The 144,179-nt window shown below is 26.4% G+C and overlaps 2 protein-coding genes across 5 annotated transcripts; both read right to left on the reverse strand.

The window, feature by feature from the left end:
- Window positions 1–14,685: 14,685 nt before the first annotated feature.
- LOC145836156 (zinc transporter 7-like) lies at window positions 14,686–28,041 on the reverse strand. Of its 2 annotated transcripts, none has more exons than XM_082943969.1 (5): window positions 27,783–28,041; window positions 24,828–24,975; window positions 20,407–20,539; window positions 17,359–17,575; window positions 14,686–16,683 (listed from the first exon to the last, which is right to left on the reverse strand). In XM_082943969.1, the coding sequence occupies exons 1-5, from the start codon at window positions 28,031–28,033 to the stop codon at window positions 16,338–16,340; spliced, it is 1,095 nt and encodes a 364-aa protein (XP_082800095.1). In that variant the 5' UTR covers window positions 28,034–28,041; the 3' UTR covers window positions 14,686–16,337. The 2 variants fall into 2 exon arrangements, with proteins under 2 accessions (XP_082800095.1, XP_082800094.1); XM_082943968.1 differs by lacking the exon at window positions 27,783–28,041 and adding an exon at window positions 26,267–27,596.
- A 12,553-nt stretch (window positions 28,042–40,594) lies between these two features.
- LOC145835471 (coiled-coil domain-containing protein 78-like) lies at window positions 40,595–117,976 on the reverse strand. Of its 3 annotated transcripts, XM_082943079.1 has the most exons (21): window positions 117,836–117,976; window positions 116,304–116,425; window positions 108,579–108,707; window positions 104,716–104,838; window positions 103,853–103,960; window positions 103,384–103,481; window positions 85,680–85,873; window positions 79,973–80,150; window positions 77,688–77,807; window positions 76,511–76,642; window positions 73,160–73,246; window positions 68,490–68,669; window positions 67,936–68,072; window positions 65,356–65,497; window positions 58,132–58,329; window positions 57,257–57,382; window positions 57,007–57,111; window positions 54,864–54,979; window positions 44,751–44,969; window positions 41,080–41,265; window positions 40,595–40,936 (listed from the first exon to the last, which is right to left on the reverse strand). In XM_082943079.1, the coding sequence occupies exons 1-21, from the start codon at window positions 117,943–117,945 to the stop codon at window positions 40,825–40,827; spliced, it is 2,922 nt and encodes a 973-aa protein (XP_082799205.1). In that variant the 5' UTR covers window positions 117,946–117,976; the 3' UTR covers window positions 40,595–40,824. The 3 variants fall into 3 exon arrangements, with proteins under 3 accessions (XP_082799205.1, XP_082799206.1, XP_082799207.1); XM_082943080.1 differs by lacking the exon at window positions 73,160–73,246; XM_082943081.1 differs by lacking the exons at window positions 116,304–116,425; window positions 117,836–117,976 and adding an exon at window positions 110,271–110,319.
- Window positions 117,977–144,179: the final 26,203 nt, after the last annotated feature.

Consider the following 144,179-nt stretch of genomic DNA (forward strand, 5'->3'; position numbering starts at 1 on the left):
ATATATTTATTTCACACATGTCACTTTCAATTCTCCGACATTTAATATATTCACTTTACCCTTCGATTATAATTCTTCACATCTTTATGTGTTAAGTTCCAAGTTGAATTGGAAGCCTGTATTCAAATCACAGATAAACCGTGCTTTTTTACCTACTACGCCCAATAGAGTTAGAGGTTTTTTACTGCAGGTTTATACTTAGCATACGACCACCTTGTTGTTTTATGTTTTACATTTTAACTTTCATATTTAACACAATTTAATTACTAAATATTTAAAATATCTGTACAGGATCTTTAATTTAAACACCTGACTGACTACTTTACAAAACAACAATCAATTATTTTAATAACTATTATATACAATAAATATATAATTTAAGTCCTTGTGATTTTATGTATGTCGCTGTAACTTAATTATCGGTCAGTGCTTTGTAAGCTTAATAACAAGTTTTTTATTTTTATATTTTGTGCTTTGTTTCCTTTAATTTTAATTTCTACATTTTTAATTTTTACATTTAAACTAAATCTGCTTCCTAATTGTATCTAATTTTGATTTTGTTATAATTTTAGATTTAATCATTACAAACATTTAATATATAAAACATACGTTATATCAAGTTCCTGTGACTTTTATTGTCTTTACCGTTGTTAAATTTTATTGAATCGCTAATTAATGGTTGTTGTTTCATTTTCATTCAAAATAGATTACATACTACTTTTCATATTAAAGCGCTTACTGCTTTCCCAAACATATGACTAAATTAACTAACTTTACAATACAAATTAAATAGCTGTCTTAATCTTCATATATATTGTGACGTAAATATTGGATGTGTTTTGTTCAGTCATTGACAACGGTAAAATAAATTTGAATCAGTTATTCTTTCCATTAAAGTAAGTGGTTTGTTTATATTATGATTTGCGGTTTTGTTGTGTACTTAAGTGTACTTTACTTAATTTAGACTTAATATTTAAAAATATTATATAGTTTTATAACAGTCGGATTTAGCATTTAGTATTTTACCTATTATTAGCTTTTAATCTGTAAAAATCTGTAGAAATTATTCATTTTAATTTTAATGAAAACATGTATACACCTACTTTATTCTATGCTTCTACTCTTACATTTTGGTAATTATTTTTTTACAGAACCCAGTTGAAGAAACATATATTAGTACAATAAAGTAAGATTACTGTATAATTTGTTTTTAATTATATTCCAGTGAACTTGTTTCACTAGGATTTTTTGTTAGCAAACAATTAAATCTATATTTTAAACAGTTAAAACTGAAAAGTTCTCCTCTTTATAACTTTTATATACTCATGATTGTCCAACCGCAGAGAAGTATTTTTTTGTAGGGTTTTCCAAACGACCATCAAACCAGCTTATAAAGATTTTCGGAACATGCTGATCGATTCTTACGTGAAACTTTTGAGATGTTTTTTCCACGTAGTCACTAGCACTACCACTGTAACAATTAAATTTATAGAAAGTGTTATTTTTCTTTCATTTTCAAAAGTTTTATTCCGCGCAAAACTTCGTTCATCAAACATCTTTTTAAATTCCACTTAGAGGTCGATCAGTATACAAAATTGCTTTTAAACGAACAGAGCCGAAAACCTGGTTTATTTCTCTATAAATTTTCTTAGAAAACCTCTCAGAAATATTTCCAAGGTACGGAAGTTTTAAGGACACTGGACACTTCTAACTCAGAAGTTCTGATAGCCAACAATTTTTAAAGCTGTTAAACTTCTTGCTCTTGTTATAACTTTCGAAATTAAGTGACCTAGATAACCAAGGGAATGGAAAGTATTTTGAAGTGTTTTTAACTCGCCTTCATGATAGCAAGGAGAACAAAGTCTGGTGAAACGCTTCACCATACCTGCTAAAACTCCTAAGTTCTGCTTGACTGGACCAAAAGATGCCCACGGAATATATAATGACTCTGAATTTAATTTACGATGGATTTTAGTTAAAAGTTCCCCATCAACTGATCGTTGGACACAAACATCAATTAAGTTTAAAGAGTTGTTGTGTTCTCCTTCTTTTGTAAACTTAAGGTTTTTGTTAAGATTATTTAGGTAATTTAGAAAACTAGAACTTTCTTGTTTATTTTCAAACATAACAAAAGAATTATCTACGTATCGAAGAAACACAAGAGGAATTTTCTAGTTCAAAAACAACTCAGTTTCTAAGTAGCCAAAATAAATATTGGCCAAGTTATGACCCAAAGGTGAACCCATTACAACCCCGTCTATATGTTTGTACATTTTACCATCAAAACTAAACTCAACCCTCAAAACAGCCATGTAAAACATTTCTTTGTACACGAATTCTGGCATCTGAGGGTGTTTTGAATCTGATTGATACAATACCTTTAAGCAAATTTCAATAACCTCCACTACTGGAATATTAGTGAACAAGCTTTTGATATTGTAATGCATTTGCAATGCATCCCTGATAATAAGTAGTTTCTTGAATATCAAAATTAAACTGAACGTCCAATCATTAATCGACAAACTTGCTTATTGCAATTCACTTGAAATTAATTTAAAGATGCATTATTGCTGATGTAATTTTAGTTAGATAAAATAGTTTTTATAACTGGTGTGCAGTAAATTCACTGCTTATTGGACCACAGGTTGTATGTTTGGCCCTGAGTAGTTGAAGCAGTTCATTTTATAGTTAAATTGTATTTGAAGTTACTGCTTATTGGAACACAAGTTGTATATTTGGCGTAAAGTAGCTGAATCAGTTCATTTTATAACTAATTTGTATTTGAATTTACTGTTTATTGGAACAAAGGTTGTACACTTAACTTTGAGTAGTTAGAGCAGTTCATTTATAGCTGATTTTTTATTTAAACTTACTGCTTATTAGAACATAAATTGTTTATTTCGCTCTGAGTAGTTGAATTGGAACCCAGCAGTTTGTTTCCAGTTTGAACTAAAATAACATTTTTGACTGCTGTTATATACAAATTAATTTGAGCTTATGTTAATTTGAATTATTACACTACTAAGTTTTATATTTGATTAATTTGCCAACTGTTTGATTTCTATTTATTTGTATTGATTTTATAGCTAAATAAATTCCTCATTTAACATTGCTGCTTGTCTTGACTATATTTATTAGTTGAACTTATTTTAGACTCAAAGCTATATCTAAGATGGACCCTAGTTATAAACCCCCCTCCAGTCTATATGTAGCGAAGCTACCTTCTAAAAAACCTTCACCGCAGTTTAGCATGTCCACTAATGGGGCCACCACTCTGGGGCATTCCCCTTGCGAGTTTCAATACCATATGAAATCATATAGCTATTTTTGACTTTAGATTGAGGAATTATCTTTTGGATTGAGGAATTGAAATTAAACTATACTGTAGTTTAAAGTTTTAAAATATAAAATGACGTAGTACAGCAAAGTTCTACCGTATAAGCATTCAGTTAGTTTTTAAGTCGGTCTTTTTATAGGTACTATTTAATGGGCACTATTTTATGGGTAGAATTGCTACAATTGATTCTGCCAATAATTTAATGTGATGTCATTTAAATTATAGGTAGTATTGAGATGTTGCTGCAATTAAGTTGCTGCAATTAAATGTAAAATAAAGCAGTGTCTAGGCCTCATATAAATATTATAGATAGTTTTTGTAATTAAGATTTTAAAAACAAAAAAATAAAAAACAACTTAAATACAAATAAAATAATAGTTTAATTTATATGTACATTTATTTAAGTTATATTTTGTAAACCAACAAAAGTAGTGGCTAGACTTATTAAAAGATTATAGATATTTTTTTATTTGAGGTTTAATAATAAAAAATTTAAAAGAAATTTGTATTGACTTAAATCAATTGTTTGTTTATAAGTTTTTTAAATATATTTTTAGTAAACTTATAGAAGTAGTGGCTTGGCCTTATGTGTACTATTTTATGGGCACTATTTTATGTGTAGAATTGCTTCAATCAATTCTGCCCATAATTTGATGTGATTTCACTAAATTATGGGTAGTATTGAGATGTTGCTGCAATTAAATTAAAAATAAAACAGTGTATAGGCCTAATATAAATATTACAGATAGTTTTTGTAGTTAAGATTTTATAAACAAAAAATAAAAAACAACTTAAATACAAATAAACTTATTGTTTGATTTATTTACATTTATTTAAATTATACTTTGTTAAAATTTAATAATTATAAATTTTGTTAAATTATAAAATAGTGCCCATAAAATAGTACATATAAGGCCAAGCCACTACTTCTATAGGTTTACTAAATACAAGTTAATAAAAAACTTATTAATAAAATAATTGGTATACAAGTTTGTTTTTTTTTCTTTATTAAATCTTAAATAAAATAATTATCTTTAATTTTTTAATAAGTCTAGCCACTACTTTTGTTAGTTTACAAGAATGTAATTTAAATAAATGTACATATAAATCAAACAATTAGTTTATTTGTAGTTAAGTTGTTTGTTTTAATAAAGTCTTAACTATAAAAACTATCCATAATGTTTACATAAGGCCTAGACAGTATTTTATTTTTCATTTAATTGCAGCAACATATCAATACTACACATAATTTTAATGACATCACATCAAATTATGGGTAGATTTCATTGCAGCAATTCTACCCATATATTAGTACCCATAAAAATCCATTCGATTATTACGTCTTTTAAAACTTTAAACTACGGTATAATTTTATTTCAATTTGAATTCAGTTTAATTTAGTAAGATAAAATTTTTGATAAGACTTACTACGTAAGATCTCAAATAAACTTAAGGAAGAAAGTTAAATGTGTTTTGTTATATTTTTGATATTTTATATTACAAAAATTTGCATTACTGGATGTTGTTTCTATTGTTAATTGTACGTTAATTGTTAAACGTTAATTGTTAAACTTTTGAATATTTTTTACAAAAATTTCGAAAATTGTACAGTTAACAATCAATGTTTTTGAGTTGAATTGTGATTTTCTTATATTTATTTTTAATGAAAGTTTTTTGGATTTACACACGTGGTAACACATAAAGAATCATAGTAGGGTGTGAAGCAAAATAAATTGCTTTTTAGAGTTCATTAAAATAAATAGTTTTATAGTTTTTATAGTTAAATAAACAACTATAAACTTTTATACAGTTACCAATCATACTTCAACATTCCATTCATTTTTAAAGTATTATACTTGCATACTTTCATATTAAATTCAATACATTACAGATATTAAAAATTGTTGTGTTCCCGCAAGGACGTTATAACGCGTCATTTCAGGTGTTTTAATTTTTGCAGATTCGTAATTTTTTGAGCTAGCTACGTCCCTTATGTCTACTAATATGTTTAAGCATATTCTAGATGTATTGTAGTGTAAGTTTTTTAGTAATTTATATACATTTTAAATCTTTTTTTGTCAAAAAAATTGTTTATTAATCAGCTATTGTAACAAAATATGCATTTAGCACAAAAAAGGGGACTTCCCCCAATTAAAGGTAGTTCCTACCATAGGCCCTCGAGGACTGCACTATTACTTAATAGACTCATTAGTTCTAAAACAAGAAGTCACTAACAAATTTTAAGTCGTTTAGATGGTAGTGTTAGTATATTACAGTTATATAAGCCAAATTTTTATCATAGCAAAATACAAACTAGAAGTTTTAAAGGAGTAACAAAAGTATTTTAACTAGTTAAAATTTGTAAATAGGCATGTATTATTACTCACTATTAACTGTTAGTTGAAACTTTAAGACAAATAAGTTATAAATTAGAGACAGTAATTAAAAATTGAAAAGTGCTATCAAATTTAACTATTAGTATAAGTTTTAAAATAAAAGCAAATAATTAGTTTGAAACTCAAACTAAAAAGTCTTGGTAACTAAGATTAGTTATAATAGTTTTTAGATAATACTTAAAAATTTCTTTTTTTAGTTTTGTATACTTAAGTGTTAGTATTAAATTTTGAGATGTAACTATGAAAACTATTCGGTTTAGCATTAGTTTTTTAAAGTATCTTTCAAAGTTATACTAGGTAAATTATTATTAAGTAAATACTAGTTTAAAATATTAACTATTATATATCGTGGTCCAGTAGTTGAAATGACGTGGTCATTTTTTGTGAATTACAAATATCAAAACTCGAAAAATTAAAAACCTTCCTCTATTAAAGCAACCCTTATTTTTCAACGAATACACAACGGCCGTTGATTATTTTAAGCACAGCCTACAAACAAGGTTATTACCGTCTGCTATAGGTTGTGCTCTTTTTAACACCTTCTAAGTTATTCTAAAATCAATGTTTTTGCGCTTTAGATCGCAAACTTACTTTAAAAGCTCAGTCTCATTTTCATATACACCAGCTTTAAAATACTTTTTGTGGATAACATATCAGAATCTGAACTGAGTTGAGCATAAGCCGATGTAAAACTTATTTCAAGGTCAGAGTTAACCTTGTAAATAATTTTCTCCAAACGGCAATTGCCCCATTCAAATTATATTTGCAGCCACCAGCGCAATTACATTGGTTTCAAATTTGATTACTTTTATTTAAATTTTTTTGAACATGTTACTTAATTAATCTCTTCAAATTTGCCGTACATGACTAACTAACAAGCATATTAAGTCTGTTGAAGATTTTTGATAATTGATTATTTTTATTGAAATGTTTTTTTATTAGATTTATAAATGCTCTGCCGACATTTGTTTTAACTGAAGTACTGAATGGGGAATTATACCAAGTTATATTTCGTTTTCTTTTATTTGTATTGTTCGTTTTATTTTTTTGCTCCGTTGTTTCAAAATTAAGTATATCATTGTAACCGCATTTTTTCATAATTAATTCGTAATCGTGTTTTATGTTTTGAAAGATTTCTTTTTTACTTGATTTTTTATTTAAGCGTTGATTAATTTTTTTTAGTATTTGTTTTTTAGTATTTTTTGAATGGCTAGAACATTTATTAATATACATAATTTTTGCGTTTTTCTTTTTATAAGGTATGTAGGAGAGATCATACAAGTTGAGCTTCACGTCCAGGTAGTCATTTGTCATCATTGGTGACCCAACAGTGACCCGTAAACCATAACATAGACGTAAAGAAGGCATGCGTTTGTTTTTTAACCTTTAAACTTCAAAGCCAGAAGAATTAGGCAGTACAGCTAGATCATCGTCTGTGTTCAACCAAACTCTTTCAAAACCAAAAATTTTTTTGACCCGTCTTACAAAAAAAAGTCCTACTAATTCGCATAATTCTGCACCCATAAACGATCCCTGCTCTACACCAAAAAGCGAGCTGGTGTTGTTTTCTCTCTTCTTTCGTCACATGTTTGCTTGTTCATAAAGTACTGGCTTATATGCGTTTTTTATTAGACTTTTAATATTTATGATAATATTTTAGGTTGATTTTTAAAAGGTATAACAAAAAACTTTGATAAGCCTGAAGGTTAAAATAATTATTTAATAAGATCAGTAAAACAGGAAGAAGCTGAAAAAAACTAATAAGTTGTTATTAAATTAATGAAGATAAAACTTGATCAAGAAAGAAAACTGATCTTGATAAAATTTGAGTAACTTTGTACAGTTTTTAATTAAATAGAATTGATGCAGGTGCCAAATGAGTTGAATTTAATTGGTTAGCATAATGAGACTGATTTAGAAGTTTTGGGGTAGGTGTCGATCGGATTGGAATAAAACAGTTAGGTCTTGATCTGATGGCAAAGCATCACAATTTTGTCTTAGAAATTTATAGAGTTAGATTGACAAGATTGATATTAAAAGGGTCGGAAATAATTTAGATAATGAAATGATCGCGATTTAAAGCTAAGCGTTTACCAAGTTTATCACTAGTAAAAAATTGTCACTGGTTTTTGGTGAAATTTCTCCAGATTTTTAAAAGTACACGTCTTTGGGTCTATTTTTAGTTTAAGATTAAGTTTAAGGTAAAAAACTGTGTCAAATAATTAAATAAAATTGAAAAGGGGAGCCGATCATTTCTAACCCCCGTTCATTTCCAACTCTATTATTTCTACCCGTTCATATTTAACCTGATCATTTCTAACCCGATTACTTCCAACCCGGTTATTTTCAACCAAAACGTTTCTAACCCGATCAATTCTACCCCGATCGTTTCTAACCCGATCACTTCTGACCCGATCACTTCTAACCCAATCATTTCTAACCCGATCATTTCTAACCCGATCACTTCTAACCCGATCAATTTTAACCCGATTGTATCTAACCCGATTATATCTAACCCGATTATTATACCTCAGTCAGTAAAAAATTGATAATTTTTGTATTTTTTATTTAGGATTTAGTTTAAAAACAAACTAAACTTTACAAAGTTGTTATCTTAATAAAATTTATGTCACTCTCTTAAACAAAACTTAGTGTTTACATTGTTCTATTTAAAATATACTTTTAATGATAGTTATATTTCAACTTATTTCATTTGTCTTATTTTGACTTTTTTTTTATATCAACCTGATTAAGTCGACTTTTTTTTGAGTATATAACATATGCTACCCAACATTTATTCTAAAAAAGATAAAATTAGAGTAATCTTGCTTTAAATTTTTATCCTAATCTAAATTCACTGACAAATAAAGTATCTTTGTTATACATTAACAAATAAACGCTAATTAAGTGTTTTTTGAATATTCTAAGCAAACTATAAACCACAAAGGGATCTTTTAAATATTTTTTTAGTTTTTGTAACATAAAAAAAAAATATTTTAATAGCTTTTTTTTGTCGATATTCGTCAATAAACTTAGCTTTTCTTTATTTCTGTTTGACTTAGTAAAAAGAAACTAAATAAAGATCAAAACTAGAAAAAACCAAAAGTGGCCGTTATTTCACAAAATATAAAGTTTGTATAAAAGTAAAAACACTGACTATTGAAGTTAAGTCACTGAAGTATATTGAAAAAAAAAATTAAAAAGTAATATGTATTTTTTGAATTATGCTACGCAGACTAAAAAGAAGCCAAAATGTCCAACTTTTTCTATGTGCTCTCAACCAAATAAACCTAAACTCAAAAAAAGAAAATAATTCGTTTAAGCTGTATCATTTAGCTGTAAAATTTTGTAAAAAATATACTTTAAAACAAAAAGAATTGTTGTGTGTTGAAACTTTTAAGTCAAGAAAAATATCTTAAATTTTCTCTGGTTTTAGAATGTTTTGTCGTGTTTACTTAACTGTTTGAAAGCTTTTTAAAACTCTGCCTTGTAGAATTCTTAAAGTTAGCTGTTATAATTCTGTTAAAGTTAGATCTTTTTATAAATTATGTAGCTAGAATGTTTTCAAAGTTAAACGTAAAACATTTTTCTCTAGTTATATCTTTTTTTTATATCAAAAGTAATATTTAGATACAAAGATTTTCATATTACAGTCTTGAGGCTAATATTTAAGTCTAGTGCAAACGTTGTACAGCTGTTGACTAATATATTACTACTTTATAATCGTTAGCTTCTACTTTCAGCGTAAAATCTAGAAATTTTTTTTCTACCACTTGCACAGACCTATTTAGATAATGGAATTGAAATAAACATTAGGCAAACTTAAAATTTTTTTTTATTTATTAAAAAATCATAATTTTTAGGCACAACTTCTCTAAATAAAACCTTTAAAAAAGTTATATCGTTTAAAAAACCGTAAATTTTTTTTATGTCGACTGACCGTCTAGCTTTCATAACTAAAATTCTAGCTAGACCTAGAACAAGTTAACCAATGACACTTAAACAGATTGTTTTTTAATATAACAAGTCCAAGAATGATCGAATCTCGTCTAACTAATCTTCTTAAAAATGTTCAGTTAAGTTTATATAGTATATGAAAACTGTTATAATTTGATTATCTTTTTTTGTTTCAAGTACAACTAAACTAAAACTTATGCCGATATATTTCTTTTTTGTATTCACTTTATTAAAAAGAGTTAAATAAATGTATGCACAAATGAAACAACAACTAAAACAAATAACTTTAAAAAAATCAATAGAGAAAAATACTTCTAGTTAAAATAAGTACAACTACAAACAAAAGATCGTAAAAAAAATATTAAGTAAAGGTAATTGTAGAAAAATAAATGTATTAGCTCAAGAACTAACTTAAATCGTAATTCAAACATTTTAGATTTATATAAGCATAAATTAATATTGATTAAATAGGTAAGATTTGATAACCCTTGGATTTCTAAATTTAATAAACTAATCTGTTAAATTAGTTATACCTAAAAGTTATGATTTTCCACTAAATGAACCAAAAGTGTTAAAGTTCGTTTAATGTTTCTTTAATTTGCATTATCTAAATAGGTTTGTGCAACTTGTGCAAGTTTTAAGCTTAAAGTTGAAACCTACCGACTATAAAATAGTAATTAATTAGTAAACAACTGTACTACGCTTGCGTTAGACTTAGAGCATAGCTTTTAGAGTTTTGGACTATAATATTATAGAAGACCTTTGTATCGGAATATTACATTTGTAAAAGTAAAATTTTTCTAATTTACTTATTTATTTATTCTCTCAAGACTATTTATTATGCAAGATAATTTACTTATGTTAAAACAACATTCGAGTTACCTATAAGACAAAAATGTAATACTAAAATATAATTAAAAGATAATACTTTAAGAAATCATCAAAGCAAATTTAGAAAAATATAAAACAGTTTAGTAAATCTTTTTTAATCAGAAAATAAAGTTTGATTTAAGAAGGTTGACATGAAGAAAAAAAGAAAAAAAAAAGAAAACAGTTTGAAGTTATAACAGGTCAAAATAATGTGATTATCAAAAATTTGTTGAATTTAAAACTATATAAACATAAAGTTTTGCTTAAGACAAAGTAAACTATATCTAATATAAGACACATTTTGTTATGATTAGTTTTATTTTCAAAATAAATACCGATTAAAATAAATCTAAAAAACAACAAACTTGTACTGATCGGATGAAAAACAACCAGGTTAGAAATGATCGGGTTAGATATAAACAGGTTAGAAGTGATCGGGTTAAATTGGATTAGAAATGATCGGGTTAGATATGATCATGTTAGAAATGATAGCAGGTTAGAAATGATAGTAAACAATTGAAAAGATACTTTAAAGCTGCTTTAAAGTTGTTTTTAAATAAATTTTTTTTTGACGATGACAAAAGAAAATTATCTATGTGATAGGTTATTTGTGTCAGATCAAAATTTTACCACTGAACATATAAAAATTGTTCAAAATATCAGTTTTTCTTTTAAATTTATCGAATTTTTTAACCTAAAATGTCAAATTCCTATTTTTCCAGGATTCGAGGTTTCATGGCAACCGTGCTAATAGTTATAAACATAAGTAAAAAAGCTCTAACTTTTTAAAGAACCTAACAAATCATTATGAACGTAATTGATAAAAAAAAAAATATTCCTATTAACAAAACATAAAATGTAAAAATATTTTGACTTTAAGATCGTAAAGTGTGCTTTTTTATATACAAAATTTATTTAAAAAAAACTAAGTCTTAGTCGCAAGAAAAATTGTTTAAGATGTTTTTGTTTAAAATAACGAAAATTTGTGATCCTTTTAAGTTTTTACTTAAAATTATAAGTGTTTTTTACGATTTCACTTATTTCAATACATATAAATTTATTGTATATATTTCCTGAAAAGTTAAAATATTTTAGATCACATAGACAAAAAAGTGTATGATTTAAAATATAGGACAGAAGAACTATGAAAGTATAACTTGCATTTGACTAGCAATTTGAAAAATATGTGCCCAGTAAACAAATACAAATAAAACAATTTATAGTATTTTTTGTAGGGGGTGCTAAAGTATGTTGCATAAAAATCATTTATCTTTACTTTTATATTTAGCTATTTTACAAGATTTTTAATTAAAGTAATTATATCAAATCGATTGCAAAACCTTTATTTATTAGAATAATGAAACCTAAATTGTTATACCGAAAATATTATTAACTTTTCTGATCAGCTATAATTTTATTATGATATAAAACTATTAAAACCTTTTAAACCTGCACAACTTTAAACTTTTCAATTAGATTTCAGATCAATCAAAAATTATGATAACAAACTAATAGAAAAAATACAATTTTTCTACTTTTTTAAAAATTTTCACTGTAAAAACATAGAAATAATTTATTTATTAAAACTAGATATTGTATAAAAAACTGCAAACAGTAATACATTGAAATAATTTTTTTTAACATATGTTTTAGTTTTACATAGTAATGAAAAACAAAGTAAATATTAGCGTTTAAGATTTTTTTATTATTCAAATATATTTCAAAATTTTAACTGTTTTAGTATGTTAAAAATTCACCATTTAATAAATATGATATATTTTTTATTAAACAATAAATTTCAATTAATTATGGAGATATAAATAGTTTCATAAAAAGTTTCTGATACTAAAGTATAAAAACTATTTTTTGTCGAAATTTTCTTAAAATCTATCTCCTCCTTCATAATTTTTTTTTTTTCAAATTTCTAGTAAATTCTTGTTTTAATATCACAAGTGAATTGTAGTAAGTAGGTTTTGAAAAATAAGTTTATGACCAAGTTTAAAATAAATTGTCAAGGAAGTTGTTTTAAATTTATAACAAATATTTTTTTGTTATACTTTAGTTAAAAATCTTTTTTGATATAAAACTAAAATTACTTTCCTTCAATTCTTTTAAAAATCTTTAAAGATAAGACTAACAAAAAGGTTGATCATGCTAATTCGATCATCAGACCACAAGTTTTGATAGACTGAGACCGGTTTGTCCTTATTAGTCAGGGTTCGTGCGCGAATTTTTTTTTCATTTAGCCTGACTGGGACCAATTTAGCCTGACATTTTCGCAAAGTAAGGAAAATCCCCTAAAGAAGTCATTTTAGATATTGGGGGGTCTTGATTAGTACTATTGTAGTCTCCGACTTCAACTAGCTTTCTCTCAAAAATGTTTAGAACTTTAAAAATCTGCAAAAAACAACTCATAGCTTAGTTACAACTCAATAAAATAAGACTAAATTGTGAAAAAAGTGATTGACTCCCCCCTTAACATAGCAAATTCAGTGATAAGTTTTAAATTAACTGTTATATCGAATCTATTACTAGTGTAAAAAATTTAATATATATTACTAAACACAATTGATCAATTTAATTAAACACTTAAGTAAAAACATTATAACCAGAAGATTTATAATAAAATGACGTGCATTGTCATGTTTTACTAAAACTTAAAATGAAACGCTTACACGAGTATTAAAATTTAAACAAACAGCTAAGTTGTTGAACAAAACTGTAATATTTAAACTGTATTTTTTTATGAATTTTCATAATTATGACGTATATAATCTACTCAAAACAATATAATGAAGACTCTTGAATATTTTTTAAAGATTCAACAAAAGGTTTTAAGCATTTATTTTTACAAATACTGACTGATTTTGTCTTTAATAACTAAATTATTATTTAGAAATAAATTCACATCTCAATTTGATCTTAAAAAGACTTCTTAAGTTTTTTTTAATCAAAAATTTTGAAGCATTTGAACTGAGAAAAACTGAGATTCTCAAATTTTTAAATAAAAAAACTGATTTAGCCTGACGCGCACGAACCCTGTTAGTACTCATCAGTCAGTCATAAGCGAAAAAATTGCAGTCGTCAATCTACAAACGGTTTATGATGTACTTGAGCTTGTCTCACGGCAAACGAAAGTCCAGGCTTCTGCTCTGCAGACTTTCGCCGATGTTTTTTGTTGTTGAAAGATAAGACTTTTTTTTCAATACTGAGGCAGAAGTTAAATTTTAGTAAAATGCTCTGTTGTCACCAAGCAAAAAACGTAGCTTCTAGGAATTTATAGGGAAACTCATATCTTTTCAATTTTTTCTAGGGATTTTCTAGAATATTGCAAATTTATAGGGAAGTGGGAACCCTGGAAATAAGTACAAAAGAAGTGTTTTGATTTATTACAATTAAAAAAAAATACTTATTTGTTTTAAATGGGATTTTTTTTTCAACGATACTAGTTGGTACAAAAACACGCTTTGACTCGTTCACTTTTTAAATAAATTAGAAATTAGTCTTTCTGTATAGTGAACCCAACATTATATTCAAATTACACATTATTTCATGTTTATTAAAGTTTTTTTTATATTACTTATACTGGAGCCTTTTTTGTAAGAAAAGTATTTTTTATGGTTTCTTTACAAACAGCTAGTTTTGTTTTCCTTGTAGAAATCAATAAGAATAGTTTTGGTATCAAGAAGCAGTAAACCTCTTTCAGCTTCTTCTGTTCTAAATTTTTATGAAATGTTTGCTTTGAAAAGTTTTTTTTTTGGAAAATACACTTTTTATGTCCCTCAAAACGGAATGTTTTGAAAAATAAATATACATAGCTTAAGAGACAAATTTAGTATGGAGACTAAAAGCATGAAGTATAAAACTGATATTTAGTAATTTTTTTTCTTTTCTAGGAAGAACAACTGCTCCTGTGTTCCTTTCTCGGCGTCGTCCCTAATCACCACGATGAATAAAGAAAATATTGGTATACTTAAACTAACAGCAGACTGATTTGAAGAGCTAGTATTTGTTTATTTTTTTAATTTTAGTAAATTTAAGTTCAGATATAAGAACTTTTGGTAAATGTTGTAACAAATTTTAATCAAAATTCTTCTAAATATATATAAAACAATGTTATAGATATAAGCAAAGCTTTATTGTAAAACTAACATACCAACTTAATATTTAACCAGAACAAAAATTGTACATATTGTTATTTTATAAACAATTAGAAAAAGCAGTTGTTCTTACAATTAAAATTGTCAGCAAGTATAAATATAACTATGTTTAATCAAACCTCAAATACAATGTATGTGTAATTAAAAGAATAGGTTAAACAACTCTTTTGTGAAATTTACAATGATGAAGTATATATATAAGATTGATGCGATACTTAGAAAAAAAACTTAACTTTTTAGAATTAAATTCTTTATTACACTGTTTTCAAAATGTTTTGTTTGAAATTTAAAAAACTTAAAAATATTTAATGATTTTAGTAAGATACTGCAAATTGGTTAAGAAAATAGTTATAAAAATGCTTCTAGAAAATTCACTACTAACGTCTTTGTCAAAAACAAAAAAATATTTTGATTTCCAAAACAACTTAAAATTTTTTTTTAGTACAAACAAAAAAACTAATAATTATGCAAGTGTGTACTATAAAATTAAAAATCTAAATTGGCTTAAAATTCAGACTAGTTTAGTACTATAACAACACAAAAACCAAAGAAAGTTTAAACTACTTTAAAAATTGTTAACTTTTTTACTACTTTAATACTTTCACTTAATAAATTCAAAAACAGTAACGGTTTTTAAATATAGTTATTAAAATTTGACAACTAAACAAGTAGCTGTTAAAGTCAGGGTTGCCAAATGTTTTTGGCAAATTTTTTCCAGATTTAAAAAAATTCTCCAGGTTTTTAAAAGTACTCTTTTTTGGGTCTACTTTTAGTTTGAAGGTAAAAAACTGTGTTAAATAGTATAAAAAACATTGAAAAGATACTGTAAAGCTACTTTAAGTGTGTGATAAAACAAAAAAAAAATTTGATGATGACAAAAAAATTTTAGCTATAGGATAGATTTTCGTGTCAAATCAAAATTTTACTACATAACATGTAAAAATTGTTAAAAACTCCAGGTTTTTTTAGTGATTTTTGTTCAAAATCCCAGGTTTTTTAGCCTAGATTGTCAAATTCCAGGAATTTCTAGTTTCCGGGCAACCCTGTAAAATGCTTATTAAAAATAAAAATTGCAAGTTAAGTATTTATAAAACACTAAATGTTACAGTTTACAATTCTTTCTATTTATATAAGTACATATAATTGTACTTCAAGGAATAAATAACACACATTAACTCGAAAAAAACGTTTATGTACATTTTAAAAAAATATTAAAAATGTTTAAGAATTTTAAGATAAAATACTTTTAAATAAGATGTAACAATAAAAAAGGTTATGTGATAATCAAAAATTAAAAAACTTGATGGAACCACTTTATTTTATATTTTTTATGTTCTAAAAAAATTTTACTTTCCTAATAACTTTATAATTTTATGTAAAAAACTCTTAGCTAGCAATTAATCCAATATTTAAAATTGCGAACCGTATTCCATAACATCTAAAAAATCTAAATCTTTCAAAGAAGAAAAATCTGTAATAACTATTAAAAACATAAAAATCAGTTAATATAGTGAAAAGAAAAAAATATCAGAATAAAGTGCACTTGTTAAATTCAAGAGCATACTCTTAAATGGAATGTTAAAACAAGTATTTTGTTCTGGCAGTTTGTCACATAACTCACATGTCAGAAAAATCTAATTGTACATACAACTGCTTGATACCTACGGATGAGTACATCAGTTGCGCTTGCTGTTGTACATATCTAGCATCAGCTGTTGGTGATATCTGAACCTTGATGGTTCCCACATATACATCGCTACATAGTGTCCAGAAGTGAATCTCGTGCACCCTGTATACTCCTTCTAGTCTCTCAACACTCTGGTGACATTTAAAAAGGCTGTTATCCAACTGGGTTGGAACTCTCTGCATTAAAATTGCAATAGATGAGGTAAGCAGAGGCCAACAAGAAATAGCAATCAGTATTCCAATCATCAGTGAACAAATTGGATCTGCCATCATCCAACTGTATTATAAATATTTACACATTTGTTTGAAAACTACCAATTAAAAAAATCCAACCTTTTAAGTAACTTTCACAAAGAAAAAAAAAACAACAATTTTCTTTAGACTTTACCAAATGTATTACAGTTTTTTAAGTTTTTTATCTAATTATTTATTCTTACAAGAATTATACAGCAGTAAAATTTAGTATTAATTATTTTAACACCTTATTTGAAATATAATTAAAGTTAAGATAGTTTTAGGAGTCAAAAAAGTTATTTATATCTACTAAAGCTACTTATACTTTATAAAATAGTTTTTTTTGTTTTAGTTGAACAAACAAAATTCAATTTACTGGATAACATTTAATTTCAACAAAAATAGACTAAACTGTGTGTTATTTTAAAACATCATTTTATGGGTAAGTGTCACTTTTGCATGAGTAGTGGTTATCTTTGCACTAGTCGTCACTTTAGAACGATTAGTCACTTTGCACGTATTCATCCTGAACCTAACAATAAATCTAACCCGGTGTATAACTCGTGCAAAAAATACGCCATGAAAAAGTGATGCTTGGTAAAAAAGTGACATTCCGTGCACAAGTGACAACTTCTGCAAAAGTGTCTCTGTGCGAAAATGAACACTCGTGCGAAACATACCTATCCCCTTATGTTATATACAATAATATAGTACTTACCCATACCATTCCATAAGAAGAGCAGATATAATAACTCCAACGCTTCCAAGGGTATCAGCTAGTATATGCAAAAATACTCCGTGCATAATCTGTGATTGCGAATGTTCTGCTGAATGCTCATCATGCGTGTGGCCATGATGATGATGATCATGATGGTGATGATCATGATGGTGGTGATCATTATGATGATGATGATCATGATGATGGTGTCCGTGATCTGCAATCAAAAACAAATCATCTAAATTTAAAAAGTAAAACATTTTTTCAAATAATACAAAATTACACTCAATTTTAAATTTAATATTGATTAGTAATTTCGGTTGTGTATTGTACAAATTGACTTGAGTGACGTCTTATAAATAGTTTATTATATAGTATGAAAGGAAAATTAACTAACTTGATATTAAAACAAAAATCTAAATTATTACTAAACTGAAAATTTTTAACAAATAGATAAAAGTATTGAGGCTAATCTATAAAGAAGTTTAAAATATATTTATTGCCAAAGCTATTCTTTTAATTTTTCTAAATAATTTATTTTATTTGTTTTTATAATCTTTTATAATAATTAGATTTATATTTCTTACTTTTAAAACTATTACAGGGTTGCTACAGACAAAGCTGAGAAAAATTTCCTGACATTTTACTAAAAATTTTCTGACTTTTCTAAATCAGACTCTTAATTTAAACTTATTCTAAAATACATAATCCAACACTTGAAACTATCTAAAGCGCTCAATTTATTTTTATACAGGTTATAACAACAGTTTTTTTTTTGCTGAATTCAATCATCTAACTTCCATTACATTTATTGAACCATCTGTGTATGATTGATGTATTTTCAATAAACAGCACTATCAGCAAAATATGGATAGCTGTCAAATTTGCAAGAGCGTACAAAATTGCATTTAGTTACTTTTGCACAAGCAGACAATTTCGCACGGGTTATTTTTTTTATTTATTTTTTTACTATCACTGTTACCCCTAACCCTCGGTAGCTTTTATTTCTTTTTAATTAATTTGTTATATTTATTCACTTTTCTCGTTCTTTTTAATAATACTTTTTATTAGTTAGTTTTACTATTTTTACTATCACTTTTACCCCTAACCCTTGGTCAGTAACATTTTTTTTCTTTTTGTTTTTTTATTAGTTTATCTTATAGTTTTTTTACTCCCGTGCAAAAATGACCCTCCGTGCAAAATTGACCCTTGGTGCAATTTTGTGAACTCATGAAATTTAGTCCCCTTGTGAAATTTTGACCCGTTCTCGCAAAATATAGTCAGACTTAGCATATAAGTTGTAAAACAACCTAGAAGGTAATAATAGCTATTTAAAACATGTAATACTTATATAAATTATTTACTTAGTTTAATAAAATACTACCTAAACCATTTAATAAAAAAATTTTAAACTAAAAATCAGTTAGAAAAGAATATAACAAATTAACTGTTAAAAAATACATAAAAAAGTATACTAATATATGTTATATAAAATATTTCCTATTACCATTTAATATAAAATTTGTAACAAATAAATCTACTCTTATTTATTTTGAAAACTTAGTTATTCTACAAAAAACTACGTATAAGTAAATTAAACCATGGCATATACCTCTATTTTAACTTATTTTTCAAAAAATTAAACAACTTTGAAAAATTACAAAGAGGTAAAGTATACACATAAACTTGCTACATAAAATACTAAACTTAGTGCTTTATTATAAAGAACTAAATTATAAAATTAACAAAAAAAACACTTTTATTCTAAAATTCTGCTAAATAAACTTTTGTGTTTATATCACAATTTCACTATGGAAGTGTCTTTGCCATAGATCATCAATACTAAAAAGCTTACAAAAACTGCTTGTTCAAGTAGGGTAGTTGTTCAATTTGTTAGTATAAAAATGTTGCAGTTCTATAAAGGATATTTTATTAATTTATACCAGATGAAGGCATTGAAAGTTAAGTTATTTTGTAAATTTCTAGGAAAATTTTGCAATTTTAGTAAGACAAAGGATTTTTAATTATTTTTTTTACCATTTGAAGGCTTTGGAAAATAAGGAACTTTGTAAATTTAAACTTACGATATCTGACATTTTATAAATTTTATCAAATTTCCTGACTTTTCCTGACCTTGCGGCAGCCCTACTATTATCACTACCTACATTATCATTTTTAAATTTTAATAAGAATAAAACAATAATTTCAAAATTAAAAAAAACATATATTATTTTCTTCTAATTTTATTTGACTTACTTTTCCGAAACATAAGTAAATTAGCAATAATTATGATAAATATTATGTAGAATATTTGTTATAATTAAGGCCCTATTGGAGTTCCACCTTATTATTTACAACTTGATCATAATAAATATGATTTTTATGTTTACTAAGAAACATTTTAAACTAATTATTAAAAATAAAGTAAACTTCAAGGTATAAGAGATTAAAGTAAGTGAATTTAATGGATGGAAAGCAAAATTAAAAAGGTTAAAATAACTACTTCATTAAAAACTATGTTTCTCCTTTAATTTTTACTAACCTTCCTATAATTTTTACATTTTCATTACTGTTATTTAAACAATTTAAGCAATTATAATTTTGAAATAAAATTTTACAAATATAGAACTCTATACTTAAAATAACACTTTAAAGAAATTTATTTTATCTAGAAGAGTGTTTATTTATTTATACTTAAAAAACAATTAAAAACAAATGTATTTTATAATATGTAGTATGTTTCTTAAAATTAAGGTTTTTAGCAAAAAATATATTAAAAAGTAGATTTACACTTTAATACTAGTAAAAAAATGACAACTGAAATTTTTTGTCCATACGTTTGTATTGGATTTGTTAACAAAAACCACTATATCTTAAAAGCTATATATTCTAAAAAAAGTGACGTAAAATCCATACTTTAAGCTTTTGTATAGTAATTGTTTTTGCAAAAAATGCTAACTTTTTGTAACTTTTGTAAAAAAACGTCATAAAATATAGCCTTAATGACTTAATTTCTAATAACAACACTAAAATTATATAGTATCTAACCATGACTATGAGAGCAATTATGATGACCACCACCATGGTGCTCATGAAAAAAGTAGATACCAACTAGATTTACAAAAAATCCTAAAATTGAAACTACTAGTAGTCGTTCATGTTTTACTTCTGGAGGTTCAACCTGCAATATTATATAACTTTAACACAAAAAAAGAATGAATAGTTCTTGAAATAAGAATACATGTACGTTATGTAGTATTTTATAACTTATTATATTGGTCAACCAATGATACCCAATATTTATCGAAAATTGAAACATTTTAATAACAGTATTGAAATGGCAATAAATGCTTATTTAGATAAAAAAACATTTTGTTTAATTTATAAAACAACGCTAAAGTTTTCAATATACAACTATGTAAAAAGAGTAATGAATAAGGTTATATTTAAAAAACAATAGTCACTTTTTCTAGTAACAATAAAATTATATTCAGGTTTTTCAAATTGTCTTTAGATATGTCAATTATTCTTTGTTTTTTTTTGTGGTTATCTCAAAAAACTATATATAAAAACTACTATACTCCAAAAAATTCTAAACTAGAGACAACAATATTCTTTATCATTTCTAATAGTTTTCAAAGTTTCGAAGTCCAATGTTGTAAACCAACTATCTAAGCAAAAGCTTGAATTTTAAATTTTATTATTTCGTCATACTGTATTTTATTACGACTTTTCTACATTCATTAGAATTTGTGTTTTACATATTTTTATTTAACTAGCTTGCTGAAGATCGTTTTAAAAGTACTTCAAGCAATATAATGAGTATTTGAAAAAAACTAGTCGATTTTTTTGAAGTATAGTAGTCACTTTTTCTAGTATATAGTTTAAGTTATGTTTAACATTCAAAAACTTTAGTTAAAATTGTGCGCATGTTAATTAGGGTTCGTGCGCGAAATTTTTTTCATTTAGCCTGACTGGGACCAATTTAGCCTGACATTTTCGCAAAGTAAGGAAAATCCCCTAAAGAAGTCATTTTAGATATTGGGGGGTCTTGATTAGTACTATTGTAGTCTCCGACTTCAACTAGCTTTCTCTCAAAAATGTTTAGAACTTTAAAAATCTGCAAAAAACAACTCATAGCTTAGTTACAACTCAATAAAATAAGACTAAATTGTGAAAAAAGTGATTGACTCCCCCCTTAACATAGCAAATTCAGTGATAAGTTTTAAATTAACTGTTATATCGAATCTATTACTAGTGTAAAAAATGTATTATATATTACTAAACACAATTAATCAATTTAATTAAACACTAAGTAAAAACATTATAACCAGAAGATTTATAATAAAATGACGTGCATTGTCATGTTTTACTAAAACTCAAAATGAAACGCTTACACGAGTATTAAAATTCAAACAAACAGCTAAGTTGTTGAACAAAACTGTAATGTTTAAACTGTATTTTTTTATGAATTTTCATAATTATGACGTATATAATCTACTCAAAACAAAATAATGAAGACTCTTGAATATTTTTTAAAGATTCAACAAAAGGTTTTAAGCATTTATTTTTACAAATACTGACTGATTTTGTCTTTAATAACTAAATTATTATTTAGAAATAAATTCACATCTCAATTTGATCTTAAAAAGACTTCTTAAGTTTTTTTTAATCAAAAATTTTGAAGCATTTGAACTGAGAAAAACTGAGATTCTCAAATTTTTAAATAAAAAAACTGATTTAGCCTGACGTTTTTCAACTTTTATCAAAAAAACTGATTTAGCCTGACTTAGCCTGATTTAGCCTGACGCGCACGAACCCTGTGATAAGCTCTTTGAAAGCTGCAAAACAAACTTTGAAATTATAAAAACCATTATCTAGTAAAACTAAGTTAAACTTTATTAATTTAAACTGTTTATGTTACATCTTAAATTAAAATTTAAGCAATAAAATAAAATGAATAGCTTTTTAATAAGATAGAGCTAGCTGTAAAACAGGAAATGTTGAAAAAAGAACAAAACCAACAGTACAAAAAAAAAAGTAGAAAACAAGTTAATATAAATAACAAAAAATTTAAACTGTACCAATCCAAACTCGTTTAAATGTTAACAATAAAACTAGGCCTAAGTTTTTCAATAAATATATGATTTTTTAATTCAAACTAGCCTGATTTAGCCTGACTATGTGACAATCCTAAAAAATTAAAAAAATAACCAACTAGTTATGATTTTACTTCTAAGATTCTTTTTTAAGCAAAGTAAAGAAAAAAAGCAAAGTAAATTTGCATGTTATTTTTACTTCTAGTAAAATTTACTTCAAAAATTAAATTTTAATCTAATAAACTAAAAGATACAAATATCAGGGTTACCACAGATCAAGCTGAGAAAAATTTCCTGACTTTTTATTATAATTTTCCTGAACAAATCCTTAATTTATACTTATTCCTAAATACATAATCAAACACTTTAAACTATATAAAGCTTTAACTTTATATATCCCCTCATCATTTAGTATTAAATTTTTAACATTTAGTCATAAATAGATTTATGCAAATTGTATATTTTATTCGCGACCGGTTTCGGTGACAAGAGATTGCGACCTTTTCAAGCAAAAAATAAAATATTAAATTGCATATAACAATGTTAGTTATTTATACTGCTATTTAAAAACTTATTCATACGTGAAGAATATAAACAAAAACAAAATCTAAAATGTTGCATATTCGAAAGTTCAAGCATGTCAGAGTACATTTAAGTAAAATCGGTACTAGTTTTTTTTTAAACGAATTGGTTTATTTTAATATAATGAGTCAAAGAAAAAAACTGAATTAAGAAATTGTCTAAAATTGTGATTTTAAGCCAAGAGTCAACAAAAAATTAATAAAGAATATATAACATTTAGTCATAAAATAAATCTACTCTTACTTTCTTTTAAATTTCAATTATTCTACGAATAATTACAAATAAGTAAACTTAACCTTGGCATATACTTCTCTTATAAATAAACTTATTTATTCAAATTTAAACAACTTTGAAAAAATTAGAAAGAGGTAAACTATACACATAAACTTGTTACATAAAATAATAAACTTATTGCTTAATTATAAAGAACTTAGTTATTTACTTAAGCTAAAAACACTTAGTTCTAAAATTCTGCAAGATAAACTTTTGTGTATATATCACAATTTCACTATGGTCCTTGCCACAGATCATCAATACTAAGAAGCATAAAAAACTGCTTGTTCAGTTAGGGTTCTGTTCAATATATTAGCAGAAAAAATTTTCAATTTTATAAAGAATATTTTATTAATTTCTACCAGGTGAAGGCATTGAAAATAAGTAATTTTGTAAATTTATAGGAAAATTTTGCTATTTCAGTCTGACTTTAGAGGATTTTTGATTATTTTTTTACCATTTGAAGGCTTTAGAAAATAAGGAATTTTGTAAATTTAAAAAGACAAAATCTGAAGTTTTTTCAAACTTTGTCAAATTTTCTGATGTTTGTCTTTTTTTTTAGTTTTTCCTGACCTTATGGCAATCCCGAAATATATTACTGAAGTCAATTATTCAAAAAAATAACTCATGCAAAACTATGATATATTGAAAATATCATCTACGTTTAAATTACTCACATCAGATAGTTAATTTTAAACATTCTTTATGGTAGTTAATATAGAACGGATAGAATTATTAAAAATGTAATTTTATATCTCTGAAATTTTTTGAAGCAAATACTTAAAGCTTATAAAGAAGAGTGTTTTGACTTATAAAAATCTAAAATAATTTTAGAAAAAAAAACTTCTTCATTTTTAAGTAATAAACTTGTTTTGTTTATCAAAAACAAAAACAAAAAATGGTTAGAACCATCAAAAAAATCAGTCTCCGTCTTATACAAACGCTTTGAAGAGATCTTTCGTTTATTAAAAACAAACATTTTCAATTCTGTAGAAAAAAAAAAAATAGCAACAAGAGAAAATTAAATACCGAAAATTAAGTCTATTTAGTAAAATTTAAAATAAAACTAAAAACTACCATTTTATAAAAATACTGAATTTCATACTTTTACTTCAAATTTAATGGAACACTTATATTTGAGATTAGTCAGTAAAGTTTGATATAATTTATAAATTTGAGATACTGAGAAAACGACACATTAGAAAATTATTTTTGTTACTGTAACTAAGAAAAACTATTTCTATAAACAACAAACAATTAAAAAATCCCCTAATATTTTACTTGATAAAGAAAAAAATTTTGATGACATTTTGAATTTTTTTATAAAAACTAATTCTTAAAAACGCTGTATAATTTAATTTTTGCCTTAGTTTTTTTAATCCACCATTGTTCTTTAAAATCAAAAGAGGAAAACTACCTTCATCCCATTTTAATTTATCAAATACAGTGTAGATTTAGTATCTTTAATTAAGAAATGTGTAAATCTTAAACTAAAATTGGAACAACAAAACTAACTAGTCTTTCAACAGCATGAGCAAGGATATTTAATGCAATAAAAAAAAGAAATAGTGCATTAACAAATCCTGCCATAATTTCAGCTCTAACGTATCCATATGTGTATCTATCATTTGCTTTCCATTTTGCTACAATTGAAGCCATCAAACTAAAAGTTATAAAACTTTATGTTTAAGGTGCTTACAAAATTTAGTATAAATATGTTACATACTTGTATAAGAATTTAACTAATTAACCTTTTTTTATAACATAAAATGTATTAACTTAAACTAAGTATAAATAAAATTATACAAATAAATTTCAAAACATTTTACACAAGTTTAAAATAACTACTATTTGCTTTTATTTAAAAGAAATATTAAAATTATACTTAATTTTAATATCACTGCTCTTAATTGCAAAGAAAAGAATATCTCAGTTTTAACTTATTGTCTTTAAAATAGTATACTTATTAAGAGTTCCCACTAAGTTTAAAATTAATATAGGGTTATAAAACAAGAAAAAAAGTTCTATTTTATTGTTAACTTTCAATATTAATAAATAAAAATCTGCTAGAAGACAATATTAGTTGCTGCTGGCTTATGTTTAATTGAATTAATTTAACATAAGGGTTGACCAGTTACAGCATCCAAGTGGAGTCACAACCGGTTGTGACTGACTGATGAGTTCTAATCAGGACGAAACCGGTCTCAGTCTACCAAAAGCTAATGGTCTAATGATTGAATTGGTATGATCAACTTTAATGTTAAACTTGAGCTTGTCTTACAGCATACAAAAGTCCAGGCTTCTGCTCTGCCTACTTATGCTGATGTTTTATTTTTGCAATTGAATAAATGGATAACTTAAGTTGTTCAGTCTTTTTGTGTCCTGCAGCTTAAAATTTACTCAAAGTTAGTCTAGAAATTAGTCAATTTGAAAAAAAATTAATTTCAATCGCACCCCATCTACTAGATATCTCTCTTTTGCTAGTTAAACTGAAAAATGTTTTTCCCTTTAAATAGTCATTGGCCCGCTAGAGTGATAACTCCAACTTTGGGCAACTCTGATCTATAAGTCTTTAAAAGTCAACGGAATACCAAGCGACATGTATCACTTTTTACATAAAAAATGTTTTGTTTTTATGCATTACCTACATCACATGCTGTTATATACTAGGCCTCATAAAATTTACTAGAAAATCAAGTAAGTTAACAAATTTATTTTTGTTTAAAATTCTCCACTTTTAAGGCCATAAGTGTAGAGCCATGCAGCTTGCTCATTGTTTAATATTCTATTACCTATTATTATTATTACTTTATTACCTATAACGGATTGTTCATTATTAAAAACTTAATAAATTAAACATAAATAAATAGATATTTTTCATGAAATATTTTTTTATTTTGAAGTGGTTGAAAAAAGTTTAATAAAAGTGAAGGAAACACAAAAAGCTAAAAAACCTATTGAATTTCCTTTTGAGCAAGTCAACACATTCCTGCTTAGTTTTGATCCAGCTTATTTTGCTAAAGCTTGTGGTCTTGAGTACAAATATCTTGCTACCAAAGAACTGAGAATTATTAAGCTTGAAAATGGTTTTGTACACGTGCCTTTCAAGAACAAAGACCAAAAAACTAGGTACCAACATTAAAGCAAAACACAACATCCTCTTATCTGATTCATCCATCTTTGCCAGTGTTACAAAGGCAAAATCAAGAAACATGGCAAGCAATTATTAGAAAATAGAAGGTGTTCAAGTTATACTCCACATTGAACATGCAAAGTTCAGCTATTACATTGGGCACAAGAGAAGATAGGTTATTTATGCTTGCTAATGATCTGGGAATATTTTCAAAGTCAGAAAATGTGTAGTTAAATTTATGCAGTGGGTGTAATCAATATTCCAGTGATTAATGTAGGATAACTTCAACCAGGAAGATGTGATGGTTGATAATTAAGATTGAATGTTTATTGTTGTATATTAAGTGGTTGTAATAAAAGATCCAATAGTTGAAAAGAAAGATCAAGTGGTCAAGGTAGAAAATCTGACTATGAAAATGGAAGGTCCAGCAGTTAACTTGGAAGATCCAGTAGTCAGTATGGAAAACTTGATAGTTGTTAAGAAATATCCAAAGGCCAGCCTGGAATATCTAGTAGTAGACACAGAAGGTCCTTTGGACAATATGGAAGAAGTTATAGAGAAAAAACACCTTCTAAACATTTAAATAAGGGATGACAGCAGCTTGTTAAAGGAGTACATTCCAATTCCAAACATTAATTTCAACTGTATTTTCAGCAACACTAGTTATGTTGTAAAAAGTCTTAAGCAAGGCTTGCCTTATGTTTGAAACAAGTAGAATATAATTCATATATAGAAGTAAATTGTTAGATTAATATCAGAGGTTCTGCATTATAGCACAGTATAATTTTCTAAAATAATAGTTATGCATATCCAGGGTTGCCAAATGCTTTTGGCAAATTTTTTCCAGGTTTTTAAAAGTACACATTTTTGGGTCTTTTTTAGTTTAAAGTTAATTTTAAGGTAAAAAACTGTGTTAAATAGTATAAAAACATTGTAAAGCTACTTCAAAAGTGTTTTTTAATAAAATATATTTTTGATGATGACAATTTTTTTTATCTATATGGTAGATTTTTTGTTTCAAATCAAAACTTTTCAACTTAACATGTATAAATTGTTTGAATTTCTATATTTTTCCGGTTTTTTTCTAAAATTTCTCAAATTCCAGGTTTTTCTAGGTTTCCAAGTTTTTTTGGTAACCCTGTATATCACTAAACATGGTCTGCACTAAGCAAAAAAACAAATCTGTTTTTCCTCTGTTTTTTATGATATTTTCTAATTTTTCTAGTATCTTCTTAGTTTTTCATTTATTTTAAATTATTTTGTCTAGTGGGAATTGTAATGCAATATATTTTCATCAAATATTAGTTGAATTACTAGAATAAAAAAAATAACTAAACCCAGCAAGTAAAGCAGTGCAGTCAAAAAACATGTGAAAGGCATCAGAGATAAGTCCAAGAGAATTGCTGTAGATTCCATAAAATAACTCAACAAAAGCAAAAGAAGCATTTAAACAAAGAAAGAGAAAAATGCTTCTTGTATTTTTGTCAAACAGAACATTTGATATGTTTAATTTAATCCAACCAACAATCCCAGACAAAGATGAAAATTTAGGCTTTAAGTCTCCATCTTTACTTGACAATGGCAGCATTATTAAAAGCTAATTAAAACACTATTTATAGTTTAATTACAAACTTTTTTTATACTATAATACTTGGTTTTTTAAAAATACAATTTGAGGATATATACAAAAAAGTACAAACAACATAATTACAAATCAATCTTAAATGTTTAATAAAAACTGAGATTTCATTATAAGTATTAATGTTTTATCAACTAAAAACAACTCATATTCGATTCAATTTTCTTAATCAACTTTATTTCAACTGAAAAATAACATTATATCAGTTTACAATGATATTGAAATACTAGTAGGGTTAAAATATTTATTTTATACTTCAGTACATTATCAAGTTTTATATTTTAAGATCTACTTTTGAATATATCTAAAGACATTTAAGACATGTTAGTTTTCAATTAAAATAAAAATCAATCAATAAATCTGAATCGACAATGAGCTATAATTGTAGTTTGTAAAACATTAATAGTAGATATAAAAACTAAGTTTTAGTCATTTTTTAAACTCAGAACTTGATAGTGTTAAAACCCTTAAAATATAAAGTTAAAATAAGTACTGTTAGGTGTACAAAGGTTTTACAAACAGGGTTGCAAAATTAAACAGCCAGCCTTAGTTGCATCAACGGCCTGATTGAGCTTGAGTTTGTTAAATAACTATAAAAAGACCAAATCGTTTAAAATAAAATTACTGTTAGTAATTACTGTTAGAAAAAAATAAAGCTTGAACACTCAAAAATGCTACAATAATAAAAAAACTATTTAGATGAAAAAAGATAATTTTTAATTAGAAACTAATTTTATATATTTTTTAAAAGACTGAGGTTTCAAAAGAATCAAAAATAGTTGGAGTTTTGCATATAACTGCAAACAAGCCTGGTCAGCCTTAGCTTTTCAAATAACTTAAAAAGTTTTAAACTAGTCTGAGTTAGCCTGAGTGTGTGAAAAAAATATAATAAGTAAATAAACACACTATTATTTACTTCACACCAGGGTGACCACTAGTTTTTTAAAAATTTCTTTCAGGTTTTCTGAACTTCTCCAATTTTTTTAAAAGAACACATTTTTGAGTCTATTTTTAGTTTAAGATTAAGGTTAAAGTAAAAAACTGTTAAAAAGTATAACAACTTTGAAAAGATACTTTGGAGCTACTCAAATGTGATTTATAATAAATAATTTTTGATAAAGACAAAAATTTATGATCTATATCAGTGGTTGTCAAGGTTTACACTGGTGCACAAAACTTATTTTGGGGTGCACGAAACTTTAGGGTACACAAAACTCATTTAGGAGTGCACAAAATTTTTAGACTACAAAAAAAATCCAGTTTTTATTACAATATTTATTTTAAGAGTACTGTAGTGGGAATTTTGTAGTGATTGCAGGGATGTGTTCCATTAATATGTAAGACAAAGCCATATAAATAAAATATCATTGTGCAAACAAGGTAAACCAGATAGAAAGGTTCATTAAAAATAGGATCAAATGATAAATTCTGATTTAAGTTGTTAAAAGGTTTGCATGTAAATATAAACTGAGTTATTACTTTAAAAAAGAAATGCATTAGTAAAAGTGTTTACGTAGTGAGACCACTAGCAGCACTTATTAAAATTAGATGTTGGGGTGCACCAATTTTATTTTTTGCATTTTGATGTACACAGATTTTGATTAGCTTGAAGACCACTGATCTATATGATAGATTTTCTGATTTAAATTAAAATTTTGATAATTAACATATAAAAATTGTTTGAAATTCCAGGTTTTTACCAATATTTCTCATACTCCAGGTTTTTCAGCTTAATTTGACAAATTCCAGGTTTTTCCAGGATTCCAAGTTTAGTGGCTACCCTGGTTAACATATACTTAAGGATTATGTTTTAACTCTAAGGTATTTAAAAAAAAGCTTTAATTTTCATATTAATAAGTGAAACTTTTTATATTAAATAAGTGTCTTATTTTTTAGAGTAAGTGTAAAAATGTTGAGGCTCATATCTTAAATTTCACTTAACTGTTAAAAGAGATATTAAAAGATGTAAAATAATAAAATTTTTATAAATACTTAAAGATTAAGATTTGTCTTTTAATATTTAGCAAAATTTTAAATACTAAACATGCACAACTAAAAATTTAACATTCTTTGAGGTAATAAAGATAAAAAATTTAAGCATAATACAAAAAACTATTTGTAATAAAAATTTTGAATCCTTATCAGATTATTTACTAAAATAGTGTTTTGAATTGTTTATGCACTAACAGTTACATACTAATTGTCAAACAAAATAAAAGATAAAAGTTAAAAAATTAAGTTGAGTTATTAATAAGACTGTTTGATTTACAAAACAAGATTGCTACTTTATGAGGCAAAAAGAGTTATACTAATCTTATCTGAGTCACCTTGAGTTTATAATTTTTTTTTATTATATTAATAAAGCTTTGATACCTAAAAATACCATAGTACTAACAAAAGGACTTAATGGAAAGCAAATTTTAAGAAAAAATATTCAAGGGCATAGGGAGGGATAAATAACTTTTTCACGGTTTTATTATATTTTTTTGAGTTCTAAGTGAGCTAAAAGTTGCTTTTTACAGATTTTAAAACTCAAAATAGTTTTTGAGATTAAGTTAGTCAAATTCAGAGACTACAATAGATTCCTCATGGGAGGCCCAAAATAAAACGGCAAATAACTAAAAATTTATTTCCTGCGTTCTTTAAGATAATTATATCAAACTTTCAGGAAACATTTCTTAAAATATTCAGCCAGTATTTATTTCAGCCATCATCAACAAAGTTGAGATGTTTTATGTCATCAATGATTAACAATGAACTTCACCGCAAGATCAACAACAACAGCATCCAAGACAATCCTACGACTGGTTTCGTCCTAATTAAGACTCATCAGGCAGGAATAACCACAAAAGGTCGCTTCAGTACATTGTACTTAAGCCTGCTTGGTTAAGATCACAACAGCAGTTTCTCAAGACTATTCCTGCCTGATGAGTCCTAATTAGGACGAAACAGGTCGTAGGATTGTCTTGGATGCTGCTGTTGTTGATCTTGCGGTGAAGTTCATTGTTTATTAAAGTATTTAGAAAATTCTGTCGGAACAAAATCCTAAAAATCAAGAAATCAATTTTTATGACAAGATTTTGGCTAAAATCAATATTTTCATTGCTTGTCATATGACATCAATGTATTATCATAAAAAATATGTTGGTAATCCTAAATCCCTATGAAAATTTATAAATCTTAAGTTAAGGGCATAGGGGGGGGTAAACACCCTTTTTTGGTTTTTGATCTTATTTTATATAGTTTTTACTAAGTTACAAGATGCTTTTTACAGATTTTAAAAATTCAAAATAATTTTTGAGATATAGCCGGTCAAAGTCGGAGGCAACAATAGGTTTCTTATGGGAGGCGCAAACTAAAACAGCAAAAATAGACTATTTCACTAAAAATCTATCTTCTCCTACGTTTTTTGAGATAACTACCTCAAATTTTCAGGAAACATTCCTTGATATATTTAGAAAATTCTGTCGGAAGGAATTTTTAAAAAATTGAAAAATAAAAATTTAAAAAAAAAAATAAACAAAAAAAACAGTTTTTTTTTAGTTTTTTTATTATAGAATTTTTATTTTTTAATTTTTTTAAATTCTGTTCCGACAGAATTTTCTAAATATTGCAAGGAACATTTCCTGAAAATTTGAGGTAGTTAGCTCAAAAAATGTAGGAGGAGATAGATTTTTAGTGATTTCTAGTTATTTGCCGTTTTAGTTTGCGCCTCCCATAAGGATCCTATTGTAGCCTCCGACTTTGACCGGCTATATCTAAAAAAATATTTTGAATTTTTAAAATCTGTAAAAAGCATCTTGTAGCTTAGTAAAAACTATATAAAATAAGATCAAAAACCAAAAAAGGGTGTTTACCCCCCCCTATGCCCTTAAATATGCTTCAAAAACTTAATTATGTGATCTCTGCCATTGTTAAAACCAATTTATGTAAGTATTTTATAGGGTACCATTTTTTGGAGCAAAGAAGTCAGCTCAGTGTTTAAAAACTAGTCTGAGTGAGCATGAGTTTAGTGAGATATATAAAAGAAGTAAAAAGAGCCCAAAACTGTACTGATAACACCTGCAATATTGTAGCAATGAGGAGAAATATAAAACTTACGAACTTCTGAAGCAATTATTTTTTTTCTCAAAACCATGTATACTTTTAAATTAAAGGTACAATTTCATCAATTTTTAAAGCAAGTACAACTTATGAGTGTTATTGTATCAACCAATGGAGTAGAAACATCATCAACTTCTGAAGTAAATTAGTCCTTTAATGAATAATTTTTTCAATTTTTTTATAAAAACTATCAATAATGACTCTTATTTTGTAAAAATTTGGTTTTAATAACCAAATACTTATCTTTCTTTAGAAAAATAAACATTTTAAAATTCAAACAAAACTTGTCTAAAAAATTGCTGTCTAGCAACCAGTATAACTTTAAAAATCTTATTTAGCATTTAATACCACTTTTTTTTTGATAGTATTTATTTTTAACTAGTTAAGTTTCTTAGTAATATTTTATTCAGTCTTCTAGATTTTTTATTGAATCAATTTTTGACTTTAAAACAACTCAAATTTTTAAATTTTCAGCTCTAGTTCACAAGTACACACATTTTTAGAAAAATAAGTTATTCAAAATACAAAATTTATAACTGGTTGCTAAAATAACAATATTTTAGACAATTTTTGTATCAAGTTTTAAAAGTTTATTTCTTTAATAAATATGTAAATACTTCGTTATCAATAACTAACTTTGAGAAAAAAAAAACATTTTTGAAATTAATTTTTATTTTTTTAATTATTATTTAAAATCAAATAAGAAAATAAAAATTCTAAAAAGAACTAACTAGTTTAAAAATTTATGCTTTTAACCTTTTTTACTGTTTATTGCAATATTGCACATATATGTTTTTCAAAAAAGAGTTGTGATAGAACCAAATTTTGAATAAACAAAACTTTTGTTATAAAAAAAAAGAATTTTTTGATGAAACTAAACAGTTAATTTCATAAAAGATCAAACTTGCCTAGGTGGTCTAAGAAAGACTTTTTTTTGAAGACTATTAATCACATATCAAGTGTTAGTTAAAAATTAGAACCTAATTTTTCCAAAATTATTGCAAATATAGTAAAGAAAACTTGTATATATAGTTGAAGAGTATTATCAATCTAGATGGTAAAAAATGTTAAGATTGTGATTTCATGCTGGATTGCCAAATGTTTAAGATAATTTTTTTCAGGTATTTAAGAGAACAAGTTTTTAGGTCCAATTTTATTATAAAACTAAATTTAAAGTAAAAGACTGTCATAAGTAGTAAGACAACACTGGAAAAAATATATGTAAGTTAAGTTAAAGGTGTTTTTTATTCTAAAAAATTAATGGTTTAAAAAAATCTATAGATTATGTTTTTTGTATATAACTAAAATTTTATTACCTTAAGTGTAAAAAGAGTTTAAAATTCTTGGTTTTTAAGGTTTTAAGTGAATCTTGTTTGAAAATCCAAGTTTTAATAGGTTTTTTCAAAATTTTTTAAATTCCAGGTTTTTCCTGGTTTCTTGGCAACCCTGTCTGATGGCAGAAGGAGGGTGATTACTGTTTTTTTTATTAATTTTTTTCCAGGCTTTTGAGATTATTTTTTATTGAATGACAAAAATAATCGAAATTTTTACTTCTAGGATTTGGTGCACAAAAAAACTTGGTAATTACCTAACATGATGTTGCACCAATATCAAGCTGTAATTATATAATGTTTGATGTGTTTTTAAACATAATTTTAGGCTAAAAGTAAAATTTATTTCATTTTAATTGATATAAAGTTTTTAAACTTATTGTCTAAAAGTCCTTTTTAAATATTAGATTAGAAATAATTAGAAGTTTTTGTAGTTATGCATAAAAAAAAAGTTATACAAATACAATCTCTTACTTATAAGTTATTATCTTGTTTATTTTTAAATAAGTAAACAACCATTTATGTAGCTTGTATCTTTTTAGACTTTTTACGCAAAATACATTGATTTTTAGTCTAAATTTATGGTAAAAAAAGACATTGAACATTATATAATTTTAGCTTAATATTGGTGTGACATTATGCTAGGTACTTACTAAAATCATTTGGTTATGGATTCACACACTATTAGGAAACCTTTTAATGTCTTTTTCAGGACAAGTGTCTAGGACAAATAGTACAATTTTCCTAATTGGTTTATAGTATAACTTTGAATTATAGGTAAAAAAAACTTTTCAAATGGTATAAAACTATTAAAAAGATACTGTAATGCTGTTTCAAATGTTTTTTATAACAAATGAAATCCGACATGTTACAACATAAAAAAACTTTATTGCATACATCAGATATTTGCTGATTGAAATTTGTTATTATTCATTTAGAAATTGTTTAAAACTTCATGTTTTTAAGATTAAAGAAATTTTATTTTAAGACAGTGTAACTGCAATTGTAACTAACTTCTAGCAATAAACTCTCATTCCAAATACTAAATAATTGATCAAAGGAATTAATAAAAATGTGTTATTTTATGGTAAAAAAATCAATCTCAAACAGTGTAACTTTGCAATAATAAATTTTTCTAGGCAAAATGTGTTACATCATGTTAAATTTTAATTTTAAATATTATTTAACCAAAAAATAAAAACTATATTTTAAACAAATAAAATAATCTTAGTGAAATGACTTTCTTGTCTTAAAGATAGTTTTTTATTTCACTGCTATGTTTCGATGATTTTATTAATAAATATGTTAGATTCATTTAATTTCATACCAGTCTATTAGTTCAAGTTGTAAGTATATACTGTAAGTTTGTTCTTTTTTTTTTTGCTGTTTTTAAGAATTGTTTAGTAAATTCTTATTTGGTTATTAGCCCTGTTTTAAGTACACGAATGTTTTTTAAAAGTCCCCTTTAGTAAGACTTACAAATTTGTCAGTATCTCCTTTCCTAATGTAAACTTTTCTACACTTTCAAGTTTCAACCATACTATAATGTTCCTACACAACCTTTAATGCTTCAAAAACTTTTTAGACAAGAAAGAACTTTTAATAATTTCTCTAAAACAGTTATAAAATTCAGTAAATAAAAATTATGTATAGTTTTGATTGAAATATTTGTCTTTTGACGTATAAAAAAACATATATGTAATATATTTCCAGAAAACAACTAAGATAACGATGTTTAATATTTTTCGACCTAATAGAAATATTAAGTAGCATACCCATTTAGAGAAAAATCTAAGACATAGTTTCTTTATCTAATCGTTTTTCTATTTCAAATTGTACTCATAGATTGTTTCACGAAAACCAAAAAAAAAATTTAAATATAACAGTTGTATTTTTCAATATTTACTTTATGAAAAACTCAATTATTTTTTTTTGTTGCACCTATAATTATTTATAAACAAACTGCAACATCATAACAAAAAAGATATTTTATTACGAAAATAAATAGAAATTAAAACGAAATGAACATAAAAACATTTTAAAACATTTGTTAATTTAAACAACTTAAATTTTAAGAATGACCTGCTAACAGTTTAATTTGCTCTAAGTCGCATGCTAACACGATCAATAAGCAGTTTGTACAAAATACGGAGCAAAACATTTAAACAGCACAAATTAAAAAAAAATTCTTTTTATTTGTCTTTTTCTATCTTAGTTTTCCTTTATTACCTTTCAATTTTACAAACTCTCGGGTCAAAAAAGAACGCTTTTTGTTTTGGCAGTCAGCAAGGTTAATTCTATTTAGTTTTGAATTTAACACTCTACAGTTAACGGTTGCAAACTTTTTATAACGTAATCTTAGCAACTCATTAAATTGACGTTACGATTGTAATTACTAAATACTGTATAGTAAAGCTTTCTGGAAGCAATCAACAAGTCTTCTTTAAACATAGCAAATATTAGTCGTGAGTTTGTATTGTATACAGCGGTCAGGCAAATACGACTTAGGTTTCTTCGTATGTAATCTAATGTTTTGTATAGTATTAATTTAAATCTGTTTTAAAATCAATCGATTCACTTTCTATCTAGATCCTTTTTAATCAAAAATATTTCTATATTTGTTTTCCATTCAAATCAATTTAAAACCGATTAGTTTCAACAAAATGGTTAATTCCTATTCTATCAGTTCCACTCGAAGTTTTTACTAATGCAAAATAAAAATTTACAAGCTTTTTAACATACAAAAAGAAATAAAAAAATAAAAAGCAACTTTTGTTTTATTAATAACAAAACAAAAAGTTTTACGATAATTCATTAAATTAGCAAATACACTGTGTTTAGAATACTTTTAGTTAACTAAAAAAAAAACAGTTCTTTTAATTCCGGTAATTAGCGAAATAGAATAGTTTGGCATTTTAAGAATTTAAGTTTTGTCAGGACTTAAAACTTTACTAGAAAACTATAAGCAAACCAATTAAGTTTTATCTTATTTAAATCAAATAACTAAAAAATTTTATAAAATTGTTTGCATAGCTTATATTATATAAATAAAATAACTACCTTAAGTAATTTTTGATTTGGTTGCAAAGGAGCTTATATACTGCCTTGTCTTTGTCTGAGTTTGTTGTAGAGATTTTTGTTCACTTTTAATAAGAATTGAGCAGTTTATGCGGTCCTACTAGATGTAAGTAAAGCTTTTAGTAGTGTTGGCAAAGGAACTTTAAAGACAAATAAGAATACTATGGTATAAACTGAATATATTTTTAACTGTTGAAACAAAATTAAGCTGAAACAAAACCCTTTTGTTACAGGGTACAGAAAAAAAAAGTATGTAGGTTACGTTTTTTTAACTATTACTGTTTTGCAACAGCTTCTTGATAACTTAGTAGATGCAAAAATGTATAAAGTCATACTCACATTTTGTGTTATCTAAAATATATGTTATACAGTAGTGTTAGACAACTTTTCTTGTCAGCGGACCATATTAGTTAGATTTTTTGGTGCAGATCGTACTTGTTAAAAAAAAAGCAGGACATTGTAAGTAGAGTCAGTATAACTGTCAGTTTTTAGAATAAAAGATAAATGTCCAGTCCAGCGCACACCAGGTCCTTTGACTAAACATTTTGAGCACTTATTTTTGTTGTTCAACAAACAATTTAATTATGTTGTTAAAACCAAACTTTAAATAAGCGTTTGAAAAGAACTTGTCAAAAATTAAAAAAGAACTATTTATGTGCCATTTTCGACTAGTTGTTAGTTGATTTAAGTATGATTATCTATACTAAGATTTAAATTTAATATTTGTAGTTTATAGTCTAGCCTGCTGGCCTTAAAATTATTAGATGCAAAATTCCTAACGTTATTCAGTTTTAAGATTATAAAATGCCTTTAATTTGTTTATAAATTTTTACAATATATAATGGTGTCACAAAAAACGAAAAAGACTAATATTAAGCATAAACAGTTTGAAATAAGAGCCTTTCACAAAAAAAAAACATCAATTCTTAATCGATTAAGTGTATTGCTTTACGTAATAAGGAGTAAATTAGTTATCATTAGTCGAGACTATAAACCGCAAGATTCCACGTGCTAAGTGTAGCGTTTAAAAATATGTTGTACAGCTAAACTCGTTAAGTTAAGACGTTTTCTGCATAGTATCAAACTTTTGTTTTTATAAATACGATTTTTTGTCATTAATAATTAAATTTTTCTTATCTCTGCTATATACCAAAAAGTTTTTATTAATAACTTTTTTTTAAAAACCTGTGACAGTAAATATAATTTTTTTTCCTTTTAGTTTACATATGTGCTTTTTCTCTTATATCTCAAAAAATAAAAAAACTAAAGAATATTTAAAGTTTTATTTAAATACTCAGTGAGTAAAGATTTTCACCAGATGTCACTAAAAGAATTTTAAAAAGTTTTTCCAAAGATTACATCAATTCATTTGACATATACATGTATCTTTTATTTCTATCACCAGATGTTGATTTTTTTTAACTATCTTACCACAGTTAATTACTCATACAACTCTTTATTTTTTCTCGTTATCTAATAGAATTCTATTCCGTATCTAGTTATATAAAAAAATGGATGACATACCTCCTAAACCAAGATAGGAAATACAATAGACCTTATTTTCATTAACTACCAAAGTAGTTTAGTCTTTTTTTTGTCTTGTGTCGATGTACATAAAAAACTGTATTTGTAGTCCCGTATTAGATTGGTAGCTGTTGGGATACGCTTAGTTCCAACCCGCGAACAACTCCCATCGATCAAATTTTTTAACTGTTTACCGACCAAGGGTAAGGTGTAACAGTGATAGTAAAAATAAAAACCATAAATAAAAAATAAACGGGTGGGAATTGTGTGGGTTGGAATTGTGAGTATACCATAGGTCTTGTAGTTTTTATAGCTTTTATTTTTTTTTACTTTTTTTTTTGCTTGCTGTGAAATTTTCGCTTAAAAAACTACCAAGTTATTTCTTATGAGTCAGGTTTAAACACAAAACTTATCAGTACTTTTTAAATCGACGCCATAAAAAAACGAGTTCCCAGAGCGAGTTGACAAACAGCAACCAGTCCAGATTAGAGCAATTCATTGACAAAGACGAAGTAAGTCAATTACCAGATGATGTCATAAATCCATTGACGACAACAACCAATTGATACCAGCAACCCATTGACAACGACAAATTAACAACCAGATGACACGAAAAAGCACTTATTGACAACAAAGAATCAACAACCAAAGGTCAGCTAAGAAGCCAGTCAATAAGAAAAGTGTCTACAGCTAAGGAGCTCTCCGGAAGAAAAGCGTCCACATTTAAGAAATGGTCAAGAAAAAGAGCGTCCACAGCCAAAGAGCAGTCCGTAAAAAACGCGTGATTAAGTATTGAAAAAAGCCTTTACACTATATATATTTTTGTGTAGGCCGTAATTGTTAAAAAAAAATAGTAGGGCGTGTAATAAAAAAATAATCATACAATAGTAAATTTTCAAAGCTAATTTTGCACTATGTACTTATTTATGAAGCTCTACTAACTGTTTACTAAAAATCATACTAGCGTAAATTTAAAAATGTTTGTAAATGAAAAGTTTAATTTAATTTGGTTTCACAAGATGGTTTAAAATAGGTTGCCGACCCCATCACATAGAGAGTAATTTAAATATATTTAGTAATTACTAAACTCCACCTAACGAGAATCACTTTCAAGACAACCTACGAGTGGTTTCGTTATAATTAATAAACAATATGTAGGTTTACTCACTGAGCTTGTAAAATTTATTCGTAAAACTAACTAATTATGTAAATTTAACAATAGATATATACTAAATATACATCACAAAATACAACCAAAAGCTTAAACTACTTGATTTAAGGAAATAGATAAGTTTTCTTATGATATTATCATCAACAAATGCTTTCTAGAGCTTAGGAGGTTTTCACCACATATAAAACCAAGATAAAAACAAACATTATGTTTTCAATTGTGAGATTAGAATTTTTCATAGTGTTAACAAACTAAACTTTTATTTGAAATAATAAAAAATTTTAATAGTCAACCTGCTTAAACATTTTTTAAATACAAAAGAAAATTAACTAGATTTTGTCAAACTGACTAAAACTTTATAATAGCAAAAATAAAAATAAAAACAAACTTCGTTTTAAATTTAAATTTTTCGAAAGTTTAAAGTTAAGACTTTAACAAAGGTTTATTTTTTCGTAATGTATTAAAAAAAACGTATTTATTAAATGATGTTCTTTGTGAGCTGAAAAAGTCTTTTGCAATGTAATTTGAGTAACTAAGAATGTATTTGTAGTAGTTTTTATTAAACTCCAAATTAAATAAGCTCGTTCATTTTACTTAAAACTAATTTTAAATTTCAGAAACAACGTATATCTAAGATCTTTTATTTTAATGTTTGTACGAAGTATTTCTGAGTTTTTAATTAAGAAATATATAACGGATCTTTTTAAAAGTATAGAAGTTGTATTTATAAAAACTCATAACTTTATAACACAATATAAGAGTGCTAAGAGTAAAATTGAAGAAGTTTTATGTTTTCCAATTCGTCTAACGTTTAAAGAATTTCTGAAAAAAAAGGATTGAAAATACTGTTGATCTATAAATATATACAATCTTTACGTAAAACCACATCGACTTAGTATACGTAAAACTTAAAGTATAATCAAAAAGTTAAGAAAAAAACTAAGCTATGAATTCATATCAATAAAAACATAAAAAATTAGAAAAACTGTTCATAACTTATTTTAAAACTATTTCAAAGTTAACAAGTTTTTTTTTGCTACCGAAACCTGGTCGTGAAAAAAATATTTTATTTGCACTAGTATTATCATTTGAATTTTTTAAAACGTAAAATAAGTTGTATGAATTTTTCAAATCATTAAAAACGCATAAAAAAAAAGTAGGTAAAACTAAACAAAAATTTCAAAAACTTTTGTTAATAAGTGATATCTTCCAAAAAATTTATTGAATGCTAGTTGTATTACAGAAAAGGATTAAAAATTTCTGTTACGAATACCAAATATTTTTCTAAACAATTTAGCCCAATAAAAAACTGTTTAAATGAAGTTATTGTTACATGGATTTTGTTTGTAAAACTATACATGAAAACTGTAGAAAGAACAAATCATAAACTATGTGTTATAAAGGTAAATACTAGATTATTTAGATAAAAAATAACTTGGTGAAAACTTTTCGTAGTAGTTTTATAAAAGTTAGTTTTTTATACTTTAAAGCTAATTTTATTAATGAAATGTTTTCTAAGTATACTTTTATGTTTAGTATCGAAAACTTTGAGTTCTTGTAAAATTAGGGGACAATGGAGCGAGATCAACTTCTATGTTTTGATCTTGTATGACTTTACGAAGACGAACTATCTCCTCTTTGTATCTGTGAAAAACAGCTTAGTTACAAACAAATTTCTATAGGTACTATATAAGTACCTTAAAAATGTTATATGAGTTAAGTTAGTTGGTTTTTAAACATGCTAATTAAATTTTGTTACTAAAACTAAGTATGCTTAAAGAATATACTTTTTAAGATGAGAGTCAATGTATTCTTGTTGTTCTACGGTTCTTTGTTCAGCAACATTAACTTTAGTTATTAGATCAGCTCTCTCTTTTTCTATAGATGCAATCTCTTTGCTATCGAGAGATTTAATTTTCTTTAATGACAACGAAGAGTAAGTGGAAGACGCAGATAGCTTTCGGGTTGACAAACTGTCAATTTTAATAAGAAGGTTATCATGTTGTTTTTATGTAGACAGAACTTACAAATAAAAGTAAATAAATATGAAGTAAAAATTTAAAGTTTTAGGAATTGTGCTAAGCTATCAAAAGCAGTTTAAATTTTCTGTTTAAACTTTTGTTCTACTAATTATATAGTGAGTCAACCAGAATCTAAATTTGTATAAAATCTTTATTTCTAAGTAGTATTAAGTTTTACTAGAGCTAGTGCTAGACAAATACAAACTAGATTTTTATTGATCATAATGTTTGTTAGTATTAAGTTTTACTAGAATTGATGGTAGATATAAACTAAGAATACTTTTTATTGATCATATAATACGTATTTTTATTATCTTAAAGTTTTTATACTCTTATAAAACATGAGAATGATAAAAAGGAGCAGTTATTTTTTATATTTTTTTTTAAAGGTCGCGTTCATTTCTAACTTGTAATTTTCTAACTTGCACTTGCACATATTTTATTTGATCGTTTCTAGGTTTTTAATTTTTTATTTTCTTTTGTAAATTAGTAACTTTATAACTTAATCAATTGTAACTCGATATTTTGTGTTCTAGTGAAATCAGGGTGTATATTGTATGTGTCGAACTTGTATGACTTTACGGAGACAAACTATATCTTTAATATATCAAACTATTTAGCTTTTGCATCTATAAAACTAAGTAAAACTTTTTAAACTTTAACTTGTTTAAATTGACAAACTTCTGTACAATGTAGTACGGTTTATATATATTATTTAATAATTGAAATATTCAAAATTTGAAATTAAATATACTTTAAACCAAAAATTTATTATATATTAATATATAAATTTGAACAATTTATTTAATTATTTATTCTATATAAAATTTTGACACACAAGACGTTTAGTTTAAAAACAAATATTATTGAAATTGTTCAATTAATTTGACTAACTTATTTGTACTACTTATACTACTAAGTTCATAAATGATTTCTTCAGTTGTGCCAAAGACATGCGAAGAATTTTTTTTAAACTAAAACAACCTTAAAATATAATATTCTCTAAGCATTCTCAAAACAATTTTCCCAATTCCAAAAAAAAGCATTATTTATTCGAAGAAGTTAATTTATTTCCGATGCGTATATACCGACGTTTGTCTTTCAAATACGCGTTAATTTTAAATTATGCTGTGTGCCGAGTGTCGTCTTAAGCTGCGACGAAGTTCGCATGATCAACGAATCAGCAAGTTAAATTCAACATCTATTTAAAAGCTACGAGTTTAAGAACAATGAGCATCTAGTTTTGAGATCAAGAATATCAAATAGCTAACATTAATTGTTCTAAACTTTTAGTATTTACAAACTTTACGATTTTTATCACTTTTCATAGTTTTTACTTGTGTAATTGAACCGGTCAGCCCACGTTGTAACTTAGATTATACACGGACTTGGCAATTAACTGACTTAACGCGCTATTATAACAATATCGGTGACGGTTTCTTAGCTAATGTTTAGAATTGACTTAGCTAAATAACTTAACAAAGTCGATTTATCAAACGCAAATTAAACTTATACTATCATTAAAACTTAGTCTATTAAGTAGTAAGAATGTTAGAATGCTTAAACTACTAGTATAAAGAAATCGAGCCTCAGAACAAAAAGGTGTATTTACAAATAAATAAAAGTTGTCTAGTGATATAAACAGTTTCTTTCAGACTTGTTGTAATCAATATACTAATAACAAAGTACTTTTAATTAATTTAAAGTATTTTATAACTTGCAACTTAAAAATAAGTTACTTTAAATAAGATTACATTATTTGTAAACTTAGTATTTTAAGCTTCTAGTAAGTAAGACACATAGTTTAGCTAAGCACTTGGACACCACATATTTAAGACCATAAACATAACCAGTATTATAAATATATTTTGGTGTTTATATTAGACACCACGCCTGGTTTAGTATACGTTATACAGGTAAAAAACAAATTATATTTTGGCTAATTCTTATAATTAACAGTCGACAGTAACTAAATAAATAAACTGTGAGCAAACATATAGTTTAGTTACGTCATAAATACTCATTTAATAATTAACAAACAAGATTTAGAATAACAAACAGTTAAAATGATGAAAAATTTTAATTAAGCATTAAATACAATTAAATAAACTAACACTTTTATAACAATTTAAACAGATTAGATTTACAAACAAATTGTTGTTCAAGTTGTTTAGGCTTAAACGTTTTTACAAATAAAGATTTTAAACTCTTAAGTAATACAAGTTATGTACTTAACATAAAACTGAAAAATGATTATCATTATCATTACTGTCACACTCAAGCTTCTTCAAAAGTAAAAGATTCGCTAGTGGGTTTATTCAAACCGGTAACAATCTATTTTCTAATTGCTTTCGAAATATGTTGGTCTCTTCTTAAGTTAAAACCTTGCAATGTACGTCCTATATAGACATTTGAGTTTAACAATTGGGTTACTAATTGTAGAGGTTGTGTTAACAATTATCTTAAAGACAACATATGACATAACTAAGAGAAGGATTTTTAAAACCTTATTTAACTTGTCTTTCAGGAATTATAATAAAGTTGAACTAATCATAAACTAGTTAACCAGATACAAAATGTTCTTGAAAGAGTAACTAACTACTGGCTGGGAAGATAAAAGTTTTCAGTATCTTAAGTTTTAATATCCCCATAGACATATCTTTAACCAACTTCCTCGACCTTTAAACCAACCGCTATCAGGTATATTCAAAAACTAACACCAAAATATCCTACATAAATAAATAATTTGTTTGTGAATATTATTTATAACTCCGGTACCTTTTTTTTTAATGGGTTTCCATTTGATTCTACATAAAATCTTATTATATTTTCACTTTTGTTAATAGCCCTATAAAGGAGGTTTTATTTAAGGTAAATATTGTTTAATGACCATACTCCGTTGGCCAGTTGACTGTTTTTAAACTTTATTGTAACATTGGTTATAGTTTTATCTTTATCTGCTTTTATTCTGTTTATGAATTCGCTAGTGCAGCTGATTAAGATTTTTATTGTGTTACATTTAAAAATGTTATTGTATGTGTGAATGTGGTAAAAAAAACATGTTTACCAGTTTTACCAAGTGTTTGCCTTTTTTCTGAGACGTTTAGATTGAACAGATAGCTAAAATATATTATGTCTCGTTATTTGGTCTTATTGATTATTGTAATTTTTTTTTTTCGTAGACTTATTTGTATTATAAGTTGGCTGAACTTATGTCATTTTATTATAGTTGCTTAAGTTAATAAATGAATTTTTGTTATTTGAAAACTTTATAAGTCTTTGATAAATGTTAAGTAAGTGTAAATGATTTAATATTTTTCAGGATAGTTGGAACTATTGTTGACATGTAGTATTTAAAACTATGTAAGTAAAAAAGTAAAAATGATTAAAAACCAAACCTACAAATATATTGTTTATATAGGGTCTTTTAAACTAACAAATTATTTTTATCTTTTATTTTTTCTATTTCAAAGTTTTTGTTTTGCAGCTCATCAATAAGATTTTCAACATGCATTCGAAGTTTGTCAAGCTCAATTTTATTTTTGCTTGCCAGGTTGTTCTCATCTAATATTAATTTTGATGGTTGGGGACCGATTTGAAAAACTGGTAGGTTTTGCTGCATCTCACTTGCAAGTATTAGCTGGTCGCGTTGATGCCTTGAAATTTCAATTAAATTATTTTGTTGTAACTTAACCTAAAATAAAATACCTTAAATGATATTCATTTGTGATAAAAATATCTTTTTTTTTTATCAAAAAAAAAGAATAAAAGTATTATAAGCAACCATAATGTAAACAAAACATTTTTATCGATAATGGTGTTACGTCGAAAACAATAATTTACGTCATATAGTTTTTTAATAAATTAATTTTTGTCTTACGTTTATTTTTCAATGTTTTTTGTAATTCAATTTTACTGTTTCATTACAGTCATCTCTCGCAAATCTACGCACACTGTGCCCACAGCAAAAGTGCGTAACTAAACGAGAGAACGTAACTAAACAAGAGGTGGCAAATATACCTACTATATTACCTGTTTTCTTATAAAGCACTTTGTTAAATGCAGTTTGGGAAATTTCTTACTTTTTTTTTTACAAAATTAGTTTTCATTCAAGTTGTTATATATATATCTATGGATTTAATTAAGGTTATATATCTCATATACGAAACGGTCGCATAAACCTATTGTTTTTATAAAGTCAAATAAATATATAGCTCCAATTCAATTTTTCGAGCACCAGAACTTAAAAAAAAAGTTAATTTATATATATATATATATGTACAGAATTAAATTGTTTAACTTAATAAATTAATTTTTTTCACACTGAGCCCACCTTGAGGGCTTTATTAATAAAAAAGTTTATTTAAAGATGCAAAACTCAAAGGACTCGAGTTTCGTGCCTATGCACTCATCAGCTTCAAAACAAGTTTAAAATAAAGCAAAAAACAAAATCACAAATGAAAGTTAAAAAGTTTTTGCATAAATAGATTATGACGTAATTTTGAAACTATCAAAAATCATGCAAAACGGCTTGTGCAAAAAATAATTTACCAACCGACAATAAACTGGCAAACATTCATAAAACTTCAGTGAGTAACTATATATAAGGACAGATAATTGAAAGAGATAAGATAAAATTAAGATACAAATTGAAATTTTGGTTATTTTAAGATGAAATTAAAACTTGCTAAACTTTAAAAGCGACTTTTTTATATGTCTACAAGACGATACAAACTCGCTTCTTTTAATTATGCATCTCTTGTCTTTCAGTGTATATACAACGGCTGATGCTTCTTTGAGACACAGCCTACATATTGGGCTATTGCCGTCAGCTATAGGCTGTGCTCTTTTTATAATTTCCCAGGATATTTCAAAGTCAATGCCGCTGCGCTTTAAGCCACAAACATACTTCAAAAGTTCAGTGTCATTTTCATATATGCCGCCTTTAAAATATTTTTTATGATTGGCATACCTGAATCTAAACTGAGTCGAGCACAAGCCGACATAGAACCTCGTCTCAACGCCAGAGTTAATTGTGGCCTTGTAGACGATGTTCTCTGAACGGCAATTGCCCCCTTTCAAATTATATTTGCAGCTACCAGCGCAGCCACATTGACTTCGAATTCCTGAGTTTTGATTTAAAATTTTTTGGTTGTGTGCCTTAATGATATTCTCTGAATTTGCCGTGCACGAATAACTTATTCGCATATTATGTTTGTTGAAAATTTTTGTTAGCGGATTTTGTTTATTGAAGTGTTTTTTGACTAGATTTATAAGTTTTCTTCCAATATTAGTTTTTACAGAATTGCTAAAAGGAGGGTTGTACCAGATTACATTTCTTTTTCTTTTGTGTATTTGATTATTTTTTGGTTGTTGCTCAGGTTTTTCAAAATTAAGTTTGTTATCGTATCCGCATTTTTTCATTATTTTTTCATATTCATCTTTAGTCTTTAGAAAATTTTCTTCTTTTCTTTATCGTTGATTTAGGCATTGATTTATAATGTTAGGAATTTGTTTTATAATGTTTTTAGGGCGGCTTGATTGTTTGTTGACATACATAATTTTAGCCTTTTGTTTCTTGTAAGGCATAAAAGAGATATCATTCAAGTTGAGCTTCAAATCCAGGAAGTCAGTTATCACTTCTTTTCACTAATTCTTTTTTGGGTACATGAAATTTTTAGCTTGCATAAAACTTATTTAGGGATGCGCATAAAAAACTTAATTTTTTTTTCAACTTGTGTTTATTTGTTTTAAGCGAAGCATTTAAAGGTTAAACCTAAATTTAGTTTAAGTAGTTTATTTTTTTTTTTCATTTTTTGGTCACTTTGGTTTAAATGTGTCCTTTTTATTTTTTTGGTCATGAATTAAATTAATTTAATGCAGGGTTTGGCAAACCGCGGCCGGCGAGCATGTAAAACTTACCAGCCAAGCCAGAAATTTTTCAAAAGTTACACTAGATATTCATGAGTTAGTATTAAAGATTAAAAACAAAGGTCTAGGCATAATTGACGGAAGATATGATACTTAAACTACATATTTAGGGGTTTGTAATGAAGATAAAAAAAGGTTTAAAGCATAATTGACGGGCACATTAGACCTGTAACATTGACCTCTGTCAGCGTAAAAGAGTAATGTATTTTTTCGTGCTGTAAAATTCAAAAGTAAAGTCTTAATAAGAGGGTCAAGAGATTTTAATTTAGTTTTAGCTTCGTGCTTGGCGCGGTGGTTGTTAAGTATTTTGTTTTGGAACGTGGACTATTTGTATTGTTTTAAGTACTTCATTTAACTTTTTTTACTCATTTTTGTTTTGTTAAATTTTATTGTTACTGTTAAATATAAACTTCAATAACTAAACAAGCAATCTATAGATAATTAATAATTTAAATAACCAATTATAAAGTAATTAAAGTTTGAAAAATAATGCTTATATAAGTTTGTTAATAAGTTGTCAATTACTATGAAGTTAAAGTTGAAAATACATAAGTAATTTAAGTTACTTTATAAGTTGAGTTGAAAATATTATAAAGCAAAATAGATTATAAGTAATTTTGAATTCTAATTTCATGGGTTTGATTGAAATGTTAAGGTGTCTCCTCTAATATTTGACAATCAGCATTATTTTAATGATTAAAAGAAAATATAATTTATCTTTATCATTATCGGGAACCCACCTTACCCAAAAAAAAAATAAATTTATGAAATTTTAATTACTAAACAAAACTGAAACGAACGATGAAAAAACGCTTTTTTTTTGTTGATTTAGCAAATATTATGGGAAACACCTGAACGTTTCAACAAGACTCCATTTTTATTAACAAGTCATAAGCTAGAAAATAAGCGATTATTAAGTCTAGCAGTAATAATAAAAGAGTTTTTAGGCGCATCCTTCGGATAAATTTACAAAGCTTACTAAATTCAAAATGAAAATAGTTTGTAGCGAGCTCAGTAGCAGCCAACTTGCTTGGTACTTGAGGGTTTATAATAAACATATATATGAAATTTTATTTTTAAATTCTAGTTATTACCTTAGGCCTGTATCGTGCAGAACTGGCTTTCAGGCTAAAATCGCGTTCAACTGGAAAAAGTGAATAAAACCTCTTTTAAAATGATCATTAAAGGACATTTTTGCGTGAAATTTTTTCATAAATCTTAACAAATATATAATTTTAATAGACTATAAGATGTATCTACTGAACATTTTAAACTAAATAAAAACACTCCTAAAATAAAAAAAAAGTTACCAGACTTTAGGGAGTAGATCTTACAAAATGTTTTTTTCTTTATGCTTTTTTTACAATAAAAGTATGTCTGTTTTTAAAAAAAAGACAATTCTTATTTTGATTATTTTTGTTTTTTAATAGTAAACATTTATTATAAATAATATTATATGTTAATTTTTAATAAATAAAAAAATATTTTTACTAAAATTATTAATTACAAACTTTATTATGCTCTATAGGATATTTTTAAAAGAATACGTCGGCTAAAACTGAATAAAAAAATACATTATATAAATGTTTTGTTAGATTTTTTAAATCGAATAAAAGTGAGGACTTCAAAAAAAATATACACATATATGGATGCGGCGTGCCCGAAATAGGTTAGTTTTAGAAACTTTACTATAGTATTAATAAAAAAGGATGCAATAGCTATTATTACTATGTTTTAAACTTACAAAAAAGGAATTAAAATTTGGTAAACCTATAAATTTAAGTTATCAAAAGAAGCTTAAAAATACCTCTTTCAAACTATGAAAATATTTATAAAGTACTTTTATGTTAAAGTACTTTTTAATAGTTTTAATTTACCGTTAATTTTTGAATTTATAGACTTTAAAATTTCTATTTGGCAAAAACCCTTCAAACTGCCTCGCTCCAACTGCCAAAACTTTACTTATAGATGGAATTTTTTGGGTGCACGACTATTCAAATTCCGATAATTCAAATTCTTAAAAAGAAATTGAAAGAGCCACAACTTAAAAGTAATGTATATTTGTCAAGTACAAAAAATATGTATGTAGGTCCTATTAATATCTAAATGCAATTTTTTTCTTTTTGCAAAAAATTAAATATTATATGGGATATGGGTTAAATAAAGTAAAAATCATAGTTATTTTTAGTAATGCTAAAATATTTTAAAAAATATTTCAGACTTTGCAAAAAAAAAAGTGGCTTGTAGATTTTTTTAATAATTACATATGTACTTTTTCAAATTTATATTACTTTTTGAAATATAGTCTTTTAAATATTTCTTTAAGTACTTAAATTATCGGAATTTGAGTTGTCCGGATTTGAATTGTCATTTAACCGAATTTTTTAGTTTAGTTTAAAGCTATAAATGCATCAGAATCTTTTCTTTCTAGCCACAAACTTTCAAAGAAAAATTCCTTTTTCATTTGTTCACTATTTCCAGTTTCGGGCCTACTGTGCAAGAGATATGAAACTTAAACTAGATACTTTGGGGACTTAATTTAAAAAAATAACACTAGATATTCTGGTTTCTTGATTTTTAAAATTCTCTCTAAATATGAGGTGCACAAATTTTTAAAAGTTCAGTGTGCACAGATTCTGATCAGCTTGAGGACCACTGATATAAATTACTAAGTGCGGTTACATGACAATTCAAGTTCTTAAAAAATGTTTAGAGTACCTCAACTTAAAAATTCATGCATAATTGAAAAAAAAAAGTGCTTGTAGGTCGAATACAGTTTATAAGGCTCCCTTAAGTCATAAGCTATGGTACCTCTGAAAAGATTTATCAAAACTTTACAATTAAAAACGCCAAAGACTCTTATAATTTTTTTTTTGCTCTTCAATAACAACTCCAGAATATCTAGTGTAAGTTTCAAATTATGGTCTTGTGGCTCCCCCTTTTACAGCTTATGGCCTCTAAATTTCTAAAATTTTCTCATAATGGTAATATAAGTTTCAAAACTACCCTTAAATACGCCTCAACAAAAACATCGACGAAAGTCTGCAGAGCAGAAGCTTGGATTTTCGTATGCTGTGAGACAAGCTCAAGTTTAACAAAAGGGTCGATCATACCAGCTCGAAAATCAGACCACATGTAACTTGATGATCGAATTGGTATGATCAACATTTACATACGCTTATGAATTTTTTTTTGCTCTTCATTAACAACTCCAGAATATCTAGTGTACGTTTCAAATTATTGCCTCATGGCCATGCTGTAGCCTCTTTTCTACTCAAGGCTGCTTACCCCTTTGCTACTTATGCCATCCCCAAAATTTCTTTAATGACTCGCTTAGAGAAACACTGGTCTGTTCTTATTCTAGAACAAATCAAGTATGGTGATGGTTACAATCGTCGATTGGCCGCCTTTTTATTTGATTTTGAGAGACAAATAAGATGTGTGGATGACTGAGTGTATTTTGATTTGAAATTAAAATACCACTTATGGCAAGCAATAGATTTCCTGTCAAAAGTTCGCAAGGTTTAAAACAAATCTAAATCCAAAGAAATTACAGTTTAGTCAAAAGTCCATTGATTTTGCAAGTTTCAGAATTACTAATTAAAATACTAAGCCTTTTGCCTGAGTACTTGGACTCTATTCGCAATTTTCCAACATCAAAGTCTGCTACAGATATACGGAGCTGATTTGGCTGAATAAATCAAGTTACGAACTGTGCTAAACTTTGTAAAGTCATGGCACCTTTTAGAGACTTTCTCAGTTCTAAAAGCAAATTCACGTGGATAGAAAAATTGATACAATAATCTATTGAAACAAAAAAGGTGATCATTGACGCAATAAGAAGTGATGTCAGTTTTTTTTTCATCTTAGGAAACTGACTTGTCTCAGACCAGATTGGTCAATGCAAAGTTTGGGCTACTTTCTAATGCAGAAACACTGAAATTGTATTTTTTGGCTAGCAGACTGCTGCACACCGGCTAGAAGTTGACACTTGCAGGAAAGGTGTCTGAATTAATCAGAAAAGTATTATGCTACTATTGAAGAGAGTCGCTTGCCGTTGCCTGGTCTTAGAGCAGGTAAAGTATTTAACTAAGGGCTGCAAAGGTCTTGTGGTTACTACGGACCATAGGCAACTAGAATTTTATTTTGGTGATTGCGCCTTTAAAAAAATTCATAACACACGCATATTTAGACTGAAACAACGCGTACTGCCATGGCTTTTGAAGCATTATATGCTATGTAAAACCAATTTAGCTGCAGTTGCCAAATCTTTATATCTAACCTTGGCCAATAAAATGAAATTGCATACTGTTTATTTAACAGAATCACTTCTGACTGCTTTATTAAGTAATGAAATACATTAAATGGCAATCACTTGGAAAGAAATAGTCGAAGAGACACTAAATGACAAAGGACTTTCAAGAGTTACCAGGTGTATTGAGGATGGCCGAAGCTTGAAACTTAATTAATCTTTGTCAGCGTATTTTAGAAACGATGGTGCGTTGTACTTTAGTGTCGGAGTTACAAGAACAGAGTTGTTGTGCCTTTCAGTTTACATTCTTGTATTCTTAACAAGTTACATTAAACGCACCAAGGATGCACAATCGTGCTCAACAGATTGTCTTCTGGTCTGGTATTACACAAGAAATTGAATCAATTCGAAGAAAGCTGCAACCTTAACTTTTCTTAGCAATCATCTTCACCAAAAAAATTATCTGATGATTTCACAAGTTCGTTTGAAAAGATATTTGCAATTTTTTTCTAATTTGCATGAAACAGATTTCTAGGAGTGGGTGACAAATTTTCAGGTAGGTCAGAAGTATTCTAAACGTCAAGCGGAACATTTAACGCTGGTTTGTAAGGGTTGATTAATTGTCTTTGAGTTTATTTTGCAGATTTGGAGAACCGTAGAAAATATCAAGTGATGGTTTACCAGAATTTTCGTCAAGTACAACTAAGGAATTCCTGAAGACTTGGAATGCTACACGTCAAATAGCCTACGCTTGCCACTCGAGATCAAATGGAATAGCGGACGTAGCTGTCAAACAGGCAAAAAGATGAACTTATATTGATCATCAGGAAGCTTAGGTATTATTAAGTGCGATGCTTCAGTTGAGAAATCCTTTTTATAGATATTGTCAAGTGTCTCCAGATGAAATTATATTTGGACGTCAGCTGCGAGATAGTTTTGAATTTTTTAAATAGCTAGATAAGTTCTCTGGTCCAGATGTTCGATGGAAGAAGGAAAACATAGAAATTAAAAAAAAAACACTGCGTACAAGATTTGTTAAGAATGCAGAACCGTTCAACCAGAGAACTAGGAAATTGCAATTCCTTTTTTTAGCAGTAGGTGTGTACTGCAGAACCAGGGCGGCGCCCATCCGTGTAAATGGGACATCCTTATCCACGTGATCATCACGCGGTAAGATTTTATTCTTCACGGAGACAGACTCTGAGAAACAAGAAGCTTTCTAAGGGTGTACATTGTACAAACCAGTTTCAACAAGCATTGAAACAAAGGGATTCCATGGTTGGCACAGAAATTTACAAAGCTCACTTGAGGGCAGCGTAGATCATGAATGTGCTGATTACTTTGAAAACGTTGCTAAAAATTCCAACGGTGCCAGTACTGGTGAATCAAGTGAGGTAGAGGAAGAGCACATACCTGCTTCAAGGGTCCCTTAAAAAATAAGGTGTTACTTTCCTTACGTAGGTTAAATTTTTTTTTTGGCCAAGGAAGCTTGAGAGTGAAGTATTTCATAGTAGGTCACAAATGAAACCTATAAGATGAAAATCTGTTTGTATTTATTTCAAAAACGCTTTGTTATGATGAGCTTGTTGCTGATGAGCCAGATACTGATAAGCTTGAACGTTTGTTGATGTTTGTGATTATTACTGATAAGCCAAGAGGGATTCAGCGTTGAATTTATAAACTTACAAATTTTAGCTTTCGGATTTATTTAAATTTTGTTTTCTTGTAATTTTGTGTTTTAAGTAATTATTTTGTTTGAGATTTTTCTAGTTTAAGTCTTCTTGAATTTTCTTAAATATATTTTTCGTTAAAAAATAATTAGAATAAATTACTAGAACCAATTTTTAAGTTTTATTAAAGTAGATTTTACCGAAGGACAGAAATTAATTCCTAACAGTTTAAAACAACACTGTAAAATTAACAAAAATGAAATAGTAAAACAAAAGTTAACCAAAAAATATAAACATATTTAATACTAAGTCGAGTCAAACTTAAAATTATCCAATAATTTAGCCTAATTTTTGCAAGTTATTTGTAAGCGAGCCTGCGTTTCTCAAATAAAAAAAACTAGCTTCTTTTTTACAAAAAAATTCCAACTATTCTGAGTTGGCTTGAAAAAAAAAAAAACTTGCCATAGCGTTTGGCAATTAAAAATAAAGTAAACGCTATAACTGTACTGAATAAGGCTAAGCTAATAAATTGAAGTAAAGTTGCTCAATCTATAACACCCAGAAAACGTTTATCGTTGCAAGGGGTAGAGTTTGAGACTGATGTTAAAAAAAAAGTTATTAAAAGTCAAAAGATTTTATCAAGTATGCTTTAATTGTTTGATATATTTAAAAACTTTCAGTCAAACATTTAAGTTTTCCAAAACTTTCAAATTAATGCTATACATCATTTCAATAATACAGTGACGTAAAGTTGCTTAATTTTTTGATTGTACCCACAAACGGATGATTTAGTACAAAGGTGCTGAAGAACGTTTGGTTAGATTAAAACATTGGCTTTAAGTGACTATATGTGTGCCGTACGAGTTAAATGAGAACGAAATCAGTTGCTATCTGTCGCGGAAACTGATCTTGATGGTAAACAAAAACAGTTCTACAAGATAACAGATCTATACCGAAGCAATCGTAAAACTTATCATTTCGTTTTTTATCATAACGAAAGAGCTTATAGTTTTACTGGAAAGATTAAAAAAAAATCATCACCTTAACAATATTGTAGAGAAGAAAAAACTGAGAAAAAGAAACGTGACGTATTTGTTAGAGTTTAGTAAAAAACGTTTTTTTACACACTAGCGGAGATGGCGAAGCAAGGTCGAAGATAGCAAAAAAAGGAATTATTTTAACAAGGATAGCAAGAAGCCAACAAACTACGCCACCGATTAAGTTTAGAATTTCTGTCCATTCCACGTTGCTGTAAGCAAAATAGCAAATGTTTATTCAAATCAACTTTAGTTTGTCTTCGAGTTATTTTAACATTCTGACGAAAAGTTCTACCTACGCGGTTGTTTTTAATATATCTTATCGTACATTTAATTTCACTTATTTCATTTGAGTATAAAATATCTTTTAAAAATATAATTTGATTTATTATAATTATTAAGAAACAAATTAAATAAAATTTACGTGAAGTTCTAATCTGAACGTCTAAATCTAAAGTATTACTGATTTAGTAAATCATCAAAGCGTATGTCGATTGATGATATCAATAGTAAACATTTAACCAGCTATATTCAGGTATCCCTTAGATTTTAATACGCTAAGCTTTAAGAATTAAAAATTACAAGCTAAATGAGGTTCATATTTTTATTTATGATCTTTTTTTTATATATCAAATTATAATTTTCAATTAGTTTTTAAACCTGTAATGTATTAGAAGTAATTCTTGTTTAATTGCAATTCTTTTGCTTTGTTTTTTAAAATTATGAGCAGCCTTAGTTAGTTGTTCTTCTCTTATCCTAAACGCTGCTTTCATTTCCTACATGCAATTCTAATTATAATAATTCATATTTTCTTTATCTAAAGTTAATCATTTGCTAATAGAGATCCTAGCGAAGCAAGTACACTGGACTATATAATAACAAATTTTCACAGTATCATTTTTTTAGTAAACTAACATATGGTGTTGGGTTCTATTTTTTATTTAAAATTAAGTTTTAAGGTAAAAAACTGTGTTATATAGTATAACGACATTGAAAAAATATTGTAAGGCTTTTTTAAGTGTGTTATTTATAAAAAAACTTTTTGATGATGCCAAAAAATTTCTATCTTTACGATAGATGTTTTGTGTCAAATCGAAATTTTACTACTAAAGGTGTAAAAATTGTTTAGAATTTTTTTTTTAGTCATTTTTGTCAAAAATTTCAGTTTTTGTAGCCTAAATTGTCAAGTTTAAGGTTTTTTCCAGGATTCCAGGTTTCCAGCAACCCTGAAAAAATCTATGTAACTATAATACCCGAATTTTTTTTTTAATTTAATGATAAATTATTTTACATACTATGTAAAGTATATGCAATTTAAGTTGTGGTGTTTTTGGGCACGGTTTTGACTTAATTATTCATCAATATTTTGAGTAGTTAATAAAAATTTTCGTTTTGTGCTTCAGTATTTTTTAATCAGCATGCAAGGAAATTATATCTTAAAAATTATTTGAACTTGTATTTTACTTTACTTGTAATATAAATTTAATTTTATCATTACTAATATCATAAAGATTTATAATGCTTCAAGTTTCTATAGCTTTATGTATCCAAAACTACAATTAAATGATAAGTATATATCATTTCGTAGTACTTTAAATCAAATTTTTTTTTTTATTTCATTAACTAATGTTTGTTGTTTTACTTATTTTATTTAAAATATTTGGATTTGATAGCATAACTTCTTAATTTTTTATGTATTTAAAATAACTGTGAAAGCTCTATTTAGTTAAAGTGCTCGGCTGTTTTTTTTTAGTGGAAAAAAAAAATATCTGACAGAAAATGCAAGATAAATGCATTTTAAATTGTTAATGTTTTTAAACATAATATTGTGACGTGATTATTAGTTAATTTTTGTATACTTAAAAACCTTTTATTATTGTGCATTAGTATCTTTTGGATATGCATGTAAGTAGTTTATATTTTGATTGGTTATTTTAATTTGTGTTTTACTTTACATTTTTTTAGAATTCAGAATTAATAATTACAAATATTATATAGTTTTATAACAGTCGCATTTAATACTATATATTGTATCTATTATTAACTATTTATATATAGTAGTTGTTCTTATCTTTAGTAAACACATATATTATATATACAGGGTTGCCAAATGTTTTCGGAAAATTTTATCCAGGTTTTAAAAATTTCTTCCAGATTTATTAAACTACACGTTTTATGATCTATTTTTAATTCAAAATTAAGTTTAAAGTAAAAAATCGTGTTGAGTACTATAACAACATTGAAAAGATACTGTAAAACTACTTTGAATGTGTTTTTTAATAAAAAACTATTTTTGATGATGCCAAGTTTTTTAATATATACAATATATTTTTTGTGTCAAATCAAAATTTTACTACTAACATGTAAATGTTGTTTAAAATTCCAGGTTTTTTAGTGATTTTTGTTCAAAAATCCAGGTTTTTTAGCCTCAATTGTTAAATTCAAGGATTCCAGGTTTTTGGCAATTCTGATATATACCTACCTACTTTAGTTTCTATTATTTTCTTACAGGATTTATTTTTTACAGAGTTCCGTTGAAGTGTGGTAACATATGTTAGTTTAATAAAGAAAGAATATAGTAAAAATTTGTTATTATCATTTCATTATTAGTACAAAAAAAAAAACCAACTAGTTATCATTATAAATATTTTATTGGTAGCTGTTAATTTAATAATCTAATTCAATTGGTTAAAACATTGGTTAAACTTTTTATTCAATGCAACTATTTTAAGTAATTCATTTTTAAGTTAACTAAAGCTTGAAACAACTTTTGTTTATTTCTAAACACTTATGGAGAACAAACTTGGAACATTTTATCAGTTTCAATTTTCATTGAGTCTTTTAAATCTTCTTCATTTTGATACTTTTGCTTTGACTTATTCATTTTGTTAGTATTGTCTACGAAGTTCTGTTTTGTTTTACCAACTTAAATCTATAAAACATAGTTAATAAATACTTGTAAAAGATCTATGAAACAAAGATACACGAAAAAAAAACTATATGTTAGGTTTGAAGTTTAACCAAAAAAGCTATTTGTTTGAAAATTTTCTAACAGAAATGTCCTGGATATATTTCCATAATTTCTTTCTGTAGTCTTCATTTGCCTCTTTGAGAAGATTTTGCAATGTTGTATTTTCATTTTTTAAACTTATCTGTTGTTCTTTTAGTATTTCAATGTTCTGAAAATAAGTTATTATTGTTAACAAATTGAATAAGTATGTAGCTAGTTTAATTATAGAGGAGAGACATCACGTTTAATATTTTGAAGAATTGCCGACCATAGTGAAACTGATAAAAATAGAAATCTGTTCAACTTCTTTTTTAACTGTACATACTATAACATTTCAGAAATTTTACGAAACTTTAGAAATTTAAAAAGAGGCAAACAGAGTGACCTAAATAAATATTCAAATTCATTTAATGTAAGAGAAACACTTAATCTAATTTTTGCTTGGCATATTCTCACTTAACTTTTGTTTATTTTAAGGACGCTACAATTTAACCTCTATTTTAAAACTAAATTAATAGATAATAATAATTTATAATAAGTCATAACTTCTTAAGCATATTTCAAAATTCATAACTTAGTATGTAATTTATAATTCATTTTTTTCTTTGAAAAGGATTCAAAAATTCTGTCGAAAAGCTTCGTGTAAAACTAAATATGCAATTTTTCATCATTTATCTTATGTTACAAAAAATAATTAAACATAATTTTTTTATACTAAAATATTTTATTTAAACTGTATTCAAAAAAGTTTATGCATTTAGAACTTGTTTAACTTTATAAAATTTTATATTGTATTTAAGAAAATTCAGCATCTTATGAATATAGATAATGTATTACTTTTTTAATTTGGTTTTTCAATCTTTTGTCTTGTTTTTATTTAATAAACATTTGTGAAATCATACAAATTAAAATACCAACGGTGTCTTCTTCTGCACGTTTTATAGTCATGCTTTGAACAAATAGATACGCGGTGCTAATTTGTGATTTCAACTCTGATAACTTGTTTTCAAGTTCTGCAGTTTGTTCATCAAACACTTTTCTCACTCTTAACAGCGCTTCTGAAGTCATTTTATCTTCATTTATCTTCAATTTTCCTTTACGAGAACTTCTAAGTATCTACAATTTTAGTGAGTTTTAAAAATAAACCAAATTTATGCTCTAAGTTTTCAATGACTCTTTATTTCATTAAGTTTATTGAACATGGAAAAAAAAGGTGCCCAAAAAACACTTTGGTCCAAGGACCTGAGTTCACGAACAGACCTCTCGGTCATCAAGAACACACATTACTAAAAGTAAAAAAAAAATAAAGTACAAATGTGCTTTTAATTATTTAGTTGTTTACTTAATAACTATCTTAAAAAGTCATCTTAAATTTATTAATAATTTAAAACTACCCTATGAACAATTTTAAATTAAGAAATAAGCAAAAGTATTTAATAGTTATTTCACTAAAAAGTTGATCTTTAGTTTTAAATTAAAACAAAAAATATACGATTGAAAAATATATTTTGATAAAAAAATTCCTTAAGGCATAGGGAGTGGGGTAGGGCACTTTTATATTGTATAATACTTTATATTGTATTTGTATAAAGATCTTTAACATAGTAGGTTATTGTTTTTTTACTGTTTCTAAAAATTAAAGTTACTTTTTAAATGTGATGATAAAAAGTAGGAGAGTTTTATAGCTTCCTTATGGAAGAACTAGATTGGAAAAAAAATCTATCTTATTTACATAGTTTTACCAATCGTTCTCAAACTTTCTCAGTCTAGTCTTGAATCATTAACAAACAATCATGAATGTACGTTTGATTCAAACATTGAGTAAAAAATATTATAAATAAATATGTTTTTATTTTGGTTATACAATGCCAATTTCTATATTTGTTTAAATTATTACTATACGACTTGTTCTTATAATGCAAAGAAAACTTGAGTTTTATTGGTTAAGAAATTAAAGAGAAGATAGATTTTAATAAACTCAAAGTTGTAAGAAAAACCGCAATGAAAATTTATTATCCATACGCTTAAATCAGAAACTTTTCACAAAAAAGACTGTACCTGAAAGTTTATTAAAAAATTAATTGTTCTACAAATAGAGTATTTTATAGTACATAACTTGAGCTTTTACATAAAGGCTAATAATAAATTTTGTAAAAAAATATTGGACCTCTCCCGTGGCAACGCGTTGTATTTTTGTTAGGAGCTTTGAAAAAAACTACCATAAAAAAATCCCCTAACTTAAAACTTTTGTCTTGATGTACAAATTAAATATTTTATTTACAAACAGGTTTCAGTGACAAAATGATTGCGACCTTTTTAAGTAAAAAAAAATAGTAAACAAGTTTACTATTAATAGTAAACCAATAAAGTTTATTATCTATTTTACTTGAAAAGGTCGCAATTTTTTGTCACCGAAACCTGGTTGTAAATAAAATATTTAATTTGCGCATCGTTATTTAATAAGCACTTTACATCTCAGTAAATTTAGCAATCTTTTTTAGTTAATACAAATAACTATATAATACTTTAATTCAAAATACCAAAAATAAAGGTATAATTTCTTTAAATTTTTTTAATAAGTTGCTGCAGGTGAACACGTAAAAGGGGCACCTTGAAAGTTCTCCAATATAACTTATCAGTCTTATCAGAACAACTGCTGTTGTTCAACCAATGTAGTCTTAAGTCGTTATACGTGAAAGGTCTACTTTTTCGAATGTAAACACTGACTTCAGAACAAATTGCGACACAGCTTTCTGATTGTTTTAATTACTAAATCAACTTAGCTCTCAGGGTGTTGAACAACTACTGATATGGCTAAGTCTGCTTCAAGTACCAAAACTCAGGTGTTTAACATCTACTGGTGTTAAACTATGGCTAAATTTAGTTGTTTGATACGCTCAAATTTATCGTTTTTCGTAACTTAATTCTGACTTCAGCATGAGTTACTGAGATACAAAAACAGTTTAAAAGCTAGTTTATTAGCGCCCGTTCAAACAACTTACAAGCTCTAATTTGTAAAAGGCGTGAGTTTCTCTTTTATCGTTACATTTGTTAAATCTAAAAATGGTTGTTGATTATTGTTTATTACTACAGATTAAACTTAGATAAGAAAACAATTGTAGTCTTATTACTAGTATTCCGTAGGTTATTACTAGTGATGTACCGGACTCACTATCCGGGTCCGGGTCCGGCCGGATATTACCATTTTTGTTTGATATCCGGATCCGGCCGGACTCTAATTTGAAAAAAAAGTCCGGATCCGGTTCCGGCCGGATCCTAATTTGAAAAAAAAGTCCGGATCCGGGTCCGGCCGGATCCTAACAAAGATCCGGCCGGACCCGGACCTAGTTAGTAAAAAAGAGCATACTGAAAAGTATTTTTTCAAAAACAACCCCTGTGTAAATTAATAAGAGTCATTTTCGTCAGTTAAAATTAAACACCTACCGTGATTGGCTCATTTTGTACACGTGACTAATTTACATTTAAACTATGAAATAAACATTTCAGAAATGCAACTCTTTACATATGTTGTAAAATTCAAAACTTTGGAATGAATACTTGCATTATTTATTGTTTAAAAGTGAGCTCAGAGAATATTTAGAGTTAATACGGGTTGAATGTACAAGCCAATAAGAATCATATGACGAAATTTTTTGAAACTAAATACTGATGCAACAAAACATCAGAACATGACAGGCAGTTTATATGTAAGCAGTTAGTTAGTTTGGTGTGCAGCTTGAAGCAACAAAATATCTTGAACTTTTTTGTGAATGCTTATTGTAAGTAGTGTTTTGTTTTAAAAGTGAATATTTCAACAGGTGTTTAATTGTTTAAATATTTAAGCCAGGTTTATAGTTTAATAGTTTATTAAAATTTTTACAGTTTCTTCTTTACTAAAAGTTTTATTTAATTTTTATTTTATTGTTTTAAGTCTTTTGATATAGATTTAAATAGCTTCCAGTTTTTAAAGTGTTACCAAAGTAGTTAATAATTTTGTATATACTAGTATTTCTTGTTGTGTTTTATATAAAAGATTCATCACTCAAAACTGTCCTGTCTGATTATAGAAAGTAGTCTCAATTAGAATTTAGTATTTGTTAGATATTAATTAAATAAGGTAGGATTTAATTATGATGGGTAGTACTAATAAGTTAAGTGTACCACAATCAGTCCACAACTTTACGACCAAATTGTCAACCTTTGCTAGCTGTTCTACTGATTATTAGGTTAAAGTATTTCTTTTCAGTTTTTAAAAACCTCATTCTGACTCAGGTTTGTTTATACTTACTCTAGCTAGTTTTATTGACTTAAACAGTGGCAACCCTGCTAGTTTAGAAATTTTTGGGAATTTTAGAAAATCTTGGACTGCCTCAGGCTAGTTTAGTTTTTTATAAAAACTCAGGCTAGTTTTCTTTTAGATTTTGAATGAGTTTAAGCTGATCCAGTTTTCAATATTTTGTGATTTTCTAGTTAATTTTGTTCCAGAACTTGATTTCAGATTTTTAATTGTAAATAACACATGAATTTGTCATTCTTGTGGCTAGCTGTTCTACTTATTATTAGATTGAAGTTATTTTTTTCAGTTTTTAAAAACCTCATTCTGACTCAGGCTAGTTTATACTAGTGTTTACCGGACTCACTATCCGGGTCCGGATCCGGCCGGATATTGCCATTTTTGTCTGATATCCGGATCCGGCCGGATACTAATTTGAAAAAAAAGTCCGGATCCGGTTCCGGCCGGATTCTAATTTGAAAAAAAAGTCCGGGTCCGGTTCCGGCCGGATTCTAATTTGAAAAAAAAGTCCGGGTCCGGTTCCGGCCGGATTCTAAATTGAAAAAAAAGTCCTGATCCGGGTCCGGCCGGACCCGAAATTGTTGGTCCGGTACATCACTAGTTATTACATACTAAGACTACTACAGATTAAGCTTACACCAATACTATTTAGTTTAACGACCGACGATAGATTTAGCTTTTAGTTTAAACTAGTGATGTACCGGACTCACTATCCGGGTCCGGGTCCGGCCGGATATTGCCATTTTTGTCTGATATCCGGATCCGGCCGGACTCTAATTTGAAAAAAAAGTCCGGATCCGGTTCCGGCCGGATTCTAATTTGAAAAAAAAGTCCGGATCCGGTTCCGGCCGGATCCTAATTTGAAAAAAAAAGTCCGGGTCCGGCCGGATCCTAACAGAGATCCGGCCGGACCCGGATCTAGTTAGTAAAAAAGAGCATACTGAAAAGTATTTATTCAAAAACCAACCCTGTGTAAATTAATAAGAGTCATTTTCGTCAGTTAAAATTAAACACCTACCGTGATTGGCACATTTTGTACACGTGACTAATTTACATTTGTTTACATTTAAACTATGAAATAAACATTTCAGAAATGCAGCTCTTTACATATGTTGTAAAATTTAAAACTTTTGAATGAATACTTGCATTATTTATTGTTTAAAGTTGAGCTCAGAGAATATTAAGAGTTAATACGGTTGAATGTACGAGCCAATGAGAATCATATGACGAAATGTTTCAAACTAAATAATGATGCAACAAAACATCAGAACATGACATGCAGTTTATATGTAAGCAGTTAGTTAGTTTGGCGTGTAGCTTGATGCAACAAAATATATTGAACTTTTTTATGAATGCTTATTGTAAGTAGTGTTTTGTCTTAAAAGTGAATATTTCAACTGGTGTTTAATTGTTTAAATATTTAAGCCAGGTTTATAGTTTAATAGTTTATTAAAAATTTTACAGTTTCTTCTTTACTAAAAGTTTTATTTAATTTTTAGTTTATTGTTTTAAGTCTTTTGATATAGATTTAAATAGCTTCCAGTTTTTAAAGTGTTACCAAAGTAATTAATAATTTTGTATATGCTAGTATTTCTTGTTGTGTTTTATATAAAAGATTCATCACTCAAAACTGCCGTGTCTGATTATATAAAGTAGTCTCAGTTAGAATTTAGTATTTGTTAGATATTGATTAATTAAGTTAGGATTTAATTATGATGGGTGGTACTAATAAGTTAAGTTTACCACAATCAGTCCACAACTTTACTACCAAATTGTCAACCTTTGCTAGCTGTTCTACTGATTATTAGATTAAAGTAATTTTTTTCAGTTTTTAAAAACCTCATTTTGACTCAGGCTTGTTTATAATCACTCTAGCTAGTTTTATTGACTTAAACGGTGGCAACCCTGCTAGTTTGAAAATTTTTGGGAATTTCAGAAAATCTTGGACTGCCTCAGGCTAGTTAAGTTTTTTATAAAAATCAGGCTAGTTTTCTTTTAAATTTTGAATGAGTTTGAGCTGATCCAGTTTTCAATATTTTGTATTTTTCTAGTGTATTTTATTCATGGACTTAATTTCAGATTTTTAATTGTAAATAACACCTAAATTTGTAAACCTTGTGGCTAGCTGTTCTACTTATTATTAGATTAAAGTTCTTTTTTTTCAGTTTATAAAAACCTCATTCTGACTCAGGCTAGTTTATACTAGTGATGTAGCGGACTCACTATCCGGGTCCGGCCGGACATTGCCATTTTTGTCTGATATCCGGATCCGGCCGGATTCTAATTTGAAAAAAAAGTCTGGGTCCGGTTCCGGCCGGATTTTAATTTGAAAAAAAAGTCCGGGTCCGGTTCCGGCCGGATTCTAACTTGAAAAAAAAGTCCGGATCCGGGTTTAAGTCAATAAAACTAGCTAGAGTGAGTATAAACAAGCCTGAGTCAGAATAAGGTTTTTAAAAACTGAAAAATTACTTTAATCTAATAATCAGTAGAACAGCTAGCAAAGGTTGACAATTTGGTAGTAAAGTTGTGGACTGATTGTGGTACACTTAACTTATTAGTACTACCCATCATAGTTAAATCCTACCTTATTTAATTAGTATCTAACAAATACTAAACTCTAACTGAGACTACTTTCTATAATCAGACTCGACAGTTTTAAGTGATTAATCTTTAATATAAAACACAACAAGAAAAACTAGCATATACAAAATTATTGATTACTTTGGTAACACTTTAAAAACTGGAAGCTATTTAAATCTATATCAAAAGAGTTAAAATAAAACACTAAAAATTAAATTAAACTATTAGTAAACAAAAAACTGTAAAATTTTTAATAAACTATTAAACTATAAACCTTGATTAAATATTTAAACAATTAAACACATGTTGAAATATTCACTTTTAATACAAAACACTACTTACAATAAGCATTCACAAAAACGTTCAAGATATTTTGTTGCTTCAAGCTGCACACCAAACTAACTAACTGGTTACATATAAACTGCCTGTCATGTTCTGATGTTTTGTTGCATCAGTATTTAGTTTAAAACATTTCGTCATATGATTCTCATTGGCTCGTACATTCAACCGTATTAACTCTAAATATTCTCTGAGCTCAACTTTAAACAATAAATAATACAAGTATTCATTCCAAAGTTTTCAATTTTACAACATATGTAAAGAGTTGCATTTCATGAAATGTTTATTTCATAGTATTAATGTAAACAAATGTAAATTAGTTATGTGTACAAAATGAGCCAATCACGGTAGGTGTTTAATTTTAACTGACGAAAATGACTCTTATTAATTTACACAGGGTTTGTTTTTGAAAAAATACTTTTCAGTATGCTCTTTTTTACTAACTAGATCCGGGTCCGGCCGGATCTCTGTTAGGATCCGGCCGGACCCGGATCCGGACTTTTTTTTCAAATTAAAATCCGGCCGGAACCGGACCCGGACTTTTTTTTCAAATTAGAATCCGGCCGGAACCGGATCCGGACTTTTTTTTCAAATTAGAGTCCGGCCGGATCCGGATATCAGACAAAAATGGCAATATCCGGCCGGACCCGGACCCGGATAGTGAGTCCGGTACATCACTAATCACTAGTTTAAACTAGGCATCCTAATAAGAAGAAACCTAAATCTTTATCAGCGAGCAGTATTAAGTATACCAAACGTGCGCAAACAGCTTAGAAATCTTTTAGGTACTAGCAATCTTATCAAATAAGTAATCCGAGCTAACACAATATTTGACCAACAAAGTTTATTAACGCAAAACCACAATGCGATATTAGAGCATTTCAATAAGTTATCAAAATAAGTTTCTTAGCAGAGTATTAAAAACTAACACTTTTTTGACGATCTAATGTCTGTCTATGAATTTCCTCTCTTCTTGCCCTTAGTTGCTCAATAACGTCCATTTGAACATCTTTACCATTTACAAATGCTTTATTATTTTCGATAGGAAAGTTCACATCTCTAAGAACTTTCCTGGTAAATTCATTATATATTTACCAGCAAGTGTTTTACCACTTCTTTAATAAAAAAAAAATATATAATCTTAAAGAAATTGCTAACTTTGAAACATTAAAAAAAGTCAAAAACACAAATATCACAAGAACGATAAGGTGTATAAAAAAACATTAGGTTTAAGCCATAGGTGGTCAAAGATTTTTTACAAAAATTAACGTTGACCTCTATTTGAATTGTAAATTCATATACTATAAGGTGTTTCATACATAAAAAAGCTGCGAACTAATTCAGTTTTGTTCAATTGTTTTGCTGAAGAAGAATTTGAAAGTACTTTAATGAGTATCAAATAAAAACTTTGTCGTTTTTTATGGAGTAAAATAGCTTTCATATAGTATTAAGAAAAAAAACAAAAAAAATACAAGAATAATTGACATGCCTAAGGACAATTCGAGAATCTTGTATATTTTTATAATGTTACTGTACATAAAAAAACGATCTTTTAGATACAGTTAGTTAAATAAAACACAAACGTATAAAAGAGAAATTTTTCATAGCTGATTTTCACGGAATTTTGAAAAAATTACTAAATGTCTATATTTTTCTTCATTTTTTTATCAATTAAACTCTAAGTTTTAGGAGATTTTCCGTACATGAAAAAAGTAACATTTTAACAATTTTAATAAAAATTAAAATTAGATAATCTTATGAAGAATAAAAAAAGCTAATCACTTGTTTTTTTTTTAATATTTTTTAATTCAAAAATTTTAAAAGCTTAAAAATAATTTTTTAATATTACTTAAAGTTAAAGTGAGACAGTTAGAAAACGATTGCTTAAAAACTGTAGAGGATTCCAAAATTTTTTAAAATATTTTTTTTGTCTTTTCACTTCGGTCCTTCCATAAGGAACCTTTAAAACTTTTTGACTTTCTACCTTAATACCTCAAAAATTGATATAAATTAAAAAAAACCGTAAAAATCAACCAAGTCTGAAATAAAATCAACATCTAATAAAGTCCTTTACTCTCCTGGTAAAACAAAACTTGACAAAGTTGTAACAATTCAAAACCATCAAAGCAGAACATTATAATTATAATATTTATGAAAAAAAAAACTAAAAATAAATTGTAGTATTTGATTATTTATTTCACAGGTTTTTAAAGTTATTTATGTTTTATAGTACTTAAAATACAAAAAAAACAACTAATTTTCGTAAGTTTACTAAGTTTCAACGTTTAATCAGAACAAACAATATAAAGCACATAGCAAAATTTTTAAAGAATCACAGAAATATATATGTTTTATAGTTTATTCTCAGAGCTTTTTTGAGACTCCGTAGATCTGTTCTTAAATTTATTTGTGAGCAGTGAAACGCCGTTAGTCGGAATAAAGTTTTTACACAAAAACATCTGTGGTATATATTCCGATAAGCTTAGCTTATAAGGATCTCCAGGATTTAACGCCTTTTAACGTTACATCTTATATGTTTCATAGTAGATATTTTAATAAAAATTAAAAGGTTTTTCAAAATATGTTTCTTATAGTTATTCTTTTTTTGGTATGTCCCTGCTCAATCCAAAAAAAAAGTAATAGACTTATATTTTGCTTATAAATTATATAAAAATTTGTACACTATTAACTAATGGAAACCAAATCTGTATAAACTATATTTATTCTTTTGTCAATAAACATTTTTATGACTACTTTTTTTCATGATTAATGAGGCATCAATTGTTAAATTTGCAGAAAGTGTTAAGTGTTAATCGAGATTTATTATCTTCTAACGTATAACAAAACCAATATTAATTAAAAGGATCATCAGTTACAAAAAACGTTTATTCAAATAAATTTATTAGTTACGTATTAAAAAGTAAACGTTTCTATGTGTAGAAATTCATATGGCAAACAAAAATCTGTGAACGGCAAATACTTGTTTACGCACATGTTCACTAATCAAGAAATACTCGATTTTATCTTATTTCTAAACTAAGAACACTAAACCAATTTAAAAAAAAAAAACAGTGTTCATTTTTTTAGGTTAGACTTATGGTTTTATATAAGTATAAAAATTTAGACATGTTATCAAAAGACGTTTTTCATAAAATTGACGTTTTGTTTTTCAAAAAAAATTACTAAAAACTAAACCAATAAAAAAACTGCTTTAAATATTTTGATCGTTGTAAGACTACTTTACATATAATTGCTTTTAGTCAATATTAAAAACAACTTTGGTAACTTTTCACTTTGGTAACACTAAATTTTTCAGTACAACTTTAAGAGTGTTTTTATAACTAAGTACGTAGCAAGTTTTTTGCGTAAAATGTTTTTTTAGTATATTATGTAAGTATATCTTTTAAAATCTAACGAAATCATGAACTTATGTAATTCTGCAGCTAAGGCAAGTGAATAAATATTTTTAAACGCTTATGCTATGTTAGAAAATAAAAAAATATATTTACCTAGCTTTCTCTAATTCTCTTTCAGCATCGTCATGGACTTTTCTCCTCCTTTCAATATTATCTCTTATATCCAATAGTGCAGCCTCTGTTTCTATTAATTTACTTAACTCTGCACGCATATCGTTGTTTAATTGTCGCTGTAGTTATATAACTTGTTATAAAACATGTAATATAACATGTTAAAAACATCCTTTTATTAAATGATATAAATTGCTACTTGTAAGCTTAAATACAAACGATTTAAGAAAATATTTAGTAGTTTTTCCAGTGCTTCACTACTTATTTTTGGTCAGTTTTAATTTTCTTCCGTTTTCAATAAAATATAATCAACATGTTTATATATTTTTAAACTTAGTCTGTCGTAAATTAGCCATTAATTTAAAAATTTCTTTAATTTATTTTAAAAAGTATGTACATACTCCAACGTTAGAAGTTACTTAAAAATTATTTTTTACTAAAAACTTGTTTTAACAAACATAAATAATGTTTCGACATTAGTTTTACATGTAAAAATTTTTACACAATGCTTTTTACACTTTATTTACAATACAAACTTGGGATTTCAGTTCTTTTTCTTGAGCTTCTGATTTTTTTTTTAAACTTGCAAAGTCTTCTTGAATTTTTATTCTATTAGCATTAAGTTGCTTAGCGTGTTCTGCTGAAATATCGTTGTTTCTAGCAAACTTGTTTTTTTCGAGTTCGAATTCAACCAACTGGTTCTCTAAAGTCAATATCTGAAATAGTTTACAAAAAGTAAATTTTTATCTCATGATAGACATTGCCTCATAAATTCCAAAATTTTTGCAATTAAAACTATTTTCAATTTGTGGAAAATGTTTACTTTGCAACCAAGGGGGAGAAGGCGGAATGGTGGAGAAATTAACTTAATAAAGTGGTAAAATTCTTAAATTAAAAAAATAGAATTGCAAAAATTTTGGAATTTATGTGGCAAAGTGCAAAGTCTGTGATGAGTACTATGTGGGACAGACAATTACGCCTTTTTCCCAAAGATGGTGCTCTCACAGACATAAATGGAAGAACATGACCACCAGCGAGACAAATGATCGAGCTGCACTCAAATTTCAATATGCCAACAAAAATTCAACATCGAGTAAATTCTTTGAAAAAGCATATTCAATCACCTTTAAAAACTCAACAAAGAAACCATACGAACTTAGATTACTTAGAGAGTAAATGGGTCAACTTTTTACAAGCACACACTAACATAAATAAAACAATACTGTCTTTTTATATATAATGGCAAAGTTATAAAACCAATAAGTTTACAACAATCAATGTTTTATTTAGATAGTTTTATTAAAAATAATTTTTGTTTCAGAAAAAAATTTAATCGTTTGTTTATTTGATAACAGTACTATTATTTTAAAAGCAATGGTTTAGGAAAAAATAGTTTGTTGTTTTAACTTTTTTATTTTATTTTTATTCATCGATAATACTTTTTCTTTAAGATGGGGAGCTTGTGAGAAACAGTTTCTTATTAAGATAATTTTTTATACTTACTTTAAGTTTTGTTTTACATTTATTTTCTATATTTATTCACCGATAATAATAATTTATATCAAATAGTTCCTTACTAAGATAGTTTTTTATTTAAGGTTTGTATCGGAAAAGTTTTTGTTTTTATTTTAATTTTTTTCAAATTTACTTTTACATACAAAAATATCATTATAATGTGCTAAAATCTTCTAAATCATTACAAATTAATTTTATTCACATTTTTAAATCACTACGTCATATTATATTTTTTCATTATTTTTTTGCTTAGTTGCATAAATGTGTTTTAGTTCCATAAGTTTATTGAAGACGGATGGTAAATCTGAAAACGTTTTAAACTAATGTAATGTACAATAAAAGTTTGTAGATTTTTCAAAACCATCATTTGATTTTTTTCTAAGTCCTTTTTCATATAGTATATACAATGTTGAATAATTTTTCTAGCTAGATTAAAATTTAAACCTTGAGTTTTGTAAATAGTTTTCATTTTTAATAAAGTGTTAAAAAAAAGTAAGAAAAAACTCAAAATTACTGATAAAATTGCAGTAAGATCTGAAATAAATAACGAAAATAAACAACAGTGCAGCTTACAACTAAAAATTTCACATTTAAATAAAAATAACTTAAAAAACTTTACATTAAAAAAGCGAACAGTATAATTTACATTAGCATGTTTATAATTAAAATATGAATATCATCATTATTATGTTTTATTGTGCAAGTGTTGGACTTGGCACCAGAAACCGAGCCGCTTAAACAAATATCATTTACTTTGAAGTAGATGCTTTAGAACAGTGGTCGGCACGGTGTACACTGGTGCAAACTAGTGTGCATGAAATTTCTATTAGGGTGCACGAGACTTTTGGGGTGCATGAAACTTATTTTGGGGTGAATAAACTTTTTTTTCGCGCAGAAACTAAATTAAAGTTTTATTTTTATGTTTCTACATTTAAGACATATTCAACCTTGATATCTAATTGACCAATTTGTTATTAATAAAACGACCATTTTTGTACTCTCCTAGTTCTATTCTGTTACCTTATATAAAAATACTTCCAGCCTTAGCCGCCCAAAAAAAACTTAGCCGAAGTGAGCAAATCTCATAGATTCTTAAAACAAAATAAAACAGTTAGTATTCTATTAATGTTTAATTTTATTAACTTTTATTGTTTAAAAGCGTTTTGCTACATTAAAAATCACTATATAAATCAGCTGAATCAACTGATATTTGACAAAAAATTAATTAGGCCAAAAAAATTCAATTATGTTTTACTTATAATAAAATTAAAGTATAGGAAATGTCAACAATATCAGGGCTGTCACATACTTAGCTCTCTAAGAGTAATTAAGTCTAGTTTTAAATCATGAAAAACCTAGACCAACTGAGGCTAGTTTAAATACATTACAAAAACTCAGCTTGACTGAGACTAGTTATAAATTTATTAAAAATCTTGGGTTTGTTTTGATATCTTTTAAAAATCTTCAACTGTTGCTTTACTTGAATTTTTTTAATTTGTAATTAAATATTAATATTTAAATAATTCAAGATCTATAAATGTCTAATTTTCATTGTAATTTAAATTAGTTTTTTGCTTATATATACCACTCTTTAAAATTAGCTTGTGTACTAAGTCTAGTCTTTAGTTACTCAGAATTATTTTCTGACTCAAAAAGTGGTTAACTAAAATAGTGTCAAACTTACTTGTTAAATTTTTAGTACTAAAACTCTGGTTGTTGTAAAAATTAGATCATCGATATAAAAAGTTTATTGAAATGGATAGGGTAAACTGGTAACTTTTAAGTTAGCGTTTAAAATTTAACTGGGTACTACCGAATTATTAGAAAAAAAAAAACGATTAAAAGTGTTTTCTTATTCTTAAACACTAGCGGCGCTAAAAAATGCAAATTGGGGTGCGAAAAATTTTAATTTTATGATTTAGGGTTCACGGATTCGAAATAGCGTGCCTACCACTGCTTTAGAAAACCTGTCTGTAATAAAACTTTTCTTTTTAAATCTGGCAGATACTTTTTGTTGTTGATAATTTGATAAAAAATCAATAATTAAAAGCAAAATTAAACCCTTTATGTTTCTTACTAATAGCAGTTTTTATTTCTGCTGAAAGAACTTTTTCTTCCGAAACCGAAATCTTAGTAAGTACATCAATAAATATACCAAAATTTATGCCTCTTCATAAAGTTTTTTGTTTTTAATATATGTAAATTAGGCATTTTGTGATAGAAAATAAATTATGATTTTTTGAGTTTGCATTCCCGTTAAATTTACACTTTTGGGTTTTGTTCAAAGTGCGAACTCAAGAGAGGAAGACTAACGTACTTAGTTTATTTATGAAATATAAACAGTTATCTTTTACTGCTAATCTATCATTTTTCAAAGTACTTATATTAAAAAAAAACCGTAGAACTAAATTAATTATTCAACATAGAGTTTTTTTTTACTTAAATTTAAATAGTTTTTGCATATATATTTTAACAAACTTGCTTTGTACATGTCTTTTACTAGCAACTATTTTTAACAATTAACAATTTTAGAACATCTGAAATACTAAATCATACCTACAAATTTAACTTAATGAAAATAACCTCAACTATAATATAAGCTACAGTAATTTTGTTATATAACTTGTTTAAACATTAACTGTCTATGTTGTCGCTATAAGTTCAGCTTCAGTTTTAGTATATATTTTTTGATGTTGAATTAATGCACAACTAGTCGCAAGTCTGGGAATTTATTCAAACAATTTAAACAAAACCTTATAACTTAACACATGTTAGATGGTAGAACATAAAGCAAGTAGAAAAATAACAAAATACTCTAAACTTAAGCAAGTCAACCTAATTTTATTAGTACAAAAAACTAGCCCAACTTTTAAAAGATATACTTAAACTAACCTTTTTCAGCCTGAGATTACTATAAAATCTCAAAGAAATCCTTAATTTTTCAATAATTTAAACTGGCTTGAGTAGCCTGAGTGTGTGACAACACTAAAAAAACATATTTATATTGAAACAGAACTTGAATAGCATTGTGCTGAAATTGCTAATTGTCCCTGCTTTGTGATAGTAGTAAATAAGTTTACAAATTAAGTAGTTGTAGCACTGCGAAGTTTAAGTTTGTAAAAGCACTATGACGTTTGCTTAACGACCAATTTTTTATACAAATGCTATTCTTGTTGTAGCAACGGAGTTACTGATGAACTCTGATGAATGACACATCGCTTTCTATTACTTTGAATTGAATAGAATCTTTGAGTGGAATTCAGTTAAGCGTTTGAACTTTTATAAATTTGTTGCTTTAAAAGAAAGTACTAAACTATAGATTAAACTTTGATGCTTATTGAAGAAAGTACCAAATTATTAAGTTATTCTCTAGCTTTATTAACTTTTTGTACAATTTGACTTGATTTAATACGTATTTTATAAATAACATTTGTTATTAAATATTGTATATTAAACTTTGTTGTGTAACTTAAACCAGTTGTTTGTAATTTAAGTAATTATTTGAGTGGTTACTATACTAATAGAAATGATTAAGACTAAGAAGGGCTTAAGACAAAAAAATAAGTTAACGGGTCTTGCAGATACTGAGCCAGCAGTATCTGCTGACTTCAGCATTTTTTATGTTGTTTTTGATAATTGTATCATACTCATTGATAATTACTTGTTAATGCATAACAAAACTTAAACTAACTTTGTTTTTTAAGTCAAAATTTTCTGCTTCAAACTCTTCTTGAAGTCTATTATTTTGTAGTTGAAGTTCTATCATGCTTTTTGAAACCTTAATATAAGAAATAAACCTTATAATAAATATGTTAGAAAATCATTAAAACATACATGTCAAACTGTTTTAAGGAATTTAAAGTATGTAAAAAACTTCACGCAATCATATACTAATAATACACAAAACTTTATGGTTGTTAAGTAAAACACAAAAGGTACTTTTTTCATAAAACTTGTTTGTTTTTGCTTTTATTTGGTTAAAACCAAAATTCATAGATATTTTTATTTATTGTTAAATTCAACTATTTGAAGTATACTCTAATTCTAAACATTTTTTTTTTGAATAAATGTTAGTAGTAATTAACTAAAGCTTCAAATATAAAATAATATTGAGACCCTCAACAGCTAAAGTCAAAAACAAAATTCTATTTAAAAAAACTTATATCGAGTTTCTTAAAAGTACATGCAAGTTTTCAATTATCTCTTGAGATACTATCTCGAACACAATCTAAGTTTAACATCTACAACAATGAATACGCACATTTTCCAAAAAAAAAACGCTGTGCTAAAAGTAATTTTTTACTTAGAAATTAAAAAATATGTGAAAGTAGTAAAACAAAAATTTTATTATATTAAATTTTGATAAAAGGAATACTAAAGGAATAAAATAAAAAAGTAAAAACTCACAAAATATTTACCAAACCATACATTTAATTCAAACATACTGCAATGTATTTAATGTATTTACAAATAATGCAATTGACATTCGCATACCTATTAGTTAAAACGTAGGAATAAAATATATTAAATAAAATGCTTATTAAGTTTAGATAAACGAAATAAATGAATTAAATAATTGAGATTTGTCTAGAACTAGATGCTTTTGAAAATGCATTTTAATGCAGCTTGTCGTTTTAGTCTAGTAGACACTTTTTGCTGTTCGCAAGTTCATAAAAGCTTTCCATATAAATTCAGTTTTTACCAACAGCTACTTGCATTTCTGCTGAAGAATGCTCTTCTTCTAGAATGACATATTTTGTGTGAACATTATAAATTATCTTCTTGTAAATTTTTACTGTTGCTACAAAAATTTATTTGATCAATCTCATCTGATGTAATATTCTCTTCTTCATTTGCTGCTTGCTGTTTTTCAAAAAAAAAAAAAACAGTTCGCTTATTTTAACACTTCTTCTTGGATTATTTAACTATTTTCATTACAAATGCCTACAAATTCATCGATATCTTGATGCGTGACCTTAATTGTAAAGTTCTTAAAATTTTCTAAAAATTAACTGTTGTAAAAGAGACAGCACTATAAAAATCAATTTTCAAGTCTGTTTTTAGAAAGGCATTTCAAATAGTTTTATCAGTAACATTCTTCCATACCATTTAAGCATAGTTAGCTGCATCTAGCATAGCTGCAGCGTTGCCATAACGAAAACTTACAGATCCTCTACAGAACTAAGTATTTTCTTTTTCTAGTAAACTTTTGGGTCAGTGTAGGTAAATAAAGATCATGTTTTCTTGAATACGCCCTGCTGGATGAGTACGAAGTACTATGCTTTTTTGTTTGCACTGCGTTTAAAGTGCGTACTCAAGCGGAAGGTTACTGTATTACCTGTCTTCGATGTTGAACATGTTTTTATTAGAGAAAAATAGTATCTTGTCCGTATAATATTTTATAGCAATAAAAATAAAAAAGTAAATTAATTTTTTTTTAGAAAATTAGAACAAACTTAAAATCAAATATATTAAATCTAGTTTCAAGTTATAATTATCACAATTCTAATTTTTACAAAATAAAGAGAAAAACTATTAAAAAAAAATAGAGAGACAAAAATATAAAAATTCAGAAGAAGAAGTATAAGAAGCAAAACTTCTCCTATTAAGTAAAACAAAATCTAATTTAAGACATATTATTTTTGAATTTCAGCCTAACTGTCACACATAAACAAGTAAAAAACTATTTTTAGAAAGAAGTACAAAAAGTGTGCACTATACAAAAATCATGACCTCCAGAAAGATATGGTCTTATATAAAGATTATTTAACTATTAAAGATATAATTATCAAATTAAAACAACATCTAATTGTGAAAGTTTTAGAATTTATGTAGTTTTGTGCTTAAACTGTGACAGTATTTGTGTGGGGTAGACTAAAAAAGTTTTCATAAATAGGTGGTCGTCAGCACATCGAACTAATTGGAAAAATAGGACAAAGTTCAAACATAAGTTTCTTAGATGGATATCCTATATATAGATAATCTACAAAGATAATCTAAACAACTTAAACATCGATGATGCACTGCACATGTTAGAGTAGGTTTCTTTTAACAGTGAAGTTTTCAAAGACTGATAATTAGAGATCAATTTTGAACTATTAAAATTAAATCAAAAATAAACTTAGCTAAAACACCATAAAGTGATATGAAATAAAAAAGTAAGTTAGTCAAAGTAAATTTTAAGATGTTTTATGTTTTCTATTTATTCTCTATTTTTCAGGGAAATACAACAGTCTTTAAATTTTTAGCTTTGAGAATTATTTAAAAAAATTATAAAGTATATCTAAAATCAAAAAAATATTGATTAACCTTACTTATTGTATTGTTAAATACTATTTATGAAATGTAATATAATATTTTGCATGTTTTATTATTATTTATTTAGCCATAATTTATTGAAAATGTTGCTTTTAAAAGTTTGAAAGAATTTTTGTCAGGTTAATTTTTGATTTCACTGTCTCTTTTCAAGTTAATATAAACGTTTGATAAAATTATAAACATGCAGTATATTTTTCTTTATAGATCTATATTTAGTTACTTTTTGTTAGTTTTTATTATAGATTTTAAGTTGGCAGTTAAAATGAAAGAACAAAAGTAAAAAGTAAGGTATGAACAGTAGTTAAAAAAAAGCGTTTAAAACTAACAGTCCACGTAAATTATTGAATAATAAAATGAGTCAAACTCTGATCCTACTAAAGTGCATGCTCAAACTGATTTATTTCTAGAAAAGTCTAAAGTTTTATAAAAAAAAACTAAATTAGAACAATGACAACAATAAATAAACACACTTAAATTTTGTCAGTGCAATTTTTTATAAAATATCATTTACACCTCCTCAGTTGACGCAATGAAACTTTATCGCAGCAATAAACAAAAATTTTACAAGTGATTCTTAATTTTTAAACTTGACAAATCTTTATCTTTTGTTTAGTAGTTCTTAAGAATATTTAATAAACTAGTAATAAAAGTGTTTTAAAAAATATAATCTGTTTAAATTTGAAATTATAACCTAATATAAAGATTCTCTAATTTTTGAACGAACCCTTAGTTTTTCTTCTTCACTTGCAACAAGTTTTGCAGACAGTTCGGATTTCGATTTTGAAACACTGCTCATTTTATCTTGTGATTGCTCTAACCTCTGAAAAAGTCGATCATTTCGCTCCCTTAGTTGTGTCTAGACAAAAAAAATATTTCATTATGTATAAATATAAACCGATATCAAATTTTTTAATTTACATAGGGTTGCTTGTTGACACACTTTGTGATTATCGTTATATAGTACAATTATTTAAAAACTACTTGTTTTTTATTTTACTTCAATTTTATTAAGTAGTTTAACATTTTTTCGACGTATCAACTTTTTATGAATTACATTTAATTTTCTATTCGAAATTATAAAAAAATTATTAAGTTATAATATACGCTGTAATATTTGTTTATTTGTTTTGAATTAAAGTACTTTGTTAGTTTTTCAATTTAAAAAGTTATAACAAAAGCAAATATATATTCATTGAAGTTTTAGTAAAAATGCTACAAGAAAAAATATACAAGGGTTCTACTAGATAAAAGATTTTTTTTTTTGTTATATATGTAAAACGGACATTAACTTTACGAAAATGGCTTGGTTTTATGGGGCAGAGTTTTATAAACGCTCACTATCAAGCCCAACTATAAAACCGCTCAGTTCGAAGACTTTTAATACAGATTTTGGTTTAAGTTATCAAGATTCTAACTATTAAAGAAAATTTAGGAAAAGTTACTTTTAGTAATACTATCGTTTTTTATCTTTTATTGCATACATACTTTGTTACTTTTAATATCTTGTGTAGTTTCATTTACAACTTTCATTTAACTTGCCCTTATTTTAATTCGTTTTAAACAAATATTAATGTTTTAGATAAAAAAAATTTGTTAAAGATCTTAAATAGGTAGTACGATTAAGACCAGAAAACAAACGGGCGCAGAATAAGCCGAAATAATTACTTTTTTAGGCTTAAAAAAAAACTACCGAACAATCATCATAACTTACAGTCTTACTTTAACATTTAAAAACCAACTTTATTCTAAGTTATGTTAAAACCAGTTTCTGTAAGTAATCATACTTTTAAAATCATTTGTTTTTATAGTTATTTTGCAATAACATATACTTTAAGGAGTATATTTGTAAATTTAGTGTATGTTTTCATTTAACTCCTTAGAGCATTTTTTGTTTAACATACGTTGTCTCCAGTAAGCTTCATAAGCTGGTCTTGAAGTTCAGACTTGGACATAATTCCAGGATTATCTTGAAAATCACTTACACCTATTGATCCTCTTGTCCTATACTGCGTCATAAGATCCTGCGAATAAAAATTTAATTGTAGGTTTGTGTTGTAATGTTTTTATTTACGTAGTGTTCTTCTAGTAAATGTTCTGGTTTACGACAAAACGACAACAATAATACTACTAAAACTTAATAAATAGCGTGTTTTTAGTAGTATTATTGTTGTCGTTTTTATCGTATTTTGTAATGTTCATTTTATTTAATTTAGTTTCAGGTAAAAATTTCTACTATTTCAAATGTTTTGGTTTTAGCAATTTTGTCTTATAAATTACTTCAAAATAGCTTAGTACAACTCAATTCTATTTTTAAACTTTTTCCAAACAGACTTTTATACTTTATGACGTAACTATTTTTAGCTAAACTTTTCAAATTCATTGTATATAGCTAAAATTACGCTATAATAAGTTTTTAGCAATATTATTCTGAGGATGCGCTAAACGAAATTAATTAATAAACTTTTTTCGAACATGAGTGAGTTATGTTTAAATTTTTTAGTTATATTTATACAAATAATACTTATAAGAATATTTTTCTCTATATCTTCTCCTACTTGATGTACTAACATTTTTATATTCCATAAAACTCTTTTTTAAATTAGCATAGAGAAATGTACTTATTTTTAATAATTAAATACTTCTTGGATTTTTGTAACTTTTAACTTTAACAAAAAATTCCCATAATTATCATACGAGGTTTTCAGAAACAAACTTTTTCCTACCTAGATTCAACAGCAAAATAGGTCATAAATCGCTATCCTACCAAGGAAGTAAGTTATGAATGAAGCTACCATTATGTTTTAAAAATATAAGTTATTTTGGAAAGTTCTAGGATGAACTTAAAAGTTATCTTTTAATTAGTGATTCTCAAGGTCATTAGTGATCATTCCTACTCGTCTATTTACTTTTGTTTAAGGAGTTAATAGTATTTGTCATTTAGTATCTAAATTTTTATTTATTTTTTTTTTATGTTTTTGTTTTTTTTGTTTGAAAGTTGATTTGTTTGGTTACAATAACATTGGTTTAGTCTAGGTTTTTAGCACTTTCTATATAGTTATTTTTAAGATTATTCTTTATGATAACTATTTTGAATTAAGTTCAGAATACTTACAAACTTTTTTTTTCTTGTGCCTACAAACGTTTTTTATAGCATGCAAATGTAAAGCAAACTTAAATTAAAAAATATTTTTTTTGAGAAAACAAAAAAATTAAATTCTTCTTTTTCATGTTTGCAAATGTTGTTTGCTTTTTATTATAACAGTTTTAGACTTGGACAAGTGTTCAAAAAAAGTTTATTTTAAAAAAGAAAGAAATTTGTTGCTGTTAATATCATTATTGTTTTTTTTTTTTTTTTCATATTAAATACATAAGTTTTACAGTACTTATCTTCATATTATCATTTATAAAAGTTAAGTTCAGTTATTGAAAAAATCCATCTTTTAAAGCTCTTTAGAAAATTTACAATAGTTTATGTACCTATTCAAATGTAAAATTAGTTTTACTGTTCAAGTTAAATTATCAAATAAATAAAATGTTACCTTTTTAGCACAAAATACTTATAAAAAATTTTTGTAAAAATATTTCAGCGTATTACATTTTACTTTCTTTAAAGAGGTTGTAACCTATAATTCCAGTATTCAGACGTTTGTTATTAGTGTTGTTTAACTCCTCTTAAAAGTTAATTTAAAGTTATATATATATTTTAGTTCTTATGTTACTAAACAAGATTCATAGTACATTATTAAACACAAAATTCAGTTAATTTTCGTTTAGTTTATTTTCTTTCATTTTTCATTTTGTTGAACTTATTGTTTTATTACTAAAGATTTAAATGATAAAAAACTATGTGTAATAGCTCGTAAGAAACTTTTTAAGCATGTGGTGTACGACTCAATAACCGAAAGATTCCTTTATACACCAGGTCCAAACTTTTTGAGCGCTTTTTTTTATTGTTCAATAAACAATATATTAGTACTACTCTATAAAACATCATTTTGCTACAAAGTTGTATAAAACCTTTTTTAATTATAGAAACAGTCTAAAACATTACTATTAATAAAGTTAACTAAACTAAAAAGTTTCAATGACTTTTATCACTATTTTATTTTTAAGATATTTGTCCTTCGAACACAAGTGTATTAAAGTTTTTCATAATAATTTTATATTAAACAAAGATGAGTCTAACTTGTGCAAGACAGTCATTGATAATTGGATAATTTTTGACTTGAGCCAACATTCCACAGCCGTTAAGTACTCCAGATAAATTTTCAGTTCGGTTAACTGATGGCTTAAGGCAACATATAACACGTGTTTTACAATTTCCTCCTATAATATCTTCCAAAACACTTGTTAGTTTTGAATCACTGTTGATTTAAATTAAACTTAGGAACTTTATTATAAAAATTCATACGTAAAATTTTAAATAATAAGTCTATGTATAATATTTAAAAAGTTTTAGTGATAACTGATATGATAATGCTAATCAGAATACTTTAAATCTCTCTGATATCTGTTACGCCTATTTAAATAAACGGTACATGTTTTAGGAAATTAATTATACATTTTAAAACTAACTCACACCTTTATGGTTAACGATACTGATCCATAATTTCAAAAATTTGCATATTTTAGTGCTTGTTGCTTTTATTTACAAAGTTTTACGGTCTTTTTAAAGAAGTTGCATATAAAATAAATACATGCAATTAGTATCTATCATGTATGTTTATTAAGGTGCTTATTTTTATATTTACTTTAGATTTTTCGGCAGAAAAAATTTTATGCTACAGAAATATTATAAAAACACCCTGTGCAAAATTTTAGATGATTTGAAGAAACTTTTACTTTGGCACCAACTGATTTTTTAAAAACCACCCCAACGCAAATTTTATAAGATCCTAAAGATGTGATTTAAAAATTTTTAGCTGATTTTTTAAATGTGTTGCCAAGTATCACACAAACTCATTGTAAATAATTTAAAACGGTTTAAAAATAGTTCTATAGTGGCATTTTTTGACTTTATGTAAATTTAACACATTTTGTAAGTTTTCTTTAATTAACTTATTTTTCTAAAAACAAGAAATGCAAACACTTTCTTTTGATCGTAATAAATTGTTCAAAATGTGTTTGTATGATAATTGACCACATGTAAAAAATATCAGCAAACAATTTTAAGTTTGCATTTTTTGGATCCCATACATTTTGCATTAGGATGGTGTTTAGAAAATCGGTTGGTGCCAACGTTAAGATCTTTTCAAATCATCCAAAATTTTGCACATAGTATTTTTATAGTATTTCCGAAACATGTTTTTTTTCCAGCCAGAAACACATAAGTAGCTCCTAACAAAGCACTCTATTACTTATAAATGATGAGTTATTTTTTGATTAAAAAAAAAGTAAATGATAAAGGTTAATAAGAACATTTAATTAATTTGATAACTTCTTAACTGTTACGTTATAATATATATAACTACAAAAACCTATTGAAACTATCATTTAAACATTCTGCTGTTGTAACTTCTTGTTATTAAACTTAGTTTTGTCACAAAGTATTCATTAAGTAGTAATAGATATTTTATGTCACTTGTATCTTATGTTTGCGATGTTTATTAAACACGTTTCGCTTGCATAAACAACTGAAAAGTCTTCTGGTACTAACAGACCTACTCAGTCAAGTAATCTAGAGCTGAATACAATCGCTGAGCAACACAATGGTTATCATAGAATCATAATGAGATATCAGTGAATTGTAATGTATTATCAAAAATACAAAATATGATAACTGAGGATTATAATTTTTCATTAGAAAAAAATTAAGCTATAATGAGACAAAAAATCACGTTTTTTATAGTTGCGTATAAAAAGTAATAGGTACATGACTATTCAAATTTTAATAATTGTTATTTATTGTGAATTATGTCCTTTAATAAACATTTTTTAGTGTTTATAGACTTTTCTATTCTTATTAATTAGAAGTTTGCCATAAGCATTTTGAATTTTTTTTCCAGGTATTCTGTGTTTCTTCCAAATTTTAAAAATACATTTTTTTTGACCATTTTTAAAAATAAGTTAGTTAAGTCTTTTTAAATATGTTGTATAATATATATATATAAACTATATCTCAAAAAAGTCGAATTTAAAAAAAAAATTATACTATTAGTGTTTGGAGTACTTTCAGATTCTTCTTCAGTAAACAAGTTGAACAAAAACTGAATGAACAAAAATTTTTTTGCATATAGAAAAATAAAAATAAAAAATCATATTATGACGTAACTATATGAAACGTAAATTGTTAGACTTTGACTTTAATGTTTCAAGATAGTTAAAAAAATATATATAATCACAACTTTTAAAAATCAATAGAAATAAAAGAGTTTTTTGTCGGTTACTGTTTAAGATCTATACAAATTTTAAATAAAATAAGAGAATGAACTATAAAAACTCTAATTGTGACATTTTGACTTTAACGTATTAATATTTTGAAATGTATATTCAAAAACTTTAAAAATCATTAAAAAATGTTTTTTAAATTTCAAGCCTTCTTAGTCTACTTTTACTGAATAAAAATCAATTGTCTCTTGAGACTTTTTAACTTCAAAATTTTTTTTGCAAATATACTTTTCTTAAAAGTACCCGTTTATTATATCTAATCATTAATTAACCTAAGAATCGTGATAAACGTCAAAATCATAAAACAGTCTGGATTAAAATTGAAATGATATAAAACTAGCATACAAAATAAGTGAAATTTAAAACTTCAAAAAAGAATTATTTTGATAATTTAAAATAAAGCAATATAAATAATTGAATTTATTGTAATTAATTTGAAACAAATTACCAAAAACTTTTTAAATACAAAACTATTAGATAAATTTTCAAAAGTTTATATTATGTTCTTATTTTAAATAAATAAAAATTATAGTTCTTTTACCATTACAAAAAAGTAAAAATTATGTTTAAAACGCATTTTACTTATTCAAGATAATTTTTATTAATGAAACAATGTTTTGAAAATAAATCTTTTAAACATTTGAAGTTATATAGAAGAGAACTATTAATAGGTAATTAGAAATATATTTATTAAGAACATTAGTGCTTTTTTTACATGTTTTTCAAGTTTACCATCAAGTTGTTTTTACAAGTATTAAAACTTCATGCTTATTCAAATCAAATTTAAAAAAACAAAAAAAATTGAAAGTAATTTATTAATCTAAAAGTTAACAACTATTTTGATAAAGTAGAATTAAGTAACTATATATCTCTTAAAACAAAGATTTTACAGATGTTGATATTTTAAGTTTCTAAAAAGCATTACAAATCAAACCGAAATAAACCTAACGACTTTATTTTAAACTGTAACAATAGCCTAACAATTATATTGAAAATTTTGTTACTGCTAGACTACATCGCTTTTATAAACTTTTAAGCTATAGGTTTGTTTTTGTAGTATTTCTAGCACAATAGCTGTTAAATTAAACAGCATTTTTTTCCAGAAGTAAAATTCAGAATAAATTGAAAAGAAAAGTCAAAGTGTTATAATTTTTTGCCGGTAATGCATTTGAACATTTAAGTAATGTAGCCTTTAAAAATAATTGTATCTTAATTAATTAATAATACAAAATATTAAGACATTAAAACATATATATATAATAAGGTGATTATTCAAACTTGAACACCTTCTACAGAGCCCACTTAGAGGGCTTTCAATTATTTATTGGAAAAATACTAGTACATATGTTTCATAAAGCTAAACGCTTTAGTCATCAGCTAGTTAAATTTAAAATAAAGAGCACTTTACTAAACATAGATGCAAAAGTTATACAAAAAAACAAAAAACAGCATTTCGTAATACTGTGCATTACAAAAACTCGGTATAAAAATCGATCTTCCATCTAACTAATCAAACAACTAAAATTCACAAAACCACAGTTAAGTGACTATAAAATACTTCAAAATTAATTGTTTTTAAGAGGAGCTTTTTAATATGTCGACAAGACGATATGAAATCACTCCTCTAATTGAAACAACCTTTCTTTTTTAACGCATACATAACGGCTGTTGATTCTTTAAAGTACAGCCTACAAACAGGGTTATTACCATCTGCTATTGGCTGCGCTCTTTTTATAACCTCCTAAGTTAATTTAAAATAAATGTTTTGGCGCTTTAGACCGTTAGCATACTTTGAAAGCTCAGTCTCATTTTCGTATACACAACCTTTAAAATATTTTTTATGTTTAGCATACCGAAATCTGAATTGAGTTGAGCACAAGCCGATGTAGAACTTATTTTCAAGGTCAGAGTCAACTGTTGACTTATGAATAATGTTCTTCGAACGGCAATTGCCCCCTTTCAAATCATATTTACAGCCACCAGCGCTATTACACTGATTTTTGATCAAATTACTTTTGTTGAAAATCTTTTGATTGGGTGACTTAATTAATCTCTCCAAATTCGCCATACATGAATAACTAATTCGCATATTATGTTTGTTAAAGATCTTTGATAGTGGGTAATTATTTTTTATTAGATTTATAAATTCTCTGCCGATATTTTTTTTGACTGAAGTGCAGAATGGGGATTATACCAAATTATATTTCGCTTTCTTTTATTTTTATTGGTCGTTTTGTTTTTTTGCTACGTTATTTTAAAATTAAGTTTATCATTGTAACCGCATTTTTTCATTATTAATTCGTAATCGTGCTTTGTCTTTAAAATGTTTTGTTCGTTGCTTAATATTTTATTTAAACGTTGATTAATTATTTTTGGCATTTGTTTTATAATATTTTTTGGGTGGCTATACTTTATCGTCGAGTCTATTTTCTGTCCATGTCAAGAAAATGTTTAGTAGTTAGTATATGTCCCTACTGGGCCCTTTAGAAGTCATTAGTATTTTATTTAATTGTATTTTCATTTATTTTACTTATTTCACAGTGTGTTTATCAATCTTGTATATATACATAAATCACCAGCACTAATAACCAGTTTCATAACATTATTTTTATAGTAAGTACTAGTATATTAAACAAGACGGCGTTCCATCTGAACGTCTGTAACACTTTAAATAACCGTTTTTAGTAATCTTGTTTAAGAGCAGCTTTATCAGTAACAAAACCCAACCAATCAATGGCGATATCGATGACGGTTACATGGCGTAACTCTTGGCGGTCGGCCACCGAACATACCATAACAGTCAAACGCGCAAAGATTTGCACTACATTTTGAACCGACCCACAAATACATATAACAATTGACCGACGAAGACTATAGAGAGGTTTGAACGCTTTAATCGTCATGAAGTTAGTAACTTATTTTGTTTATAAAATATACAAATGAGGTTAAATGATGTATAAAGTATATTTTATATTGGAATTGACTAATGTGTAGTTTGGTAACTTTGAGAATTGAATTAAGTGTAAATTAGATTTGTTTAAGTGTTTGCGCTTTAGGTTTTAATTTTTTCCTTTTTAACTCGGAAACTTTTAATATGAAACAATTTGCATAGTTATACTTATAGTTTTATAAAATTCATTTCTATTCAAAATATCGAAACATTTAAAGATTTTTTTTCAAATACCTCATACTAGTTTTAAAGTTTTTTTTTATATATTTTTTTGGTAAAATAAAAAATAAGAAATAAATAAAATTAAAAGATATGACAAAAACCATAAAAAAATTGCAAACATTATATAATAAAAAAAAAATTGTTGTTTACATTTACAAACTACTTAACTATGTCATGTGAATTATTATGTTTTGTTATTATTATTGTTAATGTGTTTTTATTAAGGATATAAGAAAACCGTATACCAACAACTTTTCTTATTTAACAACACATATTTGAATAAGTATAAAGAGTTTTTACTTTTTTAAAATTTAATAATGAATAATAAAATAACCTGTAATTAATACTTCTGTTAGGTTCTGGTTGTCTTGCCAGTTCAGCAACTAATTTACTGAAACTAGACATTCCTCTGGTCAAGTTTGACTGTCCTAGTCTTGCCCTAGTCAGATCTTCTGACATGTTTTCAATACCAGGTAAACGAATTATTGAAAATACTGATCTGTTTGGTAACGGATTCTCATCCGTCATCTGTATAAGTTTTGTAACACTTTTAAAACCTTTGTAAGATATATAAATAAATCTATATACCAAACTTTTAATTTTGTACTATGTTGGTTAAAATGCTTTTTAGTTGTAAGATTTATTATTGTAACTTGTTTTAAATTAAACAATTTAAAGTATTCGACTTAAATGTCTTTAAGGAGACTTTTATTCAATATTTATTTTAACAGTTTATTACTAACTAAACAATATTCTACTCTTATACTTGCATATAGGAGATCCTCAGTTGTTGTAAACAAATCTGAAAAAATTTTGGAACAAAATATATGGAAGTAAAACAAAATTGAAAACTAATGGTTTAACAACAAAAATAAAACTTAAAGATACTAAACTTAAGTAAAAATTTAATGCTTATGTTACGCTTTTAAGAATTTTGTTGGTAATATTGACTAGAAAAAATTTATAATATTATATACGTTAAAATAGTAAAACATGACTCACATTGAAGTTAGTTGCCAAAAAATAGAAATAGAATAATAAACATAACATTTGCAATTGATAATGTTATAAACAGACTGTTGAAATTTAAAGATCAATATTTCTAAATAGATTTATGACGTAACTATATTGTTGCTTAAATTAGTGTACAAACAATTTGAGCTAATATATTTTAGCTACAAATTTAGAATTTTTTATGTTAAATTACCTTACTGAATAAAGTTTATTTAATCAAAAGTTTTAATTTAGCATCGTTTTTTAATGTAAAAGAAAAATTTCTAGGGGCGATAAAAACTCCTTACAATTACAAATAGTATAACTTTTTGAGCTTTTGGAAATGTGGACAGTTTGCAAAAAGTTCGTACCTCTTATTTAAGTTGACTTTATTGTTAGCATTGGCTATCTCTATTTTTTCTGAAATACAAATTTTGCAGATGTTATATATGCTTTTAATTTCCCCGATGTGGTAGAGGATGCTCCATTTTATGTCGTAAGTGATTTTGTTATGTTTCAAATGCCAAATGTATTTTGCTAGTTCGGTCCCGTTATCTTTATAATTTTTGAAACTGTTATTGTGACTGTACCATCTATTTTTAAAAGTGTTTCCGGTTGAGCCAATATAATATTTTATTTCCTTTGGAGATGTTATCTTAGCTTTGTAAATTACATTATTTATTAAGCAATTATTATCCAGGGGGAATGAGTCTTTTGATCGGCAGTTGCAGGATGGGGTGTTAGTGGTGACGCTTTGTTCTTCGGTTTTGTTGGTTTTATTTAAAGTTTTTGTATTAATACTTTAATATTGCTCATACAGCTGTAAGACAGTCTGCAGTTATTTTTGTTTAATATTTTATTTAATGTTTCGTTTTGCTTGCAGTGTTTATTAGTTATCTCGAAAAATTCTTTGCCGATATTAGTTTTTACGGACTGGCAAAATGGGGGATTAAAGTAAATGATTTTCCTTGGTCGGTTTGTTTTCTTTTTAGTTTTAGTATTTATATTTTCTGTATATTTTAGCTTATGTTTGAAGTTGGCATTGTTTAAAGCGTTTTGGTACGTGGCTACGTGGTTGTTAAGTATTTGTTCATTTTTTAAAAGTTTATTAATTCTCCTCTAAATCATCGCTGGGAGGTTCCTTTTTATAACTTTAGGATGGTTTGATTTGTTACTTATATATCTTACATCTGTATTTTCCTTACGGTATGGTTTGTATATATTGTTAGTCAGGTTTAAAGTTGTATCTAAGAAATGACATATGGTTGAGCCAACGTCGATAGTTATTTTGAAGCCAATATCGTTAAATAGTTTAATTGTTTTCTTTTTTATACTTTCTAGTGACGGGTTGCTTTTCCATTCTATAACTGAGAGGCCGTCGTCTCTGTACAAGCCGATTTCGTTGGCGTTAAAAATAGATTTAAGGCGGTTTAGGACGTACAGTCCTACAAGGTCGCAGAGCTCAAGGCCGAAAAAAGAGCCCATCGGTTCATCGAATAACACATTTTCATCATTTTTGTTCCAAAGTTTATTGTCATAGGTTAAAATTGTTTTGCATGTGTGTTCAATTAGTTTAATGTCTTTATCTTCTATATCTGTATACTTTTTGCAACATTTATGGCTTTCATTAAATGGTGATGTTTAATACTCGGGTAGAAGCTTACAATGTCAAATGCTATAAAGTGTTTTTAATTTTTCTGTTCAATGTTTTGAAACCATGTAATTACATCGTGAGAGTTTTTTTATGGTGTTAGGGGTATTTTTGTTAATAGCATAACATAAGCATTAAATTTTTACTCAAGTTTAGTATCTTTAAGTTTTATTTTTGTTGTTAAACCATTAGTTTTTAATTTTGTTTTACTTCCATTTATTTTGTTCAAAAATTTTTCAGATTTGTTTACAACAACTGAGGATCTCCTATATGCAAGTATAGGAGTAAAACATTGTTTTGTTAGTGATAAACTGTTAAAATAAATATTGTAAGATTTATTGTATAAAAAGAGTATACAAACTCTTTAAATATGATATTTTTATACAGATATATTGCTAAGATATTTAACTTTATTTTGTACTATAGTGACTCATAAATTTTTCAATTATGTGAATAACTTATTAATATTATCAACTTTAATTATTTTGAAATTTCTCATCGCAACAACAATTTTCAAAGTACTCAATTTATTAAAAATTAAAGTCTTTTTTCTATGTTAGTTTAATAACTCAGTTATACGAAGTTTTAAAAAATCATAAGTAATTTAAAAAAATAGATAAAGTCTAAGATAAATATTTTTCTTATTATTTGTTTTGATTTTTTGAAAACTAAACATTTAGGAGAAATTATATTTATTAAATATTTTCAAGATATTTTAAGGCAGACTCAGTTTCGTTTAAACAACTCTTCAATGCTTATTTAATATAACCTTATTCAAATAGAATCTGGATTACTTCAAATAAGCACTGAAGAAGTCTTTGACCGAAACTGAGTCATCTTATTGATTGATAAAAATAATTAGCAATTCATAATTTTCGAACATTTATAAACTTCTTAACACTATTTTTCTGCTCAATCTGTTTATTTCTATATTAAAATTCATTAAAAAATTTTGTAATAAGGAACTTATACTGCATTTTTTAGCTATAAAACATTAGATTTTGTTTTGTAAGGTCAATTAAATTTTCAACCTTATTATTACTTTTAAGTGCTAGTATAAAATATTTAGTTTCAAGTGATTTATTAACTTCTTATTAAAAAGTTAGTGATTTTTAACTGTTATTATTTAAAACTTTTTATATCAAAACTGTTATTCTTAGATAAATTAGGCATATTGGTTCATCTCCCTTTTAAGTGCCAAATATACATTGTTATTATTTGGACTCGATCATTTCTCATTTCATCATTTTTAACTAGATTACTTTAAACTTGATCATATTCATCATTTTATCGTTGTGAGCATAACAACTTAAATAGCAAAGGCACGCACTCTTTTGAAAATATTACAGGCACTTTTTAATTTTAATTCAAAGTAGTTTTAGTCTAAAATGTTCAATTGAAAAAATAAGGGACTATAATATAGGCACGCCTCTAGACTGGCATCCTTAAGTTCGAGCTACCGCTGAGTAAAAATAAATAATTAAATCTACAAGAATAAAATATTCAACACTTCGTAATTTTATGACAAACTACATATGTTTGTGTTTTATTAAAAAAAACAAACAACCTCTCGCTAAGTGAAGCACATCAACCAAATAATTGATGTACAAATTGTAGTATATACTATTTATTCAATTTTATTTGAAACGTCATAATGTATTTTTTGTATGATTCATAAAAAATTTTGCCATGTACTTTATTTCGTTCTAAAGATATGTATTAAACATTAAAACTGAGTAAACGATACGAAAATTAGTTGTTTATTATATTATAAACACACTATTAAATATATATACATAAAATACACTAAAAAATATAGTAATTAACTATAGCAAGTTTTAAAGTTAAAAAAAGATGGTTGTGCGAATTTAATGTAGATAAACTATCAACCTGATAATGCGTTAACATTTAAAGATAAGGTTGTTCGCAATAAAACTATTATGCAAATATATTTGTTTTAATACATATATATTTATGTATAAAAATAACTGTTCAAAATATAGGTTTAATTGTTTGCTAACAAAAGATCCTAGTGAAGTAACTTCACTAGAATATAAATAGTAACAAATTATACAGTAATCTTCCTTTATTCTACCAACATATGTTTCTGTGTGTCAACGAATCAACACACTTCAACTGGGTTCTGTAAAAAAATAATTACTGTAATGAGAGAATAGAAGCATAGAATTAGTTGTAACGAATGTATTTTTCATTAGTTAACAACAATAAAATTTGAATTAGTTATCTTTCCCATTAACGTGAGTTGTTTGTTTATACTATGATTTGTTGTTTTGTTGTGTAATTTAGCTTACTTTACTTATTTTAGACTTAATAATCACAAATATTATATAGTTTTATAACAGTCGGATTTAATATTAAGTATTTCACCTATTAATAACTAATATCTGTAGAAAATATCTTATTTTAATATGTATACACCTACTATATTCTATGCTTCTATTCTCTCATTACAGTAATTGTTTTTTTACAGAACCCAGTTGAAGTGTGTTGATTCGTTGACACACAGAAAAATATGTTGGTAGAATAAAGGAAGATTACTGTATAATTTGTTTTTATATATAAATATATATATATAAAGGTTTATTTAAAGATATAAAACTCAAAGGACTCGAGTTTCGTTCCCATGCACTTAACAGCTTCAAAACAAGTTTAAAATAAAGCACAAAACAAAAAATACACAAATGAAAGTTGAAATTGAGCATAAATAGATTATGACGTAATTTTGGAACTACTAAAAATCATGCAAAACGGCTTGTGCAAAAATTAATTTACCAATCGACAATAAACTGGCAAAAATTTATATAACTTCAGTGAGTGAATACATATTTGGACAGAAAATTGAATGTGATGAAAATAAGATAAAAAGATAAATAAAAATTTAAATTTATATTATTAAAAGATGAAATTAAAACTTATTAAACTTCAAATGCGTTTTTTTTATATGTCTACAAGACAATACAATGTCTCTTCTTTTATTTAGGCATCTCTTGTCTTTTAGTGCATATACAACGGCTGTTGCTTCTTTGAGACACAGCCTACATATTGGGCTATTTACGTCAGCTATAGGCTGTGCTCTTTTTATAATTTCCCAGGATATTTCAAAGTCAATGCCGCTGCGCTTTAAGCCACAAACATACTTCGAAAGTTCAGTGTCATTTTCATATATGCCGCCTTTAAAAGATTTTTTATGATTGGCATACCTGAATCTAAACTGAGTCGAGCACAAGCCGACACAGAACCTCGTCTCAACGCCAGAGTTAACTGTGGCCTTGTAAACGATGTTCTCTGAACGGCAATTGCCCCCTATTATAAAAAGAGCACAGCCTATAGCTGACGGTAATATTCCAATATGTAGGCTGTGTCTCAAAGAAGCAACAGCCGTTGTATATGTACTGAAAGACAAGAGAGGCCTAAATAAAAGAAGCGAGTTTGTATCGTCTTGTAGACATATAAAAAAATCGCTTTTAAAGTTTAACAAGTTTTAATTTCATCTTAAACTAATCAAAATTTCAATTTGTATTATAATTTTATCTTTATAACTTTCAATTATCTGTCCTATTATATAGTTACTCACTGAAGTTTTATGAATTTTTGCCAGTTTATTGTCGATTGGTAAATTAATTTTTTCACAAGCCGTTTTGAATGATTCTTACTAGTTCTAAAATTACGTCATAATCTATTTATGCTCAATTTTTTAACTTTCATTTGTGTATTTTTTGTTTTGTGCTTTATTTTAAAATTGTTTTGAAGCTGATGAGTGCATAGGCACGAAACTCGAGTCCTTTGAGTTTTACATCTTGAAACAAACTTTTTGATTAATAAAGCCCTTAAGGTGGGCTCAGTGTGAAAGATTTAATTTATCAAACTAAATAACTTATTTCTATATATTTATATATATATATATATTTATTTATTCATTTATCTAATTATTTAAAAACTATATTTTATACAGCTGTTTCACACACGAAATGTAAAATTTCATGTGATCCTCAGTAAGTTATAGTGTACAGAAATTTCGATTTTAAAATTTTTATAATAATTGTGACGTAGTAATGGTACAGTTTATTGTACTATTAGCTGAATTTGAAACAATACGCTGTGCTTGTTAATTTTTTTTTTTAGAAAGTTTAGAAAGGTTATTTTGGAAAGTTTTAAGCTATTACAAAAAACTTTTTAGACTGTTGGAAAAATGTTATAAAATACTCGTGTTTTCCGCTTCAATTTTATTTTGTTTTAATATTTAGTTGGTTTTAATTTTGTTAAAAAAGTATTTTTGATAATGGATGCATATGTTTTGTCTTTCGCTTTTCTTGTTTAGTGTTACGTTCTTATCTGATTTTCGATTTCTATTTTTTCTAAGTTACAAAGTTTGCAGCCCAATTTAGTATTGAGTTTTGATTTTGTCCTGTTTAATATTTCCCATTTAATTTTGTAGTCTGTATTGTTATCTTTTAAGTTCCATATGTAGTTCGCTAGTTCTGTTGTGTGTCTTTTGTTAATATTGTTGAATGATGATTTGTGGTTTCTGTATGTTTGTTAAAAAGTGTTTCCTGTGGGTCCTATATACTGCTTTGTTGTTTTATTTGATGTTACTGTTGCTTTATATATTATATTTGACACTAGGCATTCATTATTTAAAGAGCAAGGTTCTTTACGGCAACTACAAAGTTTATCTTTTATTGTGCTTTTATCGTCTATATTGCTTTTGTTTAATATTTAGTTGTTGTGAGCTATTATTTTACTTCTGAAATTACTTGTGCAACTGTAAGATACTTTAATTGTGTTTCGGTTGAATATTTTATGGAATGAGTGGTTTTCGTCAAATGATGTGGTAATCAGGTTTAAGAATTGTTTCCTTATTTTAGAAATTACATTTAGACTAAATAGTGGGTTGAAATATATTATGTTTTTTTTCTTTGTTTTTAAATTCTTTCTGGTAAAGTAGTCTTATCGTATTTTAAGGTGTTTTAATAGTTGGCCGAATTTAATGCTTTTTGGTATTCATTTTCTACGTTGTTGAAGGGTTCTTCGTTATTAGATAGTTTTATTAGTCTTCTGTTTATTGTTTCGGGTAGTTGTTTTAGTTTTTGTCGGGGGTGATTGGAGTTGTAGTTTACGTATAAAATTGGTGAGTTTGATTTGTTGTATGGTTGGTAACTTGAGTTTGATATGTTGAAGATTACATCTAAGAAGTCTGTTTGGAATAATCCGGATTCTATTGTTATTTTAAAGTCGTTTTGTTTGAATAATTTAATTAAATATTTAGCAGTATTTTCAGCTGATCTCGATGATTTGCTTCTTATTATCCCTAGTCCGTCATCTCTATATAATCCGAATTAATTATCTATAAAAATCTTACTTTTTTTGATTTCTTTTAGTAAAAATCACCCTATTGAATCGCCGATTTCTGCCCTGTTAAATCATCGCATACTTACATTAAATAATTGGTCTCAATTTGTTTTTTCTCAGGTTTGGTTTTTATGTGTTAAAATTGTTTTACAAGAGTGTATTATTAAATTCATTTCTTTGTTTGTTATTGGGTAATTTTTTTCATGAATTCTAGTGCTTTAATTAAATTATTTTTGGTTATACTAGGGTAAAATTTAGTGATATCGAATTTTATGAATCTGTAGTTTTTGTTAAACTTAGAATTTTTGAACCAGGTGATCACTTTGTCTATAATGAATACCAAAAAGTATTAAATTCGGCCAACTATAAAAACACCTTAAAATACGTAAGACTACTTTACCAGAAAGAATTTAAAAACAAAGAAAAAAAAACATAATATATTTCAACCCACCATTTAGTCTAAATGTAATTTCTAAAATAAGGAAACAATTCTTAAACCTGATTACAACATCATTTGACGAAAACCACTCATTCCATAAAATATTCAACCAAACACAATTAAAATATCTTACAGTTGCACAAGTAATTTCAGAAGTAAAATAATAGCTCACAACAACAAAATATTAAACAAAAGCAATATAGACGATAAAAGCACAATAAAAGATAAACTTTGTAATTGCCGTAAAGAACCTTGCCCTTTAAATAATAAATGCCTAGTGTCAATTATAATATATAAAGCACCAGTAACATCAAATAAAACAACAAAGCAGTATATAGGACCCACAGGAAACACTTTTTAACAAACATACAGAAACCACAAATCATCATTCAACAATATTAACAAAAGACACACAACAGAACTAGCGAACTACATATGGAACTTAAAAGATAACAATACAGACTACAAAATTAAATGGGAAATATTAAACAGGACAAAATCAAAACTCAATACTAAATTGGGCTGCAAACTTTGTAACTTAGAAAAAATAGAAATCGAAAAATCAGATAAGAACGTGACACTAAACAAGAAAAGCGAAAGACAAAACATATGCATCCATTATCAAAAATACTTTTTTAACAAAATTAAATTCAACTAAATATTAAAACAAAATAAAATTGAAGCGGCAAACACGAGTATTTTATAATATTTTTCCAACAGTCTAAAAAGTTTTTTGTAATAGCTTAAAACTTTCCAAAATAACCTTTCTAAACTTTCTAAAAAAAAAATTAACAAGCACAGCGTATTGTTTCAAATTCAGCTAATCGTACAATAAACTGTACCATTACTACGTCACAATTTTTATAAAAATTTTAAAATCGAAATTTCTGAACACTATTATAATAAACTGAAACTTACTGAGGATCACATGAAATTTTACACTTCATGTGTGAAACAGCTGTATAAATTATAGTTTTTATATAATTAGATAAATATTTAGCTCCAATTTAACTTGTCGAGCACTATCGACCAGAACTTTTTATAAAACCTTTAATATATATATATATAATATATATACAGATAATTAAAATGTAATACAGTAATCTTCCACTATAGTACGTTATTATTAGGTTCGCAATTCCGTTGAGTACGCAGTTTTAGGTTGTGACCAAAACGCTTACTCAAGAAAAGGATAATTATTACTAGATTAAATTTATGGTTTAGATAAATACTTTTTTTTAATTAGGTTATTATTATGTTTTTACTTTGTTTTATTGTAAAAACTTTTTGAGGTAGTTTTACAATATTACTTTAGTATAAAATGTGAACTTAGCTAATTTTATATTTAGTTCATGACAATGTTATATAAACTTGACTCATTCTGTTTAAATGTTTTTATAAGTTTTATTTAGCTTATAATATGAAATCTTTTTTGAAAATCTTATAAAATAACTAATTAATAAATAAGAAACCATTTTTTTATAAAATTTATGTATAGTTTTATATACTATAAAAATAGTTTTATGTTATAGGAGGGTTTTCCCTACTTAAAAGATAGTCTTATTTTTCACATTAAAAAGTAAGCTACCAGTTGTTTCTACCGTTTTTAGAGATCCATAGTAAATTTTGAGGTGTAAGCGATCAAAGATAGAGATTTTAATAGGTTTCTAAAAGGAGGTGCAAACTAAAAATACAAAAATAGAGTATTTCGCTAGAAGTATTTCTTTACATACAGCTTTTAAGCAATTGCTTTTAAACTTTCTCACTCTTATATTAAACACATTATGAACTACTTTTTAGAAGCTAAACCTATATTTCTTAACTCAAATGTTTTTCTCTAATCAATTAATTTAATTTTACTTAAGTGTGTAGACATATTGTAAACAAAATAAGAATATGACAAAAGGAAAAAAAAAATTACTTTTAAAGTAAATTTACTGTGCACTTTAAAATATTTTCTATGCACACATATCCTCACTTTCACATTTTTATCTTTTAATTTAAGATTAAGCGTAACTTAATCATAAATATATATTATAACACTTACTACATATAATATTAAAATATGTACAAACAAATTTCAAATAGTATATGACATAAGTTAAAGTGTTTTTTGTATTTAATATACGTTTTAATTTTTAAACTAATATTTTTTATCTAACTAAGTTAATTCCTATGCATTGCACACAAATGCTCTTTTTTAGAAATACCTACTTAACGTATACTTGATTTAGGGATGCTAAATTTACTAAGTCTGTACATTGTTAATCAAAATAGTTTAAATTTAAGAAAATTTACAAGTAAGCACTTCAACAAACACAGGCTAAGTCAGGCTAGTTTGAAGACTTTTAAAATCTCAGGCCAATTTATGCAATATTAATTTTTTAAGTTTTTTTTATAAATTGTTTTTTTTTTCATTTGTCACTCAGGCTAGTTTTTGGTCACTTAGGCTAGCTTTTTTGCTTTGAAGAGTGGAAAAGTAACTTATTATATTTTTTGTTAAATTCAGTTTAGGTTTTAAATATATGTAAAGTTTAAGTCTTGCAGCTGCTATAACTAAAAATTATGTTTTATTAATTGTATACATACAAATGTGAACAATGCACACTAGCTTAAAGGTAATTGCATTAAAGCTTGAAAACTTTTGAGGTATTTTAATAGACTTGTCCTTTTCATTAATGGCTTAAAAAAACTTACATTTATTTTAGATATATTTTAGAAGTTTTCTGTTCTTTCAAAACTGACTTATAGTTTTGTTATGTGTTTTCTTTGTATATATATATTTTACTGCTAATAAACTTCGTAGTTTGTTGTTTTTGTGAGTTTTATTTTAATCAGGGTTGCCAAAAAAAACAGACTAATTTGAGATTTGAAAAACTCAGACTAATCTAAACCTGTTTAAGACACTTTAAAAAACTCAGGTGTGTGTAAAAATTTTAATTTCTTTGAATAAATTTTCGAACTCCCAGAATAGTTTTAAGACTTGAGTTTATTAACTGTATTTTTTTCTAGTCCAGCTATATATTATATAGTTTTTTGTGAAGTCAATACTTTAACTATTTAAGCTCGATTAACAGCAAGTTTTTCAGTTTTTAGTTTTTTCAACGTTAAATAAACTTGGGCTGGTTTGATATAACTAAGGAAAAAGTGGCAACCCATGTATAAGACTCTAAATTATTACTAGTTATAGTATTTGTGTATTTTAATAAAGTATTTAAGCAATATTTGTATTGAAAAATTAATTTTAGTTTTTCATAAATCAAATAGGAGTGAACTTATTCAAGTTAACGAACTAAGATTACTGAATTTTTAAAAGAGTGCAAGTTATTTAATACGCAAAGATTATTTTCAAAAATTAATGTTATAAAATAAATGAAAAAGTGGTTGATAATATAAAAAATGTATAAAAATGAACCATAATTGTATTTTAAGTTTGTTTTTAAAAAAGAGATATGTGTTAACTAGTTTTAAATAAATAGATAGTTTATCAAAACTTAAGTATATTAGTCAAAGTAAGTTTTAGTCTAATATTTTATAACTTTAGTCCGATATTTTACAATTTTAGTCCAATACTTTTAGTACAATTTAAATAGGCCTTATGTTTGTAGCTAAAAGTAATTAAATTTAACAAAGTGGACAAAATGTTTTTTTTTTTGTATGTATGAAAATTTGCATGACCGACTGCTTGGATTTAAATTTGGACAATATTTACATTTTTTTTTCTCTCATTAGGTTACCCTGTACCGCATAGTGGTGAATCTCATTTTTTTACTTTTCTTCTCTTTTTTCAAGCTTGCTATAAATTGAATGCGCGCGCTTGTGTTTAAATTGTTTTTAGTTGCTTTGGTCGGTTACGTTTCAATCGCTTGTAAAGTGTTGTATTATCCATCGTTACTAGTGTAACTATGGCGAATATTTTTTATCTGGACTTTTGGGTCAAATTAGTTTATTTGGTGTTATTTTTAAGCAGTTCGTTGTAATTTTGTCGTACTTTTATTCATTTGTAAATACACCTTTTTGTTCTGAAATTCGATTTCTTTATACTAGTAGTTTAAGCATTCTCACAACCTTACTACTTAAATAGGTTTAGTTTAAATGATAGTATAAGTTTAATTTGCTTATGATAAACCAACTTAGCTAAGTTATTTAACTAAGTCATTTTAAACATTAGCTTAAGTAACCGTCACCGATATTGTTATAAGCGCGTTAAGTCAGTTAACTGCCAGGTCCGCGCACAACTTAAGTAACAACATCGGCTGACTGGTTCAACCCCAAAATAGTCATCAAGAAGACAATTAGGGCACTCAGTCCAAAATGAACCGCTTACCCTCTGTTGGCCCTTAGCCTTGCCAAGTCTATCTCCGCCTTCCTTATATTGGTGAAAAGTCAACAAGGTAGGCTAAGCATGCTTCATTAGCTATAAAATCCATTTTTTTAGCGTTTCGCTACGTGTTGTGTACAACACAAACCACCCGCTTAACGGAGTTATGAAAAATGCCACACCTAACCATGACTTAAGTAATGTTATATATATAATGTCATTGCGGAAATGACTACGTAGGTCGAACATCTCAACGTTTTCACGTCAGGCGAAAGCAGCATGTCACAAAAAAGCTAACAAGGTCTATTTTTATAGACGACGTTAAGCCACTAGGTAAACTATTATCCATCCATTAACTCCTCTTGAATAATCCTAGTTTTACTGAGAACTACCTGGATAGTATATTCAGATTCTATCCAGATCAAAACTCTTACCATCATCTAGTTCTAGAATTATTGTTTATTAGAACTCGCTAGCCGAAAATTTGTAAACAACGAAATTTTTACAACTTAAAACTTTATAAATAGAGTGTTTTTAGTATTTATTATTGTCGTTTTTTGTAATGTGCTTTTTAATATAGTTTTAAGTGAAACTTCTACTATTTTAAACATTTTATTTTAACAATCTTGTGTTAAAGTTAGCAAAGTATAAATTAATCCTAATTTAAAACTTATAAACATATTTTACATTTGACTGTTTATGAGGTAACTATTTAAAGCAAGACGTTTAAAAATCATTGTGTATAACTAAATTTACATTATATTCTCAACAGTTTTTAGTAAGCTTATTCTGATGACGCGCTAAATGAAATTAATTCTTAAACTTTTTTTAAATGAGTGACTTATGTTTAAATTTTTTGTATGTAAATAAAACAAGACAATAGATTATTAAATTATCACTTAAATTAAAACTACGACCCACGGAGACTTTGAAACTTGAAATTTGACCCGCTAGCAAAAGCAGGCTGGCCTAGAGGTACTGAAAAGAATAATGAAAAAATTGCTTGAAGAACTTTATTTTTCTCAAGAAGCTTTTTAGATTAAAAATTTACAGAGTATCTACTTGTGGTTCTTTAGACATTAGAAGAATGAAGAAACGGAATCAAAACATATGTGAAAATCACAGAATTATATTGCTCATCAGTGATGACAAGTTAAGAAACTTCTGACATACTCCTTACTGACTTTTACAATTCAGATTCGGATATGCCATCATTAGCTAAACTTCCGAAGAAATGATTACACAAGTGTATTTTTAAAGAAGCTCTATTATTGTTATCACCTGCTGAATTTTTTAAAGACGTAAGGTTTATAGCAGTAAAAAGAACCGATTTTTCTCCGACTGAGTTATCTACAACTGTTTCTGTTTAAAAAGATAGTGTTAGTATAGATAGAAATTAAAGATCTACTATTAAGCAAAAGTTGACTGCTTCAAAAAACTTTTTGGTGCCTTTGGACAAAATATTGGATGACTCTTCAAAATAAAAGTTTAATAATTAGAAAAAAAGTCTGAAAAGTACTTAAGGTAAATTTGTTCGTAAGTAAATGATGGATGATCTTATAAAATTGAACTATGTAAATATTATTAACCAGGCAAGTAGCGTGGTACGTTTCTGCAAGTCTGCAGAAACATATACAGAGTAGCTACTTGTGGTCCGTTAAAAATTAAATACATTAGAAGAATGAAGAAACGGGATCAAAAGATTTGCCAGAAATTTACATTCGTGCGAAAAAACTCACTTTTGTTTCAATTCTTCAGTCTGAAAAGTTCTATTTGAATAAGATTTTAAACAACAGAAAATCTCGTCTTAAAACGAGTGAAACATTGTTTTGTTTAATAAAATTGAAAGTTTATTATTGATCAATTTCCTTTTATTTTATTTAAGTTGAGAACTTTAATTGCCACCTTTAAAGTATAAAGTACGCAAGTCTTAAAATACCTTGCTTTCTTAGCTTTTAGTATTGACTTGTACTTGGTTTTGCACTCAATAAATACATAAATTGAACAATTTTGCAAAACTATGCAAAAACAAACTGCTGCAACTAAGACACCTATAAAACGACACCAATAAAAAGAACTAACGGTATTAGATGCAATAAAGAGCGCATCCTGGTGCTTGTGTGACATTCCAAAAAAGTCTTTGTAAGCAACATTTTGACCTTTTTGTTGACATAATGTACTAGAACTGCTACTAAAAAAAGTTTTCTGTTCTCTATCCAAAGAAACCTTATAAAGTAGAAGTTCTAAAACTTTCAAGAAGCATAGAAATGAAATCTGGTAACAACATATTAGAGAATTTGTTATCAAACGAATTACTTTTTAATCCGTCTAAAGCAGGGTTTCCCAAACTTTTTTTCAAAAGCCCCCCAGACAGAAATTAAAAAAGCTATGGCTCCCTTCAACAAGATCACTCAAAAAACTACCATTAAAAACACCTAAGACTTTTTTAGCTCTTTATCATCAAGTCCAGAATATCTAGTGTAAGATTAAAAACTACCATTGAAACCTAAGACCTTTTATTTTGGCTTTAATCATCAACTCCAGAGTATTTAGTGTAAGTTCTTTCAAATTATGACCCCTCTGTGGCCCTTTTACACTTATTCGGAAACCCTGGTCTAAAGTATCATAGTTTAAAAATTTGTCTCGTCTACGTGGTGGTTATAAAGAGCTCTTCGAAAAAACCCTAAACTACACCGACATTACATCCTCGCTCGGTATCATTTATAAACGTGCAAGAGCTGTTTATAAAGCTAGATTGTTGAGAAAAATCACTTACGTTTTTAGAATACTTTTGCTTTCAAAACAAAACTCATTGAAAAAATTTAAGTTTCAAAAAATTAAAACGCTTTGAGTTTTTGCACAAGTTGCTATATAACCTATTAGATCAATTCTACAGTAGTTCACAAGTTCTTATCGATGACTTCGATTTAATTAAATAAACTTCAAAATTATAAAAGTATTGATAAGTTTAATGCGTTAAATGCCATGAACCGCTGTCTATGGTACCATGTCTGAAAACTCGTTTGATAATGATACAACTCTATTAAAAAAAAACTCTGATGTTTAAAACCACTATACAAGACAAGATAAGGTGACAATATTTACTTAAACTCAATATTCTCTGCTTATATACCCTATATTCGTGCCACTTAGGAAGAAAGGAAATCTAGCAGACTTAATGCTAGTAATTTAATGCTAAATTTTTAATCTCAGGCTGCAATTCTTTTCTTACTAGGCCTACAGAACAATGTATGACAAAGATTACCTAGACGTAGAGTATAGATAAAATGATTTTTCAACAAAGTTGCCGAACAAGGTATTAAACTGTGTAGCAGTTTTTTAACTTTTTTTAATAAATGAAGACATCTTTCAAGACAATCTCAAGTAATCGAGGAGGATAGGAAGGAATCGGCAAATTTTAGAAATATAAAAACTTTAAGAACTCAACTGTTTCATGAATTTGCTTTATACTCGTTTTTGTTTAAAATTTTTAGGAATATTTGTGATTAATATATTTATATATTACGTTAGTAGATTTATATACTTATAAAAGGGGCAAAACTCCAAATAACTGTTTATAGTATTTTTGTAGAAATGGACAAACAAATACTAAAAGTTGTTGTACCCATAAATTTAAATAAGAAGTGAAAAATTATATTTTAGAAATTTTGACCCCTGAATATGCTTTTTTTTTAATATCGAGTAAACAAAACTTTTTTATTTCATTATCTTAATTTTAGTAACAAGTAGGAGGCTTTTTTTGTTTTTTTGATTTTATTTGATTTTCTACCCTGTATAATCATTTTACCGAGCTACCAGAAATATTTTATTTTTGAGGCGCACCAGATGCACGCTATTGCACAGTAATTTTATAAGTTAGATTAATATTATTCGTTTTGATGTTAAAAGAAAAACAAAAATCAAAGATCGCTATTTATAAAATTAGAAGAAGTGAAACTGAATTATTTCTAAATTTTATTGTTCAAACAGTGTTTTCCTCAATGAGCTCACCAGTACTTAAACTAAAGTCTTTACCAAACTCTTTCTGTTTGAAGAATATTATTAGTTTAACCACTAATGAGCTCATTGGCGTAACACTGTTTGCATATGAAAACTTAGAAAGAATTAAATTGTTACTATTTTAATAATGATTTAAAATTAAAATAAAAAGTGTTTTTTTTAACTACTTTCTTATATTTCTTAATGCGTACAATTATAATAACTAATAAAACTTGTTTAAACCTATTATGTTTAGTAGTTCATTTTTTGATTCATAGTTTTAAAACTAATGTCGTTTATTACCTAAGAACAATTTCACTAATTTCTTTTTTTAAACTATATGTAATATTGTTGAGAAAATTTTTAGCTGTTTTGCATACAACAATAAAAATTTTAAAATGATCAAACTAAAGATGACTGAGTTTAAAATGATCAAGGTAAGTTGATCGAGTTTGAAATAATCGAATTTTTTATGATTGAGTTAAAGTTGATCGAGTTTGATATGATGAAATTTAAAATAATTAAAAATAAAAGGATCAACATTAGTATCATAGAGCTAAATATGACTAAAGTAGATATGTGAGAAAACCATAAATGTTCCTAGACAAGACGGTAAACTATTTCCAAATAGTGTACGACTCGTTAAATAAAAAAAATTTGTACTCAAGGTCCCTGGACCAATTTTCTAAGCGCTTTTGCGTCATTTAATTGTTAAGTAGAATAATAAATAAAATAATACTTATCAATTAAACTTTAACTTAATCAAATATCAATGTAAACATGTGAACAGGCTTTGTTTAACTGGTATTCAAATTTTTAAGACTGCTAACAATATGTTTTCTTATACATAATTTTTTAAGGAATCTAAACGTTAGTGTTTTTAACAAGACTGAATTATTACTGGTTTAAATCAACTTTGTATTAGTCTACCAAAGTTAAACTAATTTAATGAACAAATTACAGTTTTAAGACAAAAAATGAAAAACTATAGTAGCACTAAGAATATAAAATTTTATAAGATTCAAAAATTAAATTTTGAACTAGTATTTTTTAAATATGCTTGATAACCGTCATTTTCTATGTAAAGATTAGTGTTGTAAAATAACATACATATTTATTTCTATAACGCATTTTCGAAAAAAAACTGTACACTAAATGATGTTAAAAGCTAAATTTATGGTAAGTTTCTTTCAGTTTTAGTAAAAAATAATTTTTCAGTTAACAAATACAAAGTTTTCACTTAATTTACTTTTATACAAACTAACCATAAACAGTTCTAGCTGCATAATATAAGTAGCGAAATTTTTTACTGGACCCAATTCTGAACTTTGATTAGTTCTAGCTGACCATGCTTGCCAGTATGCTAAACATAAGTTTAAACATGTTATTAAAAAGTATCTGATACATAAACTAAAAGAGACTTTATCACAGAAAAAATCGCTTGCTCTAAGGGTTGTTATTCAAAAAATGTTTTCAACTAGTTTACAATTTAAAGTTTGTTTTATAATATTTTAAACATCATGCAAAATAAACTATAATCTTAAACTACAAAATGTAACTAATTAATGATTTAAGATTAGTTTGTGTTGGTTAATTATATACTTCTCGATAAATACTTTTGATTTAAAAAAGTATAAAAATAAACTAATATTTAAAATTTATTCAGTATAAATCAAAAACTATATTAAGAACAAAATAATACAAGAATATGTAAGCATATATAGTGTTAAACACCTGTTATAGCATCCGTAGTATTTCTACAAACATCAAAAGATAGATTTTTAATATAAGTTCCTTTTTGTGCAGTAGTTGCTAGCTCTAAGGGTTCGTTATATGTTCTTGCTGTATTATAATAAATACAGTTTGTTAGATTTTTTGATGTTATTTACTTATATAATTTTTATCATAAAAAGTTGAGTTGTGTCACAATTTGAAGGATGCACAATTTGAAAGTCATTTTTATATATTTAATTGCAAAAAAGTATCATGTAAATAAAAGTATAGAAAAATAACCAATTCTTTAAAAGTTTCTAAAGTAACTTTTTTAAAAAGGCACACAAAAGTTAGTTTTAAAACATGTGTATGTTATATCAAATATTCATTAAAGTACTTTGATTGAAAAAATTAATACTATAAAAGATGTTCTAGTTAAGAACTATTTTGACAAAAATTTAATTTGATTAATTTACTTTTTTTACTTGTTCAACACTGCACTGTATTTTTTTGTTAAGCTTTTCTTATAAACATGAATTATTTTTCACAAAAAAACTGTAGAAAACAACAAAACAAAATTATAAGCCTAATAATAATTAACTATGTATTTTTAACAAATTTCAGACAAATTTTTAACTTTTAGTAATTAGCATTAGTAACAACTTAAGGTTGAATGTTTTGTTATTAAAAAATAGGCCCACTACCAACTGAGTTCGGCTAGGCGTATTTTGTATAGAAACAACAATTTATGAACCTAATACACAACAGTAAAAACAATATCAAACACAGTAATGAAAAAAAAAACACTTATTTATATTTTAACATATAAGATTAAAGATTTTAAATAGAGCAAAGTACAAAACATAAAATATTTAAAAACATACTAGTCATAGCACCACGAGAAGCCATTAGATCTTTTATATTCTCGTTGTAAATTTCATAACAGTACATAAGTACTCTGCCTCTTTCATCAAAAGCTCGCGCAGACACTTGTGGATTTGACCGTTCTGTTATATAAAAAATAGACATGAATATTTCTTTTTTTTTTAAATAACTCCTAATTTAATTTCTTAAGTTTATTAAGTTTCAAAAATTAATCGCTCTGTAAAGATAATAATTATACACGATATAAAGAGATACATAACTTTACATTGGGGTGATTATTAAAATTACGACCTCTTAGTTTTAGTCTAAAAAACTAATTTTTATTCTAAAAATATCACAAAAACATCGTGTGCAAAATTTTAGCTGATTTAAAAAAGTTTTCAAAGATTTTCTGAAAACAATCCAATGTAAACTGTGCGGAACCCAAAACATGCGACCTTAGATTATTAGGAAACAGTTTAACATGTAGCAATTATTACATAAACACATAGTGCAGAATTTAAAACAATTTAAATAAAATATCATGGAGGCGATTCTTGCTTTTTTTTCTGAAATAAGTAAAATATAAAAAGTGTTTTAAATTACATAAAATCTAAAAGTGCCTCAGTGTAATTTTTTTTAAACTGCTTTAAACTATTCACAATTTTTTTTTGATAGTTGTCACATATGAATCAATTTTTACTTGTTGGTCGCTGTTTTGGGTCCCTTACAGTTTACAATATGTTTGTTTTAAGAAAACCTAAAAATAGCTTCTATGAAAACTTTTTAAATCAGCTAAAATTTTGAACAAGGTGCTTTTATGATACTTGGCATAAAAAAATAGTTTTTTAGCAATAAACTCAACTGTCATATTTCTTATAAGCACCTTTCTATACTTCCCCTAGCTCATTGAATTTTTACCTAAAGGGAATTAAAACAGTTACAAATTTTCTGAGACCAAATTTAACTCTAGAAATATTAAACAGAACTTTAACATAGTTATATTTAAAAAAAAACTTTAAACATAAAATAATAATCTTAAGGCTATGATGGTTGGCACATAATTTTTTCATTTATTTAGAATTTAATACTAATAATATTTGAAGCTAAATAGGAATGCTTATCATTTGTTTCTTGTACCTTCTACTTTACATACAAGCCTCCCTGGCGCTTTACGGTCTTTAGGTAAAAAAAAATTCCTCTCGGAACCTACGAAACAGGAAAGTGCTTTTATTTTTCTTTAACTTTTTGACTAGTAATGGCACCATTGGAGTGGTCACCAATATCGTATAAAGAACTATAATAACATATATTTCCAAAGCTACCACGGAACGACTGTGATTCATAGTACCTGATTGTAATATATTTTTGGTATTCGGGACTTGATTTTTATATATGCTATATTGAACAAAATATTTGCTGCTCCTGCTACAATGTCTTAGACTAGAGATTCTGTACCTGAATGAGGACGAATAGTATTTTTCTCAAGAAGGTTTTGAGTACAGTAATCTCTCGCTTATTTACGCACATTGTTTCCACAGAAAAAAAATGTAAAGATACGAGAGGTTGTAAAAATACAAGAGGTTATAAATATACTCACTATAATGGCTGTTTTTTGATATTGCTTCTAGTTAAAAGCAGACTGTGACTTTTCCACTTTAAAAAATTTGTTTACTTTATTTATAAATATGAAAACAAAAGATAAAACTATACATATATTAAAAAAAAGATTTAAACTTATATAAATAATAGTACTTGTAAAAAATTATACTAATATTAATAATAAGTAGACTTTATCTTTATTTACATTTGACTTATTTGAAACTTAACATTTATATTCTATTGTACTTAGCAAATTCAATTTATAATTAAGCATTTGCTTACAATTAAGAAATGGTGTGGTGTCTATATTAAAATTTGTTTCTATAGCCTTTTACAAAAAATATGCATTTGGTGATGTAATTGATTTCTTCTTTTGAACAAAAATATATAAAATATAATGAAGTTTTTTATAAAAAATAAAAATTGTTTATGTTACTACAACTTTTTTTAATTTGACCTTTGCCCACATAAGGATAAACTTGTCTTGCATTGTATTAAAGATATATTAATGGATTTTTTTAGTAGGAATGAAATTTCATGCCTAAAAATTTGAGGAATTTTAAATTAAAAATATAAAATAAACCTAATTTGTGCAATTAAAAAAAAAATAAAGTTTTTTTTTTGAACTTTTTAGAATTCTAAAATGTGTTACAAAACGAGAGTGCGTAACGCCATAAGTGCGTAAAGATGCGAGAGGTTACTGTATCTGATTTCTCTAAAGTGTAAAAAACACAATCGCCTATAGCTTCGGCGGCTATAGGTTTTATACTTTTATAATTTTTTGAGGAGATTTTACCTCACAAACATTAAATTGAACATGTTACTTTTTGCCATGAGATTGATCAATTCTATCTACAGCGATTTAAGCATTTCTGTTAAGTTCAAACGCTGGTTGATGCTTCGGTTTATTTGACTATTTACATACTACAATACCAAAAGTGGTCCAAATGCTCTTCTCCAGTTTGCCTATTCTTCTTATTTGCAAACAAGTTGCTGCATATCTAGCTCTTGAAAGGTCGCTTTTTAGTCTACGTTGAAAATACTATAGAAATGCAATCTTTATGAGAAGAGATTGGCTGATGTATTTGCTTCGAAACATTTTAGTTTTCTATACTGCTCGTGCTTCTTCTCGAATATAAGGTTTAAATACAGACGACACGCCCAAGACTACTTTCCAAGTGGATCTGGTTCTGCGTTCTTTGCGCTCATTTACGCCCTAAAGGTAATTTTTGTTAATATTGTTGTTGACAAATTCCTTTCTTGTATCAGTCTTAATTGCCTGAAGTTGATTTTGATGTGAATCTGAAAAACTACAATTTTTTTATAATTTTCCACCAACATCTATTACAAGACGAGATTTGCTTTTTATTTTCTACAGACGATCTGCGTTGCTGTTGGCAAAGTTTAAACTAATCTGAAAAATGTAAATGTACACCTCTAACATGCTGTTACTTATTTTAAAGTTCCGAAGGTACTTGTCCTCTATAACATCTTCATTATTGACTACTAGATCTTTCACAATAAACATCAGATCTTTCTTATTGAGTATGGGATCATTCTCATTTTATATTTATATTCTTTACCAGAATTAACTACAGGATGTTCTTTTGTGACTGAATGTTCCATGAAAATAAACATTTATTGCGTCAAAAGTTTTAAAAAGTACTCAATATATTTACCAATTAAAAAACACCTAGCTTTCTAAAAAAAAACTAGGTTGAGAGTTGGATAAAATGTCCAAACTACCTTGAGTTTTGCATAAAAATTTCGAGCAAGCCTAAGTGTTTGCAACCCTGTTCTTTGTTTTAGTAAAAATATATATTGTAATAATTTTCGTTAATTGAAACTTCTGGTACATTTTTATTATTTTAATATAAAAATTTAATCTGAGAAACTACCAAAACAAATTTTCAAAATTACTAAAATATGCGTGTTTTAAACATTATGAATTTTTTGCATTTATACTTTACCATAATAATCTTTATTGTTTATATTAATTTTTCCAATTACAAATTATATTATTTCTTGAGAATTGGCCTCTTTCAAATCTTGAACTTGATTTTTTGATATTATAGCGAACATTATTTTTTATTATGTACATTCAAGTTCTTTAATTGAATAACTTTCAAAAAGTATTATAAGAAATACTTAAACGTTTCAGTTGTTAAAAGTTTTAAAAAATAGACTAATTAAACATAACTTTTTTTAGAAAATTTTTAATTGAAATTAAAACATTTGCAATGGTTAATAGCTTTCATTCAAAAAAAACAAGAAAATAAACGTGTTGGGTTTTTTTCATTTTGTTTCTGTATATGATTGGTTATATATCCAATAGACTGTGGAGCTATTCCAGGTTCTTGATTTGATGAACTTTGGCCTCCGCCTGTCATAGTGAAGGACTTACCACTACCTGTTTAATAAGAGACCTTGAAATTTACTTAGGTAAAAGATACATGTTTTTTTTTAAGTTTTCTAAGTACATACTACTTAATAAAATCATCATAATAAAATTAAAAAAATAATGTTTATATTTAATGGTTTATGTTGCTATTTCTGTAAATTTACAGTTGTAGGAGACAACAGTACAACTTGTAAACTTCACTTTTTGTACTCTTTATAAATAAACGAAGAAATACTTATTTAATAAGAACAGTAATAATACTGTCTCAACTCTACACAAAAAGAACTTTTATTTACAACATATACTATTAGTCATGCTAAACATTTTTACTAAAAGAGATAGATAAACAATATGTTATTAAATAGGGTTTAAAAAAAACAAGAGTTTTGATAATAAATAACGGAGCAACAAAGTTAAGTCGCCAACTAAACTTACAAGCCTTTTTTATAAGTTTTATGAATCTTGCACTCTAAATGAAAATTGCACTCTGAAGCTATAAAAATCTAAAACTAGAGAAAAGGTTCTAGGTAGTGATCTACCGAATCCAAGATTCAGACTCGGATTGGGATTTGGCCAAATCCAAATTTCAAAATAAGACTCGGATTCGGCCGAATCCTAATTTCAAAATAAGACTCTGATTCTGCCGAATTTGAAATTTGGATTCGGTAGACCACTTTAAATTTTTTGAATTTTACTTAACTGTTTGTCAAAAGTTAAATGAAATGTAAAACTAGTTAATAATTTCACGCTTAAGTAAATAAAAAAATGGTTTTTCACACTTCAAAAAGCCTTATCAATTTTGATTTAAAGTTTTGCACACAGTATAAAACTATGATATATCATTTTTGTGAGGCTCTCAAACAAAATTAAGCACATAGTTAAGGCGTTTAATCTCAGCCTTATAGATAACCGCTCTTAATTATTCATCATATGTTTAGTATTTTATGTTTGCTCATTGTAATGAACTGCTGCAACTTAAACAGAAAAAAAAAATGTAACTTAGGTATGTAACATTAAAGCAGATGCTTGCATACTTTTAGCGAAATACTTTTTGTTAATATTTTATTACTTATTCGATTGATAGTTTTAATTTATGACAGATATGTTATAACTTCAATCATTTTAATATTTTATTTTAAAATCAATGTTCTAAAGAAAAAAAAAACTGTGAACAATAAAATCTTAAATAATTTGTAATGAACTGCTGCAACTACTTGCTTTATTCATTGTTATACTAGGAATATTAAGAAAATATTTAGAACTTACTGCAGTCATGAGAAATAAGGCTTAAATTAATGATGAAACATTTCATCAAAAATATTTGCCTAGTGATATATAAAAGTTTAAAAGCAGCAATTATTTATTAAGTAAAAATATTTGTAATATTGTTGTGTGGTTCTTTTGTATAATATTGTGTAAAGATACATCACTCAAACTAGTTGTCTAATTTATATAGAGTAGTCTAGAACAGTCTTTAGTATTGATAGATAAAATTCACTGATACATTATAATAAGTAAGTATAAAAGAATTTTATTCTTATTATGTGCAATTTAAATGATACAAATACCAACCTGCCAGCAGAGGGTCCTAAGCAAAAACGTGCTAGAAAGTCACCCCGTCTGCAAGAAAAGTATAGGCAAAAAGTTCAGCTTGACAATCTACCCACAGACAGTCAACCAGACCCAACTGAGACTTTGGATGTTGGCCCACCAACATCCATAGCTCGCAAATTTTTAATAATTTTTTTTTTTTTGATGTTATATTTTTTGGAATGAAAGATTTTTATAAAACAAAATCGAAAATAACTGTAGTTATATCAAATTATACGGGGTTGCCAAAAAACCTGGAACCATGGAATTTGACAAATTATACTAAACAACCTGGAATCTGGATTTTGAGAAATTTTGAAAAAATAAACTGGAACTTTAAAGTTTTGAACAAAAATCACTAAAAAAACTGGAACTTTAAACAATTTTCACATATTAAGTAGTAAAATTTTGATTTGACACAATGAAATCTATCATATAGACAAAAAAAAAATTATCATTATCACATTTTTTTTTTTTAAACACTTTTAAAGTAGCTTCTTTTCAATGTTTTTTATACTTTGTTTTATAACCAATTTTGTTAAAAACTTGATTTTTATTGATGTCGAAAATATGTTAAGTTTTTTCTAGGAATTTGAAAAATATCGAGGTGACTCAGGACAGTTTAAGGTAACTAAGGGCAGTTTTTTGACATAAAAAGTGACAACCTGAATAATGTAAATGTTGTTGGTATTTTATTTATGATCCAGGTAGATTTTGACCACGCACAAATAAAAGAAAAAATCTTGCTTTTTGTTCAAGATGTGGATACAAGGTGGAACTCAATATATCTTATGCTACATAGACTGAAAAAGCTAAAATCAAGTGTCCGGTACTATGTGGTTAAATATAAAAACGGTTAATATTCGAATATTACACCTGAAGAATGGCAGCTGGTTAATGACATTATTCTACAGCTCGAAACTTTTTTTTTGTAACAAAGCAGTGTAGTAAAAACAATGCATTGCTCTCTAGCGTGATCCCGCATGCAAAATCACTGACAAAGTCTGTTAAATTTTATAAAAATTCAGAGGAAGTATCAAATGTTTGTAAAACTTTAGCCAAAAGTATAGGAGAGGCTTGCGAAAGAAGGTTCTATAACAATGACAACAACTTAAACCTGATGAAAACAAATTACTGTTAGTCATAGCAGCTGTTAAATCTACGATATCGACTTCCCACTTTCTCTTCTTAACTAAAAAATAATGTTGAAGAGCAGCTAAAATGAAATATTAAAAAGCATACCTGTTTTGAAGCTAATCAAGGTGGTGATTCTCTTATATTGCTACCAGAGAAACCAAAACACTATGTAAATTTTGATCCGAAGAAGTTTTCAACTTACTGTTATTTGTTTAAAATAGAATCAAACACAGCTTTACAGGATGACGATCAACAGGATTCTATTGATGAAGAAATTAAAGCAGAAATAAAGGGTTTTTTTACTACAGAAAATTTTAATGCAGAAACTGAAAGGATGAAGTCCTAAACTTGTGGTATTTAAACAAGACAAAATACCTACACCTTCTAAGCTTCGCAAGGAAATATCGTGTTTTACCATCATCTTCTGTTTTTCCTAAAAGATTATTTTCTGAAGCTGGGAATTTGTACGAGCAAAGGTGCAATCGATTGCTTCAAAAGACCGGCGAAATTTTTTTATTTCTGAACCACAACTTGAAAAATCAAGAATAGTCTTTTGTAGTTTAACAGAGACATCTTTTACGATTGTAGTTCGTTTTATATTTTTAAACAGTTGCTTAATTTAAGCTATATTTATTTTTTGTTTTGGTAAAAGTGTAATCCTAAGTGGAATTTAATTATTTTTTTACAATTTTAATTCCTATTCTTTTTTAAGCCTTCACTACAGTTGGTATTATATTTCACAATTTATTACGGCTCCATGCTTTTTCAATTGCACTTTTTTTTATAAATATGAACACTTGCGAAAGTTTATGTGGTAATTTATTTATAGTTGCAATAAGAACGAACTCTTATGTTAAATGTTTTAACTTATTTGTGATTTGTTTTCTGCTTTAAGCACTTATTAAAGTTTTTAATTTATTTATTTTGCATAACAAAAGTACAACTTAATTGTAATGTTGCTCGCATGGCCATCAAAATATTGAAACTTAGTTTTGTGCATTTAGCTTAATTTCTTACCAGCAAGACACTCGTTTTTTGTTTGCTTTTAAAATATATTTTTTCTAAAATAACATTGTATTCATTAATTAACACGTTAAAAATATTGTACAAGCTCTTTTCACAAAATAAGAAAATATATTTTACGTAATTATCATTTATAAACATAACAAGCAGATTAAATCTTTCAGATTCTAATTATTAAAATATTCGAATTTGGACACGGCCGGATCCAAGTTTCAAAATTGAGATTTGGATTTGCCCAATTCCTAATTTGAAATTAAGACTCGGATTCGGCCGAATCCTTATTTTTTGTACTCGGTAGATCACTAGTTCTAGGTCTAATTGCAACAACTAAAGTTGAACTTATTTTCTTAGAAATAATGGAAAAGCCTTTTCAAATGAAATTCTTAATCAACCGCAAAAGCTTGCAAAAAGTGTTTATTCTAAACATAATGTGGATTAACGTCTAAAATTTCTTCGAAAGATATGATTTTCTATGTATGATAACTGCAAGAGAAATAAAACGAACAAATTGTACCTTCGTATATCGGTTTCATTGACCTTACTAAAGCTTGCGAATAAGTTAAGTAAATAGTGAAGTACTGTTTGTGAATTTTTTAAAGATTAATTGTACTCCTATCTCTATAACTTTAGAGTCTTTTTATAAAATTAAAAGGGGAACCATCCAGTAATATGGTAGTATTTCTGATTTATATAACATCAAAAAGGATAAAGACTTGCTTCAGGTGTCTCAGAGCTTTACAATCAATATATTAAGGTGAGCTTTCAAATTATTAACATTAGGAGTTAAGTTCCATACATAAACTGACGGTCGAATATTTAACTTTATAAGATTGAGTGCAAAGCACAATGGGCTAAAAAAGATGGTTAAGCAGAAAGTGAACCTTATAGATCCTAGAAAATCATGATAATGAAAGTAGAATTTTATAGAAAATTAATATATGGTTAAATAGTACTGAGTTACTTTTTTTCAAACATGATTTCGTCTATTTTCTGTTTCAAGTTTAGGAAAAGTTTTTACTTTTTTCAGTTAAAAAAATTACTTGAAATAATCAGTAACTGTTTCCAAAAAATGACTCACAATTTGTAATGAATTTTTTAAATATTTTCTTAGGATTATATAGTATTTATTTAAAAATAACCTAGGTTAATTTAAATTTTTTAAATTAAAACATAGTAGTTTTTAAACAATTAAAACAATTAGTTTTAAACTTAAACATAAAAACAATTAATCTTAAGAGAACCTTTTTTTTTTTCTTAAAAACCTAAAATTTTGAATTTTTTTGTAGTTTGCTATTGTAAGTTCTCCAGCCTTAGATTAATAAAAGGGAGGTTTCTGTATTGGTTTTTAGGTTACATGACCTATAGAATTTAAGTTTCAATTAGTAAATAATTAAAAAAAACAGGTAGATCTTGAAGACAAAAAAAAAATGACTTTTAAACTTAATTCACTTTTGCAATACTTGAAGCAGAAAAGAAAAAAATCAGTTTTTTTTCAAACTAATTTTCTTATCATAAATAAGTTTAATTTTTTATCAATAGACATCCAAGTACCAGAAAATTTAAAATTTCACAGTAAAAGATAACTAATTTCATAGAACAAATATTCTATCATAAATCATGATCTATCGCATCGGTAAGGCATAACTGCACGTTTACTTAACTAACTTTAAGAACTTTAGATATTATATACAAACAGAAACAAAAGTTTCTAATTTATTTTTACCCACAATACCAATGATTTATACAGGGTTGCCAAAGATTTTAAGAAAATTCTTCCAGGTTTTCAAAAGTACAAGTTTTATGGTCTATTTTAGTATAGAACTAAGTTTAGGGTAATAAAATGTCTTAAACAGTATAGCATCATTAAAAAGATAGTGTTTAGCTACTTCAAATGTGTTTGTTAATAAAAAAGGCTTAATGATAGCAAAAACAAATATTTCCATAACATTTTTTTAATTTTTATTATTAAATCAAGATTTCTTTACTTTACATAAAAATTGTTTAAAACTCTAGGTTTTAAGTGATTTTTGTTCAAAATTCCAGGTTTTTTTGCAACTCTGTTTATAGTCTTTCTTTAAATTTAAATATTTTCTAATAATTTTTCAAACACTATTTTTTTCAGATTTAACTATTTTAACTTTTAAAATTGGGTACACAAAATAAAAGATATTGAAACTCAATCAACTAAATCTCCTTGTAGATCTAGAAAAACTTTGCGCTGAGATTTTTATTAAAAAACCAAAACTGCCCAGAGTCATCCTAGGTTAAAAAATAATCAATATATTCTCATTTCAAAATACTCTGAGTGTGTGGCAACCCTGTTGTATGTAAAAAATTAGATTCTTAAAAGCAGTTGTATTAAAAAAAACCTATACTAAGGTAATAGGGGTGTGAGATTATATAAACTTAATATTGCTTTTATTTAAATGGTTAAAGTTTATACTAGATATACCTTCAATAAAAAAAAAATCAATCACTTTTTGAGATATTACCTGTATTCTTAAATACTTCCTATACAAATGTAGAAAACATAAATTTTTAAGGCTAATTTACTAGTAAAACAGCTTAATAAAGTTTTACTTTCTCCGCCTACTTATAGCAATTTACTTATGATTTAAATAAAGTTTTTTTTAGTCAATATTAAAAGCAACTTGTAGGAAGCGGATTTAATGAAAATATAAAAAGTAAAAGTTTATGAGTAAAATTAAAAGGAAATTAAACTGATTGTTTTCATATATAATCAATAACTAGTAAAACATTAAAATGTCAGTTATTTAAAATAATTTTACACATTATTAAAGATTATGCTGAGAAACTTTTTTAAAGAATGCTAAAAAAATTGAAGCAGGAGATTGGTTTTTCGTAAAACACTATACTTTTATCTTTTTTGGTTGTGCTTTATATAAAAAGATAGTTCGAGCATAAAGTTAATTTTATAGGCAAATTTATTAATTTTTCAAAAAACATAAAACTATAATGTCAATTATTTTCCTTATCTTAAAAGCTATCTAAAAATTTATTTTTTATTTTAGAGAACGCACCTTTGTCTTTAATTTAAAAAAAAATTGGTTTGGGGTTTAACTATTTCATGGGGTCTCTCCAAAAATAAAATGTTTTTTTTTTATTATGGTAATTTTTAATTATAAAGAATGTGAATTAAAACAAATTTAATTAAAATATTTTAGTTTGATTAAATTTGTTGTAATTCACATTCTTATTAACTTTTTTTTTCCTTTTATCAATTTTTTATCTCGGAAATGGCCAAGGCAAATGATAGTGTATTATACATCATTTTGCTTTGGGGCCAATCGTAAAAGATATTAACATTATTTATAAAAAAAACCATTTAAGAGTTTAATAACATGCAAACTAAGGGAAATAAAAATAAAAATATTTACTTTGGTTCTAAAACAATAATAATGAAAAAAAAAACCTTTATTTTTGGAAGGACCCCATGAAATAATTCAAACCCGAAACCAATTTTTTTAATTAAAGACAAAGGTGCGTTCTCTAAAATAAATAAAAAAAATAGATAGCTTTTAAGATAAGGAAAATAATTGACATTAAAGTTTTATGTTTTTTGAAAAATTAATAAATTTGCCTATAAAATTAACTTTATGCTCGTAAAGCTAGTAAAGTATTTAACTTTAAACATTTATACATATGAACAGTTACTTTGAATTATTAAAAATGGTAGAAACATTAGGTAGGTTACTTTTTAATGTAAAAAATGATGATCTTTGAAAAATAGATTTAACCACTTATGCTCAAATATATATAATTTAGTGATAGTGACTTTGAAAAAAAAAACAATAATCTTGTATAAAACAAAAAAAAAGTTGTTGTAAAACTTACCACTTTCACCATAAACAAAAACACAAGTGTTAAACCCAGCAATAAATAAATCTAAGAGAGGCTGTACTGTTTTGTTGAAAATTTCTGCATTTGGTGAGTCTTGAAGAAACAAAATATTGAAGCTGAAATAATAAGTAAAAATAAAAACAACTTTTAGCTTAGTTGTTTTGAAGTATACTATTTTAATTAGTATAAATACTTTTTTTACAAAAATTAAATAAAAGTTTTAAGTATAAAATATTATTTCTATTACATAACAAGACTATTTTAATTCCTAGAAGCTAAATATATAAACTAAAACACTAAATAATAACTTTTGTAAAGAATAATTAATTTGTTATGTTAAACTAGTATAATTTGAAAAAAAATAAAATAAAAGCAGCTTAAAAACTTAATAATTAGTATATAGGGCTTAATTACTCGATGTAGTAGCTTCTTGTTAGTAAGTTAAAAAATTTACAAATACATATCATGTTTTTTTATTAACAGATATTACACAGTGGGTTAGAAAGAAGCAATAAATGACGTTTTGATCAGTAAAAAACAAACTTAGAGTTATACGTTGTTGGATAGAACTGAGTTTTTCATTTTCAAAAGTAATTTTAGTTCTTTTCTACCCTAAATATTTCAGAAACTATGAAGGCTAACAATTTTTTTAAATTTTATTTTCAAACTTAAGTTTCTAAAAACTACCCTAAACTACCTAAAGTACTTATAAATATATATAAATCTTTTCTACTTACCCTCATTATCTTGTATGGTCTTTTAGGGTAATTTTAGGCAAGACTGTGGGTTATTTTACTTAAAAAAGACCTCCTTTTTAATACTTAAGCTAAGGCGCGTATAATAAAAATAAACTACAGTAAAAAGAAGAAGCTTTAATTTTTAAAATAAAAATTTTTATAAGGTTTTTATACACTGTATCTAAATAATTTATAAGTTAAATTTATCGTAGTTGAAAATAATAATTTAGTTTATAAGTTCTAAATATTTTATAATATTTTCAAATAATAACATAGAATACCAAATAAAGCTGGTGAAAAGGTAGCAAAATATAAGTATTTCAGTTTTTTTTCAACAAAAATTATTGATAAAGCTACTAATTTTAGAAGCTAACAATTATTAAACTAACAATAGCAAAAACTGATTGTCTTCAAACTTGAACAACTTTTGAAGTATTCGAAACAGAAAGTAAACAAAACCAGTTTTATAAAGACAAAACTCAGTTCTATACAACTAAATATTAGTCTTACTTAAATTTTGTTTCTTGCTTGTTTTTATTTTCTAGTCACTAAAAAGTCTGCTTGACCCTCATGTTCAGCACATAGTTTACAATTAGTGTTATATGATAATTAATAACCTTGTCTGCAAAATACTACATAATTAAGCAGTGTGTAAACGAAATAGTTTGTCAAACTAGTTATTTTTTCTAAAAAGGTTATAAAAACCTAGTGTAATGAAAATTAATTTTGATAATAAATCTAATTAAAACTTTTGTAATAATTACTTAACAAACAGAATGTAAAACTAACTTGTGTCCAACACCTCCTCTTTCAGCCATAACTCTATTTCCTTCATAAACAAGACCAGATACCTCACCAGGTGTTGGAGGTCTAACCCTTCCTACAATATCTATATTCATTTTGACAGAAACAGTACTTTAAGCAATTATATTTTTTCTAAAAATTTAGAGTTTGTTTTACTTTATTTAACTAAATTTAATAAAAATTATTCCTAAGAGTTAAAAATGTGAGAATTTTTTGAAACAAAACAACCTAAACAAAAGTAAAAAAATATATAGTTCATTTTAGTACTCTTCTAGTTTTTTATAAACAAGGTTTTTAATGATGTTGATAACAAAGATTAAATGGTTTTTAAATCAATTTTAGTAGAAAACAAATTCTCAAAGTAGATATATTTTTAAAACTATAATGTAAAAACTTGGTACTTTTACATAAAAACATAAGTTTAAGAAGCCTTGAGAAACTGGATGATCTATGGGACTAATAAGCCAAAAAAAAGTCAATCGGCAATAGGTGAACATTTGTTAAATAATTTAGAATGCGCAAAAAACTATAACGATAATATGTTTTCAATTGTTTGTAAAGGACGTAACATGTATCATTTAAGTGTTTTAGAGTCTATATTTATTAAAACTACTAAGCCAAGTTTATGCAAACAAAAATTTGTTTATAAATCTAATTTGTTGAATTATTGTAAATTCGCTACTAAGTTTTGTTTTTGTTGTTTAATTTTATTTTAAGAAAGTTTAAATAAGTCGGTTTCCTCTTATTAAAATTGCTATTAATACTTTCAATCTCTAGTACTTAAGCTTTATAATTTAAATTTTGTTAAACAACTTTATATTATCATCGCCTAGTACATGTAATTTTATTTACTTATTATGACGCATAATGTTACAATTTAATTAATTTTACTATTTTAGAAAAATCTATTTAGTTATCTACAAAAACTATTTAAAAGGGTAGATTAAAAAATTTTTAGTTCACAAAAAATAAAATATACTGCAAAAACTTTTTAATTATTTAAATTTATTCATACGTCATAATTAAAACTGATATGTTAAGTTTTTTACTAAACAAAAACTTTTTCAATTTAATCTAACATTACCAGTTGAGAATGAAAATAGTATAGTTTTGAAAACGTTTGTGTAAAAAAATAAAACGAGTAACCTCTACATACTTAGTTAAAAATAGTATATAAAGTAAACTTTATTGTAGCATTTAGTTATAAAACGTTTTGTATATAACTACCATTATATCTAGACGTAATATTTTAAGATAGGTATAAAAAATTACCAAAAAAGTTTTATATTGTGAACTGTATATACAGGGAAAAAATCTTCTTGCACGAAGGGTCAATTTTGCAGAAGAAGTACTTTCGCACAGTTGAATTTTTTTTAATATTTTTTAATTTTTTATCAATTTTTTTTATATTTATTTTTACTCCTAACCCTTACCCTCGGTCAGTAATTTTTTAATCATTTATTATAATTAATCTTTTATTAATATTTTGTTTGCATATTTAATTTTTGATTGATAATTTTTATTAGGTTTTTTTTATCACTGATAACCCTTACCCTCGGTTAGAAATAGATTTTTCTTTGTTTTTTTTTAATACTTTTTTTAATTTTTTACTCTCGTGCAAAAATGACCCTTCGTGCAAAAGTGTCTCCGTGCAAAATTGTCCCTTTGTGCAAAAAAATCTTCTTGCAAAAGTGAGTCTCTTTGTGCCTATTTGAACCGTTCCCGGAACGGTTCAAATAGGCACAAAGAGACTCACTTTTGCAAGAAGATTTTTTTGCACAAAGGGACAATTTTGCACGGAGACACTTTTGCACGAAGGGTCATTTTTGCACGAGAGTAAAAAATTAAAAAAAGTATTAAAAAAAAACAAAGAAAAATCTATTTCTAACCGAGGGTAAGGGTTATCAGTGATAAAAAAAACCTAATAAAAATTATCAATCAAAAATTAAATATGCAAACAAAATATTAATAAAAGATTAATTATAATAAATGATTAAAAAATTACTGACCGAGGGTAAGGGTTAGGAGTAAAAATAAATATAAAAAAAATTGATAAAAAATTAAAAAATATTAAAAAAAATTCAACTGTGCGAAAGTACTTCTTCTGCAAAATTGACCCTTCGTGCAAAAGTGTCTTCGTGCATATTTGAAACTTCGTAAATATTAGACTCCTACCCATATGTAAAAAATATTTTCTAGAGCGATATTAATAAACTATATTAGGAAGTATTAAGCACAGTAAAACTTAATGGTGTTAGATAATAAGACACTGAAAGATTGAATTGGTGTAAAGTAAGGATGGGCAACATCTTAGTCGGAGGCCCAAACGTGAAAGAACTAAATACTTTGCTGGCTGAAGCTTCTTAAGAAACATGACTTACAAAAATTAATTAAACTGAAATTTTAGGTTAAAATTTAAAAATATTTGGAATTCTTTATTTTTAACCCACCTGGAATAAACTAATGTGGTAAAATAGTTTCTTAAAACTTAACTATGAGTTGGCATACCAAATTTAAGAAATAAAAATCTTTACCTGCTGCAGTTTTAGTGGCAATGTAATTTTTTTAATCATTAAAAAATCATTTAAACAAAATACAACTTATTTTTTATATCATTAAACAATTTGTTTCTATAAAATAAAATGCAACACAGTAAATAACTAAATTAAAACTTGGGGTTCACTTGTGAACCAGTCAATTTCATATGAATTCAGAATTCTAATGGAGCTTTATAAACATAAGCTGGCTAGTCATTTTTACCCTGTTTGATGATTTCAGCCAATATGTTGCCCACACCTTGTGAATCTAAATATATTGGATAAAGAGAGTAAATGTATTAAACATTTTGTTAGGGGTTTGGGATAGTAATTTTCTTATGGCTCTATAATTAATATTAAAAATTACGCTACCGTTTACTTTCGAATTTTCTTAAAATTAGAGGTAACTTTAAAAATGTATGACTAATTCACAAAAAATCTATCTTCTTCTATAGTCATTGAGCAAGCTTTTTAAAACTTTACTAACATAGTATCATATAACTTACTTATTGATAACTTGTAGTGAAATTTTTTTTAACTTTGCCCTAAAAAAATTTATAAAAAAAAAACTTTATTTTCTTAAGAAATCTGCTTTAAAAATTTGGTTGTAATACTACAAATAACACTACCTAAAAATTTGATGTAAATTGCTTTAAAAACGTAGAAGTAGGTAGATTTTTTTATTATTTTACTTTCACTTTTCTTCTCCCATGAAGAACATATTGTACTCTCAGGGTTTAACCGGCTATATCTCAAAAATAGTTTGATTGTTAAAAAAATAAAAAAATTAACTTAAAGCTCTCTTAAAATTCTACAAATTAAGATCAAATTGTATAAAAAAATATTGACCTCCTTGTGCCCTTTAATAATTTATTTTGGTAAAATTTTAAACTTTTAAATATTTTCAAAATTCATTTAAATTTTCATTCTATTTTCTACATGTTTTTAAATAAAATTTTCACTTATCTACTTACAAAAACAATAAATATTTGATCAAGATGTAAAAAAAAGTAATAAACCCCCTTGTGCCGTTAAATAGTTTATTTTGGAGATTGTGACTTGTAAAAAATTTCTAAATTAATTTTAATTTTAATTCAATATTCTACGTGTTTTTAAAATAAAAAAATAACTTCTCTAGTTATCAAACCTAATAAATATTTTATAGTTAATCCTTTCGTAACAATAAAGTATACACAAGTGTTATACTCATTGTAACTTTACCTGTCTTTTAAGATATAAAACTAAGAGCTGTAAGTACTTTAATTTTAAAAATTTATTGCTATAAATCTAGCTAACGTGAGTTAGTATGAGCTTATGAAAGATTCAAGAAATAATTTATTTTGAACAAGATTGCAAAAAAATACTTTTATTGTTTAATCGAGATTAATAACTAAAAAAACAAAAATAACAATGGGACTTAATAAAAATACAATTTTAAGAACTAGAAATTTTAAAGTCATAACAAATTGGTTTAAAATTTAGTAAAAATATCTCAACTAGCCTAAATTATTTGAAAATTTTAAACTAGCTAGTGTGAATTAATCCAGAACTATACAAAACTTATTAACTTTATAAATGAAAACTTATAGACTATTCTAATCTGTATAATACAAACAAAACGTTATAAATAACCTTAAAAAAGTAAAGCTGTTATTAAAAGAAGTAAGCGAGAAAGTAGTTTTCTTAACCAAATACTGTAAATATTAACCATAGTAACCAGAACCTATCTTGAGTACCCTCAGATTTACTTTCTGAAACTTTGACTATTGCAATCATCTACATTCACACTTTTATATTGCCCTTTCAACAAAAAACTAGGAAAAATACAATGAAGAACTAAATAAACAAGAATGAAACTTAATGTTTACGGTAACCTTGTCGCTTAAGCACTTTGAACACAGCCAAATACAAAAAAAATTCACAATAAAATAAAACGAATTAAAAAAAAAAAGTATTTCAAGTGTTAAGATTATTTACGGATGTATTTTTAATTAAATCATAAGTGTTTTCATCTATCTTGTATTTACTTTTACCTTTAAAACTTGCATAGTGTAATTAATTTAGCATTGATAAAGATGTACGAAAGCATAGATTTTGCTTTTATAAATTTTTGTTTACTCAAAAAATCTAACTTAGCGTTATAAACTTATACTCCTGCTTACTTGTTATTAAGCAATTTTTTCTATTTTAAATGATTGTCTTGGTAGAAAACACAAAATTTAAGGAAAAAGTGATTTGGTGCTCAAAGTAGACTGTAGTTTCCGTAGTCAATATTGGCAGTTATGGATTATATAAGAAGATTGCTTAATATTTTAATCAGTTTTAGAAGTTTACTTTTTACTTATATTGTTTGTGTGTATTTAACATGGTTACCACAACCTTGGGTCATTTAGGCTAACAGGATAATTCAGGCTAGCTTCAAATCTTTAAAAACTTAGATTAGTTTAATTTTATTCATTTTTAAACTTAGGATAGTTTTTTCCTTAATTTTAAGGAACCGACAAGCTACTATAAATGACAGCTTATAAACAGTATCTAGTTTTAAATTAATTTCTACTGAAATTTTTTAGTTTTGTTAAAATTAATTTTTTATTTGGTATTTAGATTTATGTTTCAATCGTGGGTAATGTAAGTGTAAATTGCACTGTTCATTATTTTCATTTATTTAAGCTTTGCATGACTTTTTAAACATATTGTATTCCTATGCTTCAATCATGTGGTAACCAAACTTAATTTTACTATTCATTATTTTCGTTAAATAAAAAAACTGTTATATGTTTGTTTAAAATATTGGATTTGGTATACAATTTGTAAGTTTTTTATTTCTATTTCCTTTAGTTTTAATTTATGCAAACTTAACCAGTATATTTTATTTCAAACTATAACACTTATGTATTACTACTTTTATGTTTGTTTTCTTAAATCCCAAGTAAAATATAAGCATTTTGAACAAAGCGTTTTTCAGCTAAAAAATGGGTACACTATAAATGGTTACCTAAGTGGCATGTAACTGTACTATAAACTAGATGTTTAGAAAAAGTGATAAGACTGTAAATACACATTTCATTCTCATTTATAATCTGTTATTGTACTTTTATGTTTTTTGTAACAAAAGTAATAAAAACTAATAACAGATTAATATAGTAAAACTAAATCAAAAAAAACTTTTGAAAAAGAAAAGAAAAGTATATAGAGCTTATAAAGAAAATACTTAATAAACATACCTAAGTTCTCAAACCTTTATTCTGGTTTATTATCTCCTAAAATAGTATAACTATAAATTTGTTAAAATAAGAAAATAAATGATTAAAACAAATTATAATTGAGTATAAAGTTACACTATCAAACTTTAGATTGAAGGAAAATTACACCCCAGACAATTACTGTGCTGCTTAAACTATGGATAAAATTAACATCAACTAGCCAAAAGAGTGTATAAGCACTATAAGTTATAACTCTTATTAAACTGATAGTTTACAAATAAACTCTAAACGTAAAATACATTTGATCATTTTTTTAAGTAAAGTTGATTATGAAAGGATTGAAGTTCTTAAGACATTCTTTATTTTTAAAATTATAAGAATTTTTTCTAATACTTTACAACCAAGGTAAGACATGACTATCTATTGATTTAAAAATTATTCTTTCCGTAATATTTTTTTATTGGTTTTAAAACTAGTGGTGTATGTCCTGATAACGTACCAGTCCTAATAACTGCTTAGGAAGCTCTCTGAGTGAAAGGTAAATTCAAAACCCAGTGGACAACACATATACAAATATATAATAAAAAATTAACTTGATTGCTTTTTTACCGCTAATACTTGGTTGTAATTAATAGTATTTAATGTAGTAGTTTTGTAAGACACAATAGTTGTAAGAATAAAACTTGCATATAGAAAATATGTAAATAACTTTTCTTTAAATAGTATTTAGTTTACAACTATAAATTAGTTGTTTGAAAAGTTGCCAGGCAACTGCCTGCAGCTTAATTTGCTGATAAAGTTTCTGTTGCTATAAAGCTTATTAATTTTATATATGCAGCGCTAAAGAACACAAAACTTTTTTAAATAAAAAAATTTAGTAAAAGTTTAGTAACTATATAAAAAACTTTTGTTACTTATAATTAAAAGATAAAACAAAACTGATAATAGAAATTAATAAGTAAATTTTGCTAATTCATTATAAGAAACTTAAATATGTTTAAAACAAAAAAAAAAAGAAAATTACGATAAAAGCAATGATAAAAATGCATAAGTTTAACGCCTTTTAATTAGTTTAACGCCTTTTAATGTTACATCTTAGAAATACATAAGTGTATTTAAAAATTCTGTAGTAAAGCAAAAAAAAAAAAACCTTATCGTGAACATTAACACCAATTAAGTTAATCAGGTAAAGTATTTATCATATGATAAACTTTGGATCACAAAAACAGACAGTTTGTTCTTAAGTGTGCTTACAATAAAATCACCCAAATCATCAATTTTTATATCAATTTTTTGATGTAAAATATTTTTTTCTTCACTAAACTTGCCTTCTCATGATAGTTGATGTTAAAGTAGGGCTAGAACAGGAGTCAGCAGGAATTCGGTGGTCACAGGCAAAACTTCGGGAAAAAATATTAGGCCGCAGTTTTAGTGTCAGCTTTACTTTTGTAAAATATCTAGTGTAAGTTTAGGTTTTTGTGTAAATTTTACCTAAAACCTTTTTTTATCTTCATCTTAGACCTCAGAATATCTAGTGAAGGCTGCGGTTTGCCGACCCTTGGGCTAGGGTAACAAACCCATAGTCAGGTTTTCGTTTCCTTTTTATTTTGCATATAATTAAGTGAAATGTAGTACATGACATGTACTGCAGTGGTCAAATGTAGTAGTGTAAAACGTTTAAAAAGAATCATTAAAAACAGTGTCAATTATTAAAATTTACTTAACTAGGTTGAAAGTAAATGTTTCAGAGTATAGTTTTCTGATTAAATGTTAGCAAACAGCCTAAAATTACTTCAGCCTGGCATTTTAAAAGAATTATCTTTTTTTAATCTTCACAATTCTTTATTATAGTGGTTATGATGGCACTCTGTTTCAGCGATTAGTTCTTGATTTGTCTATGTAATAAGACGTTACAATACATTAATAGTCTTTTGCTTAACTTTTTACAGTTACACTGATTAGTACAGCACTTCCAAAGAGTCAGGCAGAACAACAGATTACAAAAATGTTTTAAGAAGTTCAAATATTTTACTTTAACGGTAGTACATAACTATCAAATAAGCACTTAAAGTTGTTATACCTACCGGAGGGCGTCGCGTGAGGTGGAGCATTGAAATAGATGATCCACCTAAAAAATAAAATATTATAATAACACTAGAATTCTTAAAATTAATTATCTTTTAAAAAAACGTTTCTTGATTTGTTGTACTTAGAAGTAAATTTATCTTATTAAATTAGTTTTACAAGTTCCAAATTAAGGGTATTTTTAAACACAGTATATCCTCGCTATTCCGACCATGTTGGGCAAGCTTTTTTTTGTAATTATGGCCGGAGAAAAAGAAAACATAATCTTTTCTCTTAATAATTTACCTGCTTTTTATTATGCAATGTATATAAATAAAATGCACCCTTGAAATTCTGTTAAACTTTTTTTTAACAATTCAAACAATTAAATCAGACAAACAAAAATTGAAACACTACTTTAGTAAAACTTTATTGTAAAATTAGCTAAACAAACTATTTTCTTAAAAAAAATAGTTTATATGGGTTTAATAAAAAAACTTTAATACTAGCTGAAATAATTAAACCTAATTCTCGACTGAAACCGTCCGGATTAGCGAGGGACGGATAAGAGAGAATGTACTTTGCTTTCAAGTTTGCTGCATCCCCTAACAAAAATATCACGCTCCGCCACTGCTAACCTGGTAAACAAACGTTCTTAAAAAAATACCTAACAACTGTATAGTTAGTTTACATATTAATAAAATTCTCGTGACTAGTTTCGCTATCGAGTTTGAAATTAAAAAAATCTGTTTATTATTCAATATATTAAAGTTAGTAAGTTTAAATAGTTAGAATTTTAAACAGTTCTAAAACTCTTAAAGTATGCATATATTTTTTTTTTTTTTTACATTAAAGTTTATTGCAAACAAAATACAAAATAGAAGTACTTTTCGGACACGCTCTTCAGTATTTTTTCGTGTCAAAACAAGCTGAAATAATGATGTACTGATATAAACTAATAAAACTAAGTATTTAAGAAAACAAATTAAATTTAACACAATAGTAATAATTAACAAATTAAGGCAATCGTTTAATCAGAAATAATATAAATGTAACACAACTTTACTAATCAACTAATTTAAGTTCAACGAATTAAACAAAATGGTCGAATAAACAAATTTCTTTTGTTTACAGAGATCTGGCTTTAAGCTTAAAATGTATATAGCTTCTAAAGTTTTTAGGTGAAATTCATTACGAGCAACTGATATTATTTTGAAGTTTTCCACTTTATAGTTTTCGACACACTTAGGATTAGTAATCAGGTGTTGGCCAATCGCTGAACTACTATTTAGTTTTTTTAAATCATCAAATTTCTTTTCCTCGTTACATGACTTTATCTTGTTTAATGGTTTTTTGGTATATGTTGGTTAATTCTTGAAATCAAAAAATATTTTTTTTTAACATTTAAATAGTTCTCCATTTGTAATTGCATTTAGAATATCTAAGAGTGTTTAAATTTGATTTGTTATTAGTATAAATGTTTGATTTAAACAGATTTAACACAGGAAACAATTCAAAAACAAATTGAAAATTTATACTTAAAAGCTATTTTATATAAAATTTAAGCGTTTGCTAACAAAGATTCGAGCGAACAAGTTCACTGAAATATATAATAATAACAAATTAAAAAGTATTCTTTATTACACTAACATATATTTCTGTGTGTTAATGAATTAACACACTTCAACGGAGCTATGAAAATCAAAAAATACTTAAAAAATACGGAGCTATGAAAATCAAACTTAATAAATTCAAATCAAAATACCAAATAAAGCTGTCAAATGGTATAAAAAAACTGATAAACACTAATATGGTAGTTGTTGTATCTGACAAAGCTGTATTATGCTATTGCTAGCCCTTAACTTTACAAAAAGTTAATTATAATGCTGTAACTTATTTTAGATTAAACAATTTAAAGTTATCGACTTAATGTCTTTAAGAGATTTTTATCTAATATTTATTTTAACAGTTTATTACTAACAAAACAATGTTTCACTCCTATATTTGCATATATGAGATCCTCAGTTGTTGTAAACAAATAGAATCATATTTGTTTAAGATTTGTTTACAACAATTGAGGATCTCCTATATGCAAATATAGGAGTGAAACATTGTTTTGTTAGTAATAAACTGTTAAAATAAATATTAGATAAAAAGTTAATTATAGATAATTTAACAAGTGAATACTCAATAAAACCTAATGATCCAACTATTAAAACTAATGAAGAAGCTATTCAAATATTATCCAACTATTATTAAAATTCCTAAGTATCCAAAGCTGAAGCATTCATAACTGTCAAGGACCAAAAACCTAATTTTCCCCATAACATCAGTTGCAGAACAATTAACCCATCAAAGTCTTTTCTTTGTAAAAAAGCTAAAGTAAATTTGCAAATCCACATTGACAAAATAAGATCAAAATCAAAACTTACCCAGTGGTTAAACTCTGAAGAGCTTATTAAATGGTTCAGTAATATTAATGACAAATCCCATAAATGTTTCATCAATTTTGATATAAAAATTTTTTACCTTTCAAAAAAAAAGAACACCTCACCAAAGCTTTTGTATTTGCAGAAAAATACACAATTTTCAACAAACAGGAAATAAACACCCTTATCAAACCATTGTATTTTATGTCAATTTAACCAGCTACTTATGTTTATGTGCTAGTTATGTTTATGTCTTAACTACTTGGTCTCCAGTAACTTACTAACTGACTGCTTTAGTTACGAGTAGCTTACAGTAATAAATTTACAAAACTTATTTCTTAGTTAAGAATAAAATAAACTTTGAGTTAATGCAGTTACTTTATTTGAAATAATAATTATTAGTCTTGAAAGAAAGAAACTATTAAATCACGACATAAATAAAATCTATAAAAAAGTATTAACAACTGAAAAGTTTAACAAAATACTAACGTTTTAAAGCACGCTATTTGATATTTTTGATACTCGAAACTAGTTGTTGAAACGTTGAATTTAATCGTAATTTGAAGTGCGGAATAACTAATTAACGCGTATTTGAAAGACAAACCCAAATATATATATATACATTCAATTGAAATTAACTACTTTAAATATTAAAAAATATTATTGTTGTTTTGGAAATTGGGAAAACTGTTTTACGAAAGCTTATCGAATGTTTTTGTTGTTATAAAAAATTCCGTATTTATTCACACGCTTTAAAACTATAAAATGAAATGTTAGTTTCATTACACTATTTGACTTTAATCTTTCAAATTAGTGAATAAAGCCCGGTAAAAAATAGCTTAAACTCTCAAAATTATACTTAACTTTAAACTTTTACACAAGTGTTAAAAGTGCGGGTCAAAAAAAAGTAAGAAACAGAAACTGATTACATCAGAAATTACATATTATACAACAACTAAGATAAAACATAACATAAGGACAAAGTAAAAAGCATAGTCATTTAGCTGTCTTTAATCATTCTCTCCGGCCTTCTTGTCTTCCAGCTTCTTGTCCTCAGGCTTCTTGTCATCGGGCGTCTTGTTCTCGGTCTTCTTGTCCTCGTGTTTCTTATCCTCAGACTGCTTCTTATCGGCTTCTTCCTTCCTGCTGCTTCTTTTACAGTGGTTTATTGTGGGCAGGAACAAATTGTTTCTAATTGCTTGTTCTTCTCTAAACTTCAAATTCAAAGTTTCATCAAATGTTTTGTTGATGTAGAAAATATATTTTCATTGTCCATCATTGTAGCATTCATTTGAAATAATTCATTGTACAAAAATACGCGGCTCAAAAAGCATAGTTGAGATATTCTTTCAAAAGTTTAGTAAAATCTACTATGTTAATATGCCAAAAGACAACAACGAAACTGTCAGTATTTACGTTTAAACCAATTATTTTATACAAAACAATAAAAATCCAAGCATTTAAAGATGCATTGAAAAGAAAATTAATAGTTTTAATATTTCTAAAAACACATGAAACATTTTAACTTTGTTTTCAACTAAAAAAAACATATTTTCTTCGTATTTTTTCGCAACTTTAGTAAACAAAATAGATAACATTTTATTTAAAGTATTTTACAAAACAATAAATATTCATGCAAAAACTTTTATAGGATTCAAGTATAAAGTAATTCTTTTTAAAACGACACTAAACTTATGCATTATAAAAATTTATAAAGAGAAAAATTTAGCGAGTGCTTTTTTCGATCGTTAACAGTCAAAACTAAATGGGAGTTGAAAGTACTTTTAAATTCAAAGTTTATAGGAAAAATTTATTACAAGTCGAACTTGAAAGCCTTAAACTTGAACTTGATTATTTTACGAGCAAAAAAATCTGATAATTTTATTTTGTTTTTAAATTAGAGAAAAATGTAGTTACTAAAAATGTAATATAAAAATAGGTTTATTAAACTATTTTATCTTATAATTGTTATGTGGTAGCTTTTAATTAATAGTTCAATAACTTAACTGTAATTTAAAATATAAAAAACTTTATAACACATCATTAAAAGAAAAAATCTATAAAATAAAAACATTCAGAAATTTTATCAGAAAAGAATACAAAACAAATACACTTAATAGTTTTTTTCAGTTTAACTTCTTAAAAAAATTACCTGAGTTCAAAAAATATTTAAATATATTTTCATTCAATAAAAAGTTACACTTTTTTACGATTATTAAAGTCTGTTTTGTTAGTTTTGCGAAAATATTTATATTTTATCGTCAAAAGGGCTTTATGTTAAATGTTAAAATTTTTAGACCTGCTATTAGTAATTCTGACTCTTTTCTATTCTGTGTTATAAATTCTTTTTTGTTAAAGGAATCAAATATTTCCAAATTGTTTTTCTCTTCAGCTAATATGTTTCTTGATACACTATTTTCTGATTTTGGTTTTGAAGAATTGTAATAGCCTAAGTCTTGTTTATAACTATTAAGCTGCACTGTTGGCACCTGGTGTTTTGCTCGCTATCATATTTTTTATTGTAACTGATATTTTTCTGCTGTTACTTCTGATGTTTTTCTTTGCTCAGTTTACCTTGTTTTGCTCTAAAAGCAAAAGCTTGCTTATAAGCTCTATTAGCTTTTCTTTTCCGCTTTTGGGGGCTACTTAAATAATAGTTTTCCTTTAATCTTTTTTGTTGAGGTGTTTTATGCCATCGAATATAAACAATGAACTTCACCGCACGATCTACAACAACAGCATCCGAGACAATCCTACGACCGGTTTCGTCCTTATTAGGACTCATCAGGCAGGAATAGTCGCGAGAAACCGCTGTTGTGATCTGACCAAGCTGTGAAGATTTGCCTGCGTCAATTTTTCGGACTTTGCCCACAAACGGTCGCTTCAGTACTTCGTACTTAAGCCCGCTTGGTCAGATCACAACAGCGGATTCTCGCGACTATTCCTGCCTGATGAGTCCTAATAAGGACGAAACCGGTGGTAGGATTGTCTCGGATGCTGTTGTTGTAGATCGTGCGGTGAAGTTCATTGTTTATATCTTTTTTGTTGAAAATTTTGGTTGTAGTTTGAATTTTTATCTACATCATACTTAGACCCTTGAACTGTTTTACCATTAGGGCCTGTCACGTTTGCGGCTTCTGACATGTCATTTTTACCTACAACAATATCAAACTGGACTTTTCTCCTTGTGCAAGAGATCTTAAGAATTTGTTCAAGTTGTTTTTGATGATAGCTGTATAATTAACAAAAATATCGCTGTTCTGATAATCACGATGAATAAAACCGTAACCATTGCGAACATTAAACCATACTAAATGACCAGTTACTCTAATTGCTATAGTTTTTTTGGTTATTTGAGATTTTTCTTTGGCTGTTTGTGACGCTTTAGTTGTATTAAATGTTTTTGTGGGTAAGTATTGATGACATGACAAACACTGTGCTATGTTAACATTGTTACTACTATTACCATTGTATGATTTTCTTAGTTCAACAATATCGCTATCTTGGTTATGTTGACGATAATAGTAATTATGATTAATACCACTATCTTTAAATGAATATTTTGTTGATGATTAGGACGAACTGGCTTTTGGTAATTTATTTTAGACTTATAATGATTTTGCTCATACTGTTGTAGTCTATCGTAATTAACTTGCTTAGGATTAATGCGTTTTCTTTATAAGCATTCCATATGACTTGTCCTTTTCTTTTAAAAACTTCTAAGCTTTCATCAAAATGTTCCCTAACCTTATCTGTGATCGAATAAGGCATTAAGTATGCAAGAAAATACTTAATTATGTCCTGTTGTGGACATTTGGCCCAATTTACAGCTGTAGAAACTATTCTATTAATATATGTACGCTCATTCCAAACTGAAATTATATCTAAAATTTCATCTAACTGATTGTCCCTATTAATAAAAAGTTTCTTAAAGTTTGTTAAAGAACTGTAATTTCTTTCACCTCGTTCTGTCGCTTTATAATAATCTGACAACTCTTCTCTCGGCCAAAAGTCTATCAAAAACCTATACTTTTCTGTATTACTAGAAATACCTTCATTTAATATTTCCTCCTCAAAATATCTTATAGTGTCACGAGGGTTTCTTACAAAGTCTAATCTTTGAAACTTTTTACTTAGTATTTGCGCCTTAAATGTGTCGCTAAAATTATCAAAACTAGTATAATTACTTTCGAAGTTATCGTAAAAAGGTTCGCGTTTTTCTAGTATCGCACGTTCGTAATGTGATGGTCTAGACCAGGGGTCGGCAAACTGCGGCCCGCAGGCCAAATGTGGCCCTCGAAGGATAAATCTGCGGCCCGCGAGCACGTTATTTTTTTGAATGAAATGCGGCCCTCGAACAAAAACTTTGCGGCCCGCGAGCATGTAAATGTGGCCGCTAAGCAAAAATATGTTTTAATAAATTTTTTATCTGTTATTTGGTTTAATTTGTTTAATCTTGTTTTAGCCCCTGTATAACATTTTTAAAGAACTAAAAGACTTTACTACTTTAGCTTAAAAATGTGAAAAAGACAGATTAGCATTGCATCAGGGTTTTTTCTCAGTTTTATAATAGTTTTCTTCTTACAACAGCAAGTTATTATATGAAAAAACAGCGTTAAGAGTGCTTGGTTTTAGTAAGTTACTTATATAGTACATATTTAGTAAATAAACTACATGCAAATGTGTTCCATTTTGTACAAAAGTAATGAAAAGTAATTAACTAAGATGTCATTTATTTACAGTTAAGTTATTTTTAAAACTTTTTTATTCTTAAGTCTATTTTATATTTTTTTACTAAACGTAATATTTGAGAGAGCATAAAAACAGTTAAAATTACATAGTAATAACAAAAAGTATGCTTATTTTGGTTTTGACACGTTTAGATTTTTTAGAAGTTTTCTGTGCACTTTAAACAAATTCCTATGCTCACCAATGTACAAAGATGATCATATTTTAAGCCTATTTTTATTAAACAACTAAGTTAGATTAAGTTTAGTATATGCATAACTTTCTAAGATTGTTGTTTCTACATGTAATATCTTATTGTGTACAACCACATTATAAACAATATGTAATAGATAAATTAAAATAGTTTTTGTCTGGTGTATATTTTCGTTTTATTTACAAACAATTTCTTTTTGGAAAATTAAGTTAATTTTTATGCGTTGCATACTGATATACTAAGTTGCTGTTTTTTGGAAATACCTATTTAATTAAACTAGATTTGGGTATGGTAAATTTATCAAGTTTGTACATTGTTAAGCAAAATAGTTCAAATTCAAGCAAATAAACAACTAAAAAATGAAAAATACTTAGACTATGACTATTTGAAGACTTTAAATTTCAGGCTAATTTATCATTTTTTAGTTTTGGATTGAATTGCTTTTTGTTTACTAAAATATTAGGTTTTTTTTTGTAACTCAAGCTGGCTTTTTTGATTTAAAGAGTGGCAAATTAAACTAATGATGTATGTTTTCTTCGATCTACAGTGTTCGTTTTAATTATAGTATATGTTAAATTCAAAATCTTGCACCTGATATAATTTAAAATATTATCTTATTAATTGTATACACATAGGTGTGAACAATCAGTGTTGCTACAAAACTTGAAACACGGAAAAGCTTGAAATTTGTCAGTTTTTGCTTAAAAAATCTAGAAAAACCTTGAATTTGAGAATTTAAAAAAAAACATTGAATTTTAAACATTTTATACATGTAAATAAGTGAATTTTCGTTTTGGCACATAAAATCTATCATACAAATATTATTGTTATCAAAAAATATATTTAAAGTAGCTTAACAGTATTTTTAAATATTGTTTTATCATTTAAGACAATTATTTTACCTTTAATTTTGTTTTATACTGATAAAAGAAGCAAAAAGTTGTAATTTCAAATACTTTATATTGGTGCACCGCACCTTTGCTTTTAAAATATCTTTGCCTATTTTTGTGCTTTTTATTGAATTAAACCTAGAAAATTTTCTAAAATGTCAAATTTAGTAAAAACACCTTTAGAAGAACGTAAGTATTCTAATAAAATCTAGAACTGAATGAACAATTTTTGTTGTATCAGTATTCTCATCTCAACAGATTGATTAAAATCCTAATTTGATTTATGCAGCTTTATAATCTTCAAAAATTTCCTAAACACAAACTTTTGTTGTCATTAAATAAATAAACAAAAATATTTTGCTACCGCCAACACAAATTCTTTAAAAAAGTTTAAAATTCTAAAGGGTAATATTCTTCTTTATAATAATTAATTTTGCTACTTTATAGTTTGCCTTAAAAAATTTACTGATCAGTCTGTAGTTACTGAAAAAAAACATGTGCTTTGTTGGAACTGACTTAAGCTTTTTTTTGTTTTTCCGAAAAATTCTAACTAGTGTTTTTTAATTCTTGTAGGGCGTTTGATGTTTAACATTTACTCTTTTTAAATTCAATATTTTTATTGCAGACAAAGATTGCTATAATGCTTTAAATTATTTCTACTTCATTAATGACTTAATAAAATTTTATATTTTTGTTAAAAACATTTAAGAAACGTGATTGTTTATTCAAGCTGACTTATAATGATTTTTTTTGCTATACTTTTAACTTACTGTTGATAAACTATGTTATTGCTTTATTTTCTGAACGTTATTTGAAACAGCGTTGCTAAACACACAGTCTAGTTTAAAATTTTGAAAAACTCAGACTATATTAAATCTATTAAAGATATTTTTTTAAAACTCAGGTGTGTGTTAAGCATCTATTTCAAACACTTTAAATAAATCTTCGAAATCTTAGAATATTTTTATGTCTGTAGTGTAGCTCACTAATTGTTTTTTTTTGTCTTCTTAAATATTGTGTATTTTTTTATAATGATGATATTTTAGTATGGTATTTAACCTTGATTAACAGCAAATTTTTAACTTTTTTAACGTTAACAAATTGAAGCTGGTTTGATATAACTCAGACATTTTTTGCTTTTAAAGTGGCAACCATAAACAAAACTAATTAATTGCTAATGATGTATTTTATTAAAGTATTTTACCATTATTTGAGTTAAAGAATTTGTTTTAGCTTTTCTGTGTTACAAATAGGTATTAGTTTATTTAATTAACTAACTACTGATTTTTTTAAAAAATGAAAACGCTAAAATTTTAGACGCAAAAAATTGTTTTCAAATGTTAATATTTTTAAAATTCATAGTTTTAAAAATATTTTAAAGTGTCTCAAAGGTGTTTTTCAAGCTCGGTTATTATAGATAGTTAGGTTGAAAGTAAAATAATAAAAACATTAAGTTTAGATTATTAAATGTTAATGTAAATTTATTCAATAAATATTTATAATTTAAATTTAAACTATGTGTAGCTTAAAGTCATTCAAAAATAATAAAGTAATTAAAAGTATAAATTTTCTGTAGACTGACTAAAACTAAAACATTGTTTAAATGTCACTAAAACTAAAACTGCGGCCTGCGAAGATTTTGGAAATTTGAAATTTGGCCCGCGAGCACCGACTGCCTGCCGACCCCTGGTATAGACTGATTTAATATAATATTCAAATTTTGAATTTTGTTTTGCAATTTTCATAATTTTTCTTCAGTTGTTAGCTGCTTAACTTGGTTTGATTTCTTAAATTGTCGTTTAGTACTGTTTGACGGACAAAATTCAACATTATCTTCCATCATCTCTGCTTGATGAGAACTATTAAGATTGAGATCGTCATTGTTTTTTGTGTGCATTTACTCTGTTGACTGCTTAAAGATTCCTAACCAGAAGATATAAGGTTCTTAATAGACATTGCGTGGTCTCCACTTTAACCAAATAGTTATATTTATATGCTAGTTATGTTTATGTCTTAACTACTTGGTCTCCAGTTACTTACTAACTGACTGCTTTAGTTACGAGTAGCTTACAGTAATAAATTTACAAAACTTATTTCTTAGTTAAGAATAAAAAAAACTTTGAATTAATGCAGTTACTTTATTTGAAATAATAATTATTAGTCTTGAAAGAAAGAAACTATTAAATCACGACACAAATAAAATCTATAAAAAGTATTAACAACTGTAAAGTTCAACAAAATACTAACGTTTTAAAGCACGCTATTTGATATTTTTGATACTCGAAACTAGTTGTTGAAACGTTGAATTTAATCGTAATTTGAAGTGCGGAATAACTAATTAACGCGTATTTGAAAGACAAACCCAAATATATATATATACATTCAATTGAAATTAACTACTTTAAATATTAAAAAATATTATTGTTGTTTTGGAAATTGGTAAATTGTTTTACGAAAGCTTATCGAATGTTTTTGTTGCTACAAAAAATTCCGTTTTTATTCACACGCTTTAAAATTATGAAATGTTAGTTTCATTACAACAGCAGAATTTGGACCAAAAAATCAAATAACAATACCTTTTACATAGCTATGGGCTCATTCCAGGGCGCAGAGGTCAGTGATTTAATAGGTTTATATTTATGAAGTGAAATATCTCCAATTATAGGTCCATCAAGTATAGGCTTATATAGAGATGATGGCCTTGCAATTATAAAACACTTCCCTGGAACTACCCTTGAAAAAATTGAAAAATCCCTTATGAAAAAACTGTCTCCAATAGGCTTTAAAATCATAATTGACATTGGCAACACTAGCACATAATTTCTTGACGTCTCCCTGGACCTATCCCTAAACACCTATTGCCCTTACCGTAAACCTAATTCCACAACTAACTACATCAACAACAACTCCAACCATCCTAAAAATATACGTAACAATATACCAATAATGATTGAAAATAAAATTGCAAATTATCTAAAGATGAAGAAGTTTTTAACAGTATCAAAGTCTTATACCAAAATGATTTAAACAAAAGTAGTTTTAGATATAGTTTAACCTACCAATAATTTAATAGTACAAAAATAGAAAAATAAATTGTATTTATTACAACCCCACCTTCTGTAAATCTGTACAGACCAAAATTGGCAAGCGTTTCCTGGAATTAATAGATAAGCATTTTAAAAAAGACAAATAAATAAGCATTCTACCACAAAATAATTAAAAGAAATTGCATAAAAATATCGTGTTGCTGCACACCAAATGTTATGACCCTTATAAATTCACACAACAAAAAGCTTATGAAGAAATCAGATTAAAAAAAAATGTAATTGTAGATCAAAAGCAAACTGCCCTGTGGGTAACAAGTTTTACCTAAATAACGTCTAATATCAAGCTAAGGTTTAAGCTCGTAGGGGTAGGTGTCAAAAATGCACGGAGGAACACTTTTGCGCGAAAGGTCACTTTTGTACGGATTAAAATTTTTGTTGTGTATTTATTTTTTCTTAATTAACGTTACTTATTTTTTATTATTGGCATTTATTCTAACACTTACCCTTGGTCGGTATTTTTTTTCTTCTTCTTTTTAAATATCACTGTTGCCCCAAACCCTTGGTCGGTATTTTTTTTTTTAACTATGTTTTTTATTTAGTTATTTTATTTCTATTATTTTTCTTTTTTTTTTTGTGCGAAATAGTAATTTGGGCAAAATTGACCAGCCTTGCAAAATTTACCCTTCGTTCCAAAGTATCTTTGTGCAAAAAAAAAAAACATTTCGTGCATACTTGAATTAACCACGTTTCGTAGTGTTTCAATTTTTAATTTTTGTCTAACTTCTACCATTAGGTTTATCCTAAAGTATAAAAATTTTACTAAAAAAGGTTTTTTAAAATAACTTAAAATTTTATTTTAAGTTTTGTTTTATTTGACGTAAAAATTACAGATTTTCTATTATTATATAAAGTTTTTTAATTTGTTTTGCAATAGTATTTGAAACAAAACATAATAAAGATATATATTTTTTTTTTCTTAAATTTTAAGCTTTTTTTCTCAATCTTTGTTCCCTTTTCAGGGGCTAAAATTTAAATTAAATTACATACTACAAAGAATTTATAAAGTTAGTTTAAAATATTTTAACATATAAATCTAAATTTTTGAAACAAAAAACTGAGTTTCAGCTAATTTATAGCAAACCAAAAAATAAGTAAGAGTAATCTAAATAATAAACGATTAAAAGTGTTTATTTTTCATTCATTAAAATTATATCATACTACATAAGCCATGTTTTATCATACAGTTTATTACACTAAATGCCAAACTTAAGATTTTGAAATACTTATAAAGTTTTTAAACGATGCAAGCTGAGTGAACTTAACAGCTTTCAATTAGTACTAATCAAAGAAGAGATACCTAAGTTAAAAAAAATTCAATAGCATTAAATGAAAAATAAAATATCTTAAATTTTTTTATGGTAACACTCTTACTTAAGCTTTACTTTCTATAAACAACTATTTTTATAGTTTTAATTGTTTATTTCACATACGTTAAACACAATATCTTTAACTTGGTATATTTTCATTTAACTTTAATACATTGCTAAATTTACCGCAAGTTAAAAGCTAGGTATAATCCAAGAATATACAAATATCTGTTTTATTCTAACAATTGTTTCGATAGACGAATGTCAGTCTCGTACAAGAAAAGAGGGTAATTTATTGTATTGTTGACCACTATCAGCGTAAAAAAAGCAAAGTGTTAGTTGTGGGCTTTTATTACAAATGTATTTTTTGCTTGCTTTAAAAATTCACGTCAACATCAACAGAGTTACAAAATTTAAAACGAAAGTTAATGTCCAATTAGTGTTAGGTGTGGTGGTTGCGACTTAATTAGGAAAGTGGATTGTTTTTATTAGTGATCTACCGAGTCTTATTTTCAAACTAGGATTCGGCTGAGTCCGAACCTTATTTTCAAATTGGGATCCGGCCGAGTCTTAATCTCAATTTTAAAATTTGGATTCGTCCGAATCCGAATCGAAATATTTTGATAACTTTTTAAATACTTTAGTTGGTTTTTAATCCTTAATATGCCAGAGTTTCATAGACTTATGATCATCAAGGCTAGTTTGCCTGATAGCTGTAAGCCTTTTTTTTTCTTCGAAAAATCGGGTGCAGTACAACTTCTATGTTTGTCTAAAGATTCACTTTGATACTTTTTGTAACTCTCGCTGTGTTGAGTTTTCAAATGCTCGTGCATGGAAGAGGTGGTATATGACTTAGACTTGCTACTTCCTCTTTTTATCTTAGCTCCGCAGATATTGCATACTGCGATGGAGATATCTTCCTAACTTATAGTAAAACATTGTCAGACTGTTGAAGGCATTATTAATACTGTAAAACAAAAATACTATGGAATAATAATTTGATAGTATCATAAAATTAAAATGTACTAAATCTTAATTGTAAATAGTGATTTAATTTCTATGTTGTGTAAATTATACTTTGATAAAGCCGTTAATACAAGTCGTAATAGTTTTGTTTTTAAATTATGTTTCCATTTAAATAAAACATTTTATGATTACAAAAAAACTGTATTTTAAACTACTTTGTAAAACATGATACTACAAAATACAAACCAATATACAGTAACCTCTCGCATCTTTACGCACTCGTGACGTTACGCACTCTCGTTAAGTTACGCATTTTAGAATTCTAAAATATTCAAATATTTTTGTTAATATTGCACAAAATAGGTTTATTGTATATTTTAAATCTTAAATATGCTTTTCAATGCTAATTCACTTCTCTATATCTTTAGAATTTGTAAACTTATGTTCATTGACTTATTGACAAACATTTAGTTAATATATCTTTAATACAATGCAAAACAATTTTATCCTTATGTGGACAAAGGTCAAATTAAAAAAAGTTTGAGTAACATAAACAATTTTTATTAAATATTTTTCTTATATTTTATAAATTTTTTTTCAAAATAAGAAATCCATTACAGCACCAAATGCATATTTTTGTAAAAGACTATAGAAACAAATTTTAATATAGACACCACACCATTTCTTAATTTTAAACAAATGCTTAATTATAAATTGAATTTGCTAAGTAGAATAAATATAAATGTTAAGTATCAAATAAGTCACATATAAATAAAGACAAAGCAAAAATCTACTTATTATTAAAATTAGTAAAATTTTTCTACAAGTATTATTATTTTAAGTAAATTAATTTTTTTGTTTGATATATGTATAGTTTTATCTTTTGTTTTCATATTTATAAACAAAGTAAACAAATTGTTAAAAGAGGGAAAGTCTGCTTTTAACTAGAAGCAAAATAAAAAAATCAGCAATTATAGTAAGTATATTTTGTACCTCTCATATCTTTACGATCTCTCATATCTTTACGCAATTTTTCTGTAGACATAGTGTGCGTAAATAAGCGAGAGGTTACTGTAACTTCAAATAATTATTAAGCTTATGCTATTAAAAAGCTCAAGGTTTATTTAACTAGTGTATCAAACTTGTTTCATAAAACTAATAATTTAATTACATTGTACTTTAGCATTTGTATGTATTTACAATCCTAACAGAATAAAAATAGAAATAATTAAATATGAGCATAATAATATAGAGCTTTAAATTTGCGAAAATCTGCAAAAATGTAATTTATTTTTTCTTATTTTAACGATTTAATTTATTTATGTTTATCGGCATAAATGATTAACATTAAGTAAAAAACTTTAAATATAAATAAAACATTTCTAAAGTCTACTAACAGAAGCTCTAAAATGGAAAATAAACAAAATAAGCTTTATAAAATTGTGAGAATATGTAAAAAATACATTTATCATAAACAAAGTACCAACTACATTTACATTATTCAGGGTTGTCACTCTTTATGTCAAAAAGTCTGCCATGACTGACTGATCTTAAACTGTCCTGAGTCACCTCAAGATTTTTCAAATCCTTAGAAAAAAAATAACATCTTTTCGACATCAATAAAAATCAAGTTTTAAACAAAATTGATTATAAAAGAAAGTATTGCAACTAATTCAACTAAATCCTATTCAATATATATGAATACTAGCCTAAAGTTTTTAAAGTCTTAAAACTACCCTGAGGGATTTATGATAAATACAACTACCATGAGTTTGCAAGAACCTCCAAGAGATTTTCCCTGAGTACCCTGAGTGTTTGGAAACCCTTGATTGCTATAATTAATAAAAGATGACAAACAAATTATTTAAAAGTATATGGTTTTTGTAAACTAAAATTCTGCACTAAAACAGTACTAGACTAGCAAAATTATTTATTTAAAGAAGTTGTTGTTAAAGATATATTACACATAAAGGTCTCTCCACTTATTGCTAAAGACAGGGTTGCCAAATGTTTTTGGCAAATTTTCTCCAGGTTTTCAAAAATTCCTCAAAGTTTTCGGAAGTACACATTTTTTGGCCTACTTTTAGTTCAAAGTTTATTTTGAGTTTAAAAACTGTGTTAAATTGTATGCAGACATTCAAAAGATACGGTAAAGCTCCTTTAAAACTGTTTTTTTATTAAAAAAAATTGTGATGATGCTAAATAAATATCTATATGATAGTCTCATCGTGTCAAATCAAAATTTTGTTACTTAACATCTAAAAATTGATAAAATTTCAGGTTTTTTAGTTATTTTTGTTCAATATTCAACGTTTTTTTTTAATTTCACAAATTCAAGATTTTTCTAGGTTTTTTAGTCTAAATTGTCAAATTCCAGGTTTTCAAGTTTTTTTGAACCCTGTAAAGAGAATGATATAACTTTGATTATTTTAAGATTTTGTTTTCATAACAATATTTTACTCCAAAAAATGGAACATAAAATAAATAAAAATATTAAAAATTTGTGAACTATGGATGTTGGTTGACCAACATCCAAAGTTTCAGTTCGGTCTGGTTGACTGTATGTGGGTAGATTGTCAACTTGACCTTTTTGCCCATACTTATCCTGTAGACAGGATGACTTTCTAGCACGTTTTTGCATAGGACCCTCTGCGGGCAGTTTGGTATTTGTATTATTTAAATAAGAAATAATAATAAAAATGCTTTTATACTAACTTATTATTTTGTATCAGTGAATTTTCAATACTGAAGACTATTCTAGAGTCTAGACTACTTTATATAAATTAGGCAATATAGTATGGGTGAAGTATCTATTATACAAAAAAACCACGCAACAGTTTTATAAAACTTCTTACTCAAAAAATATAAGCTGCTTTCAAAACTTTTATAAATCACTAGGCAAATGTTTTTTAATGAAATGTTGCATCATTAATTTTAAGCCTTATTTCTCATAAAAACAGCAAGCTCTAAATATTCTCTTAATATTCAAATTTCAATAATAAAAGTAGTTGCAGCAGTTCATTGCAAATTAATTAACATTTTATTGTTAACGGATTTTTTTTACTTTTAGAACATTGTTTTTAAATTAAATATTAAAAGTTATAACATATATATCATGAACTTAAATTAATTATCAGTTAAGTAAATTATAAAATAATAACAAAAAGTATGTAGATAAAAGTATTCAAGCAACTGCTTTAATGTTACATATTTAAAATGCATTTCTTTTTTTTTTTAAACAATAAACATATAGTGAATAAATAAGAGCGGTTATCCAAAAAGCTGAGATTAAACGCCTTAACTGTTTACTTAATTTTATTTGTGAGTCTAACAAAATTAATATATCATAGTTTTTATACTGTGTGAAATACTCTAAATCAAAATTGATAATACTTTTTTAGGAGAAAAAGCCCATTTTTTATCCACTCAAGCGTGAAATCTTTAACTAGTTTGCATTTCATTTAACTTTTGAAAACAATTAAGTAAAATTCAAAAAGTTTAAAGTGGTCTACCGAGTCCAAAATTTCGGATTCGGCCGAATCCGAATCTTATTTTGAAATTACGATTCGGCCGATTCCGAGTCTTATTTTGAACTTTAGGATTCGGCCAAATCCGAATCAGAGTCTTATTTTGAAACTAGGGTTCGGCCGAATCCGTGTCCGAATCTTGGATTTGGTAGATCACTAGTTTTTATTGTTGTAAATCTATCATTTAATTTTTTGTTCTTATTGTTTTGTTTTGTTAGTGTTCTAAATTATTATTTTTTATTAATGAAAATACAATTCTATAGTTACTAACTAACTATATGTGTTAAAAAGTTGTTACATTTGTTTTTTTACTGGACGACAAAAAAAGCGATTAAAATATTTAGTACTAAGTCCTGGTTGACAAAAAATTCTTTCGGGTTCGAGTCGCAAAACACTTGAACATCTTTTTATGTCTTGTCCAAGACAGTTTAGCAAATAGAAGTAGTAATATATTAGGTTTAGTTTGATAACTTTGGTAAAACAAGTGCACCGAATAGACGCTTTTGTAATTGGTTCGTAGAAAGGGGCACTAGCAAGCAGTTTGCAACTGTTGGAGTTGCAGGCGACACTCAGAATTTTTTTAGCTTCTGCAGGCCCACCGAGCGGACATGATGACCTGGAATACCAAAGCCGGACATGATATCCTGCTGCAAATATAGAAAACAACCTCATAGAGTGATATAGCGTAAAAAACAGAGTATGTAATTTGAGTAAAAATATTTAGCTAGCATGACGGTATACCAAGGCGGCGATGACAAATATGCGAGGTCAGTCAGAGAGAGAAAGCTTTGCCAAGAGAAGAAAGATATTGATAGGCAACAAAAATTATTATAGTTAAACCAGAAAATTCAAGAAAAAACTGATCAGAAAGTGAGTCTTATTGTAATGATATTAACATCTCATTTTCGTATTTTAAAGCGGATGTTGTAAACTGTTTTACGCAGATTTCGTGACGTGCTTCCAGTATTAAAAACAAACATTTTTATTATTTCAAGATATTAACTTCATTTCAATGCGTATATATTTGCGTTTGTCTTTCAAATACGTTAGTTGCTTAGTTATTCCGCGGTACGATCAAGTTACGATTAAGTTCAACCTTTAATTCAAGTTTCGAGAATCAAGAAAACGTCTACATCGCGGAGTTGATGTTAGTATTTATATTGATTTAAGATTGTTGATACTTTATATAGATTTTATTGGTGTCGTGATTTAATAGTTTCTTTCTTCAGAACTAAGAATTGTTATTTAAAATAAAGTAAATAGCATTTATTCAAAGTGTGTTTTATTCATAACTTAGAAAATAGTTTTGTAACTTATACTGTTAGCATAATATTTACTACTCGTAAGTATAGCAGTA

The sequence above is a fragment of the Thalia democratica genome, chromosome 5 (assembly GCF_965202585.1).
Source record: "Thalia democratica chromosome 5, ktThaDemo2.hap1.1, whole genome shotgun sequence".
NCBI classification, from domain to species: Eukaryota; Metazoa; Chordata; class Thaliacea; order Salpida; family Salpidae; genus Thalia; species Thalia democratica.

Excerpts from the sequence above, each read along its gene's own strand:
- LOC145836156 (XM_082943968.1), bottom strand. The coding sequence starts at position 26,526 with ATGTTTCTTGATTTTGCCTTTGTAACACTGGCAAAGATGGATGAATCA. Across the intron at positions 24,976-26,266 it reads CTCAAAAGGAAATTCAATAG|TTTGATGGCTTCAATTGTAG; the intron begins GTTTTTTAGCTT and ends TATAACTTTTAG. Across the intron at positions 16,684-17,358 it reads CTTCTTATGGAATGGTATGG|TTGGATGATGGCAGATCCAA; the intron begins GTAAGTACTATA and ends TTTATAATACAG.
- LOC145835471 (XM_082943079.1), bottom strand. The coding sequence starts at position 117,945 with ATGAATATAGATATTGTAGGAAGGGTTAGACCTCCAACACCTGGTGAG. Across the intron at positions 54,980-57,006 it reads AAACTGATAAAATGTTCCAA|GAAATGAAAGCAGCGTTTAG; the intron begins GTTTGTTCTCCA and ends AATTGCATGTAG. Across the intron at positions 44,970-54,863 it reads TTACTTCTAATACATTACAG|GCATCAACGCGACCAGCTAA; the intron begins GTTTAAAAACTA and ends TGAAATTTCAAG.